This window comes from Pan troglodytes, chromosome 5, assembly GCF_028858775.2.
Source record: "Pan troglodytes isolate AG18354 chromosome 5, NHGRI_mPanTro3-v2.0_pri, whole genome shotgun sequence".
In the NCBI taxonomy this organism is placed as follows: Eukaryota; Metazoa; Chordata; class Mammalia; order Primates; family Hominidae; genus Pan; species Pan troglodytes.
This window is the reverse complement of record NC_072403.2, coordinates 50,236,603-50,380,781: the sequence shown is the minus strand read 5'-3', so window position 1 is coordinate 50,380,781 and position 144,179 is coordinate 50,236,603. Positions and strand designations below refer to the sequence as shown.

The 144,179-nt window shown below is 41.8% G+C and overlaps 2 protein-coding genes across 8 annotated transcripts; both read right to left on the bottom strand.

Moving 5' to 3' along the window:
• Window positions 1-33,384: 33,384 nt before the first annotated feature.
• CDC5L (cell division cycle 5 like) lies at window positions 33,385-96,366 on the bottom strand. Of its 2 annotated transcripts, XR_010158026.1 has the most exons (17): window positions 96,013-96,366; window positions 93,515-93,618; window positions 91,146-91,307; window positions 90,412-90,539; window positions 87,537-87,636; window positions 79,957-80,175; window positions 77,509-77,653; window positions 75,342-75,530; window positions 64,702-64,850; window positions 61,493-61,655; window positions 59,728-59,892; window positions 58,124-58,204; window positions 57,583-57,825; window positions 54,401-54,598; window positions 51,755-51,956; window positions 38,433-38,645; window positions 37,653-37,693 (listed from the first exon to the last, which is right to left on the bottom strand). XR_010158026.1 is itself a non-coding variant. In XM_016955627.4 (16 exons), the coding sequence occupies exons 1-16, from the start codon at window positions 96,055-96,057 to the stop codon at window positions 37,589-37,591; spliced, it is 2,409 nt and encodes an 802-aa protein (XP_016811116.1). In that variant the 5' UTR covers window positions 96,058-96,366; the 3' UTR covers window positions 33,385-37,588. The 2 variants fall into 2 exon arrangements, 1 of the variants encoding a protein (XP_016811116.1); XM_016955627.4 differs by lacking the exon at window positions 51,755-51,956 and having other exon boundaries at window positions 33,385-37,693.
• A 10,340-nt stretch (window positions 96,367-106,706) lies between these two features.
• Window positions 106,707-141,194, bottom strand: SPATS1 (spermatogenesis associated serine rich 1). 6 transcript variants are annotated; one of them, XM_063813074.1, is made up of 10 exons: window positions 141,054-141,096; window positions 140,588-140,726; window positions 140,282-140,405; window positions 130,967-131,114; window positions 123,270-123,394; window positions 121,850-122,011; window positions 115,387-115,507; window positions 113,775-113,837; window positions 107,412-107,527; window positions 106,707-106,836 (listed from the first exon to the last, which is right to left on the bottom strand). In XM_063813074.1, exons 5-10 carry the CDS (start codon window positions 123,334-123,336, stop codon window positions 106,808-106,810), a joined length of 558 nt encoding a protein of 185 aa, XP_063669144.1. In that variant the 5' UTR covers window positions 123,337-123,394; window positions 130,967-131,114; window positions 140,282-140,405; window positions 140,588-140,726; window positions 141,054-141,096; the 3' UTR covers window positions 106,707-106,807. The 6 variants fall into 6 exon arrangements, with proteins under 6 accessions (XP_063669144.1, XP_063669145.1, XP_518511.4 ...); XM_063813075.1 differs by having other exon boundaries at window positions 141,062-141,096; XM_518511.8 differs by lacking the exon at window positions 140,282-140,405 and having other exon boundaries at window positions 141,062-141,194.
• Window positions 141,195-144,179: the final 2,985 nt, after the last annotated feature.

The following is a 144,179-nucleotide window of genomic DNA, read 5'->3' as shown; positions in this document are numbered from 1 at the left end:
AACCAGTAGAAGATTAATACAAGAACTGGTATACACCCAAACAATACAGGACAGTGCAATTAAGAAGGAAAAAGAACTGTATGTTTGTGGTCTATTGCTGAGTAAAAAGGCAGGATTACAGAGCAAAATGGGTAGTGTGATGCCAGGCATGTAAGAAAAAGAAACCACACATATAGTTCATGTATGAATGGAAAAGTCTAGAAGGTTATAACCCAAACTGGGTTCACAGCAAACTGGAAGATAAAGGGAACTGAACTGGGAGCAGGGAAGAGGCTACTGCTTTCTCAATATTGTTTTAAATCTTATTAAAATGGATTAGAAAAAACATGCTGTATAAATTTGAGATACTATTACCATCATTATTTATAAGGTAGACATAGTAGCACTAGTGACTTTAGCCAGGAGAAATAATACATGCAAAACGTCGTGTCCCGCCATTTAGAGTTCCTAACCTCTGCCCAGAGCCAAGACACAGAGGCGTGAAGGCACTGCAACAGTGAGGCTCCAGGAGGTTCTCAAACTCAGCCCCGGAAGGAGGTGCGCTGCTACTTGAGTGAAGTACACGTACAGGGTAGAACATTTTCAGATGAAAGCATTCCCCTACTGTACACGTGTCTCTACTGAAATGCCACTGGCCCATGGTATAATACAGGTTAAAATGGCATCTGATTTAGAACAAAATTACACCACGCTCAGACATTTTGAGTGCAATGTATCTGCATCTCCCGGTTGGGCGGGGAGGGCGGTGGGACGCGGTTGGGGGAGCTCCACGAAGTCCCGACTCCCACTCCCCAGTGAAGGGCCAGGGTGAGGGGTGCCAGATGAGGCCCAGAGGGCACGCAGCAGAGCACCACACCCAGCAGCCTAGGAGGCAGCCCCAGAGAGAAAGGGCACCTGGCACACTCCTCTCTCTGCCTCTGCTCAGTGACGACCAGGAAAGGCAGTCTATGCAACTCACCAAAGAAGGGAGACAATGGCAGGGGTCCTGGGAACCCCAAATCACACCACCAATGCCACCCACTTAGACCCACATGGAACACTGAGCCTGGGTTTGAGGGACAGCAGAGGAGCCCCAGAGGAGGCTAGAGGGGTCAGTCCCCAGGGGAGAGCAGGGTCTTTGGAGGAACTCGCCCCTTGCCCAGGGCCTCTGTGTCAGGCTGTCTGAGGGCACATGCAGGCAGGCAAGGGCTCAAGTCCAAGAAGCATATCTGAATATGCTGCCAGGTGAGGCAGGAATTGGGAATGGGTTCAGGCAGAGGAATGGGGGGCTGAGGACTGCGAGGGCATTAGAGTCAGGGGCAGGCTCAGCACCAACAAGCAGTTGGGCACACACAGAGACTGGGTGTTTACCAACAGCCTAGCATACTGTAGGTGCTCAGTAAATGATGGTGCACCCCCCCTTCCTCCCGCTACTGAAGAGGCTCCTCCTCCCTGCCACTTGTCAGTGCTTGAGGGACTGTCTCAAGACCAAGGATGGACAAGCCCTGATCTCCCCTAAGATAAGGAGTCCTCTCTAACCAAAAGGAAGGAGCCAGCTGGGGCCCCGGGACGCTCTACCAGAACCCATTTCAAAGTCCCTTCTACATGTTCATCTCAGGTAGGCTGCCAGATAAAATGCAGGTAAAATATTGTATGGGACATGTTAATACTCAAAAATCATTCATTATCTGAAATTCATATTTAACTAACTAGGCATCCTACTTGGTTTTGTTTGTTTCATTCTTGTTTTGTTTGTTTGCTACAGCTGGTTAATCAAATCTCAGAACAATCTTACCAACAAACAGCAAAGACATCATTATGCCTACACTGCAAAGAGGAAAGCAAGGTCCAGGACATTTGTGCTCACCTTCTAGCGGGGCAGGGGCGGCTCTCAGGTTCTCAGGTTCCCAAGCTGTCCTTTCCCCCACACAACAATAGTTCCCAGTCTGCCCATGCAGCATCTGGGAAATGTATGAAAAATAAAATGAAGGCTGAAGAGGAAGGTGCTCCAAGATACACCCCAAACTGATGGTGCCAGTCTCTGGGGGATAGGCATGGCAGGGGAAACCAAAGACTGGGTGCTTTTGTTTCATACAGTCCTTATTGCTTGAGTATGCACTGCTTTTGTGATTCTAAAACTAAGAAAATAAATGAGCAAATGTTCCGTATTGGCAGGAGACGGGGTGGATACACCGGGGGGGAGTAGAATCCAGCACAAGGAAATGAGCTAAGCTAAGTGTTTAAAACTCTACTCTAGAGTTTTCTCACACACTTGGGAACCCATCTCGAGGAAATAATCAGACATGCAGACAAAGATTCCCTTATGCGCAGCCGGTACAAACCACGCTTTCAAAAAATATTAAATGTCATGGGAAAATACTCATGATGCTCAGAGGAAAATGACACCAAACTGAGTGTGCAGCACTAATCCGAATTTAAATGTATGCACAATAAAAAAGCCTGGAAGGAAAGTCGCAAAAATGTTCAATGCGAGTATCTAAGGGAAGGAACCATGATGGTTGACATTTTCTTAATTTTCTAGAGGAACATACATACTGAAGATATTTTGAAAGAAAAATAAAGATGCTTGAGTCCCACATCAGATGGACTAAGCCAGAATCTCCGAAGGCTATGAATCCTAGAGATCTGTACAGCACTTTTAAAGTGTTTGGAACTCTTCTGTGTCTACACCATGCCAGTGCTTTATAACTAACTGCTAAGAATCCAAGGCCGAAAGAGGTCTTGCTCCCGCCTGTGCAAGACTCTGTCAACTTGATTCTCTTGGCCCCTGCAGGTGGTTCTAAGGGAGGGAGTGGCAGGGCAGAGGGCAGCCTGTGGGCAAAGCAGGGCACTTCACAGGCAAATGCTCCCTGGCATGTGACTTCCTCTGACTTGGAAACAAAGAGATCTCCATGGCTCTATGAAAATCGCTTTGCAAATGAAACGGAAAACAGGGCCTTGGAGATAGCCAACCCCAAAGCACACCCCTAGTCACTCACCTGGAAATACAGTTATAGCCAAACACACAGCACCACCAGGTGTAATTCGATCAGAGTGTCGCATCTGTGAGTTGACAAAGTAACAAAAACATTTCACACATCGCTCTGCCATGGGGCTGCCATTTTTAAATTTACAGTCCAGGAGGCCCTTGTGCTTCCCAAGAAGAAAGATATTTGGGTGCAATACAACCTAGTTACTCATGAGGCCCTCTTTAATCACCGCAGTTAGGGCCCAAGTGGCGCCTTGACAGGCGGGAGACAGAACAGGCAAATCCGAATGGCCCCGGGGCAAGCTGACCCTGGAGGTCTCCTCCAACCCCTACTCGGAATCTCTTCCCACTCCCTCACCTCCAACTGCCCAGATCCCTACCATAGGTTCCCCCAAGGCTGGGTCCCACTGAAGGTCTGTTTAGCAGAAACTCTCTCTTAATCAATCCTTTCACCCACAGTGTTAGCCCCTCAGTGGAAAGGGCTTGAGTACATAAGCAGAAAAAAATCAGATTAATTCATACTAAGGTGTGATTGACTGATGAACTGACCCCTGAGAGCCACAGGAAATTGGCTAGCCATGGAGAACATCTTGGCCCCAACCCACACTGGGCTTTGAGACTCCCGCGTCCTCCTGAGAGGCTGGAAGACAGCAAGGTTCCTCTGGACAATTTCAGCCCACGAGAAGGGAGGCTTCTTCCCGGGTCTCCTTGGTGAGCATCCGCAGGCCCGAAGCGCTGAGGAGAAACTCTTGGGGCAATTACATCAGCACAGGACGCCTTTGTTTTGAGCTAAGGCTGGTTTTCCCACAAGCGACTGAAATAAATTAGAGCGTTTTCAACGAGGGCGGTTGAAAGCGGTACTCTTGGAAAAAATCTCAGCAGCTGCTCTTTATTGGATTATAACTAGGAGCAAAACACCCCAAACCACACAATCGCCTGCAAAGAAGGGGGGGGAAATCAAATCAAATACAACATTGTTGTAGGCTCTGGAAAATGTTTCCCCAGGAAACCCAGCCTGGGAACCTAGTCAATGTTCTCTTGCTCGGCTGCGAGGGGAGACAGACACTGCTTCTCGGGGGTCAGATACAGTTTGTCTACTTACAGGCAGCCAGAGACACCGACAGACAGCCACACACAGGCAGGCTGGAGACAGGGGACAGACGTCCCAGTGCAGGCTGCTGCCAGAGGGATGCACTGAGGCCCAAGGAGAATGTCCCGTCTGCTGGGGTGGCTCAGCCCAGAATGAGACACGCCAGGCTCTCTGCTGAGACGTCTTTAAAAATAGATAAAACCACCCTGCTTGTGGGGTGAGTGCAGCCCGTCGTGCCCTGGAGCCCAGAGGTGGGATATGTTCCTTAGGAAATCCATAGAGGCATTGATCCATTATTGGTATCTAATTTGGCAGACGGCCTGAGATGGAAAGAAGGAGCTAGAAGACCAGAAACCTGGCTGGGTCTAACACTGCTAATACTTAGCTCTGTGAGCTCAGACAAGCCATTTCTCTTTAGCTGAGCCTTCATTCCCTCATCCATAAAATGGCTATAATCTGAGACACATGGAGGGGAATGGCACACAATGGGGCCAATCAGAGGGTGGAGGCTGGGAGGAGGGAGAGGATCAGGAAAAATAACTAATGGATACCAGGCTTAATACCTGGGTGATGAAATAATCTGTACCACAGATCCCCATGACACAAGTTTACCTGTGTAAGAAACCTTCAGATGTACCCCCCTGAACTTAAAATAAACATTAGAAAAAAGAAAAGAAGAAATGGGTATCACCACATTAGTCTTCCCTCTTTCCATGGTGGAGGTGGGAGATTGATCAGAAGCCTCAAACAAGAAGCAAAAGGAGACCAAAGTCAGAACAGTGGTTGTTTGGTGGGGGTGGGAATGGCCTGGGAGAGGGGCAGAGGGAACCCTCTGGGCTGAACGTAAAGGCACTAGATCTTGACTGGGGTTCCTCCGAGTTCCTCTGGCATATGCGTTGTCAAAATTGATCAAGCTATACATTTAAGATCAATGCATTCCACTGTATGTAAATTACACCCCGGTTTTTAAAAATGAGAAGTAAAACGAAAGCGCTGAACAAATGAAAGCTACTTCTGCCATAAAGGAGGCTTTATTGGCCTGCTGTGAACAGAACACTCTCAAGTAAATAAAGTCTCACTTTGCCCTCGGATAGGAGATTATTTTGAAGTTCAGGTTCAATAGTTTCAGAAAACACATATGTTTGTGTCTAGTTCGAACTGGTTTGGTAGGTATTTAAGAAAAAACATTAGTTCAATTCAGAGTTCAGTCAAAAAATAATAATATTTGGATTCGGTTTCGGGTTCAGTGAATCAGGGCAGTGTTTTCCAATTTGGGGGTCACGGTTCGGTTCAGTTCAAGTTCTTGTTAGAACAGCCCAGCATGGGGCTTGGCCCCTGGGACACAGCCAGCCTGGCCCACCAGCCATTGTCCACACACTCCCATCCCTTCCCGATCAGCAGCAGTCAAGGGGGCCCTTTCCAGCCTCTTTCCTGCACCTCCCAAAAGGAGAAACCAGAACTTAAGAGGAAAAGAAAATAGTTAAATTTTTTGGCAAATCAAACCTCGATCTGTACTCTTGCACACGTGGGTGAGGCAAGACTTGGCCCCTCAGATGCTGCCACCCACCAGGAGGAAGAGTAAATAATCAAGGCATTGGGGCAGTTTACGCCCTGGGCCCTGGGTGGGTGGGGGCTGCTATACCCTTTTGCAGGTGGAGGAACTAAGGGAGGGGGTGTGATTCATCCAGTGCCTCAGTCAGGGGTGGAGACTGTGCTCATACCCAGGTGTGCACAAGCAGTGGGCACGGTATGAGAAGTCCTCCCAGACCACCCCAAGCACAGCAGCAGCGGCTTACTCTTCCCAACCCCCCACTGCACCCTCTGTCCCCAGTTAGTCCCAGCAGACACATGTGTGTGGTCATGACTTCCCTTTTTAGCCTTGGCATTTCTGCTTAAGAGTAAGGCTCCAACTTCTGTTTCCAAGATTCCCAGCAGAAGCTGGCACAATGGGCAGAAGACAGAGCTCAGAACTATTGCTGGAGGCTTCTGGGAATATCATTGATGTGGTATGGAAATAAGCCTCTAGAGGAGCCTACGAAAAGGAAGGTTACCTCCCACCTGGCTCTCCCTTGCTGCCCTCTTCCCTCCAGCCTGGCACATAGCTCCCTGAGCCTCAAATACAGAACAGCCTACAGAAGACCAGGCCTTTAACTCTGGCCCCTGCCCACCTCATCTCCTGCTGTCCCCACCTTGCACCCTACTCTCTAGTCAATGGGGAAGTTTTATGCCCCTGTGCATTTGCACGTTACATTTCTTCACCCAATGCACTTGTCCTCCTTATCCTCCTGTATAGCTTCTCCTGGATGCTTCCTAGGAAGAGTTGACCACTCTGAGCACAGAAGGGACCAGATGGGGAGGGCATCACCCAGGTCTCAGGTACCTCCTGCTTCCCGCCTGCAAAAGAGTTATCAGTCCTTGATACAAACAGCCTCTGCTGGCAGGACCGTCATGTACAGTTGTGCAGTTTATGCACTGCACAAATGTGTCCAGCTAAGAGGGTTAGCGGGGACTGAACTCCACTTGCAAAGCTGTGCTGCTGAAGGTTGTGCCCATCCAGAGAGGGCTCTTTTTCCTAATTCTCCCTGTCAAGGGAGCAGCAGCCTTGCCCAGCAGACATGTGCAGATCCTAGGAGGAGGCATTTGGTGCCTTGACCAGCCGTCTTGATAAGCTTGTCACTCATCCTCACTGCAGTGACTTGCAGAAAGGCCTGTCTGCTGCTGGGCTGGTTGCTTTCTTCCACAGGCCCTGGAGGGCTGGGGCTTCTCTCTGTAATAGTAGCCCTGAGCACAGCATCCAGCCTGCCAGCTGCCTGGCTGCTACAAGAGCTGATTTTACCCAATGAATCGAGGACCTGACGAATCCTTTCATTTTGGCTTCCATGCTCAGGCTGAATGTCCATCCAGCATCTGTCAGAAGCTGACACCATTTCATGGCCCCCTGTGGAAGTGGCCGATGCTGTCCCTGGCCACCTGGCAAAGGGAGACTGGGTGAACTCCTACCAGCATCTGCTTCTGCCTACATAGCCCCCACCCCGGCCAGCCAGACACCGCCAGGTCCTCGGCTCACCAGGCTTAGGGGTTTGGTTCTTGTCCTAAAAGATATTTTAGATAAGCGTCTGGGCCGTGGAGGAGGCACGTGCAGGTATCGGGGCCTTCTTGACGGTGGTATCCCCCTTCCAGGCCCTGTCAGCCTGGCTGTGCCCCCTCAGCCTGGCCCAGTGTGTGCTTTTCTGCTACCTGTGCTCTGACCATGGGGTCCTAAAAGTCCCCACATCCCTTGTTTCTGATGTGCTGCTCCCCTCAGACCTCCATGCCCTCAAGGGACTCCTGGGCTGCTGCCCCAGTTCAGGCGACCACCACAGCACACAGCATAATTGTCCATGCCCGTGGCCCACAGCTGCCTACCATTTGGGCATCACAGATTCATGCCTGTGAATGCCACTTCTCATCTCTCAACCTCAGAGGCATCCAGGAGAAACAGCATAGGTCAGGTGGTCCTAAATTCAAATGTCCACTCTTCCCTCCCCATCCAGAGAGTTTGGGCAGCTTGTTTAGCCTCTTCCAACCTTAGTTTCTCTTTACAATGGGGAGACAACACGACCAACAATGTGCATTAGGCAAAGTGATGTCTGAAAAGTGGCCGGTACCTAGCCCGAACGACCAACTCGTTGGGTTGCCCAGGATTTTCTGAGTTTAGCACCAAAGCTGTGCATCCAGGAACTCCTCAGTGATGAGCAAACTAGAACAGCTGGTCCGCCTACAGCCCCACACACGGGAGCCGCTTCCTCTTCACCCACCACTCAGAGGAGCAACTGACAACCTGGAGCAAGACCATCCGCGAAGCCTTCGGAGTGAGGAGAGGCGGCCAGGAAGGAGGATTCACCGTGCCAGACCCAGGCTGGGCCTCGCTTTGTAACACCTACCAACACCCCTTCAAGTTGCCCCATGTCCCTGCAGAAGTATGAAGTCCATAGGGCTGTGGGCCCCAGAGCTCCCAGGGCAAAGCCTGGCAGGCAGTGGGTGCCCAGGAGCCCCAGCTGCTGGGTGCTCCCACATGCCCTGGCCAGGCCAGTGAGGGGGGCGCAGCCCAGCAGGCCTCCATGGGGTCCTTTGGAGGGAAGGAGGAGAAGGGCTTTTACTCCTTTCCTTGGGCAGAAGTGCAGGTAAACAGGCTCCTAACCCTGCTGTAAGGTAAAGCCTGTGAAGCAGGAACAAAGCGGTTTGTTCTAGCTCACCGTGTCGCCACAGCCCGTGGCCGGCCGTCTCTGGGGCAGCAGAGACACCTGCTGGCCGCCGGATGCACCTTGCTCCAGATTCCCTGCGGGAGCCTCCTTGCCTGCAACCCTAAGGAAGCTCGGGACCTGGTCAGCTGCACAGGAGAGGCCAGTTCGCCCAACCCTGCAGCCCTGGGGGGCGTCGGCTACAGACAGCAGCTGGCTGGAGATGCTGCTGGAGCTGCGGGCTCTGGGTCCTTGGGGAGGGGAGGACAAGTGGCCGCTGCATCTGTCCTCTTTGGAGCGTGGGCCCCGCACAGCCTTCAAGAACTTGGAGGAAGAGGGACCTGGACAGAGCTGAGGGTGCAGGGAGCTAGACCAGCTTGCAGTGGCAAGCACCCTCTCCTAGATTTACCTATTTCCTCCCCTAAATGCTCCAAGAACACATCGTTTCCCCCATAACACTTCTTGATTCTAAGAACAATCACTTTCTCAGAATCTTCATTTTCTCTTTGTTTCAATCCTAGTACTAATAGCTGGTTTTCTCTTCAGTGCTTCCTCCAGAAGCAAATGTCTCTGCAGCTCATGAGCAGGATGGAACATGCCTGAAAGGTGGTACCATAAAAGTCTTATGGGGACAAGGGCACCCTGTCGTCAGCCACCTCCCTGGTGGCCAGCTGATCACTGCCCACACTCCAGCCTCAGACGAGCAGCTATTTAAAAACGAGGCCTCAGCAGAATCTCAGGCTCTCATATGCCTCAAAGTCCAAAGGTCTATGCTCTTCCTAGTAGACATCTGGGGAAATCGAGGCTGAGAGAAGTAGAACGGCTTGTCCCAGATCTCACAGCTGGCTCAGCCTCACCCTCTGTGCCTCCCACTGCTCTGTGCCTGCTTCAGGCTTCCAGAAGAAATCATGTATTGTGTTTGGGGATGCCTTGATATCAAAGGGAAAAACTGAATACAACATTAAATGTTTATCCATAGGGGGACTGATTACATAAATAATCTATACCCACCCACTGGAATGCTGTAAAATAGCACACTGGCCTTAGAATGGCCACTCCTCTGTTTATTTTGTGACTGTGAGCAGATTACCCACCCTCTCTGAGCCTCTGTTTCCTAATCAATAACGGGGTGATGCAGTAACATCCTTCTAAGGGTTTATCTGAGGCCCCCAGGACTTCATGACTTTACAGGATATTTATATATAATAACTCCTTTTTACACACACACACGCACACACAGATTACAAAACAATATATGTGCTTATTCTCAGTCAAGATTCTGAAAAACTTGGGGTGGGGTGACTTGAAAAGAGTTTACTTATAGGGTTTAAGGAAATCAACAAGGGAAGAAGGGCCAGTAACCATCCGCAGGGCTGAAGGGTAAAGGGAAGAGGTCATTATCGGAATCCAGAGAGGGAAAATGTGTGAAGGGGCCACCTGACAGGAGCTACGACTCCCAGCAGAGGGCCGCCACTAGCCCCCTGACCATGAGGGCTGCCACCAGCCCTCTGACCCCGGGGTCTGCCACCAGCCCTCTGACCCCGGGGTCTGCCATCAGCCCTCTGACCCCAGGATCTGCCACCAGCCCTCTGACCACGGGGTCTGCCACCAGCCCTCTGACAACGGGGTCTGCCACCATCCCTCTGACCACGGAGTTTGCCACCATCCCTCTGACCACAAGGTCTGACCTGGCACAGAGGAAGCCAGCGAGAGGAATATCCTAGCCACACGTCCTGTCCCTTGCAGAGGCTGAGCCCTTTGATGCAGTGCACACCGGTCAGCTTCTGCGCAGAGAGTACGGTGGAGGAGGCAGCCAGGGTACAGGCCCAGACAGCTTGTATGCATATGAGAATGTCCAAAAGAGACACCCCAACATGTCCAACTGTGTTCATCTTGGGTTGGGGGCCAATTGCGGTTGCCAGGAGTAGGGGAAATGACACTTGGATCTTTTACCTCCTATTTCTCTATATTTGCATTTATAACAACTAGCAGATACAAAACGTGTCATCGGCAGCAGTAATTAAAATGTTCCATTTGAGGAACAGCACCTAGATTTCAGTGAGGTCCTGGTGGAAAGAGCCCCATTCAGGGGTCCGCAGTCTCAGCAGCTGTTCACGCCTCCTTCAAGAAGTGAGCCTGCCCCCTACTCCAACCCACTTGCGGCAATGGCTGCACAGAGCTCCAGGTCAGCTTCAAGTCGAAGGACCGTACCTCACGTTGGGCTGCTCTGTACCGTTCTACTTAAATGAGGCATGTGTATCCACAGCTAGACAGCGGCCACCTCAATGTCCTTTTCACAGCCCTGGGCTGGGCACAGAAGAGGTGCCCAGGAATATGTGGCCACGACAGACTGATCGAATGCACCAGCTCCGTGTCTTACCAGTGGGATGACCTGCGGGTTAAGCCATTTAACTTCAGCGTCCTCATCTCTCAGGTGCAGAGATGGATGGAGGCCTTGCTCACCTCCCAAGGCTGCCAGGAAGTGAAAACATTCTGAAAAGGCAAAAGCACATGCAAAACCGATGTGTCAGGAGCAACACACTTGGATTCATGCACCTTTGCAAATGCTTTTCTTTTCAGTGTTTAAAAAAAAAAAAAGTGTGTTTAAGAAGAGCGATCACTTCTCTTCATTTCCTGCCCTCTCCCCTTCGCAGGGGCATGAGACATTTCATTCAGGGTCACAGATTCTGTTTCTGTCTGGGGGAGGCCGGCCTCGGGGGATTGGCGCCCTTTAGGAATTTATACCGGGGGAAATATAATCCAGTGTTTTCCAGCCACCATTTAGCAAAAAGTTGTCATCGGAGTAGTTTCCTCCCAGCGATACTGCCTTCACCTTACCCCCACCCCGCCCCCCAAAGGACCGACTTGGTGACTCTCTTCATAGTTACGAACAAGCAAATCTGCGAAAACTTAGGAGGCCTCGGCTGAACCAAAACGTTTTTCAAAGAAACACTTTCCAGCCTAAGAAAGGTAATATCCTGGAGGGCTGCCCGCCTTCCTGCAATTAACTAGAATACCACCCAACGGCGCTTTTGTTGGCTACCATTTCCCATGGAAATACCTCAAATGCTTTTCCTCCTGGTGGTTCAGCAACCAGAGACATGGAAACAGGCTGCAGCTCTAAAATGGGACCTTTGTCTTTTCCTGTTCAAGTCACAGAAGGGTAGTCTGGACCAGAGAGCCCTTCCTCTGCCACCCACGGCAGCCTAGGCATGGGCAAGGGGCAAGGGTCCTGGCTCCCGGGTGGGCTCTGGGCCCAGGCCTGAAGCAGGATGGGAGGGGAGGGGGCGATGTCATGAGGAGGGGCCTAGGGACTGAGACTCTACCAAAAGTGTGTTCAAGTCCAGCCCCACCACAAAGCCTCCAGCTCTGTGAACTTGACTGCTTGACTGTACCTCCCTAAACCCCCAGGCCTCCACTTTCCTATCTGTTAACTAGGGAAGCAAAACCTTGCAGGGTTGTAGTGAAGATTAAATGAGCAACACTTGTGCAAGCTCCTGATACCCAGTAGGTGCGTGTTACAGCATAGTTTTCATTTTACTATTTGAGTTAGAGTGTCTGCTCCACTGTCTCCTTTTAAAATATAAATGCGGCAGGAGGAATAATCTTTGAAGGTTTCTAGAAGCCCATCAGGAAGAGGAAAGGAGGTGGTGGTGCCAGGTGGAGGGGGCCAAAGGAGAGATGTCAGAAAAACCAAGCCACAGAGCAGCTGATCTATCCTATCAGGGGCAATGGCAGAGAGATCTTCCAAAGAAAGTGTTAAGGCTTCTGAACCCCCCTGGAAACATAATGCAAGGGCTGTCCCCTGACCAGGTGGTCTGTACCATGCCATCAGTGACAAGGACACTCGGAGTTTCACCACTAACAGGATCCAGAAAAGGAATTGGTATGCCAAGTATGTCCCTCCAGCTTCAAGCCTGCCCTGAGTGTCCTCCATGACCTCAAGCCACGCCGCTGCCCTCCTTCCCGGCCAACGCCAACACCGGTCTGCAACTGCACTGATACTAGGTTATCAGCACCAGGCCTCTCGCTTCCCAGAGGCACGCTCTTGTCCACCTAGAGCAGCCTGACCAGCCCTGGGAAGGACCTCCGGCCCCGATGACCTGTCCAACTGAGTGTCTGCACCTGAAATTCTACCAGCAGCTGTTCATTTCTTTAAGCAGGAACTGTACAGTTTTGAAAATGTTCAAACTATGGAGGAGACTAGATAAGTAAAAGGAAAAAATGGGGTGGGGAAAAGGGAGTTTGCTATCATTTACAAGGAGCACGAAGATAGAGGCGTGAAGTAATTTTGTAATTTTATATCTCGTGCTATCTTTTGCTCACTGAATCATCTCATTTGACATTATCTCTGATCCTTTTTGGACTGAGACAATGTATTCATTTGTTATTTAATATCAAGTTGAATATATTACATTTAAAGATACTTAGCAAATAATAAATTTGCCAATTGAATTTCATTTTTACTTCGTTTTAAAATGGGACTACAAGCTGCTAATCCTCTATAAATCTGGCATCTTGACTTTTGTTTCTGAAAAGCAGTTTTTATAAAATCATAATCAAGAAGGCTCTGCTATCACAGAGCAAAACTTTGGATGTGTGCATGTCCTTTGATCATCTTCAGGGAAGGAACAATTCTGAGCCCCAAATCAAGAATAAAACAGCTGAAGTCCAGGTGAATGAGGAAGAGGTCACAGCACACCTTTTTGTACAGGAAACTCACAAGTGGCAGCATTTGCACCACGGGGAACAGGAGCAGCCACTGGGACATGATAACGGGCAGGGCAGGGCACAGGGACTAGAATGAGGAATTTGGAAGGTAAAATTTGTGTAACTTGCAATTTTGCTAAAGAATGCTGCTGTTGCCAAGTGACATTTTAGTAGTTTTCTTTGTTTATGCTGATTTTTTAAAGATATCCTCTAGTCTTTCAAAAACGCATTGGATGATCCAAATTGTCTCTGAGAATTTTTTTAATTTATTACAAAGGAGTATAAAGAGTAACAATGCTCATATCCACGCCACTTTGAGTTAAGCGTTCTTCATTTTTGGAGGCCAAGGCAGGTGGATCATTTGAGGTCAGGAGTTCGAGACCAGCTTGGCCAACATGATGAGACACCCCGTCTCGACCCCCATCTCGACTAAAAAAATACAAAAATTAGCCAGGCGTGGTGGTGCATGCCTGTAATCCCAGCTACTCAGGAGGCTGAAGTAGGAGAATCTCTTGAACCCAGGAGATGGAGATTGCAGTGAGCCGAGATCATGCCACTGCACTCCAGCCTGGGCGACAGAGTGAGAGTTCATCTCAAAAAAAAAAAAAAAAAAGAGTTCTTCAATTTCACTGGGAACATTACTACGGGGCATGAACTGCTATAATCATGCCTATTCAGCTTTTGTTACACATCCATGACAAGGGATCTGTGTTTGTGTAGTGCCCAGCTGTATTAGTTGGCAAAAAATCAAAGTTCTTACGTACAGGTTGGTGAATGGCCCTCGCCACCTGAGCCTTTCCCCAGGGCTCCTGCACCTGGCTACAATCCAGCAACTAAAGAGTTGACATCTGTCACGGAGCCTCCAGCACCTAGGTTACTGTCCCAGAGGGCCTGGCTGGGGAGCCCCTGCACCCACTAAACCTCTGAAGCTCCTGCGCGAGATTCTATCCCAACATGCCTCTTTGGCCCAGCAGCCTGGACACTCCTTGGCAGTGGTGCAGCCATCCCCTGACCCCCACACCCAAAGGCTGTGGCTGCCCCATAAACCGGCACTCTCCTGGCATCGCCCTCACGTGGCCACGTGTGGAACTGCGGCCTCTGAGCTCTGCCAGGTAGGAGAGCAAGTAGCCAGGCAGTGACTTGGCCGGCGCTGGTTAATGCTGCTGGTTCTGACAGCAGAGGCACCCGTGCGACAGAAGGAGGGATGCGGGCCCAAGTCTGTAGGGGCATTGAGGGCCACGTCCCCTCAGGGGTAGGTCCCTCTTTCATCAGGGGTAGGTCCCTGTTGAATTTCATCTTTTTTTTTTCTTTTTTCTTTTTCTTTTCTTTTTTTTTTTTTTTTTTTTTTTTTTTGAGACGGAGTCTTGCTCTGTCGCCCAGGCTGGAGTGCAGTGGCGCGATCTCGGCTCACAGCAAGCTCCGCCTCCCGGGTTCACGCCATTCTCCTGCCTCAGCCTCTTGAGCAGCTGGGACTACAGGCGCCCGCCACCACACCGGGCTGATGTTGTTTTCGTAATTTTAGGAGAGACGGGGTTTCCCTATGTTAGCCAGGATGGTCTCGATCTCCTGAACTCGTGATCCGCCCGCCTAGGCCTCCCAAAATGCTGGGATTACAGGCGTCAGCCACCGTGCCTGGCTGAATTTCACCTTTTTTTTTTTTTTTTTTTTTTTTTTTGAGACGGAGTCTCGCTCTGTCGCCCAGGCTGGAGTGCAGTGGCGCGATCTCGGCTCACTGCAAGCTCCGCCTCCCGGGTTCACGCCATTCTCCTGCCTCAGCCTCCCGAGTAGCTGGGACTACAGGCGCCCGCTACCACGCCCGGCTAATATTTTGTATTTTTAGTAGAGACGGGGTTTCACCGTGTTAGCCAGGATGGTCTCGATCTCCTGACCTCGTGATCCGCCCGCCTCGGCCTCCCAAAGTGCTGGGATTACAGGCGTGAGCCACCGCGCCCGGCCACCTTTTTTTAATAAAACACGTATTAAAACATTGAAACACCCGCCCATCACTGGCATTAAGAATCTAAACTTAATAAAAATGAGAGCTGACATTTATGTAGTGATGCTCACTGCCAGGTACCATTTTAAGTGTTTCCTGCCTCACTAAGTACCATCCATATCATCACCATCATCACTGCCCCCCTTTACAAATGAGGAACCTGAAGACAGAGGTAATCAAAACTGACGCAGGAGAATCAGAATTCAAAACCAGGCAATCTGGCAACAAAGCCCACACATTGAGCATCTTCTCTCATCCACCTGAAAGATTAGACTTGATCTAATTAAATATGACGTTTCAAGAAAGGAATGTCAATGATTTCATCACTCATGGAGGTATGGAATATATGGAAACTTCTGACATTTTTATAGGCCTCGAAAATGTTTTATTTAGCTGCCGTTAGTTTAGCAGAAGCTGAGAAGAAATCAACACCACTTACAATATCTGATGTTCCAAAAGATTTTCCGCTTATTGAGACTAAAAGTTACCTCATGCCTATAATTTCGTGGGGAAATTCTTGGAAGAGTTTGCTGCCATCTCTTGTATCAAAGCATGGCCCAGACCAGTGCATCACTTACCGAGGGTCCACCACATCAAACAGAAGCTCACACCAGCAATTCCTGAAAATTAACAACTTGGAAATTATAAGATGTATTTGATAAACCATTTTTGCCAGAATTTAGGCAATAAAAGAGAATATTTTTAAATATTGGATGTATTTATTAAATTATGTAATTTACATTATCACTCCAGCTAAATATTTGCATATCAACTTCTGTCCCTACCAATAATAAGAAAGTTTCACCTGTGAATTAGATTGTCACAAATGCTCTCTTGCTAAGTATGTCATTCTGCATCCTCTTTTTTCTCAGTGGTCGCTTTTGATTGTTGCGCAGCAATTCCTCTTGAGACCCTCCCACATTTTATTTATTCTTTCCCTACTGATGGATGGAACGTCCAAAGGTAGGGAAAGAATAAATAAAATGTGGGAGGGTCTCAAGAGGATTTGCTGTGGAGCAATCAAGGGGGACCACTGAGTGGGGAAAAGTTAGAAAGATTTAATCGTTTCTAACCTTGTACACTTCTCCTTGTGCACAAGTTGAAGAATTTATCTTGTGTATAAATGCTGAATCAGAGTTGTTCAACCACAGAATACACCCATTTCACTAGATTCTACCAAAGTACTTTCTCTCACCCTCAGTGGATGAGATTGCCAATTTTCTTCTTTATCCTCATCAATCCTTGATATTATTAGACTTCAATTTTTTCAATCTGATGAGTGCAAATGGCAGCTCAACTTTTTCTTGTTTGTTTGTTTGTTTGTTTTTGTTTTTGTTTTTGTTTTTGTTTTTGAGACAGAGTCTCACTGTGTTGCCCAGGCTGGAGCGCAGTGGCACGATCTCAGCTCACTGAAACCTCTGCTTCCCAGGTTCAAGCAATTCTCCTGCCTTAGCCTCCTGAGTAGCTGGGACTGCAGGTGTGTGCCACAACCACTAGCTAATTTTTGTATTTTTACTAGAGACAAAGTTTTGCTGTGTTGGCCAGGCTGGTGGCGAACTCCTGACCTTAAGTGATCAGCCTGCCTCAGCTTCCCAAATTGCTGGTATTACAGGCATGCGCCACCGCACGCGGCCTAAATTTTTAAAAGTTCTTAAAGCACCTGGAATTTATTCTTGTGAATGGTGTGAGGTGGGGAGATAAGGTAAGGAGACACACAGAAGGGAATTTAGGAGCAAGATGACAGCCACTAAAAATAATATTGCAGAAAAAAATGAATTCCATAAAAACTTACCATGTAACATTTTTTAAAAGCCAATCACAAACTGCATGTCCATTACTAGTGCATTTTTATTAAACATTTATGTGTATTTTCAAAGGCTAAATCCAGGTCATTTTTAAATGTCTCCCTCCTGTTAGTCCCCCCTCTCCCATTAGAGTCACTATATCTCCCCCACGCACCTCTTCTCCCTCTTCTCTTCTGAGAAAGGAGGAAGAACTCTTTCCCCAAAAATCATCCTTTGACCTTTGGTCAGCAATGGAATGTCCTGGTTTGCCTGCGATAGCCCAGTTTTCCCAGATTTCCCAGTTGTTTAATCTGATGTGTCCCATACTATGGTATTTGTACCACCACCATGTACCACCAGTGGTATTGTTACCGCCATTATAGCATTGGTACCACCAATACCACAGTATGGGATACATCAGATTAAACAACTGGGAACTAATACCCCAACTCAGCATATGTGATACCCAGAATAAATCTTAGTTTAATACATCCCACATTTTACATGTTGAAAATTTTTCAGTTATCAAATAAAAATATTACAATTCACAGTTTGCACTGTTTCAGTGTTTAAATTCTGAATACAAATAAAAATTCCAAGTGGTCACATAGAATGACAATTAAAGTAGCTCAATTCCTTTCATCTTTATGATAATCATTGCGTTATCATTGTTTATTTCAAATCTATTGTTTAAATGCAGGAGTAGGCTGGGCATGGTGGCTCACACCTGTAATCCCAGCACTTTGGGAGGCCGAGGTGGGCGGATCACCTGAGGTCAGGAGTTCGAGACCAGCCTGGCCAACAAGGTGAAACTCCATCTCTACTAAAAATACAAAATTAATCAGACATGGTGGTGCACGCCTGTAATCCCAGCTACTCAGGAGGCTGAAGCAGGAGAATCACTTGAACCCGGGAGGCAGATGTTGCAGTGAGCAGAGATCACACCACTGCACTCCAGCCTGGGCAAAAAGCGAAACTCTGTCTCAAAAAATAAATCAATAAAAATAAATCCAGGAGTTCTCTGCCAGGGGTTGGAGACATGAGCTGTTCACTAAGCCTGATGACTTTGAATAATTATGAATTTATTCACCAAAAAAATGTGTATAGTGTATGCCAGGGGTCAACTGTGTAACTGGGTGTTTGTCTAATTAACTTCCATGTAAAATATGTTTATTTAGTAAAAGGTAAGAAATTAGGCCAGGCGCAGTGGTTCACGCTTGTAATCCCAGCACTTTGGGAGGCTGAGGTGGGCAGATCACCTGAGGTCAGGAGTTCGAGACCAGCCTGGCCAACATGATGAAACCCCGTCTCTACTAAACCTACAAAAATTATCCAGGCATGGTGGCGGGTGCCTGTAATCCCAGCTACTTGGGAGGCTGAGGCAGGAGAATCGCTTGAACCTGGGAGGTGGAGGTTGCAGTGAGCTGAGATTGTGCCACTGCAGTCCAGCCTGGGCGACAAAGCTAGAGTCCCTCTCAAAAAAAAAAAAAAAAAGTAAGAAATTAAAACAAGCCAATTTTAAGCTTACATGTATATTAACACAATAGTAACCACAGCAATTGTTTAAGAGTTAAACCAATTAAAGATTCTTTTTTTAAGGAGGGGGTAGGTTATCACTGATATAGTTCAGAATTGCTGATTACTGCTGCATGGTGATAATGAAAAGCAGACCAATTCTTACCCATTTATATAGTCTTTAGTGAATGTATGTCCTGCTGGACTGCTTTCACCACCTGCACTGTTACCACTCTCAGAAGTGTCCCAGTTTAGATGATAAATTATTAAATATGTGGTCAGTGGTTTATTTGAATCTTTGTTTTTGCTTATATGGGGGCAGGAGGGGAAAAAATTGCTGTTGGGCACAACTGAGAGAGGAAAGAAGCCTGGAGCTACACAGCAAACAATGAGTTAATACTTTGAGGTCTTCTTGCTGGACTGGAATCTGCTTCCATGGCCCTGCTTCTCTTCCTCAGGGTCACGTGAAAGAAAATTAAGCCTCTTGCATGTGACAGCCCTTCAAATTGGGGAAGGGCTTGCTACAGGTTGAACTGTGTCTTCTCCAAAAAAGATGTTAGAGTCCTAACCCCAATACCTGTGAATGTGACCTTAACTGGAATAGGGTCTTTGCAGATGAGCAAGCTAAAATGAGGTCATTAGGGTGGGCCCTAATCCAACACACCTGGTGTCCTTACAAAAGAGGGAAGCATGGACAGAGGCAAGCACACAGGAAGAATGCCATGTGAAGATGAAAACAGAGACTGGGGTGATGGAGCTACAGTACAATGAATGCCAAAGATTGCCAGCAAACTGTCAGAAGCCAGGAGAGAGGCAAGGAACAGGTTCTCCCCCACAGCCCCCAGAAGAGCCAACCCTGATGACACCTTGACCTTGGACTTTTAGCCTCCAAAACGGAGAGACAGTAAAGTCTGTTGTTTCAGCCCGCAGTGTGCAGCACTGTGTTACGGCAGCCCGAGGCACCTAACACAGGGCTCTTACGTCACTTTCCCACGCCCCACCAGCTCTCCGCCCAACCACGACTCCCATCTCTTCGCCCTGATGATTCTGTTTCCCCCAAAGTTCATAACTGAACACAATTCCCCTTCTAGTCTTATACAGAGGCCATTGGTATCTAGGCCCCAAATCAGTCAGATTCTTCTATTCATCGTTATCTCATTTCATACTGTTACATTCAGCTCATCATTCTGTTTGGTCAAAATACTTTTTGCATCCTGCAATATTTTTCAAATCATGAGCTCTCCTGACCAGCTTCAAATCATCCCGGAATGTAATAAGTGTGCTTTTTAGGCTTTCCTGCAAGTGAATGCTTGGAATGTTAAGCAGTCCTGGGTCAAGGGCAGAGTCTGGGGCACACCGCCAGATACCGCCCTTGGGGATGACACTATTCCCTTAACCAGCACAACTTTACGTGCTGACCTTGTACCTTGGTGCTTTTATTTCTTTAAATATTGTCCTATCTTGACCATAGTTACATCAAGTTTTATAAAACAAAGTTTTATAAACACAAAGGTAGTAATTAAGTCTTTCTCTTGACTTTTACCATTATTTAATGAAAAGCTTTACTTTACATGAAAAGTAATATTGGCCGGAGTGTTCCCTCTTCCTGTTTCTCTCCGTTATTCACAGTTGGCCCAACCGCATCAGGCGCTCCTGAAGGCCTGGTTCCACCACCAGCAATGTTAAGTTCTGCATTGGGGAAAATAATTATGCTCTTTAGGGATATCTTTGCACATTCAGAAAGTCCAGAGATGGTCAATCCGGGCTGGCGTGGCACTCCCTGGTGTATGTGGACCTGGGCCCCTGCTGTCTTGTCCTCCCTCATGCCTGGCAACCCTTCCCAGTGTCTCCTTGTGGCAGGTACAGTGGCCACAGGGCTGCGAGCCTCTAGTGTCTGCCTCTAGCTGGCAGAAGAGAATAAGGAGGGTACAGCCTCTCCCATCTTAAGAACACGTCTCTTGCACTCATCATTCCTGTGCTGTTCCACTGGCCAGGACTTAGACATGCCACCTTCTTAATATGGGCTTTGAAGACTGACTGTTAAAGACTGCAGAGAATGTCCATTGAGAGAGTGCTGGTGATTTTGCTAAAATATGAAACACATTTGGAGACTAGGCCATGTATAAGAAATGTGGGGCTTGTAACTTTGGATTCCTTTCCAAAGTGTGGAATTTATCTGTAAAGTAAGTGTGTTCGTTGGAATTTAGTTCAGCTGTAACAGAAAACCCCGCAGTAACAGTGGTTTGCTTCTGTTTCCCGTGTATGAATGTTTTAAATGACAGTAATGCCTACCACCGACTGAAGGCCTGCTGCGTGCCAGGAATGGCCCTAGATACTTTCCATTTCACCTTCTTGAGACCCAGTAAAGGAGGGCCCCCCTTTACAGGTGAAGAGCTAAAGCTTGGAGAAGGGAAGTAACCTGTCCAAGGTCACACAGCTCCTTCATGGTAGAGCCTGCAGGAACTCAAAGCTCTTTCCACTCCACTGACCACACCAGAGGATGACAAGTGCCACCCTCACTGCACCCAGGTAAACTAGGTGGGAAGGGACCTCGCCCAGCTGACTGTTTGGTGACAGAAGCATGTTTTCCTGGACATGTGTGCTAAATGGTGAAAACTAAAATTGAAATGTGCATCCACACTCATCACCCCACACAGGCTCTTCCTGTTAATTTTTTAAAATACCACAGAGTGTCTTATTTGGGTTACGCTTCTGGTTCACCAAGCACAACTGTGAACCAGATATGAGGCATAAACCAATGCCAAGGACGTCTGAGACGAGACCTCATGGAATGATGAGTCTCCAGGCGCTCAAGTCCTCTCTTCCTCCCCAAGTACCAAGTTTTGGTCAAAACAACCAAACTCGTGGCCCTGAATCCGGTGTGAGGCTCACCCCTGGTATCTTTCTCTATGAACTACGGCCCAGTATCATGAAGGGCATGGGCGGTATTAAAGCTTTCCAGGTGCGGGCACTTGGGGGCTCAGAGGCAAACAACCTGACTCACGACCCCTTTTACTCAAGCAGTAACAGCTGCACTTCACACAGGGCAGTCAAGGTCAGAGACGCCAAGTAATTTGTCTCAAGTCACACAGCCTAAAAATAACAGAGTCAGGACTCAAACCCAGGACTTCTGACTCTGAGAATAGAGCTTGTTCTTGTTCCCAAGAAGTTCCTCCTCAATGTCTCCCCCTCTTCCCATCCCCTGCTGTGTGGAGCAGCAAAAGTGGTAATTTCCAGAGTTGAAGCCCATCCATTGTGTGGGCGCTGGGGATGGAGACTGCAGAGGGGGCCTGATGTTTTATGGCCAGACATGCTGGGGGACAAGAGGGAGAGAGACAGAGACAGAGATGGAGAGAGAGGCTGAGCGAGCGGTCCCCTTTCTGGGCAGATAAGCAGAAGGCGTGATCTAAAGAAGCTTATGACCTAGCTAAGGAGCGAAGACATGACACAGGAAGAAACCACAACGCGACGTGAAAGCCATGGACTGCCGGTCAGCAGACAGTAGGGCTGCCCTTCCACGGGGGTTCTGGGCAGAGGCTGGGCTGAAGCCGGCCCGGCCAGATTTGGACAAGGGAGAGAATGGAGAGGACCCAGTGAGAGAATGGAGAGGAGACTAGCCTGGAGTAGGGGATGACCCGGGAAGCACTCTCACCCTGAGGGCGGAGGCAGCACAGTCCTCCATCGCGAGGGTGTTATCATGAGTTTAATTCACTGAAGGACATTTAGGTTGTTTCAGTCTTTTGTAATCACAATGCAATAATGATGGATTTCCCTTCCAGATCAATCCCTAAATGTGGAATTGCTCATTTAAGAGCAAAAGCAGTGTTTTCCAGGTGTTTGTTTGTTTTGTTTTTATTTTGTTTTTGTTTTTTTGTTTTGTTTTGTTTTGTTTTGTTTTGAGGCAGGATCTCACTCCAGCCCAGGCTGGAGTGGCAATCATAAGCTCACTGCAACCTTGAAATCCTGGGCTCAAGCCATCCTCCCAGCTCAGCCTCCTGAGTAGCTGAGACCACAGGTGTGTACCACCACACCCAGCAAATGTTTTAATTATCTGTAGAGACAGGGTCACCCTATGTTGCCCAGGGTGTTCTCAAACTCCTAGACTCAAGTGATCCTCCCACCTCAACCTCCCCAGTAGCTGGGACTATAGGCGCATACCACCACACTTGGCTACTTTTTGTAATTTTGGTAGAGATGGGGTTTCCTCACGTTGTGCAAATTGGTCTCAAACTGCTGAGCTCAAGTGATCTGCCTATCTTGGCCTCTCAAAGTGCTGGGATTACAGGTGTGAGCCACCGTGCTGGCCTTTCCCAGGTGTTCTAATTGCATTCCGTGTTGCCGCGTTTGATGGGTTTCTTCTGTCCTGCTCAGCTCTGTCTCTGCTGTGCTAAGACAGCCCCAGAGCTGCTGTCCTGCTTCTTGCCAGCTCAGTGAGGTGGTAATGTGTGAACTGAATATCTACTTTTATTTAAATTTATCTAATTTAAATACGTTTTTTGTTTGTTTGTTTGTTTGTTTTTGAGACAGAGTCTCACTCTGTCACCCAGGCTGGAGTGCAGTGGCGCCATCTCAGCTCACTGCAAGCTCCGTCTCCGGGGTTCACGCCATTCTCCTGTCTCAGCCTCCCTAGTAGCTGGGACTACAGGCGCCCGCCACCACGCCCGGCTAATTTTTTGTATTTTTAGTAGAGACGGGGTTTCACCGTGTTAGCCAGGATGGTCTCGATCTCCTGACCTCGTGATCCACCCGCCTCAGCCTCCCAAAGTGCTGGGATTACAGGCATGAGCCACCACGCCCGGCCTAAATTCCAGTTTTAATAGCTGCACATAGCTAGTGGCTACCATATTGGACTGCAAACTTCTGGAAGAACCAGAACCTTTCTGAACTTTGATTTTTCCTTGGTTTTTTCTGACCCTTTGTCAAAGCACAAACATGGCAACTGTGGGTACAGCGAGAGTCCTTGTTCTCCCCTCTCTCACCCCAGCTCCCCTGCCCTTTCTACATTCCCCCTTCCACCCAACACCTTTAGAGCTTTCTAGGACAAAATATTATTTCTAATAACAGAACTTTCTCATTCAGTTATAATCACAAATCCCTCTGGGAAGAAAGTCTTATAGTGCAACAAATGGCCTATCCAAAGATTTCAGAAAATTACTTTTTAAAAACTCTTTGGAGTGGACTACGCAGGGAAATTAAATAAGTATCAAGTTGGTTTAAGTAAGTTATCACATATGCCCCATGAGTTTCAGGGCATGTTTTGAGAAGGCTTTTTTCACTGGTTGCAAATAACGGACAAATTGTTAATATCATGAGTGATCGAAGGAAGGGCCAGTTGCTGCCTTCAGAACAGGAAGACCTCTGCAGGGAGGAGAATATTAATCAAGCCATCTGGAGAGCAGAGGACAGCCAGGAGAAAAACAAGCTTCTCCTTCATCATGTATAGGCAGCTCCTGGGTGAGGCTCCAACGGTGTTTCCCAAACTTCCATGTGCATGCACACCACCTGCATTAAAAGGCAAATTCCCGTTCAGCAGAGCTGGATGATGCTGACATCATGGCCCATAGTGACGCTGCAGGCCTCGATGCCCTGAAGTTCACAGTGTCCACATCTTCCAGCCCTGACTCTCGGGTCTACCCTGCCTGCTGAAGGCTAGCTTCTCTTGAAATGAGCATCTTGAAGCCTGTCTCCTTCTAGGAATTCAGCTCCGCTTTATAAACTCACCTGCTGCAACTACCAATCTGCAGATCTCCAGGAAGTTTCCAGAACCCATCCAAATTTATAGGATAGGGCTGGGCATGGTGGCTTATACCTGTAATCCCAGTGCTTTGGGAGGCTGAGGCCAGGAGTTCAAGACCAACATAGGCAATATAGCGAGACCCCATGTCTACAAAAAAATTAAAAATTAGCCAGGTGTGGTGGTGCACGCCTGCAGTTCCAGCTACTTCCCAGGCTGAGGAAGGAGGATTGCTTGAGCCCAGGAAGGTCGAGGCTGCAGCAAGCTATGATCATGCCACCGCAGCCTCGGTGACAGAGGGAGATCCATTCTCTAAAACAAACAAACAAACAAACAAACTTGTAGTTCAGAAGCCCTGAGAGATTAGCTTTGGGAGATTTATATATACAGTCATCTTCCTGGATGCCCATGTAGGTGAGAAACCTGGAGGTCATCCCTGATGCTGCCTGTTCCTAACTCCCCACAAGTTGTTGCCCTCGCCTTAGTGCCTCTTAGACCTGTCAGCGTCTTGTTCACCACCACTGCTGCCCCCATGGCTCAGGTCTGCATTGCTCTCTGCTCACCTGTAAGCTGGCCTCCAGCAGTCTTTGCCCATGCTGACTCCTCCTCCTTACGCCTCTGCTGGAAACTCTCCTTGTCCTCTAAGTACAGTTTTCCACCATTTTTTTTTTCAGTCTTTCATTTTGGTGCTAGCTGGAATGGTTTGGTTCCAAGTAACAGTAACCAATACAAGAGGCCAGGTGCGGTGGCTTATGCCTGTAATCCCAGCACTTTGGGAGGCCAAGGCCAGTGGATCACCTGAGGTCAGGAGTTCGAGACCAGACTGACCAATATGGTGAAACCCCCATCTCTACTAAAAATACAAAATTAGCCAGGCGTGGTGGCACATGCCTGTAATCCCAGCTATTTGGGAGGCTGAGGCAGGAGAATGGCTCAAACCCAGGAGGTGGACATTGCCGTGAGCCTAGATCACACCGCTGCACTCCAACATGGGCAACAAGAGCAAAACTCCATCTCAAAAAAGAAGAAACCAACACAAGTTAGCTGATGTGTAGGGGCTCTCGCAGGAACCAAGGGAGGTCTGCAGCTAGTTTTCAAGAAGATCCTGAAAGCAAGACTGAAGCCACTAGAATTCTCCCTAGGCCTCATCTCTGCCCCTTTCTGGAGACAGCTTTCTTTGTTCCTCTGTCCCCATGAGGAAACGTGGCAGCTCTTCTGCTCCTGGCTTTACACATTCATGCCACCATTAAGGGAAACTGAACTCTCTTTCAGCTCCAGATTCCCAGTAGAGAGGATTTTATTTGCCCAGATTAGGTCAAGAGTGTCAAATCAACTATGAAGAAATGGAAGAATAAAGAATTTTTGGGCCCTATTTCATTGTATGAAATTTTCATATAATGAAAATTTAGGGAAATAACTGATTGGAAATGAAGACATCAGGAAGGCTCCATGGAAGAAGTAGAGCTTACAGTATCTTTTAGGCACACACAAGGAAGCAGGGGGCCCGGTATCCCCATCACTCACTTGGCTTCACTACCTCCTGCATGTCCATCCCCACTGCCCCATATGGATCCATTACCGGGCTACCCACTGGAATTCTTGGTTGCAAGCCACAGAAACCACTACTGACCAGTCTCAGCACAAAGGGAGTTGATAGCTCACACTCTCTCAGGCAGGCCCAGAGAACCGGGCATGGTGGCTGTGTTGCCCGGAACAATGTCCAAAAGACACCCTGCAGAATCAGTCCTGTGCCCACTGGGTAGACACCCTGAGGCTCGCACCACCACCACCTCTGCCGGACATTCCTCCAGTGGTGATGGCTGTCTCTGAAACTGCATGCATGGGTCCTTCTGAGGTGGAAGGTGTGGATTCCACACAGCCTGGGCTCCTGTGCATCCCTGGTTCCTGAGCCAAAGTCCAGCAGCACCTGACTGGGGAGCTTTCACTGCCAGGAAGACGAGGAGAGCAAGTTTTCAGCTTCTATGGTAGGAAGCAAGGAGGGGATTCCACAAACGTACCAAGAGACTGTACATACTATGAGGCCGAAACGAATGATAAGCGTCAAGTCCAGCCCTGAAATCCTGAACTTCTCCCTGCCCTATCCACCCTAGGGAACCCACAGTGGCTGTTCACATCGCCATCCCTTTACTCATGCCTCAACCTAAATGAGCTTCTCTCCTCTTCTGCTGGTAAAAGCCCATCTGCCCTTCAGAACAACAAACACAACCCCACATGCACCACCTGCCCAGTCCAGGCTGCAGCTCCCGCCTGTGTTCCATGGCCCATGACTCTTAGCTCTGTTTTACAACCTGCTACATGATATTGTCACCATGTTGCCACACCTGACCTCCCCTCCCCACCTGCGGAGCAGACCTAGTTCCTCTGAACCAGGAATCGCATCTTGTTTGTCTTCTGAATGCAGCGTCGGCAATCATGTGTGCCCTCTGCAAGTTACTGAATTGTATTGGGAAGGCATAGGGAACACTCCTTCTCCATTCCTCTGCTTTCTAAGAGAGGGGTTTTCCCTAAACTCTCCTGGCCTCCTGCCTAGAGACGTAGGAGTAACCAGACTGGCGGGTGACAGCCAAAAGCCAAGAGTCCCAGGCCTCTTTCTCCTTTTCTTCTCGTCCTAGACCAGAATGAGGCATCAGTCTGGGTGAAGGAGTCCACTCTGCAAATTCACCCTAGCCCATAAGGGGCAGCTCTGAGGCCCAACAGTGGTGGGCGCTCTAGGAAGCCACTGCTAGCATGAATCTAAGCCCTATCTGCTTTTATCAGTAACCGTGTTGATTTTTAATCTGTTTCTTTCTTCTTGTTTCCTCCTCTCTCTTACTTAATTTAGTCTTTGGTAGGAAGGAAATGGGTGGAATTTGCCCTTTCAAACTTGATCTCCATCTATAAGAGGAAGACAATCGAGTACTGACACTTCCGTTTTGTGAGGATCATATCAGACAAGGAACAGGCGGGTTTAACCTCATCCCTAGTATGTCAGATGATTACTCAACACAAGCCATTAGAATTAGAGGTACCTACAATGTTTGTTCTATGTACAGATCAGTCTCCAAAAACAACCTCCCTCTTAACCTCCAGATCCATATTTTCCAACACCTGCTTGACATTTCTACTAATAGCAAACCTTTCATCTTTTCTCCAAAATCAGTTTCTCATGCCCTTCTGTCAGAGGTATCATCATTGTCCATCAGAGACATATCCAGGCACCAACACCTTCCACTCTGCCTCCCCAAAGCTCTTGAATACACCCCGCTTCCTTCTCCATTACCCCACCCTCATCATCTGCTCGCAGACTCCTGCAATAACTTCTCACGGTCTTCCTGCCTCAGTCTCTCTTTTCTCCAAACCCATTACGGGCCCTGCCTACAGGTTAGTCTTCCGAGCACTGCTGGAGGCATTCAAAACAATCCCAGTAATCAGCTCCAAAGACGTGGCACTTTAAAGTCACGTCCCAGTGACTCATTGCCTCCTCCACACCCCTGGAGCCCCGACTAGGGCTGGACGCTCAGGCTTCAGCAGTAAATACGGTGAGCCCCACCCTACACGCTCAGTCTGTTTTCGGGAGGCTTAAATCCCGGGTCGAATGAACCTCTGTTTTTCAAAGAGCATTGGTTTAGTTTAGGTTTTTCCCTGCACTTATTTGCTATGGTTTTGTCATCAAGCAAAAGCATTGCTTTTGTTTCATAATCTGCTAGGGATTTTAAGACCCGGTATTGTTTTGGAATTCATCTAGTTCAAAATAAATATTTTTTTTTAAAAAGCAAGTTTGCTTAAAAATAGTGATCACAGTTGAGAATGAACATGTTCTGCTTCTCGGATTTGAAGGTCAAAAAATCTTAACCCAGTTCTTGGTCCCTCGGTTAAAAGCCATTCCTCTGTTTAACCACCAGATGGCACTGGAGCCGCGGTGGGCTGGGCCAGCTGGCTCCAGAGTTTAGGACCACACCCCAAGAGGGCCTGGACAGAGAGGAGATGGGTGGAATTTGGAAGAGATGTCCCACCACTTCCTTAACCAACCATACAGGCATGTCACTTTTATTTTATTTTATTTTATTTTATTTATTTTATTTTATTTTATTTTATTTAAGACAGGGTCTTGCACTGCCGCGATCTCAGCTCACTGCAACCTCCGCCTCCCAGGTTCAAGTAATTCTCCTGCCTCAGCCTCCTGAGTAGCTGGGACTTCAGGCGTGTGCCACCACACCCATCTAATTTTTGTATTTTGAGTAGAGACGGGGTTTCCCCACGTTGGCCAGGCTGATCTGGAACTCCTGGCCTCAAGTGACCTGCCCACTTCAGCCTCCCACCACGCCCAGCCAGCATGTCACTTTAGAACCGACTTTTATTAAAGACAAGAACGAATATTAATAATTGATTACCATCGAAGCAATAGTGGGAAAAAAAACCCCAAATATGTGATTTAGAAAATCCCAGTCTGTGGCTCACACAGTCTGCATGTCATGATTCTCTTTAGTTCCACCTTCTTGTTCCATCTCACCCCCAGAAAATGACACCTTCTACAGAAGAAGCTGGAAAAAAAATCCCTCTAGTTTAGTGCCTGTCCCATCTGCGTGCTTACCACTAAGATCCTGCCATCCCTGGGAGCTCAGTTCTCCAAGGCTCAATTCCCAAGGTGTAATCCCTGAAGCATTTAGTAACTGTTCATCCACATGGGCTCCTCCTAACTCAGCAAGCAGAGATGAGGTGGCTCGCTCCCGCCACGCCTCTCGGTTCCCTGCCACTTGAACACTAAAGTAAAACGTGACCTGGCGCCTGTAATCCCATCACTTTGGAAGGCCCAGGCCGGTGGATCACTTGAGGTCAGAAGCTCAAGACCACCCTGGACAACATGAGGAAACCCCTTCTCTACAAAAAATAATGTGGGCAGCTGCCATCCTCCTTTTTCTTCCACCAGATTTTCAGAACCAATTAAGAGAAGCTTGAGGGAAGACACTGGAAATTTCTATGGACGTTTGAAACTTCTAGCCTAGGCAGGGTGTGGTGGCTCACACCTATAATCCCAGCACTTTGGGAGACTGAGGCGGGAGAATCCTGTGAGGCCAGGAGTTCAAGACCAACCAGGGCAACACAGAGAGATCCTGTCACTACAAAAAAACTAACTTCTAGATTTCTCAAGCAAGCAAAGCCTACATCTGGGCAGGTTTTCTTGATCTCTCCTTTCTCAGATGAAGAGTTTTAAAACCCAAACTATAGTTGACAGACCTGACCATTTTTGTGGGGAAGCAGGAAGCTCACTTTGGAGTAATCAAATAACCATCTCCCACATATCCTTTCTTTTATAAATTTTGTGTTTAACATAGACAACATGTTATGAAATATATGAAATACATATAGATAGTAAAAATCACTACTATAGTGAAGCAAGTTTGACATAGCCATCATCTCACAATTACCCTTCTTGTGTGGCAAGAGCAGCAAAAAGCTACTCATTTAGCAAAAATCCTGAGTACAATTCAGTATTAACTATAGTGCTCATATTGTACATTAGATGGCTAACTTGTCCATCCTACAGAGCTGCTACTTTGCATCCTTTGAATTAGATCTCCACATTTCCTACTCCCCCAATCCCTGGTAACCACCATTTTCATCTCTATGTGTTAGACTTTTTGTTTTTAGATTTCATGTGAGATGGTGCCATATTTTTCTGTGTCTGCCTTATTTCACTTAGCATAATGTCCTCCAAGTTCATCCATGTTACAGCAAATGGCAGGATCTCCTTTTTTAAGGCAGAATATTACATCGTGTGTGTGTGTGTGCGCGTGTGTTTCCACATGAATCTGTCGATGGGCAGTTAGTTGTGCTTCTGTGTTTCCTATTGTGGATAATGCTGCAATGAACATGAGAGACCAGATATCTTTATGAAGCAGTGATTGCATTTCCTGTGAGTGTATACCCAGAAGAGGGATTGCTGAGTCATATGGTAGGTTTACCTTTTACTTTTTTAGGAACCTCTGTACTGTTTTCCATAATGGCTGCACTAATCTACACTCCCACCAACAGCATACAAGGATTCACTTTCTCCACACGTTCTAGTTCCACCTCACCCCCAGGCTGGTCTCAAACTCCTGACCTCAAGTGATTCTCCCACTACAGGCTCCCAAAACACTTGGATTACAGGCATGGGCCACCACACCAGCCAGAATATGTTATTTTAAAAATCGTTAAGGGAGACAAAATATATCTAGAATTCATTAAGTGGAAGTGGATCATCATGAAGGTCTTCATCTGCATCATCTTCACATTGAGTGGGCCGAGGAGGAGGTGGAAGGGAAGGGACTGGTCTTGCTGTATTAGGGATGGCAGAGGAAAAAGAAAATCCTTGTATAATTAAACTGCAGTTCAAACCCATGTTGTTCAAGGGTCAACCATACTGTCATTTCAACATGTAAGCAATATAAAAAAATTGAGCTATATTACATTTACTTTCATATTGTCTTCAAAACCCAGTATTTTACACTTAATAGCATACCTCAAATTTTACAACAGCCATGTTTCAGGCAGTCAACAACCACGTGTGGCTAGTGGCTCCCATACGGGACAGCACAGCTCTACATGGTACATTAACAAGTCTCTTATAACTGGTAATTTTAATACACATATATTACTAAGTTATTGTCTTTTTTCAAAGAAAAAAATCTTGAGACAGAACAAAGCTTTTGAAATATTTAAGCCTATCTTTAAAATGTTAGTCTATTAACCATTGAGATTACTAACCTCTCTTCAATGTTTTAGTGAACGATAGACATGTATGACAACGTCCCCATGAAGTTACAGCAGAGTTGAAAAATTTGTATCACCTAGTGATGTCATAGCTGTCATAAAGTGTAACACAATTACTTTACTTTTTAAATTTAGTGTAGCCTAAGTGTGCAGTGTTTGTAAGTCTACAGTAGTGTAATGTCCTAGCCTTCACATTCACTCACCACTCATTCACTGACTCACCCAGGGCAACTTCCAGTCCTGCAAGCTCCACTCATGGTAAGTGCCCTATACAGGTGCACCATTTAATCTTTTATACCATATTTTTACTGTATATTTTCTATATATATATATTTGTATACCTAACATAGGTATATTTATGTATGTATACCTATGTAAGGTATACAAATAGTTGATTGTTACACTTGCCTACAGTATTCAGTACGGTAACGTGCTGTACAGATTTGTGGCCTAGGTGTGTGGCAGCCTGCATCATCTGGGTTTGTGTTAAGTACACTCTAAGATGCTCCCACAACAACAGAGTCACCTACCAACACATTCCTCAAAAGGTATCCTCCCCATCAAGTGATGAGTAACTGTACTTTCTGATCTGATAGCAGAGCTGGCTAATGAGCCAGTAGTATACACAACCCGGATACACTGGACAATGGGATGATTCGCCTCCTGGGCAGGATGGAGTGAGACCATGAGAGATTTCATCACACTACTCAGAACTGTGTGTAATTTTAAAAGCACGAATTACTTCTTTCTTTCTGGAATTTTTGAGCTAATATTTTGGGGCCATGCTGACTACAGATTATAAATCTCAGAAAGTGAAACCTCAAGGGGGGACCTACTGTAATATTGCCTGAACTCCCCTCCTTGGCCTTATCTCTGGCAGCAAATGTGCAGAGGAGACCCAAAGAAATAATGTAGGACTGCAGGAAAGATGAGGAACCAAGGAAACACTTTCAACAAATAATCCAAGCCCAAGAGGCCAGGCAGAGGTGAAAAACTTGGACCCAAACCAAGAGATTGGCCACCAGGGACAACCAGATGAAATAAACAGCCTTAAATAATGATGAATAGGATGCATACCCTGGAGATCCCCCAGAGACATATATAAGCCGTCCCCTGACCACAGTATAAAGGAGCTGCTAAAGGAATTAAAATTGGCTCAAACCACTGCTTCATTCTTTACTCAGAAGTCCAGAAAACTACAGGCTTGAGTGTGATTTTGAAAAACAACGGTTATTGTGCCAGCTCCAAATTCACCCTGCTTTATGATACAGGAGTTGTAACCTAGAAACGTTTCCGTTTTGCCAGTGGATCCAACAGCACAGCCACTGAGGGACACAACAAGTGGAAGCGGCTTCACTTCTGGTTCTGGCGCTTTTCCTTCTTGCTCCTACTGTGTCACTGTCAGCATGTGGCTTCCTTGCCACCAGTGGCACCTCTCTCTGCCGGGGAGGCATGGGAGACCCAGTGGTGTGGGCGCTCTGGAGTTCTGCTAACGCCCCAGGAGGCAGGTTTCCTCCAAGTATCACGAGCACCCTCAGCAAGTGACTTCCTAGCGAGGTTCCCTGGCACCCTGGCACCTCAGCAAACTTCTCCACCCACACTCTCTTCAGTGAGATGTGAATCTCAGCCTTTGAGGAGGCGGGAAAGGGCTCTTCCAAGTCTTTCTTCGGTTACTCTGTCTGCATGTAGCAGCTGCTCCCTACATCTGCCATTCCTGTATTATTTAGAGATGTCTTTGTCCCTCTTAGTAGTTAACTCCCTACTACTGGTCAGTAATCTTCATATTGAGTCTTCCTTGTTCAAATTACTGGTTTGCTTTCTTTCTCCTGAACAGATCCTAAACCCTGAATGATACCATAATTATTTGTAAGATTTAAAAGACGATGTATATTTTCTAAATCACTAAGAAAATTAAAACCAAGAAATTACAGTCCATTTACAGACATCAGTGAGAAAGTATAAGACATGATTACAGAAGACTAAAGTCATTAATTAGCATGAAAAACAAAACAGACCCTATTAAAAGACAAAGACTCTCCAAATGGTTTGAAATACAAAATTCAACAAGGTATGCTGTTTAAGAGACAACTAAAAATTATATATGAAAGTTGAAAATAAAAGGATAGACAATTTATCATGCAAATATAAGCAAAGAAAGAAGAGAAATTCTAATAAAGAAAGTAAAATTCCAGGCAAAAGGCATAAACAAAACAAAAAGGATAGCTTTAGGCCATGAAGTCTTCCTTATGAATTGTATGTAACAGACACAAGTATTTTATACTAAATAACACTATCAAAATATACAAAGCAAAAGCTCTAGAGAAACGAAATTGAGAGAAACAACTATAATCAGAGACTTTAAGAAAACACTATTCTAGGGTATCTATAACAACAATAAGAACATTAAATTTGAATAAATTGAATGAATACACATTCACCTCTGTCCTATATAAACTAAATAAATCTTCATTTATAACATCCATAGAACACTTTTTAAAGATGCTAGGCCCCCAAACCTCAATAAACAGAAACTACATAAACCACATTTTTTTCCCACAAGGTAAAAATCCCACAACTAGCAAAAAAAAAAAAAAATTTAAGCCAACCATACAGATATTTTGAAAAACTTAATTATTGAACCAGAAATTTAAAACACAATGATAAACTACTTAGAAAACAAGACTACTGCATATCAAAATGGCTGGGATGTGAACATATTTGAACTTAAAGGACAGTTCAAAAGTCTTCAACACATTCATTTGTATACAAGCAAAAAATAAGCATCAGTCTCAAAAAGTCAAAAAACTACAGAAAACAAAATAATAAGCCTAAATTGAGAAATTAACATATTTTAAAACAAAATCACAATAGATAAGCCAATAAAAACACTAGTTTTCTGAACAGAAAATGTATATCCTTAACAAGTCTAGTCAAGTAAAAAGTGGTAGAATTAAGAGAAGGTAAATTTCCTAGAACTTAGAAATGGCAAAGTTAATAGAAAAGAAATTGCTATTAGAATTTTCTGCTAACAACAGATGTTTAAATTTGAACAAAATAAAAATATTTCTTAAAAAGTATACATTACCTAAATTTACTAAATAAACATAAAAGGAAGAATATATTTTAAAACAATTTTTTAATTTAAAGTTGCTTAAATTTAAAAATAGATAACATAATAGTCACAAAAGAAACTGACAGTTATAAAGAAATTATTTCCAGAAAGCACTGTGAACTCAAAAGTTCTATAAGTACAGACTTTCAACCTTTCATGAACAAATCATTCCCATGTTATAACTGCTTAATGCACAGAAAAAGATATACAGTTATCCTATTTACTTTAGAGAGCTAGCAAAATCCCAATATCAAAATACAATAACCAGGCTGGGCATGGTGGCTCACACCTGTAATTCTAGCACTTTGGGAGGCCGAGCTAGGTGGATCACCTGAGGTCAGGAATTCAAGACCAGCCTGGCCAACATAGCGAAACCCCATCTCTACTAAAAATACAAAAATTAGCCAGGTGCGGTGGCACATGCCTGTAGTCCCAGCTACTTGGAAGGCTGAGGCAGAGAATCACTTGAGCCCAGGAAGCAGAGGTTGCAGTGCGCCAAGATTGCACCACTGCACTCCAGCCTGGGTGAGAGAGCAAGGCTCCATCTCAAAAAAAAAAAAAGTACAATAGCCCAAAAGACCAATCTCACTAATGTAAAAATGTAAATTTCCTAAATAAAAGATTAGTAAATCAAATTCAAATGCATTTCTAGGGAGGATGCATGGTTGGCCAACATTAAGTCTGCAGTCACTGTAGTGTAGTTTTTCTTTGATGTCGTTTTTTATTAGACAGCATTATGTCTCTAATATTTCAAAAAGGACTCTCCCTTGTGGTGGTTTCTTTCAGCTTTTTATCACATTTTATTTCTATCCCAAAGTTACTGAGACTTTAACATGCTTAACACAAGTTTTAACAATACCTTAATGAATGCCTTAACAACCAATACCTTAGTGAACAATACCAATGTGAATGTTATTTTTATTATTATTTTTTAATAGAGACAGGGTCTCACTATGTTACCCAGGCTAATCTTGAACTCCTGAGCTCAAATGATCCTCCCACCTTGGCCTCCCAAAGTGCTAGGATTACAGGCATGACTCACCACCCCTGGCCTCAGTGTGAATGTTAAAATAGTCACCAAAATCACTGTATGGTGCTGGTAAAGAATCCTGAGCTTTACAGGATACTGACAAAGGATAACAGTGTGTCTGTTCACCATTTCAAGTGGCACCACTACCTGGCAAATGCATATGCAGTTTACAATGCGCCAGTTTTGAAATTTTGTAATTCCTGCCGATTTTTTTAGGCTGTAAGTATGTGAATTACTTCAAATTTTGAAAACAAAGTGAGCCTTTATTAATATTAGATCAACTTTTAAATCCATATAATTCGTCTACAAAAAATGCAAATAAACTATAAATCCTTTAAAATTTCTTTTAAAAATTAATCTACCTGATTCCAAGAGTGCAAAGATGATTTAATGTGGGAAAATCTATTAATATACCTCATCAAAACATCAAATGAGAACAATTATATGAATGCTTTAATAGATGCCCAAATGGTATATTGTTTAAAGTTCCAGAGCCATTTCTAATTCAAACTCTTTAAAAACTAAAAGAGAGACACTGTCTTTCAGATAAAGACTATCTAACTCCCAACAGCAAACTTAAAACTATGGACATTCCCATTAAAATAAGAAAAAAAAAATGTCTAACATCATTATTGTTAACATTGTCCTAAACATTTCAGATAACAAAACATGCAATAAAAGTGAAATAAAACTATCAGAAGAAACACTATCATTATTTACTGATGATACTGAAGTTTTTCCTAGAAAACCCAGAACTTACTGAAAAAAGTATTTGAATTAAGTGACTACACACCAGGAAAATATCAATTTATCGTCTGATAAGACTATATACCTATCATGTCTCTCCACATATCTCCACTACTATTACCTGGACTCTAGTTAGAATCACTATTATTTTTTTGTCTGGATCACTGCATCAGGCTCCTAATTGGACTGGCTTCCCTATCTCCAGCCCGGTGAGATTTTACACACTAAGGAGATAGTGATGTTTCTAAAACCAAATCTGATCATGTCATTCCTTTGCTTAGATCTTCTCATCGATTCTTATCATATTTAAAGTAAGATCCAAATTCCTTATTATAGCCTTATTTATGTGGCTCTATACAACGAGGTCTTATATACAGAAATGCCATTCTTGACACTCAAGCCGCATTGTCCTTTTTGTTCCTCAAACATACAAAAGAGGCTTTATGTTTGCTATTCACTCCACCTAGGATGTTCTTTCCTTGAATCTCACAAGGATAGCCCATTCTAAAATGTCAATCACATGTTATCTTAAATGTTACTTCTTTAAGAGGTCTCTTTGGCCGTGCAGCTTATAGTGGTACGGTGCGGCATAGTGCAGTGGTATAGTGGTGAGCATAGCTGCCTTCCAAGAGGTCTCTTTGATTGTCCAGTCTAAAATAGCCACTCATTCACTATCTCATAATCACCCTACTTTAATTTCCTCCACAGAATCTAAAACTCATGGTCTGATACTTTCCCTGGACATACTTAGTATCTCCTCCCCACTAATGTCACCTCCATGAGAGCAAGAACTCTGTCTTAATAACTGCTTATCTCCCAACACTTAAGTGTCTGACACATAAGAATCACCAAATAAACATTTGGATTTTAATTGTCTGTCATTCTCAAAAGACTATAAGCTCTACTAAACAAGAACTAGGCCTATTTTGTTTGTTGTTCTCTCTCTAAGACTCTGGCACAGGGTATACATTCAATATCGAATGAATGAATGAATCCCTTCCCTTCCTATAGTCCCTAGTATTCTAAGACTGGGCAAACGTTTTTGGTGATGTCAAAACATTGCTGGCCTATAATGAGCTTGTAGCCAACTGATACTGTAACTAAATCAATTTATATGAATTATATAAAATTAAATATCTCCACCTCTATCCATTCCCCAAATTCTACACTGATGTAACTGACTTCTTACGCTAAACATAGAGCTTTAAGTTTGATGGCCTTCTTGAAATTAACTTTTAAAATGCCTTTGTCAAAAAATACTTATAAGAAAATAATGGGGCAAGGAAGTTAAATCTTTTAAGCCCTGACCCATAAATTATTTAAGTAGCTGGCAGACAAGAGACCTTCTTTAAAGTGATATTAAAAAAAAAAAAATTTGAGGTACTAAAAAGTTAATCTAACTTGTCAGTGTATACAGAAATGACCACTCTTTGCTGAAACTAACAAAGCCACAAAGAACTGCCTCTTAAGTGTTTAAGATACTGCATCACCATTTTGATTACCCAAGAGTTACTCATTAAATATGACACAGAGTACATAGCTGCTGGTTTGCGGGCACTCTTAAGTATCTAATTACTTCAAACAAAAGGCTACATTCTCAATTTTTTATATTTTGTTTTTATTCAAGAGTTACTCACAGGCAGCACTTTAAAATTAGGCTTTTTAAATTAAAGGCCAAAACTAAAAAAGTTTGCAAATATGACATTACTAAAAGAATGATAGCCTTAATAATTTAAACTCTAAAATGTCCGTCCTGTGGAGTTAAGGTCTTTATACACAGAATGTGTAAGATCGATATCATTTAAAATAAACAACTGAAAAACCACAGATGGTGGGTAAATTTGTCAATGAAGATAAACATCAGTTTCAGCCTTCTAGAGTATGAAAACCGGCAATTAATTAATCCTGTGACAGAATATAAACTGTACTTCAGAATTTTGACTTTAAAGTCTCTTTCTCCAGCAGCAAATCAGCATATCTATGTTGAAGTTCCTTTTCTCTTTCTTGTTGTCGCTGAACGTCTTCTTTTAGACACTTAAAGAAAAAAAATTAAGTAATTATTTTAGATGTAACTATACTGAAAAAAATCTACAGTACTTTATTATCTTAAAAACCAGCTGAGTTAAATCATGATTCTTAAGAGTTAAATATTTCTCAAAGAGAAACAAACATATCAAATACTTTTGCTATAAAACCAGTATCACAGCCATTCTTTGATTTGGTCATATGAAATCCTGCTGCTACTTCAAATAAACAAACCACTACTGTCTTATCAATACCCACAAATGCACTTCAAGAAGCCCTGACTGCCCTTTAGCTGGACAGGAGCTATTATGCACATTTGGGAGATAAATTCAATCCAAACCTGGTCATAGGAATTTGATGGTTTGGAAGGACTAGCTATGTTCCCAGCAACATAAGGTATAAAACAAAAAGATACTGGTTTAGTTTCCCCTCACTGAGCTACATGAATGGGATGCAATTAAGTTTCAAGGGGACAAATTACAAGGGCTAAGTATTCCATTTCACAGTGTATCTACATATTGGAAACAGAAAATGAGTAAGGGAAGGCCTTTGTATCTACAACTTGCCTGGTCTATCCATCTACACAGAGGCAATTCTAGATTAGAAAGTCAAACACTTTAGGCTCTCATTTTTAAAAGCCTTACAGTACCAACTTCAGAGACAGTCTACATAGGAGAAGTAAAAGAGGACAGCCCTGATAATTCTTTGCAGCACTCTTTTTAAGCAACAGTTCAATATATAACATTACCTCTAGCCTCCGGGGAATAGCAGAATCTTCATGTTTCTTGAGTTCTTCAAAAGTGCGTAACTCCAAGTGAGCCTGTTCAATTTGGTCCCATAAGTCATTCAACTGTTTCATGAGCCCCATAGCACGAGACTGGTAACCCCCAAGCAAAATTTTCATCTTCTTTTCCATCTTTGCAGCCCTCTTGGCTTCTGTCGTCATGTGACCCCTGTTTATCTGGAGAGCAGGGGAAGATCACATCAGCATACATGAGAAAAGCAGGCTATTAAATAACAGGGCTAAAAAGGTACCATGCGTTCATGTATGTGTCTCAAAGCAAAAATACACTAGAACTCCTTATAGCTCAATTACTGTAACAAAATATCAAGCTTAAGAAGGATTTATCTTGCACCTAAAGGGTTTTATAGGTGAGTCCTAAATAATCTATAATCTATTTATAATAATTTGACCCATGATTGAACTTCAAAGAGGGCTTGAATGTCACAGTATGGGAAAAACTAATGTCTACTTTCTGAAAATGACTTCTGCTATCATTCAACGTATTTATTTTGGGACTAGCTGCAAGCCACCTTCATCATCTATATCCCAAAAATTTATTTCTGGGAGTCTGTTCACACATCAAGACCCCAACTTTTATAATTTCCATCCAAGGGCCTGCATCCTAAATCTCCTGGCTCTGGGAGCTGAGGGATCTAGTGCAAGTCTTCCTAGATCACTAAATCCCTAGAACAAAAGAGATACTTTTAATTAAGCATGCAAGTACTTTCAGGGACTGCACCCTTTGGGGGCAGTGCAGAGAAGCAGCTAAGAATGTGAAGCTCCACATTTCTCCCTGGAAGGGGCTCATGGCACAGTCTACCAGTGGCTACTCGACAGCCTGGCTTTTAACTTGCATGGGGGAGTTAATGGGACAGTGCAAAAGTAGCCTTCTGGCAGCCTAAGCAGCAGCTGGACACTTTCCAAGCCTTTCCCCCTGGCCTGCCCCAGCAGTAACTTTAGGCCTACCAATTCCTCCTAGAAGGAGTTTGTCCACACATCAAATGCCTCAATTTGTACAGCATCCACCCAAAGGACTATATCCTAAATCTCCTAGATGTGGTAATGGAAGAGACTAGGCATATGCATGTCTCTCTAGATCAAAAAAACAAGGAGGTGGTTTTAAACAGGTGTGCAAATACTTTCTAGGGCTACACTCCCTGGGAGCAGTGAAGAAAAGAGTCTGGAACATGCAGCTCTCATTTTCTCTCCAAAAAGGGTTTATAACTGCATACTCTTCCAGTCGCTACTTGACAGCCTGGCCTCTAACTTGCATCAGAGAGCTAATGGGGGAGACAAACAGTACCCCTCAGGCAGCCTGAGCAGGAACTTGGCATATCCTGAGCCTTTCCCCCAGCACATCCCACTGATAATTCCAGGCCTACTCATTCTTCCTAAAAGGAGTTTGTCCACAGACTGAGTGCCACACTTTTATAGCTCCACACAGACAAGGGACTGTACCCTTCACAACCTAAGCTCTGGAAGTGACAGGGCTTTGCATTCCTGAATCTCCCTAAACCACAGAAAACAGAGGTGGACATACTACAAGCCCACTTCCAGCAGATATCTCCCCAGGATCGTAGAGTGCAGCCACAACACAAGCATAGGCATTTGCCACAGAGACGGCTTAGTGTAGAAAGAGTGGAAGAATCAAGCACTTGACTTCAACATGATGACAGAAGGAACTAGGACACATACCCAACACCTCAACCTTCCCAGCTACATCTATGCATCTGGCTTCTGCCTTACTGATCACAGGGTACTAATGGAATATGGCACCAAGAATAGAGACAACAGTCTGAACAAATACAAAGATTTAAAAGGTATCTTAAAATCTCTAGCTGGATGGATTGGTGAGATCCTTCTGCTACACAAGGCTAAGAAGACTGAGAGAGGCAGTTGTCTCATGTAATGCACAGAAACCAACACAGAGAGAGTCAAGAACAATTAAGAAATAGGAAAATATATTCCAAAAAAAAAAAAAAAGCAACAAAATAAATCAACAGAAACCAACTCAAGTGAACTGGAGATATATGATTTACCCAACAGGAAATTCCAAATAATGGTCACAAAGATGCTCACCGAGGTCAAGAGAGCAATGCAAGAACAAACTAAGAACTTCCACAAAGAGACAGAAAATATTAAAAAGTATCAATGAGAAAACATAGATCTGAAAAATACCAAAACTGAACTGAAAAATTCAATATAGGGGTTTGACAGCAGACTAGATCAAGCAGATGAAAGGATCAGTAAACTACAAGACAGGTCACTGGAAACCATCTAATCTCAGGAGCAAAAAGAAAAAATAATGAAAAAGAGTGACTTAAGAGACTTATGGGACACCATCATGGAGAACAACTTATGCATTATCATGTGCCAGAAGGAGAAAAGAACAACTAACATATTCAAATAAATAATGGCAGAAAAATTCCCAAGGCTGGGGAAGGAAATGGAAAGCTAGATCCAGGAAGCCCAAAAGACACCAAATAAGATAAATTCAAAGAGACCCACCAAGACACATCACAATTAAAATGTCAAAAACTAATGGCAGAGTATTGAAAACTGCAAGAAAAAAGCATATCACCATGTATAAAGGAACCTCCATAAGACTATCAGATAATTTCTCAGCAGAAACCTTTCAGGCCAGAAGGGAGTGGGATGATATATTTAAAAATAGAAAAAAAAGAAAAGAAAAGAAAAGGAAGGAAGGAAAAGAAAAGAAAAGAAGGAAGGAAGGAAAAGAAAAGAAAGAGAGACAGGGACAGGACAGGACAGGGCAGGAGAGGAGAGGAGAGAGAAGAAAGAAAAAGAAAGAGAAGAAAGAGAGAGAAAAAACTGCCAACCAAGAATACTATACCCAGCAACCCTGTATTTCAAAACCAAATGGATGATAAAGACGTTTTCAATCAGAAGCTAACTTTATCACCACTAGACCTGCCTTACAGGAAATGCTAAAAGGAGTTCTTCAAGCTGAAGGAAGAGAACACTAATTAATAACATGAAAATTTATTAAAGTATAAAACTTTTTTTGTATATTTTGGATATTAACCCCTTATCCAGGCCAGGGCATGGTATATACATTGTCATATCCAAACATTCTAATACTCTAATGGCAGTGAGTAAATCAATTATATCTCTAGTATAAAGGTTAAAAGGCAAAACTATTAACAACTGAAGTGCAACAATTTGTTAAGGGAATAAATATTATATAAAAATTTTAAGTATAACATCAGAAACACAAAATATGGGAGAAAGGGGTGTAAAAGTGTATAGTTTGTGTAAGCAATTAAAATTAAGTTGTTATCAACTTAAAATACCCTGTTATATAAGCTGTTTTATGTAAGCCTCAAGTTAACCACAAAGCAAAAGTCTGTAACAGACAGACAAGAGATAAAAAGATAAAATCCAAAGCATACCACTACAGAAAGCCATTAAGACACACACACACACACACACACACACACACACACAACATACACACACACACAAGCAAGAGAGGAGGAATAGAACAAAGGATCTATAAACAGAAAACAATTGGCACTGGTTAAGTCCTCACCTATCAATAATTACTCTGTAAATGGATTACATTCCCCAGTCAAAAGGCATAGAGTAGGCCAGGCATGGCGGCTCATACCTGTAATCCCAGCACTTTGGGAGGCCGAGGTGGGTCTATCATGAGATCAAGAGATCAATACCATTCTGGCCAACACAGTGAAATCCCGTCTGTACTAAAAATATAAAAATTAGTCGGGCATGGTAGTGGGCGCCTGTAGTCCCAGCTACTCGGGAGGCTGAGGCAGCAGAATAGCTTGAACCCAGGAGGCAGAGGTTGCAGTGAGCCCAGATCGCACCACTGCACTCCACCCTGGCAACACAGGGAGGCTCCGTCTCAAAAAAAAAAAAAAAAGAACAAGACCTTACAAAGTGCTGGGATTACAGGTGTGGGCCACCACTCCCGGCCTGGATAAGGGGTTAATATTCAAAATATACAAACAAACAAAAAAATTCAAACTACTCAATAAAAAACAAGTAACCCTATTTTTAAAATGGGGAAAGGACCTGAATAGACATTTCTCAAAAGACGACATACAAGTGGTCAACAGGTACATGAAAAAAATGCTTAACATCTCTAATCATCAGAGAAATGCAAATCAAAACCACAATAAGGTATTACCTTACACCTGTTAGACTGGTTATTTAAAAAAATGAAAAACAGTATGTGTTGGCAAGGGATGTGGAGAAAAGGGAACCCCTGTTCACTGTTGGTGGTATTGCAAATTAGTACAGCCATTATGGAAAACAGTATGGAGGTTCCTCAAAAAACTGAAAACAGAATTATCATTCAATCCAGCCATTCCACTTCTGGGTATACATATCCAAAGGAATTGAAATCAGTATGTCAAAGAGATGTCTGCACTTCCACGTTCTTTACAGCATTATCCACAACAGCCAAGATACGGATTTTTAAAATACGGTATACACATACAACGGAATACTATTCAGTCTTTAAAAAACAGGAAATCCTGTTATTTGCAACAACAGATGGACATAGAGGACATTCTGCTAACTATGATAAGCCAGGCACAGAAAGCTAAATACCATATGATGTAACTTGTATATGGAATCTAGAAATGTTAATCTCATAGAAGTAGAGAGTACAATGGTGGCTACCAGAGGATACTGGGGTAAAGGGTAGATAGGGAAAGGGGAGATGTTGGTCAAAGGTACAAAGTTTCAGTTAGACGGAAGAATAGGTTCTGGTGATCTATTACATAGCATGGTAATCACAGAATCATGTTTATTTCAAAATAGCTAAAAGAAGGGATTTTTAGGCTGGGCATGGTGGCTCACACCTGTAATCCCAACACTTTGGGAGGCTAAGGTGGATGGATCACTTGAGGTTAGGAGTTCACGACCAGCCTTGCCAAGATGGTGAAACGCCATCTCTATTAAAAATACAAAAATTAGCTAGGCAAGGTGGCACACGCCTGTAGTCCCAGCTACTCCAGAGGCTGAGGTGGGAGAATCGCTTGAACCCAGGAGGCAGAAGTTGCAGTGAACCTAGATCACACCACTGCACTCCAGCCTGGACAACACAGCAAGACTCCATAGCAAAAAAAAAAAAAAAAAAGGATTTTAAATGTTCTCTCCACAAAGAAGTGGTATGTATTTGAGGGGATTAATATGTTAATTAGCTGATTTAATCACTTCACATATGTGTATGGAAAAAATCACATCTTACTCCATAAACATATGCAATTATTATTTGTCAATTAAAATAGAACTTTTAAAAATATGGCCAGGTGCAGTGGCTCACAACTGTAATCCCAGCACTTTGGAAGGCCACGGTGGGCAGATCACCTGAGGTCAGGAGTTCGAGACCAGCCTGGCCAACATGACAAAACCCCCATCTCTACTAAAAATACAAAATTTAGCCAGGCATGGTGGTGCACACCTGTAGTCCCAGCTACTCGGGAGGCTGAGACAGGAGAATCACTTACACGCAGGAGGCGGAGGTTGCAATGAGCCAAGATCAGGCGACTGCACTCCAGCCTGAGCAACAGAGCAAGATTCCATCTCAAAAAAAAAAAAAAAAAAAGTCTAAGTCAAGCCCATGGGAGGTGGAGGCAGGGGAGTAACACTGCGTGTATGTGCCTTACAAACATGAGATGGATCTAAAATTAATTTAAATGAAGAAGCTCCTTTAAAACCATTCATTTCTTCAGATTTTTATAAAAGTTAAGCTTTTATTCCTCTGCAATTTACTTGAACAATAAATTCATGAAAACTGTTAATGTCCTTTATAAATGAACCTCTGATAAATCAAACCAAGTTCCATGGCAGTGATTATATGTCTCCTAAGGGAGTTAGGATATACTGGTTGAAGGCAGGCAGCACAGTACAGTGGGGTTAAGAGTGAGTCACTCTTACAACCCAGCATTGCCGCCCAGCTGTTTTGAGCTGATGCAAGTTATTTAACCTATGTGTCTCCATTTCTCCATCAGTAAAATGGCAGTCATTGCTACAAGTTGTTATGAAGCTTAAATAAGATCATAGACATAAAAAGCCTCAGCTATCCAGTGCCTGGCACAGAATAAGCAGTCAACAAATGTCAGGTCTGATTACCATTATTATTTTCCAGATACTAAGAGTTCAAACATTTTGCTCTTTTCCCTAACAACTAAGGGAGTAAAAGGATGAGGCTTTAAAAGCTTCATTAAAATTCCAACTTCAATATAAGTCTATGTGGACCCTTTCCTGGAAACACAGCAAGGAAAAACAGCTGGTCCTTCTTTTAAGTGAGGAGTTTGCCCCTTGTGGACCACAAGACCAAACAACACACACTGGACCTCTGTCCTACAGTGTAAAAATAGCGTTAGAACATGGACTCGTGGTGCTTCCCAACTCTATGGGAAGATTTTCTAACCCTGAAGTTCAAATGAGGTGAAGGAAGTATCTAAGTAATTCCACTCCCAGTATTTCCCAAGAGAAATGAAAACATGTCCACACGAAAACCTGTACACGAATGTTCATAGCAACATTATTCATAATAGGTAAAAGTAGAAGCAACCCAAATATCCATCAACTGATAAATGGATAAATAAAATTTGGTATTATCCACACAATGGAATGGTACTCAGCCATAAAAAGAAATACTAATATATACTACCACATGGATGAACTTTGAAAACATTATGTTAAATAAAAGAAGCCCGTCACAAAAGACCACATATTACATGATTCCACTTATGTGAAATATCCAAAATAGGCAAATCTATTGATACAAAAGGTAGATTAATGGTTTCCTAGGGGTGAGCAGGTTGGGGGGAATGAGGAGTAACTGCTGATACAGAATCTCTTTCTGAGGTGATGTAAATGTTCCAATAATGGTTGCACAACTATGTCAATTTACTAAAAGCCACTGAACTATACACTTTAAATTGTCTTAACTTTATGGTATGTAATTTATATCTCAGTAAGGATATTATAAAAATAAGGTATACAAGGAGTAGAAACATTACCTCCACAGGAGAAAAAAAAATTCCTCATCTTCAATTCTTCTGGATACAAAATGCAAAAATACTTTTCCCCAGAAATCAAAAGCAGTACTTTCTAAGTTCTAGAAAGGCGGTAGTGGGATGGAGTTAGAGTTTAAAAAAAAAAAAAAAAGACAAAACTTCCACCACATAAATTTTACAACACCATCAAGGAAAGAAGACAATAATTTGTACTCACTCTCTTCCACTTCAAATATTTCTGGAGTATGTCTTTTTACGCCAGTGGTTTTCAACCACAGCTAAACTTCAGAATTGCCAGTGGAGTTTTTAAAATCTACCAGCACCAGTGCCCTAACTCCAGAGACTCTGATTTAAATGGCCTCAGATCTTTGTGTCCTTAAAAACTCCCAAATGATTCTAACAGGCAATTAGGATGTCAAACTCTGTTTCAGCCAGAGTCATTACACAAGCTAGGTATCAGTTGTTTTCTCAACTATATCTACCAAAGAGTCCTCATTTCCAATAAGATATGAACAACTAAATCCATCAAGTTACATTCAAGTTCCTTCTTCTATAATTTAACATGTTCAGCCAGGCAACAGTGGTTCACACCTGTAATCCTAGCACTTTGGGAGGCCAAGGCAGGTGGATCGCTTGAGCCCAGGAGTTCGAGACCAACCTGGACAACAGAGTGAAACACTGTCTCTCAAAAAATACAAAAATTAGCCAGACATAGTGGCACATGCCTGTGGTTCCAGCTACTTGGGAGACTGAGGCGGGAATCACCCAAGCCTGAGAGGTTGGAGGCAGCAGTGAGCCATGATCGCGCCACTGCACTCCAGCCTGGTCAACAGAGAAAGACCCTGTCTCCAAAAAAGTAAAACAATTCAGCATGTTCTAAGAATACCCATTATTACATACTCCAATCACATTTGGATTCAAACACACATTCCAAAACCTTAACAGCAAAGAATTTCAAATTAATACATATAATGCTTTTTAAAAATTAATCATACGAATTAACATTTTCATTGATAACTCAGCTATACACTATGCTCCATGGATAGTCCATTTCCAGTTTGGTTTTACAGCATAATACCTATACTCAGAAACTGCTTAATTAGTCATCAAGGTACGTTTAGTATTATCAGTACCCTGTATCTTGGAATTACCTCACCTCATCCAATGGAGTCATTTCTTATTCTCAAACCATCAGAGATTTTAAAACTTCAAAGTTGTTAGCTTTCATTTAATGCCAACAATTTTATTTCATTTAGCTCAGGCTTTGTAAGTCTTCTGGCTCAAATATTGCGCTAAGGTTCCAAGCAAATATGGACATAAATTGTACAAAAATTAACTTAAGCACAGAAAAAAATTAATTTAGCCAAATAACTATATAGTCATTAAACGTATAAAGAAGAAATGGACTACAGCTTTTAATATTCAAGTTGAACTTAGTTATCTTACGCCTGTCATTTGATTATTAAAACACGAAGGAGGGTATCTGCATGCTTTGTAAAATGCTCAATCTATGACTGCTCAATATGCTTTAAAAGAGGAAAAATCCTAACCTACAGTTTCTGGTCTTTTTCAAGCCAATAAACCTCAAGCATGAAATGTACATGCATACAGGGACAGGACTAGCTTAAATCAGCCCAGCTCCTCCCAACACCCATCCACACACAGAAACAACACTGAGGTACAAGACAGTATAAAACTTTATTTCCTAAAATTCAAAGAAAAAGGGAAAATCAGACTCAGATTTAACCAGTCAGATTTCTAAATTAATTTTTTAAAACAAGCACTAGCAACTGCCCTGATGGACACCTTACTTTAGAAGCCACCACACTGTGCTTTAAATATGTACTGACAAAAAATTTCTAATAGTCTTAAATGAAATGAAGTTCACTATCACTGATAGGAATTTAAAGTAGACCGACACTTGATATAATTAAAGCTGACTTGATCAAATATGAAAGGGTAAACTTCAATTCAAAGCAGGAAATTAAGAATATATCCACATACAAATCGGTAGGAAGGCCAAGCTGACAAATTTCACGCACCGTAATTCTATTTCATAATACGGTATCTAAAATTTGCTTCAAAATAATAGCGGAAGGGGGGATAACAGGGGAAACAAGAGTGGCTATGATTGATGACTGTCATAGCTGGGTGAGAATACATGAGGATTCATTATACCAGTATACTCTGGGGTACATTTGAAAATTCTTACAAGATTTTTTAAAAGTCAAATTCAATATTGTATCTACTCTAAAGGCTACTTTCTCAAGACCATACACCACAAACCATGAAACATCAATGTAGTGAAATATAATGAGACGTTAAAATTTACAAATATGTCAACTATTTCAACACACCAAAATGTATACATGAAATGTTAGATTAAAATCCACAATGATGTAAAATCTATTTACGCTAACCAAAATCTGAGTTTTAAGCTACACTCAGTACAACAATCTCTCTCCTAAAATCAGCCCATGTCTCAAATTTCAGACATTCCTCAAAATTTACAGAATATAAAAACTTAGCCACCCGATTGTTTAAAGTGAGGTTAGCTCCTAATACCTCATAGGATCAAACCAAGTATAATCCAATTTAGGTAACTCTAAGGGTGTTATAGACTTGAAGAGACATGGGAGGAGAATTCCCATTTACTAAAACCTGCTATTTGCTAATCATACAGTATCTCATTTAATCTTATCTTATCTCAAACTCATGCTTCCATCAAATAAAAACAATTACTCGGCTGGGCACGGTGGCTCACACCTGTAATCCCAGCACTTTGGGAGGCCAAGCTGGGTGGATCACTTGAGGTCAGGAGTTCAAGACCAGCCTGACCCATGGTGAAACCCGTCTCTACTAAAATACAAAAATTAGCCGAGCGTGGTGGCAGGCACCTGTAATCTCAGCTACTTGGGAGGCTGAGGCAAGAGAATTGCTTGAACCCTGGAGGCAGAGGTTGCAGCGAGCCAAGATCGTGCCATCGCACTCAGCCTGGGCAACAGGAGCAAAATTCCATCTCAAAAAAAAAAAAAAAAAAACTATTACTCACCCAATTTTACAGATAAGGAAATGTGAGACCCAGAGAGGTTAAGTAGGGCACAACTGCTGGCATCATCACCGAGTGGCTTTGTGGCTTGCCCTAGGCCACAGCCACCAGGGGATGATGCCATGCAGTTGTGCCCTACTTGAAAGTCCAATACACTGGTCACACCACTGCTGATAAACTGAATGTCCCCCTCCTTGGCTCAGCCCCCTGAAATGCAAACATGCCTGAAAAAATTTAAGCTGTGGAAATGAATGGCTTAAATTTCACCAGACAGCTCCCCGAAAAATAAATTATTCTAGACACATGTAAACAAGAAATAAGACCTTAATTAGCAATTCTGCCCATCATTCTTACCCTGATTTAGACTCTCACCTACATGTACCCACTTATAAGAATTTTGACACCTGAGAAAAGCTTTTACTTTCTTCAGTTTGTATTTTAAAATTCTAAATTCTTTTATTAACAAGCTATAAAACTATAAGAAAACAAATATCTCTCAAAAAAATTATACAGAAAAAAAGGTTCCACTTACCACCTTTTTAGAAGTAGGGTGGAATATAACTAGTGTTTAATCATATTTACAACTATTAAATGAAAAATGTAGAATATGATCCCAGTTTAGTTTTAAACACCTTCATCCAAACATTAAAAAAAAAAAAAAAGATATATGGGAGTATGGGGGGGGGGGGGGGCAGGGTGCATATATACACCACAATGTTTAAGGTGATTATGTCTGGATAGTAGGTTCCTTTTCTTATGTTTTCTACTTCTTTTAAAACTTCTACAAAGCACAGGTATTATTTATAGAAAGATGCCTAGAAATGTTATTTTTTTAAATGCATAGAAGAGAAACTGTCTAAAAAAGACTGGCCAGAGACCAATGGAAAACTGATGGTCCCCAGGAGATGAATCAGTGGAACCATAAGTGTTTCCTCGGGTCATTACAAAAGGGAGCTGTATGGGACTTATGAAAGTGTAACTGTTACTTTCAAGCTCAAGAAGTTTGTTAAGGTTACTAAGCTTAAGTAATTCCAAAATAAACACATTATCCTTGGGTCTCCAATACTGTCTTCAGTAAAAGTCCGTTACAGTGAGGTTCAGAAACATTAAGAGCACCCCTCACTGAAACTCTTGCTTGGGGGCCCAGAATATAACCTTATACCACTGGAAAAACAGGTTTAAGGATACCCAAAATAAACAGGCAGTCAATGGGAGCTCCACTTCCCAGTCCATCAATCAGCAATATGATCCCATATAATAGTCAAGATGTGGTTCAATCACCAAAACATTTGCAAACAACAGGAGTCTATGAGTGATTCTCCTTTAATCTCTACACCAATTACCAGCATTTTTATCAGTGAACCTTCTCTACTCTGATGAGATGCAGGTCCAAGGAAGTAATTATTGTTTGCATCTATGAGTTAGCAACCATCAGATTGCATCCCTGAAAAGCATGCTAACCAGGAAGGCAAAACCTTACTAAAAACCTTTATAAGGACAGTAATACATGAACAAAGCAATACAAGAGCACTGTACATCTGCATACATTAAGAAGTGAAACACGTAAACTGCATAAAACAAATTCAATTCATGTTGAGGTATAACAGAAGCAACCTGGTTGTATCAGGATGTCTGTTCCAGCTCATAAAGTTCTTACCAGAGACAACTACGAAATCTGTCAGTGCCTGTAAGGGTCATAGCAAAGAACAGAATTTGGGAAAGAGAGAGTATTCCAAAGTACTGTGAATTCCTCTCCTGTACCACAAGTCACTTCCCCCACCTCTACACAAGGCAACATAAGCATAAACCTGCTGATATCTGACAACATATAGCACTCTACCCAGAACTGTCTACTAACTAAATCCTTGCCCTAAGTTTTCCCTCTTTAAAGTATTAAGGAAATTTTTTCCTGTGTAAAAATATCTGACTTTATAATGAAAATCACTGAGAAAATGAGATCTACTGTGCAGCCAATTTTGCAGAAATATAACCTTCAGACAAGTCAGGGGTCCTCATAAGAGCTACAAGTACACTGAGAAGGATTTTAAGTGTGTTATCTGTGTTCTTTAAGTTACTTTACTTCTAAGAAGTCAATGTTATATAATATTTCTTGACTACAGTTGACTGTGCCAGTAAATTACAGGGAGAAGTAGTATTACTTCTGGACCTACTTTCTATCTCTAAGGAAAGCCTTTCCATTTTTACAGCTAACATGACAAAATCCACTTTTCAGCCAAACTTCCTCAACACAGCAGTTTAGATACTATTTCAAATACTATTAAATTTAACGGCATGCCTAAATTCAGACTTCTCATTTCACTTTTGCACCCACTGGAAATTATTTCACTCAAAATAATTATGTCTTCAGATGATTTCCTATTTCCACTTAAAGTAGAAACAAATTAGAACACTTAAAATTCTATTTGCACTTCCCAAATACAGTAATGACTCATTTATCTGGCATCATCAGAAAACGAGGTTCTCCACACATTAAGCATTTTCCAGGTAACTGAAGCCCACAAACACATAGAACTTGTCTGCCTTGTTCCTTGCTGTTATCCCCAGGACCTAGAACAGTATCCAGTACGTGGTAGATAGGCAGTAATAATTACCGAATGTGTGAATAAATAAAAGTACTAAAGCTCTTTTATTTTTAACCATTTGTGAAAATGTTTCCTACACTGAATTATAGCCATCCCGCCCTCTTAAAAAAACATGACACTGAAAAGAAATAAAGTTTTTCTTATTAATTTGGGATACCACTATAAATAGCAATCACTTTACTCCCCTACAATGTATCTTAGTGTCTTTAAAGCTATTAAAATACACTGGGCTTTTTGCCACCATGTAAAAATGGACTCAGCATGGTATGCTCTCATAACTTTTCCTTTCCTTATATTAACTGTCATTGCTGTGTTTGCTCTTGCTGTCTTATTTTACACACAAAAGTCTGGCAAGGTTCTAAACTCAATTCTGCCTCCAAAGCAGAATAAAATACACGGACTTGGTTACAATTCAGAAGTCTTTTCCACTTATTTCTGAACTGTAACTACATTCTGATTCTATTTAGTTAACAAACTCCTTGCACACACACATCCTCTACCACATTCTACATAAAACCTGAGATGGTTCTATTAGTTTTAAATGAGTATCTTAAGGATTTTCACTTAAGTGCTAAGTTTCAAATATTAATCATGAGTAATGAATGGCTCAAAGACTACCTCCAATATAAACCTCAGGGCATTTTTTTTTTTAATCCATTCAGGAGACACCAGCCACGACAAAGCTGGACTTCATCTTGCTTGATAGGCAGTGATAGGGCCATAATTTAGATTCACGGTTCCAAAGTTCATGGCAGCAAAAATCAAACACACTGGCAGCCATGGCATACAGTGCTTACAGAGAAGGGCTTATCTCCTGAACCTAAGAGTGGAAAGGATAATTTAAGTATAGCATTTAGTTTATACAATATAACTGGAGTTCCTTCCCCACAACAAACTTTGAATAATGTTTATAATTTAGCAATCAACTGAAATGAAAGAATTACCACAATTGAAATAAAATATTTATGTATTTCAAACCAATAGAACTGTGTCTTCAAAAACTAAAACAAGCTAAAAGAAACCTAGTTCTGAATTAGCGATGGATACAAATAAAATGGGGGTTTGTTTATTCAAGTCTTTGAGCTGCTTTTCTTTTTTTAAAAGATTTCATGAACTTTCATTTGAAATAAGCACAGTTTACCAAATTAAAGGACTTGATTAAGTATTCTTTAAAAGTAACTAGCTGGGTAAACAATAAAGTAAGTTATCCAAGAGTCAAGAAAAGAAAAATGACTTCAGACTGCTTTATGAATATTCTCCAAAATCACCAATCCTTCAACAAAAATAGTTCAACGGAAGATTTCAGTTCCTGGTACTGAACTGAACAAAGAGAACCACATGTTTTTAATGGTTGCTCATAAACGACCCAAATAAATCTCCAAAAGAACAGGAGTGGTTCTTTCTGTATTTTTCCCTTTAAAATTCATAAGACCAATTCAACACAGAAATAAAAATTACTGTACTTTATGGCACCACTCACTGTGTGACACATTTATTTGCTGTCATGAAAGTTAGTACCTCAACAAAGTAAATGAGATTTAGGGAGAAAAAAATTTTCTACCATTTAAAAAAGCACAAAATGTTCTTGCCATTTGTGGCAAAAAGAGTTTACCCACCTCAAATGAGAAGATTTTCATACTAAGTAAGAAACCTAAGTATTTATATATAAATAATACAAAGAAGCTTTCCAAATAGCTTTTCAATCAATGATGATGCTGACCTTAGATCACAATTACACTGCTAACTACCATTTATAAGAAATGAAGCCTACACAACAAAAAAATGTAACTTACAATTTAACCACTGATGTTCTATTTTCCCTGGCTTTAACACTGAACCACAACACAGAGCAACAGCACACCCTGCTGGAAGTTGGTAATACAAATAATTAGCAGCACTGAACTAAGATTTTACCCAAGATGAGAATTACTTCAGAACCAGTCATTTCTCACTGAGAAAAAAAGAGGTTCACAGGCATTAACCATCAGCTACCTATATATATGTGATCTTAATGGTTAAATTAAAACTCAGAATAACTCAAATTAAAAGATACTGCTTTTTCCTGCTCATTTCCTCAGCCCCATACAGCCCCAACCACCCCAAGTGATTTTACTATTTCTGGCTTTAACCCTAAATAAAAATATTTTCAAATGCACTTTTTGTAAAGAGAAACTGGTAATCACATAAAAGAGGAAACCAAGACGATTTTCTGTATATGACTGCCTGAAGTACCCCTTCTCTCCCACCCCACCTTGGCCTTAGAAATGCCCCTAAAGATTACCATTAAAAATGCACAAGGCATAGCCGGGCATGGTGGCTCACGCCTGTAATCCCAGCACTTTGGGAGGCTGAGGTGGGTGGATCACGAGGTCAAGAGATCAAGACCATCCTGGCCAACATGGTGAAACCCTGTCTCTACTAAAAATACAAAAATTAACTGGGCGTGGTGGGGCGTGCCTGTAGTCCCAGCTACTAGGGAGGCTGAGGCAGGAGAATCGCTTGAAACCAGGAGGTAGAGGTTGGAGTGAGCCAAGATTGCACCACTGCACTGCAGCCTGGCAACAGACTGAGACTAGGTCTCAAAAAAAAAAAAAAGAATGCACAAGGCAGCCTGGTGGTCTGTGAACCACAATTTACATGCCATTGGCAAAATGCCTACACAGATTCTGGAATTCAAAATATGCAAACTATATTAAGAAACCACATGTCCTGAAACTGCATCTAGTATGTTTTCAACATTTTCACAGACATGAAAAATCATGGAAGCCACTATCTAGATAATCCAGCTCTGCCCTCCCTAACTCAAACTCACAGTAATCCAAGGATGAACAGAATTGTATTTAAGTTTTGTAAATGTACTCTCTTTGCTATAAAAAGAAAACTCCTCGTTACTGCTGAGATTCCTCTTTAGAGAAAACAGGCTATGCTAGCAATCACCTGCCTGTTCTGAGTGACTAGTATTGGCTTCTTGGCTCCTTGCTCCCACATCTAAAGGTTCTGATTGACCTCTGGTCAACTTGCAGGGCACTCTTTAGTCATGAAGGCCAACAATTCTTTAAAAAAAAAACAAAAACAAAACAAACAAAAAAAAAAAACAATGAACAAGGCCAAGAAGATCCAACACTTAAGTATAGTTTTCTCCAAGAACTAAAAAGGCAATAAGCACCTCAGGTGTATTTTTCTAAGATTGTCTTCAGTGGCATTATTTAGTTCATTATCTCAATCAAAGTACATTTAAAATTAAAATTTTAAAAGGATACCAACCTCGAGCCTCTTTTCAAGTGATTCAATTCTGTCCTTTTTACTAGCCAGATTGGCCCGTGTGTAGCGGCTCTGCCCAGGAAGATATAAAACTTGACTGTAGCATTCTTCCCACACCTGGTTATAAGCTTCACTTGAGAGCTCTCCATGGCTCATTCCTTGTTTAACCACTTCCATCTCCTGCACCAAAACATCCTGGGCCTGTTTACAATAATAATTTCAATAAGTTTAAGTACTACAGACACTTGCCATATCCAGAGAGCTTTAGAAGACTAATTTTTTCCCTCATGCCTTGAGTCAAAGCCAAGATGTGGCTGGTTGTTTTTTGGAAGGGTGGATAACAATACCTAGGAAAAATAGCTTAAGAAGCCTTTGAGTCAATGCAGACTGCTTTTTAAAAATCAAGCATCCATGTTTCCTCAAAAGTATAAACATCCTTTGTTTTCACTCACTATAACAGCAGCTATCATTTCTCAGGTACCTATTATGTGTGTGAGAAACTAGGTTTAAAAGTTTTACCTACATTATATCCAAAGATCACAATCACCTTACAAATTAGCCAATATTAACCTCATTTAAAAGCTAATGAAATTTGGCCAGGCACGGTGGCTCCCTCCTATAATCCCAGCACTTCGGGAGGCTGAGGTGGGCGGATAACGAGGCCAGGAGTTCAAGACTAGCCTGGTTAACACAGCAAAACCTCGTGTCTACTAAAAATATAAAAATTCGTAGGACGTGGTGGCACATGCCTGTAATCCTAGCTACTCAGGAGGCTGAGGCACAAGAATCCCTTGAACCCAGGAGGTGGAGGCTGCAGTGAGCTGGGATCGTGCCACTGCACCCCAGCCTGTGCAACAGAGTGAGACTCAGTCTCAAAAAAAAAAAAAAAGCTAATGAAACTAAGGCTCATAGAGATTCAACCACTTGTTAAGACCACATCGTTAGTAGCAGATAAGGCAGAATACAAATGGCACCACTGGGTGTGCCCCTTCCACTCTCCCACTCCACCGTGTGTGCAGGACCTCACGTGATGGTAAAGGGGAGCTAGGCATCTTTTTGTCACATGGCATTTTTCTCATCCTGAAGGAATGCCCTGACATTGCCAGATAATGAGACTGGGGCACGAATTAGATGATAGATCATAAACCAGTTTAGTTCACTACTAAAGAAAATAGTGTAAAATGACAGAATGAGAGGGAAAGCTGGACAGGCCTGGGTTCAGATCACAGCTTTACCATTGAAGCAGCTCTTTGAGCTTGCTTAATTTATCTGAGCCCATTTCTCAGGGCTTTTTCAGCCTGGAAAGCTGAAAAACAGCTTCCCAAGCAATGATGATGCTGACCTTAGATCAGATGTGTTTGTTATTAGGATTAAGTGAACAATATACTATAGAGCCTAGCCCAATGCCAGACACACAGAATTCCATAAGCATATGAATTTTTTCCCAGCCCTTTGCTTCATGGCTTATGAAAAACTGGGAACCACCTTCTGTGCCTTACAGAAGGCTTTCAATCTTTCCGGTAATAATGAAAATAAACACATCAAAATCTACAAAATCAAGAGAAATGATTGATAAACAAAAAATTTTAACAAAAGAAATGGAAAATCATCTCTATAGAAGAAAAAATGGACACTTAATACCTTAAGGGAAATAATGGAAACAAATCAATTTTAACATATCTTAAAGTATATTAAAGAAAAAGAAAATCTGACAGTTTATTAAAAGAGAAATGCTATTTCACTCTGAAACTGCACACAGTAAAAATTTACAAGTTCAGATCTTATAATCATTACGAGAGAATATGGCTAAGTTATCTTTAAACTATCCATAAATAATCTGCTAACTAAATAGCTGCTTCAAATTCTTTTTGGAACAAAGAGAGATATACACAGATAACATATGAGAGAATATTTAAGCTACTTTGTTTCAAACAATTACAAACCAATACTTAGAATTATTATTTTTCAAAAATTGTGTTAGGGTTTACCCTCTACAGAATCTCCAAAAGCAACAATGTGATCCTTGTTTTAGGTTTCCATACATACAATTTAGGAAAATTTATTTCCTAAATTCCTCTTCCCCTCATATTTTCACTTTAAAAAGAGGAAACTGTGCAAGTATCAATTTCGTAGCCTGATTCTCAATCCCAGTTCAATGATTAAATGTGCTCGACAGAGTAGGCAACTCAACAGATGTTAGTTTCCCTACTGCACTTACTAAAAAATGAGTGACTCAGTTATTCTGAAATCAGGGACCAGTTGTTGAAATATAAATCGAAACCCTCCTTCCTTTCTCTATTTTCTAAAAATCCTATAATAAATATGTATTACTTATGCAATAAAGAAAACACAAAGTAAGAAATTGTGAAAAGCGAAGAAAGAGGAAGAATGCAGGAGAGAAGACAGGAGAGTTTGTAAGAATCTTGTTTGTTTTATCCTAAGTATACAGCAGCTCATTCCAAATCCATAGGTCTATCACTGCTCCTCAGGGCTGAAGGCTAAAGAAAAAAAGACTTTTAACCTAATGACTAATGACCACTCTGCTTCCAACTATGAGACCCACTGTATCTTCTTATACAATTATGGAGATTTCTATTTACAATCACAGTTGTTTGCTCTGTCAAAACAGAAGGAATAAAATGCATATAGAAGAAAAGACCAGATACAGACTTCATACAAGAAATCATTTCTTCATGTCCTTATCCAAAAGAGTAGGGGGAAATCATGTGAGGGGAATATATTCAGTAAAAAAAATACTTCCTTCCTTTCAATAGGTAAAAGGTTTAATCTATAAACATTTTTATATTAGTCTCTCTCACCTCTTCATATTATTCTAAATAAGTGATGTTTAAGTACTAAAGGCATCTAATTTTTATTCAGAGATAGCAAAGCTGAATACAGAAAACGGCAACTGTAACAACTGTCAACGAAGCCATTAATACCCATGAACCAAAAACACCCTGGCGGTGTTTATTTGCTAAAGGTCTATCACACTGAACACGGGGGATGGAGGTATTTAAAGCATGTCCTTTTCATAACACTTAATCTAAACATGCATCTCCTAAACATACATTTCAGTTGTTTATGAATACCAACAGGGAAAAATAAGTTCATTATTTGTCCATGATACACAGCACCTAACAACTACCTAAATCTCAAGAAGAAATATTCCAGCTCAATCATACCTTTTTCAGCTCTTCTTTGGAGAACTTTTCATAAGGATTATGTTCCAGATAGGTAATGTGCTCTGAATTATTGGTACCAAACCCTACAGTTTTGCCTTTTTTATTTCCAGATGGTTCATAAGGGTGATGTAGAAGGTCATAATGAAGCATTGTGATCATTTCTTTTTTGATTAGTTCTTCACTTTTCTGTAAATCTGTTAAAGGCGGTTCTACATTTAAGGGTCTTAGAATAGTTTCATTTACCTAAAATTTTAAAACAAATACAATTACCAAACATATCACTATAATATATTAATGTTATTACCTGTTACAGCATGAATTAAACAGCGGTTTTACATTTTCAAAAGCAATTTCCATTTTTTTCCTTCTAAATTCTTTCTGGTACTACTGAAACATTTTAAAGATTGGATTTGAGAACTACTTTGCTATATTCCAGAAAGTAGATGAAATTTTGTTTTACAGTCTTTATGAATGATGTAAAACGCAGCAATCATATAAAAAGAAACTTAAAACTTCCTAAACCAGAAATTCTAACACTTACTTCTGATGGTCTTGGCAGATCTTTCTGGACAGCTTTATGCATTCGTTTCATTTCCTTTACACGCTCTGCATCTCGTATGGCCTAAAAAATGATTTTTATATCCTTTATTGCAGCTATAGCATATTTGATATCTCTCAGTAAAGCTAAAAACACTTTGGTATGTAAGATCATGTGTGTTCAATAGCTAAAGTTTAGAAATCGGTTTAAGTTTGTAGAAAGGCAATGCTAAGGCAACAGAAATGAATCAGTCTATTCACTCTCATTATAATAGAAACTAAGAGCTTCCAATGTCTACTAGAGCATTCTCCAAACTTGCATGGATCCATATCACGTAACAAACTTTTCTCATCTAAAAGGAAAACCTAAACTCCAAAGAGACTCCCACGACAAAACTCTTTCTTCCCTTTCACTCCAAAATTACTGACTTTTAACTCAAAAAGCCAGCCAAAAAATGTATTGTTTCCTGATTCTTATGAATAATGTGGGATAACACATTAAAATTTCATGCCATTTCTGAAGGAGTAAATGTAACTCAAAGTAGCTGAGAACTAAACACAAAAAGTATCATCCTCTGTTCCCCACTGAAAAGCACATTTACATGGGTCCCCTCTAAAATATTATTTCCACTGATGTCATTCTCACTCCAATCCCCCGAGATTCAAGGTCCCTAAAATCATCCAGCAATGGACTGCAGCAAGACTTACTGAAAGGGGTCATAAAATATCAGTTCTAGTTTAGGATTCACCACTTACCCACCATGAGACCTGAGAAAGTTGAGACCATGAGACCTCAATTCATCTGAGCTTGTTGAGTATTCCTTACTAGAAATATCTGGGCCCAGAGTATCTTGGATTTCTGATTTTTTCAGATTCTGGAACATCTGCATTATACTAACTCTAATCCAAAAAGCTTCAATGAGCATTTCTTTTGAGCATGATGTCGGCACTCAAAAAGTTTTGAATTTTGGAGTATTTCAGGTGTTGGATTTTTGGATTAGCAATGTTCAACCTGTAATACCGATCCTATTTGTATCACTGTGCTGTTACGTGCAAATGAGAAAGTAATTACGTATAAGATATATTAGTACAAAGTGTTACTAATATTATTTTGACACACTCTATCTAAATTTCCAACTCCAGTTTAGATAGAGGTCTTACTATGTTCCCCGGACTGTATTCAAACTCCTGGGCCCAAAGAATCCTCCCACCTCAGCCTCTCGAGCAGCTGAGACTACAGGCTCGTACATCGCACCACCCAGGAACCAAGATGTATTTGTTTTTAAGACTAACCAATAACATCTTTTCTTTGCTAGATTGAAGCAATGTCTAAAAGACTACCTATGTGTATTTTAGAGAAGCATAATGAATTTGACAGAATGTATTTAAATTTCCATATATATATTTTTAAGAATGTCCATCAAAATATTGTGAGTATATTAATTATGTGAGGATACATTATTAATGACATAAGTTATTTACTTTAGAAGTTTTTTCAATATTAAAAAGGACTAGGTAGAGATCTTGAGACATTTAATGGCTATTCTTCATTCTTCCAGCCTACTGACACATTCAGCCAAACTCACGCTTCTTTCAGTAGTTACCCACCTGCTTTCGAGCATCCACATCAGCAGCATCTTCAATGTAAGTATCATCTATTTCATGTTCTTCCAGCTCCTTCTCAGCATTTTCTGGTAGAACAATTTCAAAATCATTCTTAGGGGCAGGAAGGCCCAACAACCCTAAACGGAGATGTTCTCGGGATTCTCTTTCCTGTAGAAAAGAAGTGGTCCTTCTCAATTCATGCATATTAAACATTCCACCAGTATTTTATGAGTCTCTTAAAAATTGATAGCACAACAGGGTGACTCTAGTCAAAATAACTATACATTTTAAAATAACTAAGAGAATAATTGGATGGTTTCAAACACAAAGGTTAAATGCTTGAGGGGATGAATACCCCATTTTCCATGATGTGATTATTACACATGCATGCCTGTATCAAGATACCTCATGTACCCCATAAATATATACACCTACTATGTATCCACAAAAATTAAAAATTACAGAAAGAGAAAAAAAGTCTCAAAAAAATCAGCCTAATATTAATTCTAGAAAAATAATCCTGACTTCAGAGCTAAGACAAGTCTTATGTTTATTTTCTATCCCCCCTTCTTCCCAACATTAAGACCAACCAAAAACTTTCACTTGTGATCACTGAAGATACTCTGGGATATTCCAACAGGAGGTCTGAGGCCAGGGCAGAAAAAAAGACCACTTTGAGGGAACACATTTCTGACACCGAAAGTTAACAGCAAATGAAAAGAACAGGTTCAAAAGTTAGTTTGTCCTTGGACTAATAAAACCCACTCTAAAAGATACTTGAATTTGTATGTATGTGTTTATTTTTAATGGAAATACTAAATCCCATGCAGAAGAAAGAAAGTAGAGTCCTGGTTCCCAAAAAAGTCTCCTGGTACCCAGAGTTTTCCCATCCATCCTCAGTACTTACATGTACCAGGTGTGAGGAACAGATGAGTTGCTATATCTGAAACATCCTCCATGCTTACTCATATTGCAGTCTCCATCTGAGACAGCCCCCACCCTCCTTCAGAACATAGCTCCTCTAATAAGGCTTTCCTGTTACCCAACAAATGTGATTATTCCCTTCTTTAACTACCCTAAGCACATTGGTTTTACTCAAAGGGCTTATTCTGTTCTGATATTGCAATTATTTTTGGACTTAGTTTAGTACTGTCAATCTCCCCAGAATATAAATTTCCTTAGGACAAAGGACATCTTTATTCAACTTTAGATCCCCTCAAATGTCCAAATGCATGCTCTGCATGCATGAGGTTCTTAATCTATTTAATTCTTATGTATCCATTCAGAGTTGGCTTTAGTTCATATCAATTTGAACTTTAAAAAACATATATAAATCAACCAAATATATACATGAGGTTAGAATTAATTTTAAACTGAAGACAAGCCAGTATCATTAGAAGTTTTTTTTTTAATTTCACAATGGCATTAGATAATAAGGCCCAATAGCAAAGTAATAAACGCAGTAACATGGGCAGAAGCAAAACCTAATTTTTACAGTTAGCTTTCTACCTCACCTTGCTAAAGAAAACTTCAGTGAAATCAACAACGAACATCAATATTCACAAACCTAGTAAGCATAAAGAAAGGTGGGTTTTGAGCCCAAAATATTCCCTTTCATCAAGTCTTACAAATCATTCTTTTTCTGGCATCCACAGGTGTATAGATTCTTAAGGTATATGTGATATGCACTAACAGGAGAAATTTTAATTTGGCATCCATGAGATATTAAAAAAAAATTTAAGAGTATTAAAAGGGAATTGACATTTACCATCTGCTTCACGTAAGAGGGATCACTATAGTCTGCCATTCCATCCTCGGGATTAATGTTTAACTTGTCTCGAAGAGGAGTTCTACCCGGAGTAGAGTTAATAACTGGTTTGGGAGTTGTTCCACTCCGGGGAGTCAGCCCTTCAGCTCCATTAGAAGGAGTCCTAGAAAGACAGGAATCCCAATTAACAGAAGTGCCACTTACATTTGGATTGTGCTTTCAAATGTTTTTCACATAAATTATTTCACAGGAAATATAGAAAAAAAAAGAATAAAGATTTCAGAAATTCTGTCTAGCTGGTTTTGTTAGGATCTCTAGGTTAAAATCAATGTTTGGTCTAGCTAGCATGGTATTTTTATTTTACTGACTTACAATAATCACTATGTTTGATATTTTCTTGCCTTCCTAAACTACGTCCACTAAACATTATTTCAACCTTTTCTTGGCACATTAGGGCGACTAAGAACATGCAGTGGGCAGGGAGGTGGGCCACCACACTCAATGACCCCAGATGACTCTTTGAGTTTGGTGTATATTTGTCTCCTCCCTCCCTATCAAGCTGTTGGTTCTCACATCACTATCACTGTCATTATTACCAATGTACACACTTTAAATAGTTCCTCCTTTTACATTTTGTTTAGAAACCAAACAGCACACTTTTAGAATCACATCTAAACATGAGTAAGTTCCTGAGTGAGGCCTAAGAGATTCTCCTAGGAATAAGATCCACAGATTTTGCAGCAACCTATATTTTAATTATTCAAAGTCTTTTTTTTTCCTGGTTGCCTATTTCCTGTATATTGGTGTGTTGCAGAACGGTGATGCCGCCAGACAGCTATTCCTGATAGGTAAGGTGTCATCACATAAGACATGGTTCCCACCCCCAAGGATTTTACAATCTAGGTGAGAGACAAGACATACAGTTGTCCCTAAGTATCCACCGGGGATTGGTTCCAGGACCAATACTCAACTCCCTGCAGATACTCAACTCCCTGATATAAAACGGCATCGTATTTGCATATAACGTATGCACATCCTCCCATGTACTTTAAATCATCTCTAGGTTACTTATAATACCTAATACAATGTAAATGCTATATAAATAGTTGTTATATTGTATTTTTATTTGTGTTATTTTTTATTGTTGTACTGTTTGAGTTTTTTGGAATATTTTTTATCCACAGTTGGTTGAATTCACAGATGTGGAATCCTCAGATACAGAGAGCCGACTAAACATAGGAAATGAGGGATTATGCTCTCTTACAAGACTCTCAAGAAGTGTTAAATGTTTAAGACTGGCTGCCAGTGCTTCTTGGTTCTGCTGTCATGATATGTGTAATAGCCTGAAGTGCTTTCTCTACTAAATAACCAGTAGGAAGACATATCTTAACACTTAAAATTCAAAGTAAACCCCAAATATTTCCAACCATTGTAAGTTCCAATTCCATTTTCCTACTACATGCTTCCATAACATTTGTATTTTAAAGATTCTTCTTAAAAAACAGCAGCTTAAAACCAAGCAAGAGTTATAAAGAAATACTGAATTCTAGTTAACGCATGTGGAAGTGTTTTGGGATCAAACAAACTGCTATCTGCAAGTTACTTCGAAATACATTAAAAAATATGATGGATTGGTGGATGGATATGTGATAAAGCAAATATAGTAAAATATTAACGATCTTAGAATCTAAGTGGTGGGTATATGGATGTTCACTTTACCATTTGTCAACTTAAATGGGTGAGAGACTGGGTCTCCAAAACAAAGAGTTTATTCAGGAACGGCAAGGGATTACAATGTGGGATATGTGTGCTATGACAGACCATAGGTACAACTGAGGGTGCTGGGGCAAGGAGAAGTTTTTAAAGATACAAGGGAGGAGTCTATGTAAACTGTTCTGAAACAAAGACCATTGGTTACAGGGACTTATCACAGGAGGTGGCATTTGTTTTCATTGCCGGTATAGATAAGAGTATCCCTTATCTGAAATGTGGGACCAGAAGAGTTTTAGATATGGGATTTTTTCAGATTTGGGGATAATTGCATTATACTTACTGGTTGAGCATGCCAAATCAGGAAATTCAAAATCTGAAACGTTTCAATGAGCGTTTCCTTTGAGAGTCATGTTGGTGCTCAAAAAGTCTGGATTTTGGCCGGGTGCAGTGGCTCACACCTGTAATGCCAGCACTATGGGAGGCCAAGGCGGGTGGATTACCTGAGGTCAGGAGTTTGAGACCAGCCTGACCATCACTGAGAAACCCCGTCTCTACTAAAAATACAAAATTAGCCAGGCGTGGCGGCGCATGCCTGTAATCCCAGCTACTCGGGAGGCCAAGGCAGAAGAATTGCTTGAACCTAGGAGGCGGAGGTTGTGATGAGCCGAGTTCGCGCCACTGCACTCCAGCCTGGGCAAGAAAAGCGAAAGTCCGTCTCAAAAAAAAAAAAAAAGTTTGGATTTTGGAGCATTCTGGATTTTCAGATTTGGGATGCTCAATCTGTACTGGCTGTTGGTAGGGCAATGTCTTCACAGAAGCAACTTATCTGGAATTTGTGTGGTTTTCAGAAGGTCCCTGCAATAATTTCTGTCATAGGCATACGCGCATGAGGGTTCCTTTTTCATTAAAATGTAACATAAGTGACTCCATTTCAATACTGATAACTTCCACACATTCTTTCAACCTTTCTAAATGCCTGAAATTTTCATAATAAAATGCTGGAGGGAAAGCAATAGTAATACATACATAAAAGGATTACATAATAAAATTCACAAAGTAATCATTAAAAATGAATCAATCTACTCTAAAATCAAATACAAAGTATTCAAAAATAACGTGATAGGATCCGAAGCTTTGCAAAAGAACACTCCAATTAGACAAGCATGGTGGCGGATGTCTGTAATCCCAGCTACTCAGAAGGCTGAGGCACGAGAATCGCTTGAACCCGGGATGCAGAGGGGTTCCGTAAGCTGAGATCGTGCTACTGCACTCCAGCCTGGGTAACAGAGCGAGACTCCATCTTAAAAAAAAGGGGGGGAGGCACTCCACAGTATTTAACCATTTCCTGGACACTATTATTTATTACTATGAAGAAGAAATCAAAGAGGAAAATTCAACACAATAAGTAGTCATTCTCCGTAAACATTACTAAAGCAAATATGCTAAGTCCTTGAATTCAAGTTTTTCTAAAATAAAAACGTGTTCATTTACAATACCTGAATGGAGTAGAGAGAACTGTGTTTGGAGTCTGTACAACTTGTCGCTGTGGAGTTACACCTGAGAAGTCACTCTCATGCAACGGGGTATTAAGTCCACCTTTCAATGGGGTGTCCACATTGGTGAGGGCCATGAGGTTCTGGGCTTCCTGATTAACAAGAAGACAAAGAAGCAAGTTTAAAAGTTTAGACAGGCTTGCAGAATCTCTTCTGGTCCTACTATACAAATCTTGAAGCAGGCAGAATCCTTACTCATTTTCTCAATGAAAGCTAACAGAGAAAATGAATACCAGTCATGGCAGATTTCAATGTTTCCATTCCTTCTATCAATCTAACACATCACATCAGAAGTGTTATACATCATGGGAAAACTGGCTAGCCATATGTAGAAAGCTGAAACTGGATCCCTTCCTTATACCTTATACAAAAATTAATTCAAGATGGATTAAAGACTTAAATGTTAGACCTAAAGCCATAAAAACCCTAGAAGAAAACCTAGGCAATACCATTCAGGACATAGGCATGGGCAAGGACTTCATGTCTAAAACACCAAAAGCAATGGCAACAAAAGCCAAAATTGACAAATGGGATCTAATTAAACTAAAGAGCTTCTGCACAGCAAAAGAAACTACCATCAGAGTGAACAGGCAACCTACAAAATGGGAGAAAATTTTCGCAACCTACTCATTTGACAAAGAGCTAATATCCAGAATCTACAATGAACTCAAACAAATTTACAAAAAAAAACAAACAAACAACCACATCAAAAAGTGGGCGAGGGATATGAACAGACACTTCTCAAAAGAAGACATTTATGCAGCCAAAAAACACATGAAAAAATGCTCATCATCACTGGCCATCAGAGAAATGCAAATCAAAACCACAAGGAGATACCATCTCACACCAGTTAGAATGGCAATCATTAAAAAGTCAGGAAACAACAGGTGCTGGAGAGGATGTGGAGAAATAGGAACACTTTTACACTGTTGGTGGGACTGTAAACTAGTTCAACCATTGTGGAAGTCAGTGTGGCGATTCCTCAGGGATCTAGAACTAGAAATACCATTTGACCCAGCCATCCCATTACTGGGTATATACCCAAAGGATTATAAATCATGCTGCTATAAAGACACATGCACACGTATGTTTACTGCGGCACTATTCACAATAGCAAAGACTTGGAACCAACCCAAATGTCCAACAATGATAGACTGGATTAAGAAAATGTAGCACATATACACCATGGAATACTATGCAGCCATAAAAAATGATGAGTTCATGTCCTTTGTAGGGACATGGATGAAATTGGAAACCATCATTCTCAGCAAACTATCGCAAGGACAAAAAACCAAACACCACATGTTCTCACTCATAGGTGGGAATTGAACAATGAGAACACATGGACACAGGAAGGGGAATATCACACTCCGGGGACTGTTGGAGGGTGGGGGGACGGGGGAGGGATAGCATTAGGAGATATACCTAATGTTAAATGAGGAGTTAATGGGTGCAGCACAGCAACATGGCACATGTATACATATGTAACAGACCTGCACATTGTGCACATGTACCCTAAAACTTAAAGTATAATAATAATAAAATTTTAAAAAAAGTTTTATACATCAAATAAAGTTTTATGTGTAGAGGTGTGCTTTTGTGGCCTCACATATGAAATTACTATTACAAGAATTCAAATTTCCCAGCTTAGGCCAAATGTCTGAATGCCTGGGTTTTAGTCTGGCTTCACCACTGAATTCTCTATCCAGTCTTCATTAGTATCTCTGAGGTCTGTTTCTTCTACTGGGAACTTAAGATACTCCCAAGCAACCTTTCCACTGCACAAGAAAACAACTTGTGGGGGTCAGGTCCCTTTCAGAAGTCTTGCTGATCTCTTTAGGCAGAAGTGACCACGTTCTCTTTAGCCCCTTTACTGTAACCCTGTCCTCAGTGCTATCTTTGTACCCATAAATCTCTTTATGTCCAACTTAGGGCCTGTGGCAAAGTTTATTTTCCAAAGATGGTCACAACCTTCTCTCTCATGTTTCATGTTCTTAAAATCCAACTGTGATACTCCTTCCATCAAGAGGTAGGGTCTATGTTCCCTCCCCATAAATCTAGGTGGGCTTGTGATTCACCTGAAACCAACAGAACACAACAAAAGTGACAATGCTTGACCTCCCAGGTTAGTTTAGAAAAAATAACGCAGCTTCCCACCGCACTCACAGTGGAGCCCTGAGATACCACGTGAGAAGTTCAACTGTTCTGAGACCACTACACTATGAGAAAGCCCAAGCCACATGGAAAGACCACATGCAGATTCACTCCACATTCCCAGCTGAGGACCCACCCCACCAACAGCCAGCATCAACCACCAGACATGGAAAGACAACACCTCCAAATGACTCTATCCCCTATCCATCAAATCACACAGAACTGCTGAGTCCTCCTAAGGCCCTAGACATCATGGAGCACAGACTAACCACTCCTTCTGTGCCCTGTCTGAATTCCTGACTCACAGAAGTCATAAGCATAGTAAAATGCACTAAATCACTAAATTTTGAGGCAAAATGAAAATAACCAGAGCAAGACTTATTCCATTATTCTGTATATCTTTATTCATGAAAAAAAATCTTGAATTTCACATTATCAAAGGCCCTGTGTGTGTCCTTTTTGCTATTCCAAATATAAAGCATTTACTAGAAAGAAACGTATGTAGGCTTAGATCTTCTGCATAGGAAAGAGGAGAAATAAGAATCAAATGGCAAAAGTATATATTCCTGGAAGAGTGGGTGACGTGAAATACCATATGTGCCAAAATTACAAATAGGCAACACTCCCAAAAATGGTGTGGCTAAGGAGTGGGGGAGTTTGGCCCAGTATGAGATTGGCCCAGTAAAATGCCGGTGCATCTGAGAGCTATCTCCTATGTGGTGAATTATCCTTTGTCGACCTGGTTACACTGGGATGTTTCCCAGAATCCTCTTCCCTCTTGGTACTGAGTAGAGTTCATCAAAAGTAAAACAGAGGTAGAGGCAGAAGGAGAAGCAGAGGTGACAGAGGTGAAGTAGCAACCACTACACTCTGAAGGCCATCATTGGTCAGAGGTAGTGACAGACTTGCAGAGGAGCTGGCAAGTTTCAGTGTGTCCTTGCACCCCACTGGCTCCATATATCCAATTCTCCTCCTTTACAGGCAGCCCTGGTGACCAGACTTCTGCTTCAAACTCACAGAAACAGTAGTGACAAAGAGTCAACAACCCTCCAGACTTCCATGCCTGGCCTCCAGATTTCCCTGTAAGCTACGACTCACTCCACACCAGGGCTGGTGACCTTTCTCCAATCTTTAACACTCCTTTTCAGACCTTTAATGCCCTGCTTTTCCCATAACTGTATATGGGACTAATTCCTCTAACAAATTCCTTATTCCATGATTTTCCTAGTGGTTCTGTTTCCTTAATTAAATCTTGACTGATATACCCTAGACTACATCAGAGGAGGCCAAGAGACAGAAGCAAAACTCCTCTTATTCCTAGCTACACACAACAGCAGCCAGAGGTACCACCTTTATCACACATAGAACAGACACTGAACCAATAAAAGCTCACGAAGTGAAAACAAAATTTATCAAAATTTTACAAAAAAAATATGTCACAGACTAGACTAAATCTCAACTTCTGTCAGTTCATCTTAGAGGTTCCAAAGGGCTTCAACCAATCATAATCATTTTCATTAGTAGATACTTATTTTACTGTGGCAGAGACTTCTTGTCACCAAGCACCCATTCTCTTCCTCCATAGTAACAGAAGCCTCAATTCTTAACCAGCACCTGGCTACCCAGAACAAATATCACATGTCCCAGTAGCTAGGACATGTGTGCCTAAGTTCTGGCCTGCAGGACAGACAGAATGATGTGTGCAAGAGATGCGTTCTTAAGAAGGGAAAGGGTGTGCCCTTTTTCCTCCTTCTTGCAGGCTATATGCAAACATGACGGCTGGCCCTGCAGCGACTGTACCTGCCACAAGGAGAAACTAAGAAGAGAAACCTGACATGGGGGAGGACAAAAAAGCAGGTGCCCAGGTCCCTGACACCAGGGAGTGCCACACAAGCCCCAGTTTGATTTCTCTCTCAACACTTAGAACATGAAACAGAAATAAACCTCTATTCTATTTAGGCCACTGTTAGAGGTTTTCTATTACAGCTAAACCCAATTCCAACAAATATATAACTTCCCCCACATCTTTTAGAAGAGAAATCCAAAGTTACAAGCCCCAAACTTACTGCATATGGCTCAGGTTCTAAACCTGTTTTGTGCTTTTTCAAAATAACTACTACACTCCCAGTTAACATTCACTCATTACTTCAATATTCTTTAACAATCAGTTAAAAAGCCTATTAAAAACACAAAAGGATACTACAAGGCTATAGGAATTAAGACAGTGTGGTACTGGCACAGGATAGATAATAGATCAATGAGACAGAATTGAAAGTCCAGAAATAAACCCTTACATTAATGGTCAATTGATTTTTTAAGGGCTGCTAAGAACATACAACGGGAAAAGAACAGTCTTTACAACAAATTGTGTTAGGAAAACTGGATATCCACATGCCCAAGAATGAAGGTAGATCCATACCTAACAGTACATAAAAAACTAACTCAAAGTGGATCACAGACCTAAATGTAAGCACTAAAACTATAAAATCTGAGGAAAAAACATGGGAATAACTCTTCATGACCCAGGGTTGGAAAGAATTTCTTGGATAAGATTAAATGCATAAGCAAAAAAGAAAAAGATAGCTAAACTATACTTCATGAAAATATAAGCCTTCTGTACTGCAAATGAGAACATCAAGAAAGTGAAAACACAACCTACAAAATGAGAGGAAACATCTGCAAGTTATATATCAGATAAGGAACTTATATCCAGAATATACAAAGAACTCTTACAATTATAAAAAACCCAGTCAGGTGCAATGGTTCACGTATATAATTCTAGCACTTTGGGAGACTGGGGTGGGAGAATCTTGAAGCCAGGAGTTCAAAACCAGCCTACGTAACACCAGCAAGACCCTGTCTCTACAAAAAATTTTTTAAATTAAAAAAAAAAAAAGATAACCCAATTTAAAAATGAGTAAAGAATATGAATAGCTATTTCTAAAAAAAAAAAAAAAAATATATATACACACACACACACACACACACACACACACACACACACACACACACAGGCCAGGCCAGGCACAGTGGCTCACGCCTGTAATCCCAACACTTTGGGAGGCCAAGGTGGGAGGATCGCTTGAACCTAGGTCTTCGAGACTAGCCTGGACAACATAGTGAGATCCCATCTCTACAAAAATAAAAAATTAGCCAGGCACAGTGGTGCACACCTGTAGTCCCAGCAACTTGAGAGGCTGTGGTGGGAGGGCTGCTTGAACCTGAGAAGTTGAGTCTGCAGTGAGCCATAATGGTGCCACTGCACTCCAGCCTGTGTGACAGAGCAAGACCCTGTCTCAATAACAACAACAACAAAGATATAAAAATAACCAATAAGCACATGAAATGTCATTAGCTATTAGGGAAATGCAAATCAAAAACACAAGATATCACTTCACAACTAGGATCTGTTTGACTACAAGATGGCTATAATCAAAAAGACAGAAAACAAGTGTTGGTGAGGATGTAAAGAATTAGAACCCTTCCACATTCCTAATAAAAACGTACAATGTGCTAGGCACGGTGGCTGATGCCTGTAATCCCAGCGTTTTGGGAGGCTGAGGCAGAAGGATCACTTGAGGTCAGGAGTTCAAGACCAGCCTGGGCAACACAGTGAGACCCCCCCATCTCTACAAAAAATTAGAAAATTAATTGGGCCTGGTAGTGCATGCCTGTAGTACCAGCTACTCGGGAGGCCAAGTTGGGAGGATTGCTTGAGCCCAAGAGGTCAAGGCTTCGGTGAGCCATGATTGCACCACTGCACTCCAGCCTGGGCAACAGAGCAAGACCGTGTCTCAAAAATAAACAAATAAAATGGTGCAGCGACTTTGGAAACAGTCTGGCAGTTCCTCATAAAGTTAAACATAATCACCATAGGACCCAGTAATTCCACTCCTAGGTATATATGCAAGAGTAAGGAAAAAAACACGTCCACACAAACATCTGTTCAAAGCAGCATTATTCCTAACACTCAAAAGGTAGAAACAACTCAAGTGTCTATCAGCTGATAAGTGGATAAACAAAACATGGTATATTCATACGATGGAATATTATGCAATGACAAAAAGGAATAAAGTACTGATATAAGCTACAACATGGATGAACCTTGACGATATTATGCAAAGTGAAAAAAGCCAGTCACAAAACATCATATATTATATGATTTCATTTACATATATGTGCAGAATAGGGAACTCTATAGAGACACAAAGTAGATTAATGGGTGCCTGAAAACTTGGCAGGTTTGAGGGGAATGGGGAATGACTGCTAATGGGTATGGGTTTTCTTTCTGGATGATGAAATTATTCTAAAATTGACTGTGGTGATGGTTATACAACTCGGTAAATACAGTAAAAATGGGTGAATTCGGTAAGAATGGTATCTCAATAAAACTGTTTAAAAACCATGAAAGGAGTTCCATTAAATGTCCCTTATATTGTCCTATAGTGTAATTTTTTCCCAAAATTAAAAAAAAACTATTTTTTTTAATTTCAAGTGTGAATATTCTCACGTGCAAACTTCTTCAAACAGCACCACTGAAAAAAGTGGGGGGTCAGGTGCAGTGGTTCATGCCTGTAATCCCCAGCACTCTGAGAGGCCAAGGCGGGCAGATCACTTGAACCCAGGAATTCGAGACCAGCCTGGGGCAATATGGCGAAACCCTGTCTCTACTAAAAGTAAAAAAACTGGCTGGGCACAGTGGCCGTGATCATGCCACTGCACTCCAGCCTGGGTAATGGGAGTGAGACCCCGTCTGAAAAAAAAAAAAGTGGGGGACAGGTTATTCCTATCTGTCACAGAAGTGGAGACATCTGAAAGGCTGAGGCGTGGATAAAGTGACAGAACCAGGAAAGCATGCTCTGTATTTTAATGAAAGGGCTGGATAAGTGCTGCACATGCATGAGCAATACTAAGCCATGTAACACTGACAGAGCCTCTATCAGAAGCGTCTCCATCACTTCAGGGCCACCAGGAGAAGCTGGCTAGTGGGATTCTTACAACACCTATAGCCATTATTGCCCCCTGTTATTAACAGGTCTATACAGTTCAAGTGGATTCCTGTCTGTATTCTGGACTGTTTAGGTCCCTCCATATTTCCTCTGTGAGTGGTTAGGTTTTCTCTTTCCCAGTCTGCCCGAACAGGCTTATCTGACACTTTACCTGGCCTTGAACACCCTGAAACACATTCCTTACTTGTGTTCAGAATCCAAGGAAATAAATGCAAGATCACATTATTGTTTTTAAAGCTTCTGATATGCTAGATATTTTACTTATTTACTTGAGAAACCCTATGTTCAGACCTCCTCAAAGCCTTGAGCTGGCTAATAACTAGTGTGCCATAATTTTGTAAACTTTCACGAAACAATATAAAATGAGAAGAAAAAGAGTGATAATAAAAAACAAAGTCTATAGGATTTTTAGTCACACACACACACACACTCTCTCTCTCTCTCTCTCTCTCTCTCACAGGATTTACAAAAATCAGAGGGGCTTTACTCTCTGAAGAGAGTACAAAAAAGATTTCTAAACCAGAGAATACCAGGAAGACTTAAGAGCAAAATTATCACTATGAAAATAGAGAAATGAAGCAGAAGTTTTTATTTTAGATTGGAGACATCCAGCCTTTTTCCCCAACTAGGTTCCCAGAGACTGGCCAACTTTATACCCTGTAGATAGGAGACTGGAAATTACTTCTCTGAGGAATATGACTAACCTAAGCAAAAACAACTAACACTGATCCAAAAGAACTAACACTGACATCAAGAACTCTCCCAGTGAAACATCCCAGCCAGATCAGCCTCCAGGGAAGCCAGGAGTCAAGGAGCCCTACCCACACCTAAGGAGCTTCCAATCAGCTTGTGATTGCCCCCCACCCACTTCTAGACACAGGCAAAGAGCACCGGACATTTGAGGAAATACCCATAAGGAAAGACAGAAAGGAAACAAAACAAAAAACTTAGAAACTATGCAAGGAAAAGAAAACTTATAAAAACAAAACCATCATTAACAGCCTCAGAGAAATAAGATACTCATGAAATAAGAGATGGTAAAAAAAAAATACTGAACAAAATTTTAAAAAGCTCTTAAACGTTACATATATGATAGTAAATTAAAAACTGAATAAAGATAAAATTGAGAAAACCTCCTACAAATAAATCAAAATCAATAAGATAGAAAACTGCAGAGGAATTAATAGAAAACCTGGAGGTTCATAAAGAGATCAATGAAAGGGAGAAAAACAATTTTAATTCAAAATAATTTTACAAAATTGAAGGCCATGAGTCTCTGGAATGAAAAGATCCAAAGTGGTTGAAAAAGACCTTCACCAAGAAACATGCATCATAAATCATGTAAGATAATGTAAGCTTCAAGAAAAGAAAAAACGAGGTTTACTTTTAACAAACTCAACAGTATAGGAGGTCTCAAGAGCAACAGTGGAAGCCAGAAGACCTTGCAGTGCTACCTTCAACACAGTGAACAAAAACCACTGCAATCTGGGATTCTATACCCAGTTATACTATCAACCAAGAGGGTAGATTAGTAATTTACAGATATGCAAGATCTTGAAAAATTCTACTTCTGGAAACAACCTAAGGGTCCACCAGTGGAGAAATGAATTTAAAAATATGTGATACATAAACACAATAAAATACTATTCAGCCTTAAAAAAGAAATCCTGTCATTTGTGACAACGTGGATGAAACTGAAGGACATTACATCAAGTAAGCCAGATAGAGAAAGACAAATTCCCCATGATTTTACTTATTTGTGGGATCTAAAAAAGTCAAACTCACAGAAAAAGAGTAAAATGGTGGTTACTAGAGGCTGAGGGGTGAGGGAACCAGGGAGATATCTGTCAAAGGACACAAAATTTCAGTAAGACAGGAGAAATAAGTTCAAGATATTATACATTACAGTGATTATAGTGAATAACAGTACACTGTACATTTGAACATTGCTAAGGGTAGATTTTAAGTGTTCTTACCACAAAAAAGTGATAAATATGTGAAGTAATGCACATGTTAAACAGCTTGACTTAGCCATTCCATAAGGTATACATATATCAAAACATCATACTGTACACCATAAATAGATACAATTTATCCTTATCAATGAAAAAAAACTAATAAAAAAAATTCTACCTCCTATGAACCCTTTCTCTGAAAGCTACTGAATGATATTCTTCATTGAACAACGGAGTAAACCAAGAAAGCCAAAGACATGGGAGCCTGGAAAGAGGGGATCCAAGGGACTCTCTAGGGTGACAATGAAGGGAAATCAAAAGAACAAGCTATAAACAAGCCCTGAAGAATAATGAGTCCAGGCAAGAACATTCGGAAGTTCTAAGAAAGATTTCTTCAAAAAGATGAGACTATCTAAAGTCAGCACAGGTTAGAGAAAACAGACACAGCCAGCGTAGTCTAGAGTTGAATTACTGCTTAGTCAAAAAACTTAGCAACTGAATAAAACAAGTATTAGCTCCAAGAAAAACAAAATACTATACCACAAAGTACAATGGTATGCTATGGATTACATACTATATGTACGAATATTACGTATTTGTATAACTTACACAAATTATAAGGTAATTCATGGTTTAGCAATGAATAGGATTTACAGAGTCATAAGATAAACCAAGAATATAAAGTTAACCAAATTATAACAGACAATAGGGGAATAGAAAATGTATGCATGACGGACACAGAGGGTGTGAAAGCCAAATGTCAAATTCTATGTGGAAAAACAACAGATAATACCTAAAACTGAAAATGGTCAATGAGTAACAAAGATCTTTTAGCGGTAAGTAAAACAAAGAGTTGTAACAGGCGCCTCTATGGATGAGGGGCACAAGTGTTTTTCTTGCTAACCCTTACACAACTGTTTGCTGCGAATCAAAGCCTTAAAATTATATTCCTGACTATTAGAGATGAGGAAATGAGATGTAAGTGTACCAAAAGACCCAACTATGTTTTGTAGGTTTGGATATTCTCTGGTATACAGACACCCTGGGAACACACAAAGCTGTGTCTACCCCACTTGTTAGAGAGAGGGAAGAAAGTAGAACTGCGGGCACACTATGTGAAGCTAAGTACAGAAATGCAAGGAAGTATTTCTTTCTTTCTAGGATTGGTAGGCAATGTCAAATTTTACAAAACTATGCTTTACTGACAGGTACAAAAGACTAATGAAGGTAGAAGGGCTGGCTTCAAAAAATTACGAATTTTAATAAATGTGAAAATAAAACTACCTGATTGCTGAATCTATTTAGCTTCCCTACTACAGAAATATTGCAAGATCTATGCATTCAGGACTCAGTTTCAAACCATTTACACTAAAAGAAACACAACCAAACCGCTTAGTTCTCCTGCATGATACTTCTAAGGACAACAAACAAAGTAAAAGGCTCATTCTACTACGTGACACGTTACCTGCAGAATTCTGTCCTGGGAAGCTGGCGTTCGTGGTGTTCTAAGAGCAACGCTGTTGTTGGTGACATTGTACTCAGACAAAAGTGTACTGGAAGCAGAATTTGTTATGCCAGATTCCTCGGCAGTTTGACGTGCAATTTCACTCGCTTGGCCTACTTTTACAACTTCCTGGAGTTCTGCATCTGAAATCTAAAAGGACACAATTATCATAGTAAGCAACATTTTAACTGAGGCCAGGCACAGTGGCTCACACTTGTAATCCCAACACTCTGGGAGGCCTAGGAGGGCAAACTGTTTGAGCCCAGGAGTTCGGGACCTACCTGGGCAACACAGCAAAACTGTCTCTATTGAAAAAAAAAAAAAACCAACATTTTAACTGAGAGCTGACACAGCTTTAAATTTCCATATTCCAGAAAAATGAATTGCTGAAGCTGTGTGATTAATATCACGAGTTCACAGTAGTACTCATCTTTTTTGTGGCTTTGAAAGTTTCCATAATATAGCTTTAGAAAGCCTTCCCTACAGAATGTGAGGGGAAAATTCACATATGATATAGAATCAAGCTACAAAGGCTGTATCTCTATACTGAAATTCTTTCAAATCAACATATCAACGTACCAAGAATGTAAAATAGCAGTATTTATACAAAATTGGAGGAGGAAGACTGAAAACCAACTAAAATATCACACAGAAAGAGTCCAGTGAGCCACAAGATCCCTAAGAAAATCTAAAGGTGTTGTGTTAGTAATTTTACCAAAATAAATATCCTAAGGTGTACTAAGAAAAAAATTAAAGACAAAATTTCAGTTTAATAAATATCCCCACTAGGAATGTCAGGATATGACAAAACTCGTTTATGCCCAAGAATCTTGTGTTGATGCAGCCAATATGCTCATGTGGGAAAAGAGTTCTTCTGGTCTCCTAAGTCCTTTCTTCTGCACCATTAAATCTGTCCAATTCTACAAAGCTGTACTTACTCAAAACAGAAAAAAAAAAGGGTTAGCTGGGCACGGTGGCTCATGCCTATAATCCCAGCACTTTGGGAGGCCGAGGTGGGTAGATGGTAGCTCACGAAGTCAAGAAATCGAGACCATCCTGGCCAACATGGTGAAACCCTGTCTCTAGTAAATATACAAAAATTAGTGGGGCGTGGTGGCGCACGCCTACAGTTCCAGCTATTTGGAAGGCTGAGGCAGGAGAATCGCTTGAACACGGAAGGCGGAGGTTGCAGTGAGCCTAGATGGCACCACGGTACTCCAGCCTGGCGACAGAGCGAGACTCCGTCTCAAAAAAAAAAAAAAAGGTTACCCTAAGGTCCCATGTTTCTGACCAACTATAGTAAGTCAAAAGAATACAGCCTGTAATAAGCTGAATGAAAGAATGTTTGTATCGCTTTTCTCCACAACTCCCACATTGACTTTCACAACTGTTGTCTCAAAAAAGAGAAGCATACCACAACAAAACATTCCCTGGGAGAAGGCAGCTTAAAGTCCACAAAGCCAAACCACACCTTTACCCTCATCAGCTACAAAAAGAAGCCTAAAGCCCTACCCTGTTGACAAAATGTTAAGAGCTGATAATTACTTACCAAACCATCATATGAGCAGTTTAAGATCTGATACAATAATTTATACAGAGAAGCTGAAGCTATCTTATCATACTATATCACAATTACTTGTGGGTTTTTTTTTTTTTTGGTTTTTTTTGTTGTTGTTGTTGTTTTTTGAGACAGAGTCTCACTCTGTCACCCAAGCTGGAGTGCAGTGGCACCATCTTGGCTCACTGCAACCTCCACCTCCCGGGTTCCAGTGATTCTCCTGCTTCAGCCTCCCGAGTAGCTGCGATTACAGGTGTGTGCCACCATCCCGCCTAATTTTTGTATTTTCAGTAGAGACAGGGTTTCACCACGCTGGGCAGGAACTCCTGTCTTGAACTCCTGACCTCAGGTGATCCGCCCGTCCTGGTCTCCCAAAGTGCTGAAATAACAGGTGTGGGCCACCACAGCCAGCCCACAATTACTTGTTTTTATGTGTGTCTCACCCATTAAACTGTGAATTTCTTAAGAGCATCCAGCACAAACCTGGTACACAGGCCTTCAAACATTTGCTGAATAAATGATATAAGCATATAAATTCACATAGTGAAAAATTTGCTTTTATCAGATTACCTGAGGGGCAGGAAGTACTAGTTTGCTTCTCTTTTTAGTAAATTCAGAAACACCACTAGTTTGAAGAATAGCTGATGGTAAATCAGATTCTTTTTTCCTTTTCAAATGCTGTTTGTCTTTTTTTCTATCTCTTCCTTCTTTTTCACTGTCATGGATCAAAGTAGAAAAGAGATTTTTAAGTTACATATAGCCAAAAACATTAAAATCCATACAAATACTTAAACCCTTTGAACAAACAACCTCATTTCTAAGAAAATAACTGAAAAGGCCAGGCGCAATGGCTCACGCCTGTAATCCCAGCACTTTGGGAGGCCAAGGTGGGTGGATTACCTGAGGTCAGGAGTTCAAGACCAGCCTGGCCAACGTGGCGAAACCCCATCTCTACTAAAAATACAAAAATTAGCCAGGCATAGTAGTGCGTGCCTGTAATCCCAGCTACTCGGGAGGCTGAGGCAGGAGAATCATTAGAACCCGGGAGACAGAGGTTGCAGTGAGCTGAGATCGCACCACTATACTCCAGCCTGGGCAATAGAGAAAGACTCCATCTCAAAAAAAAAAAGAAAATAGCTAAAAAAAGGTAAAAACAATATACATTAAGTAGTCCCCTACACCATTACTGACTATATTCAAGATAAAAGCAAACTCAGAATAGCAACAAAATTATTAATAAGGTACCCTAATTGAAGTACTAAATATTAAAACATATAAGTATGAAGATTGTGATAAACAAAACATTCCACATAATGTCAAAACAAAAACTATTCCTATATTATGAATACATTCAATAAAAACGTGTGCACATAGGAAAAAGTATGACAAGTATGTAAAAAGGAAAATGTGTATGAAAGAAATAAAATTAAAACATAATTTTTAAATTTCCCTTTAAAACTTGTTATTAAATTGTCATGATTCTTAAAGTTCACAACTTTTTTAAAAAGGCTGTCTTAATACTGACAAGCGACATCTAAACATGGTTAGGAAGCCCAAAGACAGGCTCAAAGCAGTCTTTCAAAGCTCCAGGAACACCTCCTCCCCTTCTGTGTGTCTTTCTTGCCTCCCCCACTTAGTACTCCTTCCAAATGAATAGTTTTCCTGTTCAATCTCTTTATTTGTAGAGCCTACCTAAAGCAAAGTCCTAATCTGAGGAATAAATACAATGGAGTACATCTAAGAAAATCCTATTTTACAATGGCTGATAGCTGTTGTTTTGTAACAATTCATGTCAACAGAAATGAAAGGTCAACGGAGTAGAAAACTTTAAAAAATCCTTGACAACCATAAAATACTCTCCCTACAATATTCAGATATGAGATTTAAAGAAACTAAAAATCTCAAGAAATAGGGAAAATCTGCTATGCCCTAAAACATAAAGATTTTATAAATGTATATTTATCCCATCAAGTGAAAGGATCAGTAAGTTTTTTCTTTTAATTTCATCTTAATAAAAACAAGGTAAAATTTTTCACTAGAAAAGACTAAAAGGGCCAGGAGTGGTGACTCATGCCTGTAATCCCAACACTTTGTGAGGGACGCAAAGGGAGGGTAGCTTGAGCCTAGGAGTTCAAGGCCAGCATGGATAACATGGCAAGACCCACCTCTCTACAAAAAATAAAAAATTAGCCAGTCATGGTGGCACACATCTGTACTCCCAGCTACTTGAGAGGTTGAGGTGGAAGGACTGCTTGAGCCTGGGAGGTGGATACAGTGAGCTGTGATCATGCCACTGCACTCCAGCCTGGGTGATAAGAGTGAGACCTTGTCTTAAAAAAAAAAAATTGTTTTTTAAGGCTAAAAATACCACTCAATTTTGACAGATTCCTCAGCCACTAGTAAAACGAACCTACTCATAAATGTACATAAAAGTTAAGATGTGATTCAAAGAGTAAACAGTCAATTGAGAGCCATGCATTTCAACTCAAGAGCCATAAACACCATTCTGTGCTAAAAACATGATAGCCACAGTCCCTGATTTTCTCAGAAAGATGAATCCATTAAATAAATAAAACCATATGTAGGCCACATTGTACTAATAAAAATCTAGGCCAGGCACAGTAACTGATGCCTATAATCCCAACACTTTAAGAAGGATCGCTTGAGCCCAGGAGTTTGAGACCAGTCTGCACAACAAAAGGAGATCCCACCCTACAAAACAATTAAAAAAAATTAGCTAGGTGTGGTGGTGTGCACCTGAAGGCCTAGCTACTCAGGAGGCTGAGGTGGGAGGATTGCTTGAGCCCAGGAGGTCAAGGCTTCAGTAAGCCGTGTTTGTGCCACTGTACTCCAGCCTGGGCAACACAGCAAGACCCTGTCTCAAAAAAAAAAATTGATTTTAAAAAATGTAAAATAAATAAATAATAAAAATCTGGCTCTGACAAGGATAATACTTGGCTCTTCGTAAGACTCCTCCTACTATTCCTTTCCATTTCCAAAATGAGAAAGGCAACTTACGATCTTAGCTCCCCATCAAGATCCTGTTGTCTTAATTTCCTGAAATCTGCATCAAGAGCTTGGTAGTTTTCCTCGGAAGTATCATAAAAACCAAGGGCAGGCTTTTTTTCAAATGGGATTTCGGCATTATAATCAACTCCTCTCTTCCTTTTTCTTTTCTTCTGAATTTCTATGCCAGCTGCTCGAAGTTCTCTTCTTTTTTGGAGGGCAGCAAGACGTCTGAAAAGAATGCAAAATCACTTTGAAAATCATCTGCCATGTGACAGGGATAAATTATCCCATACAGTTAAAAAAAAAAGTATCTATTTATTTGGGGAAGAAATATTTATTTAAATCTCTTACCTCACACCATTCACCAAAACAAATCCTAGTTTTAATTTAAAGGTGCACACACACATACACATAATAAGGCAAAAAGAAAAACCAAAAGGAACTACAAGTAAATACATATCTTATCTCTGGATGGAAATGTACTTACTAAATATAAATTAAATAAATGGCAAATGAAAAAAATCAACAGCTTTTTTTTCCTTTTAATCCACTCATCTGCACATTGAATAGCTTTGAGATATAAAACTTCTAACTGTAACACTATGAAAATTTATAAATGAAATTAAAAGGCAAATAGTAGGAAAAAATATTTGCAACTAGTATGATGGTTAAATATAAACAGTCTAAGCAAAGTTTTTTTTTTTTAATGCACTCAAAGGGTGTAAAAAGAGCAAAAGGAAACAATTCACAAAGCAAAAAATGCAGGTAACTAAAATGACAAAAGTTTTATTTAACAATTAAAGAATCACAAATTAAATTAACAAGTACCATTTGTGCATATCTAATTAACACCATTCAGTTTTTTGTTTTGTTTTAACGGCAAGGCTGCAAAAAATGGACAGTCTGCTGCACTGGTAATGAAAAAGTATATTGGTGCATCTCTTCCCAAAGAGAAGTTAGAAATACACATTCATAGTCTAAAGATTTTCATATTTTTTGAGCAGCAATTTCACTCCTTAGCCTTTAGCCTGAGGAAATAAGTTACACCATGAACAAGGACTTAATTACAAAGCTGTTCACTAAGCACTGTTTATAATAGTAGATAGCTGGATACAATCTAAACAACTATCAGTAAGAAATTAAATGAATTTATAAGATATTATACAGACATTTACATAAACTTTTAAAAGGCTATAAATCTACTCTGATATGGAAAGAGGCCCAAGACATACCACTGTGTAAAAAATGTTAGAAAGTTTACATGTTACAGAGCAACACATAAGAACTGTATGCATATCTATCAATGAATATGTGCCTGAGGAGATATGAAGGATGTCCATCAAAATATTAATAACGATAGTCATTGGAGGGTGGAATTCCATTTAATTTTTACTTTTTTTCTTTGCATCTTCCTATGTTGCTATAACTGTAATGATTTCGTGATAAGAAAAGCTATTCACAATATGAAAGATGGAAAACAAGTTACAAAACAGTATCTATGAGTAACTTCCAGCATGACGGCATGAGGAACTCCATAAACTCACTACCCAGGGAGAATGGTGAAAATTACATATATTTTAAAAACAACCAATTAAAGTCTCTGAAGAGGATCTGAAGCAGATACAGCAAATATATAAACATTAAATCAAGAAAATCTACTTTAACTCGGTAAGAAACACAAGAATATAATATTTAAATCATGAAAAAGTCAGGAAACAACAGGTGCTGGAGAGGATGTGGAGAAATAGGAACACTTTTACACTGTTGGTAGGACTGTAAACTAGTTCAATCATTGTGGAAGTCAGTGTAGCGATTCCTCAGGGATCTAGAACTAGAAATACCATTTGACCCAGCCATCCCATTACTGGGTATATACCCAAAGGACTATAAATCATGCTGCTATAAAGACACATGCACACGTATGTTTACTGCAGCACTGTTCACAATAGCAAAGACTTGGAACCAACCCAAATGTCCAACAATGATAGACTGGATTAAGAAAATGTGGCACATATACACCATGGAATACTATGCAGCCATAAAAAATGATGAGTTCATGTCCTTTGTAGGGACATGGATGAAATTGGAAATCATCATTCTCAGTAAACTATCGCAAGAACAAAAAACCAAACACCGCATATTCTCACTCATAGGTGGGAACTGAACAATGAGAACACATGGACACAGGAAGGGGAACATCACACTCTGGGGACTGTTGTGGGGTGGGGGGAGAGGGGAGGGATAGCTTTAGGAGATATACCTAATGCTAAATGACGAGTTAATGGGTGCAGCACACCAGCATGGCACATGTATACATATGTAACTAACCTGCACATTGTGCACATGTACCCTAAAACTTAAAGTATAATAATAATAAAATTAAATTAAATTTAAAAAAGAGAAAAATATATATATTTAAATCAAGACCCACTCCCTCCTTCCCCCCAGCTCAGAGGAATGGAGATTCCAATCCACACAAGTGCAGCCAAGAACCCAGGACTCCTTCTCCCCTCCAGCTCCCAGTAGTACGGCTTTCATTCCAGGAGGATTAGGACATCAGTATTTCTGGTGGCAAAGTTCCATCAAGAGTGGCTGAAAAGTGGGCTTCCTTCCTCCATCCAAACAGAAGTCCTAGCTTTGGACACAGTGCTGCTGAGAATACTGGAGCCCTGATAGCCTTTGCCCTGGCTTATGAGATGAGGGCTCCACGCTGCGGATGGACGGGGAGGGCAAGCCAAGGAAACCTTGGGCTGCTGTCCATCCCCTACTTCCCACCAAACACTCAGCTAATAAAGTAGGGCTGTCACTTGGAGACATGTCCTGTCAGAGCCCTGGGGAAGAAGCAGGACATAGAACTGAGAGATCCACATCTCTCCTCAAACAAAAGGACTTGATTGCAACAGAGTATAGAGAAGTTCTAGCCTAAGGGTACTATCAAAAACAGTGGAAGTTCTGGTAAAAGGCAAGTTGGGAAAAAGCTTGACAGACTTAATGGAGATACCAAATCTGTAGGCCTACTAGTTTGCCAGAGAGAAACAGGGAATAAGAGCTGGGAGGAGCCCTTCTGGGGTAAGAATAAATCTCAAACACTGATATCAGGAAGCATCCCTTCAAAGGAGCCCAAATTTGACTGGATCACTTTGTAGTGCAACTTATGCCCCAGGACATTGTTGAAAACAACACAGTAAACAGCTGGCAATCAGTGAAACTTAACAGGGAAAGGAATGTCAAAGAGAGCCCTGCCCAAACCATGCTATCCCAGGGTGTCTGTGAGCATACCCTGTGAGGAGCAATATCAGATGCTTCACATTTCTCACAGGAGGTAAGGGAAGAATAGACTGACTAAAATTGGCCAGACATGCTGGCTCATGTCTGTAATCCCAGGACTTTGGGAGGCCAAGGCAGGTGGATCATCTGAGGTCACAAGACCAGCCTGGCCAACATGGGGAAACCCTGTCTCTATTAAAAATACAAAAATTAGCCAGGCACAGTAGAGAGTGCCTGTAATCCCAGCTACTCTGGAGGCTGAAGCAAGAGAACTACTTGAACCCAGGAGGTAGAAGTTGCAGTGAGCCGAGATCATGCCACTGCACTCCAGCCTGGGTGGCAGAGCAAGACTCCGTCTCAAAAACATAAAATAAACCAGTCGCCAAACAAGTAAACAAGCAAATAATAAATGAAGGCTGGGGGAGTACCCAAAATTGCTACAATATATCATCTAAAATGTCTAGTTTCCAACAAAAAATTATAAGACATGCAAAGAAACAGGAAAGAATGACCCATATGCTAGAAAAAATGCAAGCAACGGAAACTGCCTGAGAGTGCAACCAGATGTCAGATTGACAAACTTGGAAGTAGCCATTATGTTCCAAGAACAAAAGGAAACCAAGAAGTAAAGGAAGGTATGATAACAACGTTGCATCAAATAGAGAATATCAGTAAAGAGACAGAAATGCTTAAAAAGAACCAAATGGAAATTCTCAAATTCAAAAGCACAAAGCTGATCAGCTAAGTTAGAAAAGGAATGGAATAACAAAAATGAAAAAAAAAATTTATTTAATTAAAAAAAAAATAAAGTAGCCAGGTGTGGTGGCTCACACTGTAATCCCAGCATTTTGGAAGGCCGAGGCGGGCAGATCACGAGGTCAAGAGATCGAGACCATCCTGGCCAACATGGTGAAACCCCGTCTCTACTAAAAATACAAAAAATTAGCCGGGTGTGGTGGCGGGCACCTGTAGTCCCAGCTACTCAGGAGGCTGAGGCAGGAAAATGGCGTGAACCCGGGAAGTGGAGCTTGCAGTGAGCCTAGATCGCACCTGCACTCCAGCCTGGCAACAGAGCAAGACTCCATCTCAAAAAACAAAACAAAACAAAACAAAGTACAAAGCTGAAATGTAAACTTCACTAGAGAGGCTCAACAGTAGATGTTAACTGGCAGAAGAATTAACAAACTTTAAAACAGAGCAGTAACAATTATGCAATCTAAACAGAGAAAAAGAATGAAGAACATGAATAGAGCCTCAGAGAAATATGTGGCACTATTAAATACACCAACATAAGCAGAACAGGGATACCAAAAGGAGAGAAGTGAAAGGAGCAGAATTAAATATTTGAAGATATATAATGGCTGAAATTTTGAAAAATTTATTGAAAAACATTAATCTACACATCCAGTAAGCTCAATGAACTCCAAGTAAGATAAACAAAAAGAAATCTACAGACACATCATATTAAAAATGTTGAAAGCCAAAGACGAGAAGATTTAAAACCAGTAAGACAGGCCAGTCACAGTGGCTCGCACCTGCAATCCCAGCACTTTGGGAGGCCAAGAAAGGAGGACAGCTTGAGGTCAGGAGTTCAAGACCAGCCTGGGCAACATAGCGAGACTCTGTCTCGACGAAAAAATTTTAATTAGGTGGGAATGGTGGTGTGCATCTGTAGATCCAGCTACTCAGGGGGCTAAGGCAGAGGACTGCTTGAGCCCAGGTGTGCAGGGCTGCAGTGAATTCTGCACTACAGCCTAGGCAACAGAGAAAGACCCTCTCTTAAAAAAAATTAAAATTAAAATTAAAAGCAGTATGACAAAAATGATTCAACACTTACAAGGAAATCTCAGTAAGATTTACAGCTGACTTCTCATTAAAACAGTACAGTATGATCCAACTTTGTATAAATGTTAGTGTACATATATACACATAAATGCACATCTATGTTGAGAGAGAGAAAAGTTTAGAAAAATGTATTTCAAATTTTAAAGTAATTTCATTCTTTAAATAATGGAAATAAGGACTTCAATCCACATTAGAAAACCTTTACACAATAATGCTAAATGAATATAACCAAGCCATATAGCATTATATTACCTATGTCCCAAAATGAGAACATTAACAATACTAGAAGGAAAAATGTGTTACTTTTATAATCAATAAAAAACTGCTTTAAGTTACAAGGTAGATTTGTAATTTAACATTTAAAAGCAAATAGCCCTGCACTGCACTTTGCATAGAGGCCAATCCAGCCTGTTAGAATATAACTTACAAAGATGTGTAGATTCTACAAGAATGCCTACAAGAAATTACAGGGTAAATTAAAATCTGCAAATTTTATTTAAAGCAATCAATGCTAGCCACACTTGGAGATTTTTCACATATGCATTTGCTGTGTCCCTGGCCCAATCCACACGGTTAAAGGGCTCTAAAAATTTGGTCCCCTACAACCATGGATAAAAATGGAAAAGTGATTTTTTTTCAACCTTACTCACAGTACTTAACTCTGAAGAGTATACAGAATAGAGAGGTGGCCAAGAATGGTGGAAAAGTTAGTACCTCCTCTTGGTTTCTGTTTACTGTCCCCAGCAGCTAATACCCCCAAATAAGCTAACTATTCTAGGCTAGCAATTGGCCAGCTCTGCCAACATGCATCCTCAGACATTAAAAAACCCTCCATCCCAGGACCTGGCACTTCAAAGCCATTAATTACAACATAATGCTGGTCATCAGGTCAGGAAGAATCAGCAGGCCAACCTGGGGGCCACAAGGGGCACTGTACAGGACAGGGAGGTTATTCTAGGGCCTGAATCTCAGAAGCTAATAAGCTGTTACACAGTCCAGATTTGCCCTTTAGTGACATCATCTTGGTTTCTGGGCTATTAGAACTGATATCAATCATGGACTTAACCAAAAGGAAAAAAGGGGAAAGTGAAGAAAATCCTGGGTGAAAGACAATGTGTAATATATATTCATTTACTTTTTAAATAAAGATTTCTATGAGGGCCTAAAATTTGGTTCTAAGCTCATTAATTCCCTCTTTGTTCAGCCAAGTTTCCTGTTTCACAGCCAGTGCCTTCCCAATACCAATCAAGGAAAGTAACTAATTGGCAGTCATACAAAAGACACATAATCTTGTGTGTCCTACAGTCATCTGACTCCAAAATAGCTACAACAAATGAAACTCTCATATGCCAACAGAACACACTCAACATACTGGATAAACTGGGCATTACCTCTGCCATAGCTTAAATTTTTTTAAAATATGGTTTTCTATAAATATTCTGAAATGGTTGGGGAAAAAAATACAACATAGTTTCAGAGAAATAAAGAAGGTAAAGAATACTAGCAAAATAGGAACTGGACAATTCCAATTATTATTCACCCAACAGGGTTAATAAATCATGCAGTTTTATTGGTCCTAAGGATGCCTAGACTAATTATTGAACTATGAATGGAGACAAGCACACATTGTGAAATAATGTATTTGGTCTTCATCCGTTTCCAACAATGCAACTCCTAAAATCCTGGGACTCTTCCAAGTGAAAAGTGTCTTTCTGCATGTTAATGAGTTGACTGATAGCTGGCAGTCACCAGAAAGACCACGGCAGGATTAGAGGGCTTGGGACTTTCAGCCACACCCCCCAACCTCAGGGGAGGGGAGAAGGGCTGAAGGTTGAGTTGATAAGCAATGGCCAATGATGTAATCAATCTTGCCTATTTAATGAAGCCTCCATAAAAACCCAAAAGGACAGAGTCTGGAGAACTTGTGGGCAGCCAAATACATGGGGGCTTCCGAAAAGGTGAACAAGAACACACCCACTTGCTGGGAGGGTGGCATATCCCAACTTCAATGGGACATAAGCACCTGCACTCAGGACCCTTCCAGGCTTCACCCTGTGTATCTCTTCATGGGGCTATTGATTTGTATCCTTTAAAATATCCTTTGTAAATGTGGGTGTTTCCCTGAGTTCTGTGAGTCCTCTAGCAGATGAATGGAACCCAAGGAAGGGGCAGTGGAACCCAGCTCGCTGGTCAGAAACACAAGCAAAATAACCTGGGGTTTAGGGTCAGCATCAAAACTGGGGTTCAGTCTTGTGGGACTAAGTCCTCAACCTGTAAGATCTGGAGCTATCTCCAGGTAGACAGTATTAGAGTTAACTGAATTAGAGGACACCCAGCTATCCACTGCAGAATTGATTGCCTGATTGCTGGTGGAGAGGGGAAAAAAAAAAAAAACACATATCTGGTCACAGAAGTATTCTGTGTTGATTGTTATGTGAGAAAAACACTTTGCTTTTTATTCCTATATCCACACATACCTTGCTTCTTCCAATTGTTTCTCTCTTGCTTTCCTCTTGGCCTTCTTTCCCTGAGTATTAGCCAAGCGGGCTCTGGCTTCAGAAAGCATCTCAAGTTCATCTGCAAAAATTAAAAGAAGAAAAACTAAGTATTTTCTTAGTTCTTACATACTCTAGAAGCAAGGTATGTAAGAGACACTCTATTGCTCAAAATGAGAAAAAAACATAAAAATACTGATTTTATGGTGTAGCATAATGGAAACAGCTTGAGTTTTGAAGTCAAAGAACCTAGGTTAAAAACCAGGCCCACCACTTGCTAGCTATGTGACCTTAGTCACGTACTTACCCTCCCTAAGCATGGTTTCCCTATAAAATTCGAATAACAATTCCTATTTCACAAGGATTTTGAGAAGGGCTAAGTAAAACAAAATATGTAAAGCATCTCGCAAGCATTCATTAACCAGTGGCTACAATTATTGTATCCTTCATTATCATCAACTAACTGGCACAGCACAAATTGTGAAATAGGGTAAAAACTATTTAATTATGAGAGAACAGCTATCATTAGATACTTTTTTTTCCCCTCAGAACAATTTCTCTCATCCAATACATTTTTCGTGGCTCTATAGAATGGAATAATACATGCCACTATTGATGCCTTAGAACAATTCCTATGCAAGGCTGTCCAACTAAATCACATGAGAACTTGTAAAATACTCAGATTCCAAGATCAGTGCTCTTCCCGTGCCTCCCACACCACCCCAGATGTACTGACTCAGTATATACAGGAGAAGCCCTGATATTTCTATTTTTAAATGCTCCCCCTGTGATAACGATGCAGCCAGCCTAGCCACAGCCTGCCTTTGGGAACCACTATGTTCAAACTTTACATTTTAGAAACTTAACAAATATTCACTGAGTGCTTCACAACAACCCTGCTAAGGTAAAGCAGGTATTAGTATTCCCCATCTCGCAAGAAAGGGAATCAAAGCTCAGAGAGATTTTATGACTTGTCTAAGGTCAAACAGCTAATAGGTGGCACACACGGGTTGAAAATCCAATTCCTGATTCTGTTAACTGATACATCATACTTTACATATTTATAGGGTACATGTGAGAGTTTGTTACATGCATAGAATGTGTAATGATCAAGTCAGGATATCTGGGGTACCCATCACCTTGAGTATTTATTTCAGACCTCTCTTCCAGCTACTTTGAAATATGTAATACACTGTTGCTAACTATAGTCACCCTATTCTGCTATCAAACATTATAACTTATTTCTTTCCATCTATGTTTGTACCCATTAACCAACCTCTCTTAATCCCGCTCTCCCACCCACACACCATACCCAGCCTCTGGCATCTATCACTTTATTCTAACTCCATGAGATCAATGCTTTTAGCTCCCACATATGAGGAAGAATATGCAGTATTTGTCTCTCTGTGCCTGGCTTATTTCACTGAACATAATGACTTCTAGTGTCATCCATGTTGCTGCAAGTGACATGATTTCATTGCTTTTTATGACCAAATAGTATTCGTGTGTGTGTGTGTGTGTGTGTGTGTGTGTGTGTGTGTGTATACCATTTTTTTTTTTTTTTTTTTTTTTTTTTGAGACAGGCTCCTGCTCTGTTGCCCAGGCTGGAGTGCAGTGCTTGATCTCAGCTCATGGCAAACTCAGCCTCCCGGGCTCAAGTGATTCTCCCACCTCAGCCTCCCCAGTAGCTGGATCTACAGGCATGCGCCACCACACCTGGCTAATTTTTGTATTTTTTTATACAGGCAGGGTTTCACCATGTTGGCCAGGCTGATCTTGAACTCCTGGGCTCAAGTGATCTGCCCACCTCAGCCTCCCAACGTGCTGGGATTACAGGCGTGAGCCACCATGCCCAGTCCACATTTTCTTTATCCATTCACCCATTAATGGACACTTAGGTTGATTCCATATACTTTCTATTGTGGAATTCCTGATTCAATGCTTCCCAGAATCACTGTTAAGTCTCCATCACCGTCTCACAGGTTGCCTTCTCACACAGAATAAATAACTTGCCTATAGTCAAATAAGTAATTAATAGGAGGACTGAGGTCCAATATTCTGACTTGATGTCTCTCTCCATGGAATAGGAATGAGAAACAGGATCTTCAAGGGCTCACCTCTAGCCTCTGAAAAATCTACTCAGTAGAATTACACTACTCAGTTTTAAAGACAGGGTCTCGTTACGCTGCCCAGGCTGGCCTCCAACTTCTGGGCTCAAGGGGTTATGTTGCCCAGACTGGCCTCCAACTCCTGGGCTAAAGAGATCGACCCACCTCAACTTCCTTAGCAGCTAGCACTACAGGCACACACCACCACACCCCGTAACACTTAATTAACTTAATTAACTGAATTGAAGAAACAGAAGATGAAGTGGCGCTGTTCAGAAAAAGCAACTACTCTATAACAGAAAACACTGGACATATTTGGAAAGATACTTAGAATAAGAACACTGCTGACAGAATTGGGGATCAGGTATGGTGGCTCACACCTATAATCTCAACACTTTGGGAGGCAGAAAAGGGAGGATAGCTTAAGCCCAGGAGTTTGAGACCAGCCTGGGTAACACAGGGAGACCCCATCTCTATAAAAAAATTTAAAAATTAGCCAGGTATGGCGGCATAAACCTGTAGTCCCAACTACTCAGGAGGCTGAGATGGGAGGATTGCTGAAGCCCAGGAGGTCAAAACCGCAGTGAACCATGATTGTGCCACTTCATTCCAGCCTGGGTAACAGAGCAAGACCTTGTCTCAAAAAAAAAGGGATTCTAAAGTAGAGGAGTTCAGAAAGGAACTAAAAGAGTGAGGCCCAAGGAGTTTACAGTTACCAAAGAAATAAATTCCTCAAGGCATACACTTACCCTCATCCATATCAATTGGATCAGGCCGCGCTGGTTTTGTTTCTGGATTTGGATCTATTTCTCCAGGTTTAAGTTTTCGTGGATCATCTGTTGTTTCCTCTTCATTGTCTCTTTGGGCAGCTTTATCCCTAGAAAAAAGCCCATAGGAGTTAGTCACACTACAGTACCATTTAGAGTTAAAATTACCAGATTTCCAAGTTCTGACGATATTTTTCCCCCAAAAAAACCAATGGATGGGCTTTAACAACATAAAGTCTTTTTACTATCACTTCATCTGAAAGAAATGATATTAAAATTTGCTAATTTCAGTGACTGGTTTCAATCACTCTAAAATAGAACCCAAACAGATCCTAATCACAAATGCAGTACAGCCATACAAATTAAAAAAAAAAAAAAAACTATTAGTAAAGAACCAAAATGTTCCAGTAGTTAATTCTTAGCAGTGTGATTATGGGTGACTTTTATTTGCTCTTTTACTATTTTTTCCCCAGATTTTCTATGATGAACATGCATGACTTGTATAACTCTTTTAAATTATTATTTTAGGAAGTATATGACAGAAGGCATAATTTTGATCAACCATCTGAGATTTGGAAAATATTATCCAATGGCTTTAGCTTTGGGTTTACTCACATCCATAATTAAAAGTTTAAAGACAGAAAATACTCAAAGTTTATGCAGCCTCTTTCAGAACATATACATATATTCTATGCTCTTTCTGAAGACTCACTTACAGAAGAAATTCATAGTGTTCTAAGCACTGGGCCGCTGTTCTTCCAATGATTGGAGCAATGGTCCTCCACTGAGTTGGCATCAACTTGGCCAAGTGCAAGAGTTTTTCCTCTTCTTCTCTGGACCATTCTGTCTTCTTAATGCTTGGATCCAGCCATTCATACCTATTAAAAATAGATCATTTTATATATTAATCAGTTACCTGGCATAAATATCCAATTTGCACAATGGATACACTGACTTGTGCTCTCATCCTTCAATTACAAAAACTGTTCTTTTTGACAACAGAATATTTGCTGTGTGGTTACACCTACCCCAGTCAATATTCCCCATCTCATCACATTCTATTTTATTTTAATTATGCAAGATTAGTAATGGTTAAAAAAGGTTACTTCACTGAATCATGATCATATGCCTTCTTTCTCATCTATCATGTTTTTATTTATTTACGCTTTTCTAGAAATTTTGAAATATTTGGAAGACAATACAAAATCACGTTTCTTACAGTGTTTCCAGTTTTCATACTATTTTCTCATGCTTTGATTCTCACACCATGGCTTATTTCTTTAAGCATTTGACTTACACTCATTAAATTCACCATAACCTTTCATTTGATATGTTTTAAAATTTAAGTAAAACTACTATGACATCCCCTCTGTCTTTCCTAATTCCCCACCCAGCCCACCTTTTCCATCCAGTCTACTTAGCTGGATGACAGGCAGGCAAACAGGACTTAAGTCCTACCAAATATGAGAGCAGGAACTGGTACCACTAAGACAAACGGAAATCAGAACGATTTCTTCAGCCTAAAAATCATCTTCCTCTTAACAGCCAACTTCTACATTCAAAAAGCCTCACTCTGTCGCCCAGGCTGGAGTGCAGTGGCACCATCTCAGCTCACTGCAACCTCCACCTCCTGGGTTCAACCGATCCTCCCACCTCAGCCTCCCAAGTAGCCACCATGCCTGGCTAATTTTTGTACTTTTAGAAGAGACGGGGTTTTCACCATGTTGGCCAGGCTGGTCTCGAACTCCTGACCTCAGGTGATCCCAGCCTTGGCCTCCCGAAGTGCTAGGCTTACAGATGTGAGCCACCATGCCTGGCCAATTTCTACATTCTGATCCTTTCCCCTAACCAAGTGCCTAGGAAATTAGGTCATTCTTACACAATCCAAAGTATTTTCCTAATGCCACATGACTTGGGGATGGTGCTAAATAACTCATGCCAAGAACACCCTAAATAGCTTCACGTGTCCACTACCCTATGATTTAAGAGGTGACACCAGCCGAGCGCGGTGGCTCACGCCTGTAATCCCAGCACTCTGGGAGGCCGAGGTGGATGGATCCCGAGGTCAGGAGATCGAGACCATCCTGGCTAACATGGCAAAACTCCGTCTCTACTAAAAATACAAAAAATTAGCCGGGAATGGTGGCAGAAGCCTGTAGTCCCAGCTACTCGGGAGGCTATGGCTGAAGAATGGCGTGAACCCGGGAGGCGAAGCTTGCAGTGAGCCGAGATCACGCCACTGCACTCCAGCCTGGGCAACAGAGCAAGACTCCGTCCCAAAAAATAAAAATAAAAAAGAAGTGACACCACAGGTTCAGAGTTGACTTATATGTTTTAATATATATAACATATTAAATATGTTTAATATATATAATATATAACATATTAAATATGTTTAATATATATAATATATAACATATTAAGTATGTTTTATATATATAATATATAACATATTAAGTATGTTTTATATATAATATATAACATATTAAGTATGTTTTATATATAATATATAACATATTAAATATGTTTAATATATAATATATAACATATTAAATATGTTTAATATATAATATATAACATATTAACTATAAAATATATAATATTTCAACTGTATTATGAGGAAACTCAACTACTGTAGGCTTACTTAGAAAATTAGCCATTATTTATCATTTATTTCTTTGAGCAAGTAATTTCTAAAACAGCTAACTTATGCACTTTTAGAACACAATTAATTTACAAGCTGGGGCTCATCTGTCCCTGAAAGTAGACTTTGTATGCTTCACAAAGCACTCTCAAATACATTAACCCATTTAGATGACAACTCACATCTCTATCAGTCAGGACCAAGTATTATTATCCCTAAGTGGGAGAAAACAAGGGCAGGGTAGAGGGATAGAAAAATGGCTTGCCTAAGATCACACAGGAAGCAAGTAACAGCTAAGTCAAACACCCAACTTCCATCTCCCACTCCATGCCTTGTTATATTACAATGTCTGCTTTCTTTGATAAGGTTCACAGAGTTGACATTTTCCATCATCATAATTAAGCTCCTTTTCTGTTTTCCACTTATTAAACTGATACATACCATCTGGCTTTGCACTGCTTTGCTGATTTTCTATGCAGCAATGAGGCAATCCTAGACCACTGATTTTTCCCATATTTCATTACCGCTGCTTTCAGAATTTCATCCTAAAAAAAATTGCCAAAGAGTACATTCAGTCACAAAACTCCAAGTGGGAAAAGACAAAATTTAAATTAACTCTGATAGGGCTATTGGAGAAAGAGACACATAACATGCACATACACACCCCCTAGGTTAAAAGACTAAGGATGAAAACCTCATTAACTACAATAACAGCAACCAAGAATTGAGAAATTAAGAAGAAATCCCTTAGAAAGACAGCTACCCACCCTTACACCACACTCTCCAATAAATTGGGAGTGGGAACAGCCCAATCTGAGAAACCCTACTTTATGACAAAAATTAAGAAAAAGTATTCTTCAACGTGTGGCTGTCCTTCTCTTCAAAAAGGATAACTAAAAAACACAACAACAACAAAAAGGTATAACTCATTCATTTATACACTCACTCAAAAAACACTTCCTGAACATCTACCTTGAAACATCTACCTTTCCCTTGGGGAAAGGTCTTATCAAACAGGACATATCCAGGCCTCAAGAAGCAAGTTGGGACTCTGGTGAATATATTCTCCAATCCAAGCCTCCTGTCTCAAGTTTATACATGGCATTTCCCCTCCAGCCCCTTAACCCCAACTATGACCCAAGAATCCACATCTCAGGTCTAACCTAAGAATTACATATTTCTACCCCAACCCCACTAGTCAGCTCTCCTTCCAATTTCCCCCCGTCTCTAGATACCATTTCACCAGGGCACCCATCGCCATGTGGAATGCACCAACCTCAAGGAAGCCTGGCAAGCCAAGCCAAAGACAAAAAGTTCATGGAGCCATAGATGCATGCACTTAGGCGATTTTACTTCTAGGCTTTTTTTCCCACATTGGATTTGAGGTACGTGCCTCTTGAGATACCCCACTCCATCCGCTACATCTCCCATGATCAAAGATACTTTTTAAAAAGACTGCAGAGCTTTGACCACTGCATAGGAATCCTACTGTTACTTGATTTTATATCTGTCTCTCCCTCAGAAGTCATCTCTTCTCCAATTTAAACAGTCTGGTTCCCTCGGTGGAAGCTGAGGCAGTTTTCATTGTCTTTTTTGTAACTTGGTTGCAGTACAACTACACTTAAACACATTTTCAATTAAATAGATACAGCAGATACCTACTCTACTTGATTCATTCTGCAAACACCTGTCGAGCAACCTACTTCATGTTGGTTACTGTCCTAGGTTCTAGGGATACCAAGATCTGGTCCTCTCGCCATGCTGTCTGGTGAGGTGAAAGAGCAACTAGCTCTTACTCAGAGGCTACTATGTGCCCTACTCTGATCTAAATATTCCAAACGTATTAACTCGTGTAATCCTCAAGAGAGGTAAGTATTATTATCCCAATTTAGAAAAAGTAGAAAACTGAGGCTTTCAGAAGTTAAGAAACTTACCCAGTACCACACAGAGGATGTGATGCTTACAAAAAGACAAAGCAAGTTTTAACAAACGGAAGAAAAAGGTATCATGAGAATACCGGGGATGCAACTAATTCTTACAGAGATTCCAAGAAGTGTTTCCGAACTAGGTTTGAAGGATGATCAGAAAGATGTCAAGCGCTAGGAAGGCAAAAGATGTAAAAAAAAATAAAAAATAAAAAAAAGAAGCCATAAAATGTAACGAAAAAAAGACACAGAGCATGAAAAGATATGATGTGCTCCAGAAACTGATAAATTCGGTACACTCTGAACACAAAACGCACTAAAATCTAATTTCTATTTCACTCCCACTCTACTGCCCTTTGGCTCACCAATGGCACTATCCACTACGTTTCTGGAAACAGAGACTATCCTAGGCCAGTTTTTCCTTTCTGGCTTCTATCTAGGCAAAGGCAGTGACAGAAAGAGATAGACCTTGGGATCTGTCGAGATGGCAGACAGGTTATGCCCTGATAACAGATAACCAGAGAGATGCGGGCATAAACGGGCTCTCTGAACCTGGCACTCAAACTGCTTCCCCTCTGCAAGGAAGTCAATGAAGACACAAAGTTGTGGCCACGGCAACTTCTTTATTTCTGAGTATGAGACAGAGTCGTGGTGCCTGGACTAAGAGTGGATGGTGCCCCGGGGGACCAACTCTGGCTGAGTTGGAACTCTGAGTTCCTCCTGGGGCCGGGGTGGGGGTGGGAGGGGGCGTATTCAAGTCAACAAATGTTCACTCAGGGCCTAACAAGTGAGCTTGGAGCTGAGTAGCCAGGTGGTGACATCACGGTCCCTGTCCTACTGGCGCTCGCACAACACGGGGCCGGACACACGGAAAGGGCCCCGAGGGTCAGCCCCCGGGCTGCCCTCCACGCAGACCCCACAGGGTCTCCTCGTCGCCTCCCCGACCTCCGCGCGCGTGCGCACAAGCTGCTAGAGGGAGCGGAGGGCAGCGGACGGCGGGAAAAGGAGACTTACCTCGGTATTCCTCCATACGCCCCCCTTGATCATAATTCGAGGCATCTTGGCGGCAGGGTGTCTCGGCAAGCAGCCGAGAGGAGCTTCAGAGAAGTAGTAACAGCGCTTGGGCCACCGGACTCAAAGCCGCCACTTCCTCCAAGCGCGACCTTCTGCTTTGAAGATCTGCGCATGCGCAAGGTGGGAGGGGGCGCAGAATAGCAAGTCTCGCGAGATCTTGGGTGGCTGAAAGGGAAAAAGTGTCTTGTGGAAGCTCAGCTGTAGGAAGACTGACACAAAACCATCAAACCACTCTGGCCAAAGCGCCTTACGCCCCGCGCATGTCCAAAACAGAATGGAAGAAACTACGGCTCTCGCGAGATAGCGGCGGTAGCGCTTGGCTGGGAACTTAGTGGTGGGATTGATCGTGACGTCACCGAGTGGCAGAGGGTGGGAACGTCACGCGTACGGAATTTCAGCACAGTTGCTCCGAAGAAGGCTTTGTTAATTTATTAATCTAGCCCTTTTAAGTATTTCAGAAATAGGAATTTATTCACAGAATACTCAGGAAAAGCCAGTAGTTTATTTAAGGCTCAGTTTCCTAACCTGTAGAATAGAGATCAGAGTAATGCCAACCTCACAGGATTGTCGTAAGGACTAAATGAGATCATAGACCCAGCACAGTATCTGATCCATAATAACTGCTGCAAAACAATAGCAGCTATTACTGCAAGGAGGGCAACGCCAACTTCACCCCGTCCCCAGGTGATCCAGGCTTGTTCCAGAAACCTGCAGAAACGTCACGTCAGAGTTTTTAATTCATCGCCCAGTCTGGATTAATAATGCCATTGGTACGCACTGGTATTAGACAAAGTCGAGTTGGGTTGAAATATTGTGAAATCTTGGCTTTCTCATAAGTTTGGGTAATAACCTTACTGAATCTCAGTATCCTCATCTGAAAAGTGGAGCTAACAATACCCGCCTCATAAATGAAGAGGCAGATTAACTGAAACATATCTAAAACCCAGTGAGGTAGGGATTGGCAAACTCTCTGCTACCCCACCCCAATTACTCATGCAGTCTCCTTCATCCTTCCAGAACATCTCTGGCTCCATCCCTGGAAAATATCAAAATATTTAGTGGGTTGGGAAATGCCCTATTTATAGTACTTAGTATTTATATAGTGCCTATCTCTTTATATTTCTTCATTTCTCCGTTTGCCTCTTCTGGAAGAGCTACAGAATTTTCTTTTTCCTTTTAGCTTTTATTTACACACATTCTGTGCAATTATGGTCAGCAAGAGGGCATTTTCCATGGCCACCCTGGTAGTGTTTGCCACTCAAAGGTTTATGCTGGCGGGCAGCCCGCCCTTGAGCTGTTTACCCACTGCGTGGTGGATAAGAAACCACTGGACCTGTGGCCAGTTAAACTCAAACAAAATGTTTTCATTTGGACCTCTCCTGTAATGGGGCGGTTTTTTTTTAATTTGTTATATTTAATTTTTGTGGGTACATAGTACACACATATTTATGGGGTACATGAGATATTTTGATACTGGCATACAACACATAATAATCACATCAGGATAAATGGGGTATCCATCATCTCAAGTGTTTATCTTTTGTTTTACAAACAATCCAATTATAATCTTTTAGTTAATTTAAATGTACAATTAAATTATTTTTTACTATAGTCACCCTGTTGTGCTATCAAATACTAGGTCTTCGAGATTTTAACACTGGAGCATAGAGGAGGTCAGTCTCTACTGACTGCTGAACATCCAACACGTGACACCCAGGAGTTGTCTACCACCATGTTTTGGACTAAGGGAAAAAAGCAGGTAAAGAGAGAGATGTAAGTCCTGACCATGTCAGAGTACCTGGATCCAGCATGTTCCTGAGTCCCAGCTGCATTCCTGTCCTTGCATTCTGATTATTAGTTTCCTATTTGTGTTAGCCACTTGGAATTGGGTTTCTGTTATTTGTAAGGAAGAGTCCTAACAATTCCAGAGATGGACCAATACTCTGTCAGAGGCCTTTCAGATCTCACATTCCAAGAGTTGATGAAGGCTTCTCCCTCCCACTCAGGGCCACCTCTTTACCATATGTTACCTTTGTGAGAACTAGAAAAAGGTGCCCCTTCCTCAAGACACTTTATGCCACCTGCTGGAAAATTGTCACAAAATACTGGTGTTCTGAGAACAGGACACTCTATTACAAGAAAATTGGATCTACCATCTCCACTATGTGAATTCCACCCCTAGAGACATGCATTGTACAACTTACTCATCCAGGTAAAACAGCCCTGTCAACTGTCCCTCATTTCACCTTTGAACATGCAGATTGTATATTCCCTTTCAGAATTCGGAAAAATGCAACATCATGGAAGTTCCAGGATGTCTGAAACCAGAGCACTGTAGCCACAAACATCAGAACACAAACACACTGTCCTCCAGGATGGCCTGCTTGGCCAGCCTCCCCCACCATACTACTGCAGCCTCACCAGCCAGGTATGGGAACCCTTACAAAGAGGCCACAGGGACTGCCAACAATCTCTTGAGGGACAGCCATAAGAAGCATCTATCGTTAGGCAACCAGACTATATGGTCAGTCACTGTGAATCTTTGGTAAAGTGAGTGGCCACTGCTAAATAGTCTCCTCACTCACCCAAGGCATTTTTCCCCAAACATGTTCCTTAGAACACCAGTTACATAAAATACTCCATTTAAAAAAAAACAAAAAATAAAAAAAACATGGTTTTTATGTCCTCCCCTCTTGCAGAGTCACAAATTAAAGCCTGTAAGAAGCTGTCAGATGAAAAAATCTGTTTCTCCGTGTTGAGAGTTGAATTGTATTCCCCCCAAGTAGATATGTTCAAGTCCTAAGCCCTGCTACCTGTAAATGTGACCTTATTTGGAAATAGAGTCTTTGCAGATGTCATCAAGTTAAAATGAGATCATACTGGAGTAGGTTGTCTCTAAATCCAATGAGTAGTGTCTTTATAAGTGGAGAAGAAAAAAGATACAGACACACAGGGGGAATATCATGGGAAGAAAGAGGCAGAGATTGGAGTGATGCAGCTCCAAGCCAAGGAATGCCAAGGATTCTGGCAGCCACCAGAAGCCAGGAGAAGGCATGGAACACATTCTCCCTCTGAGCCCCAAGAAGGAGCCAGCCCTGCTGACACTTTGATTTTGGACTCCCAGCCTCCAGAACTGTAAGAGAATACATTTCTCTTGTTTTAAGCCACTTAGTTTATTGTGCTTTGCTGTGGCAGCCCTAGGAAGCTAATACACTCCTTTGTTAATACAGCAGATCCTTGAATAACATCATTTTGTGCAAGATCGTTTCATGATCACATTGATGAGTCCAGGCATGGTGGCTCATGCCCGTAATTCCAACACTCTGGGAGGCCAAGGCAGGAGGATTGCTTGAGCCCAGGAGTTTGAGACCAGCCTGAGCAACATAGTGAGACCCCATCCCTACAAAAATATTAAAAATTAGCTGGGCATGGTGGTGCACACCTGTGATCCCAGCTACCCATGAGGCTGAGATGGGAGGATCACTTGAGCCTGGGTGGTCGAGGCTGCAGTGAGCCATGATCACACCACTGCACTCCACCCTGGGCGAGACCTCATCTCAAAAAAAAAAAAAAAAATCCGCTTGAGGCCAGGGCCACTGTCTGTGTGGGTTTCTTCCAGATACCCTGGTTTCCTCCCACATCCCAAAGCTGTGCAGGTGAGGTTCATTTGCAAGCCTGCAGTCTGAGTGAGTGTCGGGGTGTGTGAGTGTGCCCTGCAATGGGATGGTGTCCTGTGTGCTGTCCAGAGCTGATTCCTGCCTTGTGCCAGGATAGGCTCCGGCCACCTGTAACCCTGAACTGGAATAAGCGGGAGTACATATCTTGTTTTTATTAATCTTTATTTTCTTTTCTTTGAGACAAAGTCTCACTCTGTGCAGGCTGGAGTGCAGTGCCACAGTCTCGGGTCACTGCAGCCTTGACCCCCACCCCACTGGCTCAAGCAATCTTCCAACTTCAGCCTCCTGAGTAGCTGGGACTACAGGCGTGCACCCCCATGCCTGGCTAAGTTTTGTATTTTTTTGTAGAGATGGGGTTTCACCATGTTGCCCAGGCTGGTCTCAAACTCCTGAGCTCAAGTGATCTGCCCTCCTTGACCTCCCAAGGTGCTGAAATTACAGGTATGAGCCACCGTGCCCAGCCTAATCTTTCTTAAATGTATGCATAGCTTACACTTATTTCAATGTTTAATATTAGAAGTGTTTTGGTCTTTGTTTAGAAGTTCGTTGATGTTTTGTGACCAGAAATATGCCATAGAAACTTAACTCTTGTTTATATCAATTAGCCTATGGTAAAATTGATTACATGACACATCCTTTTGCTTAAAGTTGCAGTTTCCAAAAACCTAACAGTGATAAAAATGAGGACTTGCTATATAGCATTTCCAAACTAATTTAACCCTAAAAACCTTTTTTGTTATATATCCATTGACACTCAGGAAACACAATTTGGGAAACTCTGGCTCAGGAAAAAGAGGTTAGAAGTCCATCCGACTTACAAAGGGGAACCAGAGATGTTAGCAGGAGGATTTTTAGGTTGCATGGTCCCCATTTCCCTACCCCTCACCCGTCTCTGGGTAGCTGGTTCTGAATGGATTGACATTTACTTAGCAGAGAATGCAATCAAAATTCTAGTTTCCCTTTCATCCAGTTTTTTCACCACCAAGAAACTATGCAGGAAAGGGCTAAAATTAGGGGCAAAAGCCTATGGCAACAGCAAGGCATAGTTTAGAGGCAGGATTAATGACTCTCACAATCTTCGTCATCTCCCCAAATAAACATGCATAATAATTTAAATAAAAATACTGTCCTGCTTTGCAAATGCAGTCATGTGTCAATGACAGGGATACGTTCTGAGAAACGCATCGTTAGGCGATTTCACTGTTGTGAGAACATCACAGAATGTACTCACACCAAATCTAGATGCAGTAGTCTATTACACACCTAGGCCATATGGTATATATAACCCTTTGCTCCTAGGCTACAAACCTGTACAGTATGTTACTGTACTGAATACCATAGGCAATTGTAACACAATGGCATTTGTGTATCTAAATACAGAAAAGGTACAGTAAAAACATTTATCAGTAAAATGTCTTCTAATAATTGTTAAAAGACATCTGCAAAACAATAAAAAATAAAGAAAAGATACAGTAAAAATATGGAATTATAATCTTATGGGACCACCATCATATATGCAGTTTAGAGTTGATCAAAATGTCGTTATGCATTGCATGATGATATCATTTCAAGACAGGTCCTCTAGCCCCAACCCATCCACCAGATTGCCATCCATAAGCCCCTCCTTCCCATTTAGAAATTCCTCAACCAGCATTGGGAAAAGCTAATGTCCTGGTGTCAAGTTGCTACAAAATGATTTCCAAGCATCCTAAATCCTGATAATTCATGTTGTATTGCTGAAAACATCACCTAAATTGGCTTGAGTTTCATCCATTGACAATTCCTTGTGGTGGAACCAATTGTGGTTTTATAGTTCTTTCTCAGGGGTTCACCTTTGTGGGTGTTCTCTAGGGAGTCCCCTGTGCCCTGAAGTGGAGAAATGATCCCAAGGAGAATTTGCTTTTGCTCAGGCCCTGAGGTTTGAGGGTCTTTTTGAGCTCATTGCTCAGTTTGGGATGGATATTCCAATTGTGTAATTTATATCTAGCCCCTGCATCTACATGTCACAGGCTTAGAATATACATGTCTCACAGGGGACTTTATTTTTCACATGCATATATCCAGACCCCAGATTTATATGCCCGACTACACCCTAGATAGTTCCACCAGTGTCACAAGTTCCTCAATGTCAAATTGCCCAACATTGACCTCCTCCCAAAAAAACTGTACTTCCCCAGCATGCCTCATTTCAGCAAATAGCACAAGGCTGCTGCGTATGGTTGTGTAAGAAGTTCACTGCACAACAAGGACATGGGGATTTAAATCCAGCTTGCACACTAAGCTGTGCATCCACAGGGCTGTGTCCACCAAGAGGGCATCATTCTCTAGTTGTACAAAGATGCTACATGAGGTCCAGATGGCCCTGGCAACTACACCATCATCCATCCAGTTGCCATTTCTCCTTCTCGTATATTTTTACCCCACCCATTCCCAAGTCATCCCAGAGTCTCACCACCTTGACCTCCTACTTAGTCCTCAAATCTATCTCCTTTGTACCACCTGCACTATAAGTTGCCAGTTCTGACAAATAAAAATGCAGAGCTCGGCCGGGCGCAGTGGCTCACACCTGTAATCCCAGCACTTTGGGAGGCTGAGGCGGGCGGATCACAAGGTCAGGAGATCAAGACCATCCTGGCTAACACGGTGAAACCCCGTCTCTACTAAAAAAACAAAAAAAATTGCCAGGTGTGGTGGCGGGTGCCTGTAGTCCCAGCTACTTGGGAGGCTGAGGCAGGAGAATGGCGTGAACCCGGGAGGCAGAGCTTGCAGGGAGCCGAGATGGCGCCACTGCACTCCAGCCTGGGCGACAGAGCGACACTCCGTCTCAAAAAAAAAAAAAAAAAAAAAAATGCAGAGCTCCCATTTAAATGAATTTTAAATAAAGAACAAACAATATTTAGTATCACTATGCCCCTAAATCCATTCTGTCTCACAGAATCCCAACTTTTACTCCAGCCCAAACTGTGCCCAGACAAAAGAACACATTTCTAGCCAGATAAGCATACCCTTGCTCACAGCTTCACCACTGGAAGCTGGATCCGTCTGCTGCCCCCACACCACATTTGGTGGAGGCAGACACATTTCCTCAGAAAATAAGACATTGGGATATTTTGGCTGCTTGTTTGATATAAGGCTAGGACCCTTCATGCACACCACAAAATGTTTACTTTTCATGTAAGCGTTATAGCCTGGATTTAGGAGCCTCAGTGTTGGCTCCCAGGTGAGTCAGTAGTGGCCTCCCCATTCCTGAGGGTGGCATCAGGCCACAGTCCCTCTTGGGGCTCCCCAGCATGGGAAGGACACCAGTCATCTCAAATGGGCTCCCACATCCTCTCCCAGAGTGTGCCGGGAACTTGGCTCGTAGACCCCGTAAAAAGGTGCACCATCCTGCATCAGGCATGTGGCTCAGTTCTGGGTAGAGGTAATTATATACCCAAGTACTCTCTCCTGATTTCCCAGCCAGGAAAGAAAAGCCTCTTTAGGACAGGGACATGATCTTGAAGGACTCCAACTCTAAAATACTTCACCAAGTCAAGTCCTGTAAACAATGTGTTTACCTGCCTAGATTTTGAGACCAAAATGCCTAAGAACAAAACAAAACTAACCAAACTGAGTGCCTCGTATTAGAAATGTGGACAATTAGTGGAATCCTACAGTATATTCCTAAATTCCTTGTGGAATTTTAGAAGTTTAATATCCTACTATCTTAACATTTTGGTAACTTGGAGTTCAGAGATCACTAATTCGAACGTTGGTGCCACTAGCTGAATAATACAATGTTTCTTCATGTCCACAGAGGCCATTTTTCATTTATCTCAGGATCCAAAATTAGAATACCTCTGTGCAATGTAAAATTGCACACTAAGAAATTTACTTGTACAGTTTCACATATAGTTTATTTCTATTGAACTTCAGTTATTGAAAGTAAGAAATGAACACACACACACCTCTGCACCCACATGTTTTTATTTACCAAAGACCCTACAGTGAGGTGAAGGGGATCTTTACATCTAACAGGTTCAACCTCTTTCTAGCTGGAAAGAAGCAAAAGCTGGAACAGCTATGATATGCACATATTTTTCCCATGTGGCCTTTCTCTATGCCTTTGTCTCCCCACACATGTAGACATACTCATGCTGTCCAAAGTTGGCAGTGGGACTCTACCTGACAGCTATTGAGGTGCCGTGGAATAAGGCCTGGCCATCGAGATGTACCCACAGAGAACACCAGATCCAGCGAAAACTGCCCTGATTTTCAGGGGATGAAATGTAGCTCTGCAACTCCAGAAGTTCAATCATCTAACAGTTGTGTAGGGTTTTTTTGTTTTTTTGTGTGTTTTTTTTTTTTAACTCATGGTTTTTGCGGCCTGGATTAAAAGAAAAAGGAATCAAATCATATCTACTTAGAGCAGCATCTAGGAATTATATAGACCTCTTTGAAACCTAGAGACTACTCCAAACCTTCTAAAACTGTATTTTGGTTGTTTTTCTTTCTTTCTTTCTTTCTTTTTTTTTTTTTTTTTTTTTTTTGAGACAGAGTCTCACTCTGTTGCCCAGGCTGGAGTGCAGTGGCACAATCTTGGGTCACTGCAAGCTCCGCCTCCCAGGTTGACACCATTCTCCTGCCTCAGCCTCCCGAGTATAGTACAGTCCTGGGACTATAGGTGCCCACCACCATGCCCGGCTAATTTTTTTGTGTTTTTAATAGAGACAGGGTTTCTCCATGTTAGCCAGGATGGTCTCGATTTCCTGACCTTGTGATCCGCCTGCCTCGGCCTCCCAAAGTGCTGGGATTACAGGCGTGAGCCACCACGCCCAGCCAGTTGTTTTCCTTAATATATTTATGGTGTAGGACTCCCTCCTTCCAAAACACCAGGGAACCTTCTGAGAGCAGTTTCCTGTGCCACCTAGATAATCTCACCAGGAAATCTCTGCAGAATCTTTTTTTGTTCTATATTGTGTCCTCCATTACTAACCCACCTGGTGGTTGCAGTCGACTTTTTTTTTTAGGGGTGGGGCATTGTTTTTGACTAGGGGAAAGAAGACTTTTTTATATTTAAGTAATAGAGGCACAAAAAATTATTATCTTTTCAGAAGTTAATGTGTCCTGGAAAATCTCTTGGCAGCCTCTGTCTTTTTAAAAATTATTTGGTGTTTTTTTAAATTATTATGTTGGGAGCAGGGGTGGACCTGTGACCCAGGGGCCAGAGGATTAGCACGGATGTATGCTGATGTTAACCCAAGGAGTGGTCAGGCACAGCAGCTGGCAGTAGGCACCATGCTCTCTGCCAGTTAGTCTAGAGGCACATATGAAGGTGCCATGAATGCATTGTGGTTTTTGTTTGCTTCTTTGTTTTTGGGATGGAGTTTCGCTCTTGTCGCCCAGGCTGGAGTGCAATGGCATGGTCTTGGCTCACTGCAACCTCTGCCTCCTGGGTTCAAGCGATTCTCCTGCCTCAGCCTCCCAAGTACCAGGGATTACAGGTGCCCACCATCTTGCCTGGCTAATTTTTGTGATTTTAGTAGAGACAGGTTTCGCCATGTTGACCAGGCTGGTCTCGAACTCCTGACCTCAAGTGATTCGCCTGCCTCGGCCTCCAAAAGTGCTGGGATTACAGGCATGAGCCACCACACCTGGCTAAATGTATCGTGTTCTAAACCTGCTTCATTCACTTTGGCTGTGACTGGAGACAACAAACATTTTGGGAAATAAATCATGCTCATGTCATAGACATGTTGAGTCTCAGCATGGACCCCAATCTCTTTCCACTTTAAGGTTTTGGAGAGACTAGATCTGCAGCCTTCATTAGCCAGCCAAGGGGGTTCCCTAGTGGAGAAAGAGATTGGCTGTAAAAATGCCGTGAGTCACTAGTTTGACTGTGTCAAAGCCTGTGAGGCAGCTTTTGTTTTCACCTTTTCCTCCAAATGTTTGCTTCTTGTCTGATTGACAGGAGGCCCTAAAACTCATGACTGGTGGTCACTGAGCTCTCACCCTGCTTGGCTATTGTAGATAGGCAATACTAAACTGGGGAATGCAGCTACAGGGCAATAGTATTACCTGGTATAGATCCAGCCTTCATGTTTTTCTGACATGTACCAAGTCAACATTAGAGAAATATTCCAAAAGGTATTAATAAAATGAAAAGTTTTACCAAAAGCAATGAAAGTTCACTGCTATGGTCTAAATGTTTGTCCTCCCCACCCCAAAATGCATATGTCGAAACCTAATCCCCAAGGTGATGGTATTAGGAGGTAAGGCCATTGGGAGGCGATTAGGTCATGAGACCAGAGCCCTCATGAATGAGATTAGTGCCCTTGTAAAAGAGACCCCAGAGGACTAGCTCACCCTTTCTATCATATGAGGACACAGCAAGAAGGTACTATCTATGAGCCAGAAGGCTGGCCCTCAGCAGACACTGAACCTGCCAGCACCCTGTGCTTGGACTTCCCAGCCTCCAGAACTGTAAGAAATGAATTCCTATTGTTTATAAGCCATTCTGTTTATGGCGTTTTGTTATAGCAGCCTGAACAGGCTAAGACACTCACATAATGTCTGTATTTTATGATTGATTTGAGGGCATCCTTAGAAAACTAAATATAATTGACTAAAATTGAATGTGGACTAAATGTTAATAATATTTTATCAGTGTTAAATTCTGTGAGTTTGGTATTTGTGTTGTGGTTGTTAGACAACATCCTTGACCTTAGAAGATACATGCTGAGGTATGTAGGTATACAGGTGTAAAGGGTTACAATATCTGCCACTCACTCTCAAAGAGTTCAGCAAAATGGTAACTGTAATATTGTGAGAGAGAGAAAGTTTGAACAAATATTAACAATGATAGAATCCATGTGAAGGATATGCAGGTGTTTGTTGTACAATTCTTGCAACTTTTATGTAAATGTGAAAGTTTTCAAAATATAAAGTTTTAAAAAAGCAAAGCACAACACTTCCTCATAAGGGTCAAACACTGGATTTAGAACAGTCACATGACAAAAAACAACTGGAAAAGGGTCGCCAGAGTGCAGTCAGCACATGTTTTGTGGGCCTGTTTATGCTCAGGATTGTCTTGGAAAGTCCAAAGCACCTGTGGATAGAGGCATGGAGTTACAGGTTTTCTTCCATTACAAAACTAACAATTCTCAATCAATACACTCGACCCCCAATGCTTGGCTATGACATCTGCCCATGAGACCACCTCGGGACAGAAGACACATCCACTCCAGGAGATACTTTGCCTGCCCTCCTTTCCACTGTGAAGCCTCTCAAAATCCTGTTCTCTGGACTCCTCCAGTTTTGTTTTGTTTGTTTGTTTGTTGTTTGTTTGTTTGTTTTTGAGGCAAAGTTTCGCTCTGTTGCCCAGGCTGGAGTGCAGTGGCACAATCTCAGCTCACTGCAACCTCCACCTCCCAGGTTCAAGTGATTCTCCTTCCTCAGCCTCCTGAGTAGCTGGGATTACAGGCACGCGCCACCACACCCAGCTAATTTTTGTATTTTTAGTAGAGACGGGGTTTCACCATGTTGGTCAGGCTTGTCTTGAACTCCTGACCTTGTGATCTGCCCGCCTCAGCCTCCCAAAGTGCTGGGATTACAGGAGTGAGCCACCATGCCCGGCGGACTCCTCCAGTTTTTACACTATTCTTTGAAGTTTCTTTAACCCACCAGGAAGGAGTAGCATGTGCATTAAGGGCACTGCTGGCTGCCAGTTGTCAAGCTCCTCAACCTCTTGTATCTCATTTTTCAAACTGTTGGCCTTCTCCTTCACCCAGAAAGGCAAGCTGTGGGAAGAAGACAACACCCTGAGTTGTAGTTTGATGCAAAATTTACAAACACCAACAGCGGATAAGAAATTATGTGCTCCAAAAGTAAAAAGACCTCCAATTTAGGAGACCAGCTTCAAAATAAAATATGTTAGTTGTTCACCGTTTGCTCCTGCCTCAGACTCTCTTGTTCAGCCCTTCTCTGCCAAGAGGCTGACCTTGCAGCTAGTATCACCTGGGCTCCTCTGTGCTTCCACATTTTTTTTTTTTGAAACAAAGTCTCACTCCATCACCCAGGCTGGAATGCAGTGGCACAATCTCAGCTCACTGCAACCTCCGCCTCGCAGATTCAAGCAATTCTCCTGCCTCAGCCTCCCGAGTAGCTGGGACTATAGGCACATGCCACCACATCTGGCTAATTTTTGTATTTTTAGTAGAGACAGGGTTTCACCTTGTTGGTCAAGCTGGTATCGAATTTCCGACCTAAGGTGATCCACCTGCCTCGGCCTCCCAAAGTGCTGGGATTACAGTTGTGAGCCACTATACCCAGCCCACATTTTTTTGTTTGTTTTTTGAGACAGAGTCTCACTCTGTCGCCCAGGCTGGAGTGCGATCTCTGCTCACTGCAACCTCCGCCTCCCGGGTTCAGGTGACTGTCCTGCTTCAGCCTCCCAAGTAGCTGGGACTACAGGCACATGACACCACGCCCAGCTAATTTTTGTACTTTTAGTAGAGATGGGGCTTTACCATGTTGGTCAGGCTGGTCTTGAACTCCTGACTCCAAATGATCCTCCCACCTTGGCCTCCCAAAGTGCTGAGATTACAGGCATGAGCCACCGTCCCCACCCGTGCTTCCACCTTTGAGCTGGGCTTGGCTGATGGCACCGATAGGAGATCAGAAGGTGGACAGAAATTAGGGCATTTCTTACCTAGTTCCTCCCCCGATGTCCTGTCTCCCAAGGCACCCCAATTCTGGCAGTGCCACAGCTCCTGTTGGGCAGCCCTTCTCCCAGAGCTCCAGCGCTTACTGTTCTGCAAACTGTGATCCCTCTTCTTGCTGCTCAGACCCAAGAGTAGTAACGCTTCCCACTGTCATGAGCCTCTGGGTGCTTCACCCTCCCATGTGGGTTCCCCCAACCCTGCCCACACACCCATAAATAGTCCCTTTCCTTAAGCTGTCTTCAGAATCCCAGCTGAGTGTGCTTTCTGTTTTCTGCTGGGACCTTGGCTAATGCAGATACCCAGAGTCTTCCCAGAGCCACTGAGACCTGAAAGGACATTTCTGGGCTGCATGTGGTCCAATAGGTAGTAGGAAGTGTGACTCTGGGATGAGTTGGAGCAGGCAGATGCAAAATGTTTTCATCTTTTGGAAGCTAGAATTCTCGTGCTTTAGGGGAGAAATATACCACAATTGGCAAAATGCCCTGATAAAACTGCTGGGGGTAGGGAAGTCCCTGCAAGAACGAAGAGGACGGTTACCACATAGGTAATTGGTGAAAGTCAAAGTTATCACTTAAAGCCAACGAGCCAAATAGTAGAAACCCAAATAAGAAAAGCAGGACTAAGAGCAATGTATAAAGATACTAGCATAAAGAACTACTAGAACAAAAACACGAGCATTTCTAAATATCAAAAGAAAGCATTTTTCAGCCTTTGTTGAAACAATCAAACACTGAAAGACTCACACTAAATGTAATACAGTACACCTAATAAATGTAACAAATAATGTAACAGAACTGAAATCAAATATATCAGTCTAATCAATAAATACAAGTGGCCTAATTCACCTGAATTAAAGAAAATATTTTCAAGCTGGCTCACAGAGCAGAATCCAATTCTACCCTAAAAGCAAAGTGCTTCAAAAGCAAAAGAATGGGCAAAAAGAATGGGCAAAGTTCAGATGCAAATAAAATAAAGTAAGAATTAGAACCTTAATAACTGGCTAGGTATACTTTAGGACAAAAAGTATTAAATGAGAAAAATAAAGATACTTTCATAATGCTAAAAGACACAATTAACAACAAAAATAGTCGAAATGCTAATATTCAGACACCCTAACTCTCACACTAACTCTCAGTCCTAACTAGGCCAAGTGAACAAAAGTAAGGAAATATAGGGGCTAAACAACATAACCAATAAAGTCAATCTTCTGTATATGTATCTAACTTTCCATCCTGATTAAGTGGAATACACTTTCTTTTCAAGCACATGTGGAAATCTAAAAATAAATATTAAGTGACCTAATATAGATGCATCCCATAATACTTTGTCCTTGGAAGATACATTAACTGCAATGCCTCATCTAGGACCCAGATCAAGTACCACCTCCTCTGCAACATGTCCTCAACTTCCCCCATGTCTTTCCTCTATGTACACATTGTACCATATTTGCTTTCAATTGTTTTATGATTACTCATCTAGTGGTCTCTCCCCACAATAGACAATGAGCCTTGAAACAAATATCATATCTTATTCATCTTTGTGATCCCTGCCTCCATTACCTCACCACCTTCCCATTTCTCCTGTAGATTAAGTGCATAAACGGTACTCAAAGGATGTCTGCTGAGTTGAATAAATAATCCCTGTAAACGTACTGCACATTATAGGGACCTTTTCAATAAGTAATCTTACCTCCCTAATTTTTATTCTAATTCTGGCTCTCTCTGTCACTAACTAGAGAAGACTTGGCAACTTTATCTGGTTCTGGTTATCAGGTTTTGTTCTTATTTTACAGGTGGATTGTTGCATTTGCAGATTTAACATTCTTCAATTTCCAAGCACAATTACTACACTATTTAAAGATATGAATAACTTTGATGACAGTAATGGAGCAGTACAAAACTGATTCATCAAATAACTTGGGAAAAAACCTACAATTTTTATTAATAGATGATAGATAATAACATTTCTATTCATAGATAATAATTCCAGCCATAATGAAGTAGCGGGGATCAGATTTACTCTCCTGACTTAAACAAGTAGAAAACTGGACAAAATGTATGAAATAACAATTTTCAGAATGAGACAACAGGCAGCACAGGATTGTGATCCTAAAGAAAAGGAAAGCAAATGAAGAGATTCCTGTAATCACCCAGCTTTGCCTGGAGGCACATTCAAGACCACAGCGCAGGATGAGCAACCCCATACAGAGCATGGCATTCTCTATGAGTTTGAGGAGCCGAAGATCCAAGTTCAGAGAGTCTTGGAGGACTGGAAGCTGCAGGGCAGAGTTCTGGGGAAGAAGGAACTTTACAAAAAAATGAAAGTAAGAAATTTACACAGCACTTCCTTTGAGTCTTTGCTGAATATTAAGACACACATGTGTAGGGTAGAACTCCACAAGATCAGACAATAGAGTGACTGGGAACTGAATGGGCTCACAAAGGGCTAAAAATCATTTTAGTTCCCACCAAATAAAGTGAAGACTCCTCACTGATCACTCAAGGTATTCTGCAGAGACTCTAAAAGGGCCACATCTTACTTAGTAATGGAGTTAAACTATCCCTAAAGACTGCTTTAGACACACCCTAACAAAGCTTGAAAACAAGCCTCAAACCAAACTGCAAGTGACTTAACTGCCTGCTACAGCAAAGACCAGCACTCTTTAAAAGAAGACCACAAGGCCTGTTGCGGTGGCTCACGCCTGTAATCCCAGCACTTTGGGAGCCCGAGGCAGGTGGATCACGAAGTCAGGAGACTGAAACCAGCCTGGTCAACATAGTGAAACCCTGTCTCTACTAAAAATACAAAAATCAGCTGGGTGTGGTGGCACGTGCCTGTAATCCCAGCCACTCGGGAGGCTGAGGCAGGAGAATCCCTTGAACCTGGGGGCGGAGGTTGCAGTGAGCCCAGATTGCGCCACTGCACTCCAGCCTGGTGACAAAGTGAGACTCCATCTAAAAAAAATAAATTAAATAAAAATAAAATAAAATAAAATTAAAAAGACAACAAAATCCAAATACTCAACAATATAAAATTATAATGTCCAGTATCCAAATAAAAATTACTAGACATACCAGGAAGCAGGAAAATGTGACCCATAATCAGGAGAAAAATCAGTCAGTAGAAACACACCCAGAAATGACACAAATAATAGAATTAGCAAACAAAAATCTTTTTTTTTTTTTTTGAGATGGAGTCTCACTCTGTCGCCAGGCTGGAGTGCAGTGGCGCGATCTTGGCTCACTTCAACCTTTGCCTCCCGGATTCAAGCGATTCTCCTGCCTCAGCCTCCCGAGTAGCTGGGACTACGGGTGCGCGCCACCATACCCAGATAATTTTTGTGTTTTTAGTAGAGACAGGGTCTCACCATGTTGGCCAGGATGGTCTTGATCTCTTGACCTCAATCTGCCTGCCTCAGCCTCCCAAAGTGCTGTGGTTACAGGCGTGAGCCACCGTGCCCGGCTGCAAACAAAAATCTTTTTTTTTTTTTTTTTTGAGACGGAGTCTCGCTGTGTCGCCCAGGCTGGAGTGCAGTGGCACCATCTTGGCTCACTGCAAGCTCTGCCTCCCAGGTTCACGCCATTCTCCTGCCTCAGCCTCCCGAGTAGCTGGGACCACAGGCGCCTGCCACCACGCCCAGCTAATTTTTTGTATTTTTAGTAGAGACAGGGTTTCACTGTGTTAGCTAGGATGGTCTCAATCTCCTGACCTCGTGATCCGCCAGCCTCAGCCTCCCAAAGTGCTGGGATTACAGGCATGAGCCACCGCGCCCAGCCTGCAAACAAAAATCTTTAAACAGCTATTACTATGTCCAAGTATTTAAGGAAAACATGAAAATAGGAAAGAACAACAGATATAAAAAAGAATCAAATAGAATTTCTAAAGATCGAAATACATAATCACTGGATAGGACTAACAGCAAACTAGACACTACAGAACAAAATAGAGAATCTAGGAAACAATAAATGCTAAATCCAGCAACAGAAGCCTTTGTCACTTCTGCCATGACTAACTGGTTAGTAGACTTTTTCATTAGGGTGACTGTCCCTGAGGAAAGGGTCCAAGTCTCACAATTGTCTTATTGACCATAGCACAGAGGAATATGCTGATCGACTTCTCTCTCTTTTTTTTTTTTTTAAATTTGAGACAGGGTTTTGCTCTGTCACCTAGGCTGGAGTGCATAGCACAATCGTAGCTCACTGCAGCCTCGAACTCATAGACTCAATAAACCCTCCTGCCTCAGCCTCCCAAGTACCTAGGACTACAGTTGCATACCACTATGCCTGGCTAATTTTTTTAAAAAATATTTTGTAGAGATAGGGTCTCACTATGTTGCCCATGCTGGTCTCAATCTCTTGGCTTCAAGCAGTCCCCCTGCCTTGGCCTCCCAAAGCGCTGGGATTATAGGTGTGAGCCACTGCACCCAGCTAGCTTTGTACTTCAAGAAAAAAAAAAAAACCTTTCTTTTTAGGAAAACCAGACTAATTGGTATTCTGGGGTTTATACATGTAAAAACATATTTGCATATGAAAGGTAATATACAAAAGCTAAAATAGTAGAGTGATGAAATTTAGGCAATTGCTATTATCTGGAATATTCTAGAATAGTGTTTATTAAAAATGTAAAGTACGGACATGAGAAGCCCTAATCGTGTGCCATAAGTAACAATGCACATAATAAAGACATTAAAATCTCAAGTTTGGAATAAAAGGTTTTTATTCCCACTGAGCTCCAGAGTGGGTCAGACCCTGGGACACATGCCCACTCATAGGAGACTGTTTTGTATTAGAAAGTTAAAAAAGAAAGAAAGAAAAGAAAATATCTCTTTATAGGTCAGAAACCTGCTTAGGTAAATAAGTGAGGTTCAGAATGGAGTGAAGCAAAAGTATGAAATTAAAGGAATGATATTTCCCTCAAACACAGAAGTGCTCTGTTAGCTTTCTTTCTGCCTCTTGAAACTCTAACCATTCTCCCCAGTTGCAATCATTTAAGTATGTGTCTTTTTTTCCCAACATACTCATGTTCTAGGAATCAGGAACCCTGTCTTTTTGTTCCATGTGAACTCTCCTATAGTGCATGGCTAGCACAACACATGGCAACTGGTAGTTTGTCAATTACATCTGTTGACTATGTGACCATCCCAATTGCAGACTCTACAGAATGTCTATCCAAACACCTTCCTTACAAACTGCCCCACCCTCCTGCTGGGATTCAAAAGGGTCCTGTGTCCTGGTTATCTACCTGCTCCTCCACATAAGGAAACAATAAAATAATCGATATTTAATAAAGATGGGATAACACAAAACATGGTAAGAGAACTCACTTGGGAATTTGTGGAAGAGGCTCAAGTGGAATAAATGTATCAAATTTCTTTTCATAAGGCACTCTGAAAAACAGAAAAGGCAATCATAAAACTGGTATGCCATCTACAGCAAAGAGATCAATACATCATTGTATTCAATAGAATGTCCTGTTTTCCAATTTTAATTTTCAAGTATTGACTTCAAAACTGTAAGAACCGCAGATTTTATTTTATTATTTTATTTTATTTTATTTTATTTTACGTATGTTTTGAGACAGGGTCTCACTCTGTCCCCAAGGCTGGAATGCAGTGGCACAATCTCAGCTCACTGCAGCCTCAACCTTTCAGGCTCAGGTGATCCTCCCACCTCAGCCTCCCAAGTAGCTGGGATTATAGGCACGCACCACCATGCCCAGCTAATTTTTTGTATTTTTGTAGAGAAGGGGTTTCTCCATGTTGCCCAGGTAGGTCTGGAATGCCTGGGCTGAAGCAATCCTCCAGCCTCAGCCTCCCAAAGTGCTAGGATTACAGGCATGAGCCACTGTGCCTGGCCCACAGATTTTATATTATTTTATTTATTCTGAGATGGAGTCTTAACTCTGTCGCCCAGGCTAGAGTGTGGCGCTGCAATCTCGGCTCACTGCAACCTCCATCTCCCAGGTTCAAATAATTCTCCTTCCTCAGCCTCCTGAGTAGCTGAGATTACAAGCATCTGCCACCGTGCCCAGCTAATTTTTGTATTTTTAGTAGACACAGGATTTTACCATGTTGGCCAGGCTGGTCTTGAACTCCTGACCTCAGGCGATCCACCCCACCCCACCCTTGGCCTCTCAAAGGGCTGGGGTTACAGGCGTGAGCCACCGCGCCTGGCCCACAGATTTTAGTTTTGATCATTTTTAGTCAACATCATTATATCCCACATGGTTAATTTTTTTAAATAATATTTTAAATGTAGTACACCAACTACCCAGCACTTTGGGAGGCCAAGGCGGGCGGATCACGAGGTCAGGAGATCAAGACCATCCTGGCTAACATGGTGAAACCCCATCTCTACTGAAAATACAAAAAATTACCCAGGTGTGGTGGCGGGCACCTGTAGTCCCAGCTACTCGGGAGGCTGAGGCAGGAGAACGGCGTGAACCCGGGAGGCAGAGCTTGCAGTGAGCTGAGATGGCACCACTGCACTCCAGCCAGGGCGACGGAGCGAGACTCCATCTCAAAAAAAAAAAAAAAATGTAATACACCAACTATTTTTCTTTTAATGTAATGATCCTCCCATTTTTCTCCATCACTTTGGTCTAAGTTTATTTCCAAGTTTAAGTCCACCCACAGAGTAGTCACTATGGCCAACAATCTGATTCAGTATGAAAATTTAAAAGTTTTCAAATCTGTGATAATAGAGATAGGAACAAAATTAACAACCACTTTTTTGTAGTCCAAGTCCTGTGTGTAATTTTAATTATACACATGCATGTGTGCAGACATTAATTAACTAAAGATGAGCTTTTCAAGGAATTTTCATCCAATCACATCTTGTTGACATCTATCCCTTTTAAAATATAATTTCTGTATAGTAGAGAGACACAATTCCTTTAAAGTTAACTATATAATGCTAGTATTAACATACACTTACATTGAAAAATTTACTGGTGGGAGCGTTGATCCTGCTTTGTGGAAGCCTTTACTCTGTTCTGGGTACATATATGGATTGTCCCCTGGAGTTAACTTTGGGATTCCATTCCTGGGATCAATATCTGTGGAGAAGATTTGAAAACAAAATCATACAAGGGCTGAAGATGATCCACAGATTTGCTGTAAGTATTGGCATGACAATGGAAATAGGATATTTTAGTATTTTATTATAAATTACATAGAAGTTTCTCAAAGTTCTGTTTGTGATTATCTTGCCTTAAGGAGATGAGCCTATATTTGGGACATTTTCCAAAACGTGTTGTTATAACTACCTCACCCTGGAAAAGAATTGTTAGATTCAGATGCAGTGTTTTGGTTTAAAATATAAGGTGAATCAGAGGTTTCTTTGCAATGATCCAAAAATCTCTGACCTAAAAATCTCTTCATTCCTGAGCATTAGTGCACTTTGAATCCCTGAGTCTTAGGAAGCCGAAGAAACAAGTGTCCTTGGGGCTCTGCCTCTCTGACTGGGTCCAGGAAGGAAACCAACTAAGGATGTCTTGCTCCTTCTGCCTCAAGGACTGGGGCCATGCAGCAGTGGGAGGTGGCTTCCTGGAGAAGAGCAAGATTACTCAGCAGAGGTTCTTACACCCAGCTCAGCCCCTGCTAAAGCCCTGGGAACAAGAAACTAATCACGGGAGTGGAAGGCATCAGCCTAGTGTAGGGTGATCATTTAAACCCACACACCTAAAGTCCTTAAAATTGCCTATTTAAAAAATTAAAATTTAAAATAAATAAATCAACCCACACACTTACACCAGATGCATCTCCTAAGAGAATAAGCCTGGACTACGAGACTCATCACCCTTGGGCTCAGAAGCAGGGACACGTGGCTGGAAGCATGACCTCCATCTTTGCCACACACCCAGATTCTTCTAGCTAACTCGGAAAAGCCATCAGCGTGACAGGTGGAATTTCTTGGGTTACCAGAGTATTTACTTTTTTGTCTTTCTCTTTCAAAAACCTTTTCAATAACTGACTGTATTACACTTTTGATTAGCTCTTCTGTGTAGTGAAATAACATCAACTGCACCCATGCATTGAGTGCCTGCTGGGTATGAGATGCTGAGGATTCAAAGCAGAGAGAGTGGAGGTTTAAAATATATACTGAATCCCCTTGAGGCCAGGAGTTCTAGACCAGCCTGGCCAACACAGTGAAACCCTGTCTCTACTAAAAATACAAAAATTAGCTGGGTGTGGTGGCACACGCCAGTAATCCCAGTTACTCGGGAGGCTGAGACAGGAGAATCGCTTAAACCCGGGAGACGGAGGTTGCAGTAAGCCGAGATCATGCCACTGCACTCCAGCCTGGGAAACAGAATGAGACTCTGTCTCAAAAATTTAATTAATTAATTAAATATACAGTGCATCTGAAACCTTTTGCATACCAAACCAGGGCACTGACAAGTAAGAGTTGGGTGACAACAAGAGGTGGTGGGAAGGGTTTGGACTTTGGAGTCAGTCGCACCTGAGTTCATACTCACTCCTGCAATTTCTAGTTCTGTGCCCTTGAGCTATTTATTTAACCTTCCTAAGCCTTTTTAACCTCATTTATAAACTGTTTATTTCAAATGGCTACTTTGCAGTTATCATGAATACTAAATAATAATGACGTGAGCATATAACAAGCACCCAAGAAATAGTAGCAATTATTATTATTTGAAATCAGAACTGGACTAATACCCCTCATCCCAATTATTTTTTAATCTGGAGGATACGATTGCTATATAGCTGAGGTATAAACTTCTCCCCAGGGAATCTTATCTAGATAGGGAGACATATGTAAAGATGAAGGTAACACTACAAAGCAGTAAATGCCATATACTATAGAACAGTGGTTCCAAAATTTTAGCACACCTGAAAATCACCTAGGAAACTTGTTTAAAATGCAGCCTTTAACCCAAGAAATTCTGTTTCAGAAGATCTCTAATAGTTCCCAGAACCAGTAATTTTTATAAACTCTCCAGTTGATTATGATATAGGTGGTCTAAGGAGAACACCTAGAAATAGACTATGGTGGCCAGGCGCAGTGGCTCATGCTTGTAATCCCAGCACTTTGGGAGGCCGAGGCAGGTGGATCACCTGACATCAGGAGTTCAAGACCAGCCTGATCAACATGGTGAAATCCCGTCTCCACTAAAAATACAAAATTAGCTGGGCATGGTGGCACATGCCTGTAATCCCAGCTACTTAGGAGGCTGAGGCAGGAGAATCGCTTGAACCTGGGAGGCAGAGATTGCAGTGAGCCGAGATCGCACCATTGCACTCCAGCCTGGGCAACAAGAGCGAAACTCTGTCTCAAAAAAAAAATATATATATATATAGACTATGGTAAAAGATATCACAAGATAATGTCAGGAGGAAGAAAAAGAGGCAATGGTGTGATGTCAGTATAAGGTGTTACTTTTAGGGGGAAAATCTCCCAAACAATACTTCTGAGATAACATGTTTGTTTAAGCTATTAAGTACAATATGGGGCCTTGGTATAATTTCTGGATATCTCACCAAAACAGGTATCAGCCCAAAGGGCTGGCCACTATGTATCAATAGCTGATGGACCCATAACACTGCATGATCAGTTCTAATGCTTGTTTGTTTTTAGACAGACCATCCAATTTCCTGGATGTAGACATTCAGGAGGTAGAAAATGGGAAACATACATTTAGAGACAAATAGCCATATAAGGGAGCGAACCGTTCACCAAATAACTTACTCTGCCCCACATTTCAGTGCCCCGATGCGTTTAGGTAGAGCCATGTTCTGACTGATAGATTGTGAGCAGAGATGATATGTGCCACTTTAAAAAGAAGCATTTAAGGAGCTGATGTGAAAAACCTTCCAGCATTTTCTCTTTACCCTTCTATGGCAATCTTAGAAGCCACAGGTTGAGATGGAAAGGTCACAGATAAAAGCAGACGGCATCCTTGGAAAGGAGCTGTCCTGGAGAGCTGCTGGATCCACAGTGGACTTTACAAGAGAAAGGAGCAAACTTTAGTGCTTAAGCTGCAGAGATTTCAGGGACTGTTACTGCGGCAGAATCTATCCTATTCTGACTAATACAATATGCTGTACTGTGGGAAGAGCTACACAATAGAAAATTGTATTTTCAGATCTATTTCCCTACCACCTACAATCATAGATGGCATTTTGTTCTGTGGCAACAGCTAGGCCTTTAGGGAACTCCACCAATATCCTGGTTATGGCTGATGGATAACAGTCAACCATTATTTAAAGATATTTTGATTGATTTTTTGATATAATAATGCGTTGCATTCCAGTTTAAAATGGCAGCTGGTTGGCAGTCCCTGAGCCTACCACTTCAACTCATCCAAGAAATAATGAGTGGGGGCCAGGAGTGGTGGCTCACACCTGTAATCCCAGCACTTTGGGAGGCCGAGGCGGGTGGATCATCTGAGGTCAGGAGTTTGAGACCAGCCTGGCCAACATGGTGAAACCCTGTCTCTACTAAAAGACAAGAATTAGCCGGCAGTGGTGGCACATGCCTGTAATCCCAGGAGGCTGAGACATGAGAATTGCTTGAACTCAGTGGGCGGAGGTTGCAGTGAGCCAAGGTCACGCTACTGCACTCCAGCCTGGGTGACAGAGCGAGACTCTGTCTAAAAAAAAAAGGAAGAAAGAAAGAGAGAAGAAAAGAAGAAAAAGAAAAAGAAAGAAAGACAGAAAGAAAAAAAGAAAGAAAGAAAAGAAAGAAAGAGTGGGGAGAGAATTTCACAAAGGAAGAAGTGTCCAGTGTCAAGCTTGACAGTATCAAGTGCTGCAGTGAGATCAAGGAAGAGAAGAAATGGAAAAAGACCATTGCGTTTGATGTTTAAAGAAGTCACTGTACATCACCTAAGAAGTAATCATACTAAAACGAATCAAGCCTGTAGACCCAAATACCACTTCACAGGAAATACACAGGAAAGAGGAACCTGTTAAATGATACCAAGCAATGTAATCAGCAAAGTCCTGATCATAGTGAATACTGCAGGATAAGGCCTAGTTTCTTCACCATACAAATTGCAAGAAAAAAGGAGGGAGAAAGAAACTTAACAGACATACCAACCAATTTCAATCTGTGGGCCTTACTTGGATCCTGATCCAAACAAACTAAATATTTTTAAATTATGGCATTTATGAGACAATGGGATATTTGGACACTGACTATATTAAGGAATTACTGTTAATTTTAAAAATATGATATTATGATATGGAATTGTGGTTATGTTAATAAAATAATCCTTATCTATCAGAGGCACATATGATATATTTAGAGATGAAATAATATGATGTCTGAAATTTGCTTTAAAATAATCCCTGGGAGGAGGAGTAATGATGAAACAAGTTAGCCAGGTGTTGATCATTATTGAAGCTAAGTGGATGAGTACATCGGGTTTCATTTTGCTATTGTTTGAAAATTTACCTAATAAGTTTTTCTTTAAAAAAATGTGAAATATGGGTTACCACTGGAGTTGGGGGAGGAAAGATGGAATATTCAGGGAAGAGGATATTGGAGGCTTCAAATATAAAGTTAGAATTTTATTTCTTAAGTGGAGTAAAAGAACGCAAGTATTTGTGATATTTCATTTTATATAGTCAACAAATGTTTCATAAATATATCATTGCATTTACTCAGTATTTATAAAACCCTAAAGGAAGAAGGGAAAGAAGAAATGAAAGGATGGAGAGAGGGAGGGAGGAAAGGAAAAAGGAAGGAAGGAGGGAAGGAGGGAAGGAAGGAAGGAAGGAAAGAAAGAAAGAAAAAGAAGAGGAAAGGAGAAGAAAGAAAAAGAAAGGAAAGGAGAGGGAAGAATCATAAACATAAAATTCAGGATAAGGTGGTTTACTTTTGAGCCAGGAGGGCAGCGATAAGTCAAGATTAAGATTTGGGTCATTATGATAATCCCATTTACTTTTGATAGGTACTTGCAGCTCAAGAGTGCAGGGTAGGCTGGCTGCAGTGGCTCACACCTGTAATACCAGCACTTTGAGAGGCCAAGGCCGGCTAATCACTTGGGCCCAGGAGTTTGAGACTGGCCTGGGCAACATGGAGAAACCCTGTCTCTACTAAAAATAGAAAAATCAGCCGGGCATGGTGGCACATGCCTCTAGTCCCAGCAACTTAGAGGCTGAGGTTAGAGGATTGCTTGAGCCTGGGGCTGGGGGGCTGGCATTCGGAACTGCAGTGAGCCAAGATGGTGGCACTGCACTCCAGCCTGGGCCACAGAGCAAGACCTTGTCTTAAAAAAAAAAAAGTGCTGGGCACAGTGGCTTACGCCTGTAATCCCAGCACTTTGGGAGGCCGAGGCAGGCGGATCACCTGAGGTCCGGAGTTCGAGACCAGCCTGACCAACATGGAGAAATCCGTCTCTACTAAAAATACAAAATTAACCGGGTGTGGTGGTGCATGCCTATAATCCCATCTACTCCGGAGGCTGAGGCAGGCGAATGGCTTGAACCCGGGAGGCGGAGGTTGCTGTGAGCCAAGATCGCGCCATTGCACTCCAGCCTGGGCAACAAGAGCGAAAGTCCGTCTCAAAAACAAAAAAAAAAAATGCAAGGTGCAGGGCTCCTCACAGATTTCCATATCAATGACCACTCTCCCAGCTCATTTAGTATGGCTTTCTACGTATTTTTCTACCCAAATAAATAAAAGCCTCAATTCTCAAAACTATTTGTCTCTGTTGTGAGTTTAAGTCTATTTTAAAACTCAAAAATGAGAACAGTCTACTTCTTTCTCTTTGTATTCCTGCTACAGCAATCCTATTTATTTCTGGAGCAATGGTTGCCTCCTACACAGGGATTTATATAGAAAAATGTGTCATAAATGGTCGGTTGGTACTCGGCAACTTTTGAGGGTCTTTCGGTAAGTCTATTATAAGTAGGTTGGGGCAAAGAACTCACTGAGCTACAAACCAAGGAGATATAGATACACAGGTAGATATATATTCATTTCAATAGCCTTTAATTAAATCAGCAATAAAATAAAAACATGCACTTCAGGCTGAGGTTTATGGGATGTTTTCCTTGTGGAGAATATAAAGTACAATTTAAATGTGTATGCCAGGCAGCATCTAATTGGAACATAAATTCTTTTCTTCAGACTTCAATGGAGGTTTCTATTAATAAGTATCTGAGAGAACTTATCTGATGACTTAAATGTCACATTTGCATTTTATGAAATTCAGAGAAAAAAGAAAATGTGGATTAGCATCTGTTGTGAGCTCTTTGCCAAAACGTGCAGCCTGCTAACTGTCCCCTTCACTTTTCTGTCTTCCTGGCTGCACTAGGGGAACATGGTGACTCTACAGGGCTGCCCCCAGCTACAGAACGCAGGGCCTATAGAATCACGACTCGAGAGTTTTTCGGGGACTGCACAGTCAAGACCCAGAAGGAAACATCACCGTATTTCTTTCTCCCAAAGCACTTGTCCACCGTCCTCTCTGATAGAGACCTCTTGTTGCCGAGGAAGACTCCATTAAAGAAGCACTGCTTTCCGACGTGGTAGGTGTGGATGTTGCTGCTAAACCTTGGGTAAAATGTCCACTCAGGACGATGCCCATCTTCTGCAAGACACCAGAAAGCCTTCCATTAGCACTGTTCCCAGCCTCATAATGCAACTGGATGACAAAAAGCTGTGAAAACTCCACAGGCACTATCTGGCTATACAACTTTAATTAATGTGTATAATCCCTTGGTTCTACATCAGAGACAGTGTGAAACTCTGTGGGACTAGACACAAAAGGAAGGGAAGTCAGGGGAGAGCTATCTAAGAGGCCGTCTTTGTTTTTGTTTGCCCTCTTCACCCTCTCCTTCAAAAATAAAGCCAACTTTATGTTTGGAAGTTAAGTATTGATTGGGAAGCTCAGAGACAGTCTTACAAGTACCTGTGATACAATCTTCACTCTGATAACGGTGTAGGAAAAATAGAATGCCATCAACCAGCAAATGGCTAGGCCAGTGCCATCCACATGGCACCTCAAGTGGAGGAAACATGGCGTTGGCTGCAACAGTAGCACACGCATGTGCTACGGTGACACCGGGAAATGGACCCGTGATAATTTCAAATGAGAAAAGCTGTCGTGAGACCCCAGGCTAGTTTCTGGACCTTGCAGTGCCTTTGTTTCATCATCTGATACTTTTCCTGTAAGATGGCTAACAGTGACTTTAAACAATAAAAGATCCCCTAGCAGCTCTAGGGGTGCTTGAGAAATGTCGGCTCTGGGATATCCAAGAAGAGCACAGGCTTCGAGGCAAGCAAGTGTGGGTTCTGATCCCATTGCTCTACTTCCTGGCCATGTGGCTTTATGGATGACTGAATGTCTCAAAGCCTCAGTTTCCTCCTCTGTAAAATGGGTATGTCTATATTAACCATATAGATCTATATGTATTGACACAGAAAGAGGTCCATGATCTATTTATACCAGTTTGTATACTAACCCATTTATTTTATATCTATATATGTACACGTGTATGTATACACACACACACATTTCAAAATATTGGAAAAATATATATCGACTCTTCACAGCTATAGGGCAGAATAGGGATATTGTTGAAAAATATTGGGGAAGGGGTTTTTATACTCTATGTACTTCTATATTATTTTAATGTCTTTCTGCAGTATTTTAATGGGTTTTATATAAAGGCATTTTATTTTTGAAAAACATATAATGGCTTCCTGGCAGAGGTTTTGTGAATTTTGAGATAAAGTACATCAAATGCTTGACAGTTGTGGGCCTTCGATGATGGTGGCCAACAGTATGGCAGACTTCTGAAAAGACCTGGGGGACAGAAGCATGTGGAGGAGGGTCTGTGACTTACTCGTCTGCAACTTAAGCAGGCTGAATTCCTCAGGATATTTATCCTTTTGGACTTCAGGCAACGACATTTCAGAGGAGTGATCAGAATGTGAGAAGGAGAGTTTCCGATCCAAGTCAGCAGTGGTGCTGGAAAGAAAGCAGAAGGGTTCTTCCACGTGCTTAAACTGGTAGTTACAGCCTGATCTCACATAGTTTACCCTAGAATTGCCCTCGCTTATGAGAACTGGGACTACTCCTCTATAAAAGTCCTTGAGCATATCATTTATTTACTCATAATTTGAGGGGACTGAAACTTATTGAAAAGATGGGTATTCAGTGGCACACGCCTGTAATCCCAAAACCTTGGGAGGCTGAGACAGGTGGATCACTTGAAGCCAGGAGTTTGAGACCAGACTGGACAGCATAGTGAGATCCCGTCTTTACTAATTTTTTTAAGTGTTTAAAAATAATTTGGTGGTTCCTCAAAAAGTTGAACACAGAATTACCATAAGACTCAGTAATTCTGTTTCTAGGTGTATACCTAAAAGAACTGACAACAGAGATCCAAACAGATACTTGCATGTGAATGTTCTTTGCAGCATTATTCATAACAGCCAAAAAGTGGAAATGACCCAAGTGTCCATCAAGAGAAGAATGGATAAGCAAAATGTGGTACATAACACATACAATGGAATATTATTCAGCCTTAAAAAGGAATGAAGTGGCTGGGCATGGTGGCTTATGCCTGTAATCCCAACACTTTGGAACGCTGAGGCAGGTGGATCACTTGAGCTCAGGAGTTCAAGACCAGCCTGGGCAACATGGAGACACCCCATCACTACCAAAAATACAAAAATTAGCCAGGCATGGTAGTGCATGCCTGTAATCCCAGCTACTCAGGAGGCTGAGGCAGGAGAATTGCTTAAACTCAGGAAGTGGAGGCTGCAGAGATCTCGCCACTGCACTCTAGCCTGGGCAACAAAGTGAGATCCTGTCTCAAAAAAATAAGAAAAAAATAAAGGAATGAAGTAGTGATGCATGCTACAACATGGTGAGCCTTGAAAACATTATGCTAAGTAAAATAAGCCAGACACAAAAGGACAAATATTATGTGATTCCACTTATATGAAATATCTAGAATAGGTAACTTCATAGAAAGTAGATTACAGGTTACCAGGGGCTGGGGAGAGGGGAGAATGGCAAGTTATTGCTATGGTCATAGAGTTTCTGTTTGGACTGATGAAAATGTCTGAAAATAGACAATGGTGATGGTTACACAACATTATGAGTGCAATTAATGCCACTGAATTGTACACTTAAAAATGCATAAAATCAGGCAGGCGCAGTGGCTCATGCCTATAATCTTAGTATTTCGGGAGGCCAAGGTAGGAGGATCACTTAAGCCCAGGTGTTTGAGACCAGCCTGGGCAAAATAGTGAGACCTCATCTCCACAAAAAAATTTTTAATTAGCCAGGTGTGGTGGTGCACACCTGTAGTTCTAGCTACTTGGGAGGCTGAGGTGGAAGGATCACTCCACCTCATTCCAGCCTCCAGGAAGTGGAGGCTGCAGTGAGCAGTGACTATGCCACTGCACTCCAGCCTGGGCTACAGAGTGAAATCCCATTTCTTTAAAAAACATTTTTTAATGGATGAAATGGCAAATGTTGTGCCATATATATTTTACTACAATTTTTAGAAAGGAATGATATATATTACAACATGTATGCACCTTGAAAGCATTGTGCTAAGTGAAAGAAGCCAGACACCAAAGACCACATATTGATAATCCTATTAATATTACATGTCCGAAATAGGCAAATCTATACAGACAAAAGTAGATTAATGGTTGTCTCAGACTAGAGGGATAGGAAGATGGGGCTGCAGGGGGATGATTGCTAAAGGGTATGGATTTCTTTTTGTGGTGATGAAAATGTTCTAAAATTGATTGTGGTGATAGTTGCACAACTTTATGAATACACTAAAAACCATCGAGTTGTGTGCAGAGTTTAAGTGGGTGACTTTTAAGGTATGTGAATTATGTTTAAATAAATCTGTTACCAAAAAAAGCATGTTTAATAAAACCATTAAATGCAAATAAAAAATCAATAAGTATATAAAGAAGACGAAGAAATAATCAAAAACAAACCTAGGCTGAAATGATTACAATAATAGAGCATTATGTTTAGCGCTGAACTTCCTAGCAGTTTATAAAGGCCCACAACAAACTATTATAGGTGTCAGCTGAAAATGCAATCACTTCTGGTTTAAATGGCTTTGCGTCTGAAACCTGGCCTTGGACAATGTTTTCAGGTACAATGATCTGTTATCAAGTCACGGGATCTTTTTTCATAACAATGCGTCACTCATATTTAAATGGCATCAAAGCAACTTCATATTGCTTGTCTTGTTTGCTCCCTACTAACAATCCTGTGATGTAGGTAGGACCAATAACTCAGTGCCCCCACCCCCGATTCAGAATATAAGCAATTTTGGAGGTGTGTTAGTTTCCATGACAAGAGTATAGCTGGGGACAACTGGAATTGGGGTTCAATGTCTCAGAACTGTCACTCTCCTCTGCTTATCCTGACACCTTGGCTTCCTTTCTGCCAATTGCAGATGAGCTTCTTCACAAGAGCAAAAAGGCCACTGACAGACCAGATTCATATTCTCATGTCTTCCAACCAATTTTTACCCGTATCTCCAATGTGAAAAATCTCAGGGAAGGACTCACTGGCTCAGCTCAGATCACACGTTCTCCCTTAAATCAATCACAATCAAGACGTGGAGATAAGTAAGATGATGGTAGCTCCTATTCAGAATACTCATTAAAACTGGGTAGGCAGGAGTTCGAGACCAGCCAGGGAAACATAGCAAGATCTTGTGTTAAAATGTTTAAAAACTGCATAGGGAAGGGCTGGGCACAGTGGCTCATGCCTGTAATCCCAACACTTTGGGAGGCTGAGGTGGGTGGATCACCTGAGGTCAGGAGTTCAAGACCAGCCTGGCCAACATAGTGAAACCCCATCTCTACTGAAAATACAAAATTAGCCAGGTGTGGTGGCATGCACCTGTAATCCCAGCTATTCAGGGAGCTGAGGAGGGGGAATCACTTGAACCCAGGAGGCCAAGGTTCCAGTGAGCCGAGATGGCGCCATTGGACTCCAGCTGGGACAACAGGAGCGAAACTCTATCTAAACAAACAAACAAACAAACAAACAAAAACTTGGTAAGGAAGGAGTGAAAATCAATTCCCCAGAAAAAGAAGAATAGCATAGACGACGCCACTGGAAAGTCAGTGGAAGCCAAGCAGCTTCTACAATATGTGAACACAGCAAGGCATTGGAGGAAGCCACTTCAAGCAAAGGAGGCAATGTGAGCAAAGGCATAGAAGGAAGAAACATCAGGGAAATGAAGAAATTTGATGTGGTTGTGGCAGGAGTTTTTGAGATAAAGGTGGAGAAGAGAAGGAGACAGATCTGGAGAACTTGCAGTTCATATGAAGGGGGACTCTTTTTTATCAAGCTTTAATGGGATATCATTAAATAATGGTAAGCAAGAACATGACCATGGTCACATGTGGTTAGAAGACTCTGGAAGTTGTGAAAGGAATGGGCTTTGAGAATATAAAATTTAAGTCAGGGAGTCCACTTAGGAGAGTGTAGCAGGCAGCCTCTGACATGGCTGCCAGTGATCCCTGATTCTTGGTATTTATTCCCTCCTGTAATCTTCTCCCTTTGAGTATAGGCTAGACCTACTGACTCACTTTCAACAAAGAGAAAACAGCAAATGTTATGGGATGTCACTTCCCACGTTAGGTTACAAAGAGACTGTGGCTTTGTCTTATGTGCACTCCTGCTTGCTTGTAAGGAGAGACAGCTGCTATGTTGTGAGATGCCCTCTGTAGAGACAAGGAACTGAGGGAAGCCTGTGGGCAGCAGCCAGTGGGGAACTGAACTCTCAGCCCCAGCAGCCTGTGAGGAAGTGAATCCTGCCATCAACCATATGAGTGAGCTTGGAAGTGGATCCTCCCACAGTTGAGCCTTCAGATGAGCCCACAGCTCTGGCCAACACCTCGATTGCAATCTTGTGACAGAGACCTTGAGCCAGAGGCACCCACCTAGGTTATACTCAGATTCCTGACCTGTAGAAAATGTGAGATAATAAATGTTTGTTGTTTTAAGTAACTAAGTTAGGGTGATTAGTTGTGTACCAATAAATAACTAATCTAGAAGGTATTACAGTGGTCCAGGTAAGAGATGATCAGGGCCTTGAGTGGGACCATGGTAATATAGATGGAGTAGAAGAGATGGACTTATACGGTGTTTCAGGGCTTGATCCCCCATTGGATGAGTGGCAGGAGACAAGTATGATCTGTCAATCTATACCTTTGGAGCTGTATGAATACTGAGATTATCAACTGAGACAAGGAACACAGAAGGATTTGGTTTGTAAGGATGGGTGATGAGAAGTTCAGTCAAGGCATGTTGAGTTTGGGGGCCTGTGGGACATCAGGTGGAGATATCTGGAAAGCAGTTCAATATATCAATCTAAAGCCTGAGGCTATGTCTAGAGTGGAGCTTTAGATTCGGCTACACATGCTTTGACTGAGTTAGGTCCTCCGTAACCCAGGCATCATGAAAGATAAAGGGGACTTATTTAGGTGGGAATTAGGAATGTAGAAGTGGCAGCAATCACCCAGTTCCCCATCCTACAGGATGTGAACCTCACATTCCGGGCTTTCTTTCCCTCCCAATACATGGTCCCACTACTGCTGCTAGTGATATACACCTGTTGCAGAGGACCTAAAGAGGCAGAGCTTAAGAATTATGCCAGCCTCTTCCATGTCTAGTGCTGGGGGCAGCAAGTCCACTTGGAGCAGATTTTATGATATAAAGAATCACTTGAGCAACTTCCCTTAACTTTGACTGAATAAATCCATTTCTAGGCATTTACTTTTATGATATAACCAGAGATGGGCAAAAGCTGAATGTACAGGGACACGCATTACAGCACTATTTACAATAGCAACTCTTTAAAACTATAGGTCACTGGTTAGATTGTGGTCTATTCATCTGACACTCAAGCACTGTAGTCATTGAAAACCATGTTCTTGAAAAACACTCAAAGGTATGAGAAAATTCTCTCCACATATTGCTCAGTGGAAAAGCTGCCTTTATAAGATGTCCTTCAGTGACTGAATGAATAAATAAACTATGGTACATCCAGACAATGGAATATTCTTCGGCAATGAAAAAATGAGCTATTAAGTGGTGAAATGACATGAAGGCAACTTAAATGCATATTATTGAGAGAAGCCAATCTGAAAAGGGTATATACTATACGATTCCAACTATATGTCATTCTGGAAAGGAAAAAACTATGGAGACAGTAAAAATATCTGTGGTTGCCAGGGGGTGGGAGGGGTGGGAAGGGATGAATAGATGGAACACACAGGATTTTTTAGGACAGTGAAACCATAATGTGCTGGGAGCAGTGGCTCATGCCCAGCACTTTGTGAGGCTGCAGCAGGTGGATCACTTGAGTCCAGGAGTTTGAAACTGGCCTGGGTAGCATAGTAAGATCCTGTCTCTACAAAAAAAATAAATTTACAAATTAGTTGGGCATGGTTGCACACATCTGTGGTCCCAGCTACTCAGGAGGCTGAGGCAGGAGGATTGCTTCAGCCTGGGAGGTCAGGGCTGCAGTGAGCCATGATCATGCCACTGCCTGGGTGACAGAACAAGACCCTGTCTCAAAAATGTATAAATAAATAAAAATAGAGAAGCTACTACAATGATGGATACATGCCATTATACATTTGTCCAAACCCATAGACTGTGCAACACCAAGAGTGAGCCCTATTGTAAACTAGGGGCTTTGGGTGATTATGATGTATCCATGTAGGTTCATCCATGGTAATAAATGTCCCACTCTGGTGCAGGATGTGATAGTGGGGGAGGCTGTACATGTGTTGGGGCAGGGAGTACATAGGAACTTTGTACCTTACTGTTAATTTTTCTGTGTACCCAAAACTGCTCTAAAAATAGTAAAACCCTTAATAAATCTTTTTAAAAAGTAGGTTTTACAAAAGAGTAATATAATATGATCTTAATTGTAAAATAAATATATATTTTATGTGCAAAAAATGTTTACTTGCACATATAAAAAACTAATATCAAAATGTTAACATATTCTCTAAGATGTGAAATTATAGTGACTTTTATTTATTTATTTATTTATTTATTTATTTATTTTGACACAAGTTCTCACTCTGTCGCCTAGGCTGGAGTGCAACGGCTCGATCATAGCTCACTGCAGCCTGGAACTCCTGGGTTCAACTGATCTTCCCAACTCAGCCTCCTGAGTAGCCAGGATTACAGGTGCACACCCCCAGGCCCGGCTAATTTTTGTATTTTTTTGTAGAGTGGAGTCTCACTGTGTTGCCCTGGCTGGCCTCGAACTCCTGGCCTCAACCTCCCAAAGTGCTGGGATTATAGGTGTGAGCCACCATGCCCAGCCATGTGACTTTTTTTTGGTTTTTTTTTTTGTTTTTTGAGGCGAAGTATCGCTCTGTCGCCCAGGCTGGAGTGCAGTGGCGCGATCTCGGCTCACTGCAAGCTCCGCCTTCCTAGGTTCACGCCATTCTCCTGCCTCAGCCTCCCGAATAGCTGGGACTACTGGCACCCACCACCACGCCTGGCTAATTTTTTGTATTTTTAGTAGAGTTGGGGTTTCACCATGTTAGCCAGGATGGTCTTGATCTCCTGACCTCGTGATCCACCAGCCTCGGCCTCCCAAAGTGCTGGGATTACAGGCGTGAGCCACCTTGCCCGGCCGTGACTTTTATTTTCAATACTGTCTTCATCTGTTCAAATTTTCTACAATAAACTTAAATTACTTCCATTGTAACAAAAATTATTAGAAAAGCATTTTCAAAACTTTTTATTGTAAAAGAAATATAAACAGGGAAAGTACATAAAACACAAAGTCAATTTTACAACTAATTACAAAGCCAACATCCTGGTCAAGAAACAAAACGTTAGCCCGGCCCAGTGACTCACACCTGTAATCCCAGCACTTTAAGAGGCCAAGAAGGGAAGATTGCTTGAGCCCAGGAGTTTGAGGTTAAAGTGAGCCAAGATAACACCACTCTACTCCAGCCTGGGTGACAGAGACAGACCCCTGTCTCTATCCAAACAAAAGAAACAAAACATTGCCAGTCCTTCCCTTCCCCACTCCCCAGAAACCATCTGTGTGTGTCCCTTTCCGGGAAAAGTAACCACTACCCTAATTGTGACTCTTACGATAATCATTTATTTGCTTTTCTTTAAGTTTTACCACCCATGTATGTATGTACATATCCCAAAAATATATAGTTTCACTTATTTTTGAACTTCGTAATAGCAAGCACTTACACAGAACTTGCTGTGTGCCAGGAAGTCTTCTAAGCTCTTTCCAGGTATTAACTCAATTAATCCTCACAACAATCCTATAAGCTATCATCAGCATTTTACAGATAAGAACACTGAAGCCCAGGGAGGTGAAGTAATTTGCTCAGATTCACACAGATACTAAGTGGCAGAACCGGGATTTGAACCCACACAGTCTAGCTCCAGAATCCATGCTCTTGCCAAGCATACCATGCTACCTCTCAGACTATTGGCTTCTTGGTCAGAATCTCCCCAACTGTGACAGCTCTGCACCAGACCCTTACTTACTCTACGTAAGCAGACACTCTGGGGAGGCCAGGAGGCTCACTGACACTTGGGCCTGTTTCCACAGAAGATGAGGAACTGACACTTTTGCCAGAGGGTGTTGTGTTGGCAAAACATCCCTTAGATTCCAGAAAATCACTGCAATTAGCACCTGTAACACAGAGATATCACCATTTAATTACATTATTGAAAATACATTCCACCCTATTTTGTTTCCTAGATTATAAATAAATTTTTAAAACAGCTAACATTTATTGAGCATTTACTGTGCACTGAAGATTATGTCAACACCTTACACATATTATTCCATTTAATCCCTATAACAACCCACAGGCTTAGGTATTCCTTATTATCCCCATTTTATGGTTGAGAAAACTGAGGCTGAGAAGGCTAAGAAACTTGCCTATGATCGCATAAAAAGTAAACATCTAGGCCCGGCGTGGTGGCTCATGCCTGTAATCTCAGCACTTTGGGAGGCCAAGGTGGGTGGATCTTATCTGATCCACCCTGACTTGAGGTCAGGAGTTTGAGACCAACCTGGCCAACACGGTGAAACCCTGTCTCTACAAAAATACAAAAACTAGCTGGTCATGGTGGCACACTCTTGTAATCCCAGCTATTTGGGAGGCTGAGGTGGGAGGATTGCTTGAACCCAGGAGGCAGAGGTTGCAGTGAGCCGAGATCACATCACTGCACTCCAGCCTGGGCAACAGAGACTCTGTCTCAGAAAAACAAAAAAGAAAAAAGAAAACATCTAGGCCCATATTTGATTACAGCTCTTCTGACACTAAAGCCTGAGATTCTAAGCCCTGTACTAGACTGCTTGCCCCTACATACAGTTCACCTACTCTGAACTAAGTGGAAGACCCAGGATCTGAAGTGAGCTATATAGCACTGTACATTGTATTAAGCATCGCAATATAATTTTCCAAAGGATTTGTTTATAAAAAGACTGATGAATATAATGCTGATCACAACCCAAAGAATGCCCTCAGAAACTTCTGTGGGTTCCCCTCACAGTTCTTATTCATCTTAGTAGAATCCATAACAGTGCCTGGCACAAAGCAGGTGCTCAATAAGTGTTTGAGTGAATAAATGAAAAAGAATTATAACTCCCCAACCAACCACAGTTACAAGTAAGGGAGTCCTGAAAACCAGTGAGTGTTAGACATAGAAGAATATCCATTATCTTCACTCTGCTATACTATTAATACTTCATGAAAGCCAATTTGTTCTGTTATCATCTCATACAGTTATGTACCTCATCCAGCCACAAAAATTAAAAGTCTGATGAAAAGATTACGCATATTTCTTTATGCATAATTTCATAGAGCACTGAAGCTCAATAGATGGCAATGTAACCTCTGGTTATGAGAAAATTGTAAGAAATAAGAGTCAAACTTCTCTGATTCTTGAGTACATTTTTAGACTGACTACTATTCCACCTACACAGTATCATGCTTCACACATATAGAGTCATCTTTAGTATCGACGGGGGATTGGTTCCAGGACCCCCGCAATACAAAAATTACAAAAATCCAAAGATGCTCAAATCGCTTATATGAAACAGTGTAGTATTCGAATATAACATATGCACATCCTCCTGTATGCTGTACTGTAAATCATCTCTAGATTACTTGTAATACCTAATACAATGCAAATGCTATGTAAATAGTTGTTATATATTTATTTGTATTATTTTTGTTGTTATATTGTTGTTTTCTTTTCTTTTTTCTTTTTTCTTTTTTTTTTTTTGACACAGAGTCTCACTCTGTCACCCAGGCTGGAGTTCAGTGGTGTGATCTCAGCTCACTGCCACCTCCGCCTCCGGGTTCAGGTGATTCTCCTGCCTCAGCCTCATGAGTAGCTGGTATTACAGGCACTCGCCACCATGCCTGGCTAATTTTTGTATTTTTAGTAGAGACAAGGTTTCACCATGTTGGCCAGGCTGGTCTCAAACTCCTGGCCTCAAGCAATCCACCTGCCTCAGCCTCCTAAAGTGTTGGGATTACAGGTGTAAGCCACGACACCCAGACTTGTTGTTTACTTTTTGAATATTTACTATGGGCAGTTGGTCGAATCTGCCAATGCGGAACCCGTTGATATGACTGTATAGTATAAACTATGCAAATTCCCACCATCTATCAGCAGGACTGCTACTCAGAGAATTTTTTATTCATTTCCTCTCAAATTCATATCACAAGTGAATAATATCTTTTCCATTCTTATCAAGTCCCGATCTATCACCAAACCTTTCACTCCTAAGAGGACTTTGCCTGTTACTCTACAAAGCTTAAAGTTCAGCTGAGCTACTTCCTCCCTTCAAAATCCTCCCACTCTGGGGCTTCTCAGGACATGGCGCAAGGCCTATCTGCATCAGAATTACCCAGGAAGCCTGTTAAAAATACAGATTCCCAAATTCCATCGCAGACCTATTGAATTAGAATCTCTCCAAGTGAGGCCTGGGAACCTGCATTTTAAATAAGCCCCCACCCTCACCCCTGCTCTTCATTTAGGCTCACGTTTGGCAGTAATCTCCTTCTTGAAGTCTAGTTCCATCACTGCACTGTATTTTATCCAGTTCCACTTCCAGATTCCCAACTGCACAGAACTTCCTGAATTTGCCCAGTCACGAGAATCCCCTTGGGGTACTTGTTCAATATGCAGGCTCCAGGGCTCTGACTCAGACCTACAGTCTGGGAGCCAGGATATTTAAGAAGCACCTCAGGTGATTCTTAGGGTCAGCCAAGTGTGGGAAGTGCTGCTCTGGAATATGCCCTAGAGCCTAGAGCAGCCCCCAGCACAGTGAGGTCCAACTGGTTGCTTGAGGTGTAACTGGGATGGAGTCAAGCCCAGGGGAGGTGGCAGGCAAGCAGCAGGTGAGGATGAGGAGACGGGTCCCCAGTAACCAAAGGAAGAACCACCCATATACTAAGCCACAAAACAAGTATCAACAATACATAGACCACACTCTCTGACCACAATGCAATACAATTAGAAATCAATAATAAAAAGACAGCCAAAAAGTATCCATAAGCTTGGAAACTCAAACCACACTTCTAAATAATTCACATACAAGAAGAAATTGTAATGGAAATCATGAGGTGCTTAATGATCAATGAACATTGAGTACTATACATCAAAACTTGTGGGATTCAACTAAAGCAGTAATTAGAAATCTGGGGCCTTAAATGCATATGCTGTATTTCACTGAATATAAGGCACCATCAATTGTAATAGCATCGTTATTTTATGTATCACAAAGAACAAAGGCTGCCAATTAAAGTATGATACATGCTTTTATCACTTAGAATTTCTATTTTATACTTATTGATGCATTCTTTTAGATTTATTTATAGATTTTAATCACATATCACTCATGCACATATATAAAGAAGGAAAATATAAGCACAATAGACTGGTTAAGGCATTCCTAAATCTTATGCACATTCAGAAATCTGACTACTAAACCACTTTCAACTCAATCACTATTGTCCACACTTTCCACCTAATACTGACCTAATATTTCAATAAAAATGTGAGTTGAGTGATGCAGCATTTCTTTCTTTCTTTTTTTTTTTTTTTTTTGAGCCAGAGTCGCCCAGGCTGGAGTGCAATGGCATAATCTCGGCTCACTGCAACCTCCAACTCCAGGGTTCAAGCAATTCTCCTGCCTCAGCCTCCCGAGTAGCTGGGATTACAGGTGCATGCCACCACACCCAGCTTATTTATTTATTCATTTCTTGGAGACAGAGTCTCGCTCTGTCCCCCCGGCGGGAGTGCAGTAGTGCAATCTCAGCTCACTGCAACCTCCGCCTCTTGGGTTCAAGCGATTCTCCTGTCTCAGCCTCCCGAGTAGCTGGGATTACAGGTGCCCACCATCATGCCTGGCTAATTTTTGTATTTTTAGTAGAGACGGGGTTTCACCATGTTGGCCAAGCTGGCCTCAAACGCCACATCTCAGGTCACCCACCCATCTCAGCCTCCCAAAGTGCTGGGATTACAGGCGCAGTGGCGCCAGGACCAATTTTTGTATTTTTAGTAGAGATGAGGTTTCAACATATTGGCCAGGCTGGTCTCTTAGCCAGGCTGGTCTCGAACTCCTGACCTCGTGATCTGCCTGCCTCGGCCTCCCAAAGTGCTGGTATTACAGGCGTGAGCCACCGCACAAAAGTGCTTCTCTACTGTCTCTGGAGTTTTTTCCAAGCTATGAACACACGTTCTACATGCTTCAGTGCTCGTACAGCAAAAATTATTACAACTACATCCTACCTGCTGCTGGGCCCACAGACCTGGTAACATCCAGTCCCTACTTCAAAGATGCAAACTGTCTGTCCAAGAATTGATGGATTATAGTGTTCAAAATCATAAATTCCAAAATGAATGAGCCAAGTTGTCAATTTAAGAAATAAGAAAAAAAAAAGAGTAACCCCTCTCCCCCCGAAAAGATTTTAAGGAATAAAATCATAAAAGCAGAAATGAATGAAATAAAGATTATCAGAACTATGGCTTCATGCAAAAGCTGATAATGTAGATAAACAAGGTTCAAGAAAAAATTTTAAACACAAATAAATAATATTAAAGCCTGGACTGTAATCCCAGCACTTTGGGAGGCCAAGGCAGGTGGATCACCTGAGGTCAGGAGTTCAAGACTGCCTGGCCAACATGGTGAAACTCCGTCTCTACCAAAAATACAAAAATCAGCCGGGCATGGTGGTGCACGCCTGTAATCCCCATTACTCAGGAGGCTGAGGCAGGAGAATCGCTTGATCCCAGGAGGCGGGGGTTACAGTGACCTGAGATCATGCCACACTGCACTACAGCCTGAGCAACAGAGTGAGACTCCATCCCAAAAAAACCAATAATAATAATAATAATAGAAATGAAACAAGGCCATAATTATAAATAAAATAGAGATAAATTTACAGATAAAGAAATTAAGCTCCAGAAATGTCAAATAACTTGTTCAGGGTTACATAGCCATGGAGTATAATTTATGAAATGTAGTCTGATGTTCAAATAATCAAGACAGTACTGACAAAAACCCTAACAGACAAATCAATAGAACAAAATAGTAAACATAAATAGAATAAAATTTTATATGAAAACAAGTGGCATTTTATCTTGGTGAAGAAAGGATGGGTTATTCAAAAAATATTGCTGGAACAACTAATTAACCATTTGGAATAAAAATAAAATTAAACCTTTCTTATCCCAAACTGGAAAATCCAGATGACTCACAGATTTGAATGTAAAAATTGAAATTAAAGATGCACCCGAAAAAAATAAGTGAAAGTTTATATAATCCTAGAGTGAAGAAGTTATTGCCAAGAAGATACCAAATACTGGCAAAATAAAGGAAACGAGGCATAGATTTGAATATGCCTCTTTAAATATAAACTTAAAACTTTCATAGCAAACTATAAACTGGGGGAAAATCTATAACAACATGATAGAAAGAAAAAAGAGTGAGTAGTCATGACAAATTATGAGCTTTTTTTTTATACTTTAAGTTCTGAGGTACATGTGTAAAACGTACAGGTTTGTTACATAGTTATACACACGCCATGGTAGTTTGCTGCACCCATCAACCCGTCGTCTACATTAGGTATTTCTCCTAATGCTATCCTTCTCCCCTCCCCCAACCCCACGACAGGCCCCGGTGTGTGATGTTCCCCTCCCTGTGTCCATGTGTTCTCATTGTTCAACTCCCACTTATAAGTAAGAACATGCAGTGTTTGGTTTTCCATCCTTGTGTTAGCTTGGTGAGAATGAGGGTTTCCAGCTTCATCTATGTCCCTGCAAAGGACATGAACTCATCCTTTTTTATGGCTGCATAGTATTCCATGGTGTATATGTGCCACGTTTTCTCTATCCAGTCTATCACTGATGGACATTTGGGTTGGTTCCAAGTCTTTGCTATGTGAACAGTGCCGCAATAAACATACGTGTACATGTGTCTTTACAGTAGAATGATTTATAATCCTTTGGGTACATACCCAGTAATGGGATTGCTGGGTCAAATGGTATTTCTAGTTCTAGATCCTTGAGGAATTGCCACACTGTCTTCCACAATGGTTGAACTAATTTACACTCCTTGAGCTTTTATAAATTTATAAGATGAAAATAAATATCCAAAAAGAAAAAAAAAAGGGCAAAAGATGTGATCAGGTAACTTATTTTTAAAAACAGGCTGGACAAGGTGGCTTATGCCTGCAATCTCAGCACTTTGGGAGGCTGCGGCAGGTAGACTGCTTGAGGCTAGGAGTTCAAGACCTGCCTAGGCAACATATGGAGACCTGGTCTCTACAAAAAACTAAAAAGTTAGCTGGGCGTGGTGTTGCACACCTGTGGTCCCAGCTACTTGGGAGGCTGACATGAGGACTGCTTGAGCTGGAGAGGTCGAGTCTGCAGTGAGCCCTGATCGTACCACTGCACTCCAACCTGGGTGACAGAGTGAGACCCCATCTCAGAATAAGATAAAACAAAATAACACATACAAATAGCCAATATGTATTTGGGGGAAATTTCATCCATCCTAATAATTGGGTTTGGGGGAGTGGGTGGTTATTTTGTGGGGTTTTTTTTTTTTTTGAGACAGGGTCTTGCTCTGTCACCCAGGCTGGAGTGATCTCGGTTCACTGCAGCCTCTGCCCGTAGGACTCAAGTGATGCTCCCACCCCAGCCTCCCAAGTAGCTGGGACCATAGGCACACACCAGCATGTCCAGCTATTTTTTTATTGTTGTTGTATTTTTTGTAGAGATGGGGTCTCACCATGTTGCCCAGGCTGGTCTCAAACTCCTGAGCTCAAGTGATCCACCCACCTCAAAAGTGCTGGGATTACAGGCATGAGCCACTGTACGTGGCCCCATCCAAATAATTGAAGAACGGAATTTAAAATGAGATACCATTATTTGTTATCCGTTTGCAAACACCCAGGTTTGGCACAGCTTGGAGGAATGGCATTCCTATCATTGCTGGTGGGAATGTCCCCATCTTACTGAAGAGCAATTTGGCCATATATGACTTCCGAAGCCTATGAGAAGTGCATATCATTTGACTCAATAGTTCTACATCTAGAAATGTATCTATGAAAAAGGCATGAAATGCATGTTTGGAGATGTAGAATGGATTCACATATGTGAATGAACTGAAATCAAGGCCAAAGATGTCCTCTATGTCAATACTTGCATGTGAGTTCTGAGGTATTTACGGTAAGATTTACTTATGGTAATTTTTGGCCATAGGTTTTAACAGTGGCTGCCTTTCATAGCATGTAAACATTTTAATTGTATATTGCCACTATAGGACTTGAGAGTTCACCCAAGCAAGAATTGGTTGGCTCTATGGATGGTATCAGAGAGGGTCCTTTCCCAAGCTTTTTGTTTGTGTTAGGAGCAAAATGTAAATGTACTGCATTTCCCTAAGCAGCGAGCAGTGAAACACACCTAAAACTTTAGCACACTTCCTTGCTTGCTTGAAAAGTTTTGTGGCAGCAGCACTCTAGAAAGTGGCCTGTGGCCACTATAATGGGGAAAGCTTGTCTGATGGACAAGGATGGGAAGAGCAATCTCTTGCTAAACTGGCAAACAGCACACTCTCTAGATCAAGCTGACTACGGCATCTTCCTAAGGGTAACTCAACCTCAAACTTGAGCTGGAGACACTTAAACATGTCCTCAAGATGCCTCCCCGCCCCTCCCCTGGTAAAAGAAGATTAGCTGGAAGAGAAGCTGGAATTGCAAGCCTGAACACTTACTAATACTGACGCTAATACTAATATTGATGCTCCCACTGCATAGAGTACCATCCAGCTACTCCGAGCAAGTCAATTACTTCTCCACGCGCAGCTCCCAGTGGCTGCCCTCTCCCCCATCTAGCTCAGAAGGCTGTGGGGAGACAAACACACTAAGGAGATACACCCTGCTTGAAAGTTTCACCATTTATCATGAAAATTGTTATTCAAGTGCAATAAATGTCAAGTAAGCCAGAAGTCAGAAAATTCTAACAAGTTTCTAAAACACTGAAAAATAAGAAGAAATGATGTAATTAAAGGCCAAGAGAAGGTTCTGGTAACCAGAAAGGAATTCAAGGGAAAAAAGAGAATTTGGAAGAAAGTCTGTTTCTTTATTGCCATCTGTGGAATTCAGGATAATTATTTCCATTTTTTTTAGGCAGGAATAACACCTTACATAACCAAAGCACTTTCATATGTTTGTCATCTCAGCTGATTGTCATAATAGCTCTGTCTGGCAGGGAGAAAAATAATACATCAAGCCATGTTTGTTTAACATGGATACTCATTTAACCAAACACTATTTCCCACCCCTGCTTATCTGCTTCACAAGGGGCCTAAGGATCAAGGACAGAAGTTTTTAACCAGTTTTTTGATTCTATCCTCTCCCCCATGAGCAGTAATGAAAGCAATCGGTTCTCTGATGGAAAAATGCACACACACACACACACACACGTATCTTCAATTGGTTTGTGGAGCCCCTTCCTTGCTGAAATCCATAGACTCCATGTTAAGCTAAACTCAGATGTATTCTCCTGAATAGACTCACCTACACAGCAGGAAAGGACACCATGGGTCTTTCATTAATGTGGTATGGGACCTGGTACCCTTCTGGTACCCCTAACTCGAAAACATGGATCCTCCCTAGGACATCCTTAAAACAGCAGCTTCTTCCTTTACCCCAAACTGGAAACTGCAGGAAGGTCTGGAACTTAAAGTTAGAATCCCAGAACCCTTTTCTCCTTGCTGTTCCAGACACACTTGGACAATTAATAGCTCTAACTCCTCCAGCTCCTCCTTCTCTACGGTCCTAGCTTATATTAATAGCTGGGTGGAATAAGTTGTACCTCCCTCCTTTCTCCCCACTGTGAAGGAGAATGAGGAGATCACACACCCAGAATACAGAAGACCAGGGAGAAAGCTAAGATCTGATCCAGCAAAGTCTGGATATTTCACGACCCCTTTTTGCAGCACTCAGGCCACTCACCCATAACAGGTAAATGAGAACTTGAGCGCAGGCGCACTCTGAGCTTTTCTGGGAGACTGTGGCTGTTCGGCGCCATGACACTGTTCTCCAAAGGCAAACGTGCCCCCAAATACCCTCCTCGGCCTTAACCAATTATGGAGCTACCAGCCATTATTTAATTTTTAGAGTGTTCATAATTCTCACCTGAACTGTCCCATCCAGTAAACAATGACACAAACCTACTAATATCTGAGCAAAGGAAAGATGAAAGGACACAGGCTCGAAAGTATGGCAGACTCATGTCAAATCCCAGGCTCATGTCAAATCCCAGGCTCACCTTTTATTAACCCAAGCACTGGGCAGGTCAAATCTCTGGCTCCCTTTACTCATAGGTAATATACTTCTCCACTGCTGTGAGATCCAGTGAGGTAATTTATGAGACTCTGCTTTGGTGGCGCTCTCTGCCTAATCAAATCTTGGGTTAGCACAAACATAAGCTACTATTCAAGCAGCTCTTTTTACATGCCCCCAAACTAGCTTCCTTCTAAACTTCAAATGGTGCCCCCCACCTGCCCCCGCCCCCGGGTGTAGTATACTTGGATGTGGCCACCAACTCCACAGCCCGGATTTCTTAGAACTCAACTGTAGGTCCTCTCCACCTCGGTCATGCCAGAGTCCCTTTTTTCTGGAACCTTCTCCAGCTGTCTGCCGCAGGTCGCGCTTGAGATGGAGGGGAGACGGCAGCCCCGTGGACCGTTTCCAGTGAGCATGGATGGACTCATCTGTGCCCATGTTGATTTTAAATATTAGAAGCAACCCAGAGACAAAGAAAGACCCTCGTAAGAAAGGTATCAGTCAAAACAAACAAATTCCACAAGCCACCGAAAGTCAGGAGGGCAGGACTGGCCTCTAAACGGGAGCCTCACTCCCTCCACCTGGGCGTTTCGTAGTTTGGAAGCCCTGGGAGCCCCAGCGAGTCCGCCCCCAGCCCGAACCAGGCTCGCTGCACCCCCCATCCAGCTCAAGGTGCTCCTTCTTTTCCACCTCGGGGTCTTCCCACCCCCTTCCCCAGGGGAGGCCCGGGTCTGTGCTCAGAGGCCTCCACGGACCAACGAACCAACTGGCAACTGAACTGCCGAACGCACGCCGCACGCCGAGGGCTGAGAACCGAGAGCCTAGGGCAAAAGGGACACCGCGGCCGCCTGCTTCTCCCACAGAGGCGCGTTCCGGGGTTGCCGGGACACCGGCTCCAGTAACGCGGCGCGCATCCTGCCTGGCTCGGCTGCCGGCCCCACTGTCTGTCACTCCCCGGCTCTCTGGCCATTGGTACAGGATGGAGGCTCCCGAGAGGTGCGGAGCAAGGAGCTCCAGCTATGGCCCGGTGTCACAGGCAAGGACCTCTGCAAAAGCCACTTTGTGGTTTTGGATTTTTTTTTTTTTTTAAGAGTTGTGGTTCTTTTCCAGGCAATTTTCATTATTAGAACTGTAGGCTCTGGTAGCAGTGAAAGATGCGCCCTCCACAAAGCTTGCAGATGCCTGGTTATAATTGGCATTGATTAGACAGGATCCACCTACCACTTACAGAGCGCCTTTTCTGGGCCAGGCGCCCTGGTGGATATTATCTTCCTTAAACAGCCAGCTGCGTTTTTCAAAATAGAAAACCAAATTTTAGCAAAGGCTTGCTCAAGGTCACCCAGAAAACAGATTCATTTCTAAGTTTCCTCATTCCAAATCCACCACTCTTTCCATCATATTGACTTAAATTTGTCTTCCTCATCCTTTCCAGTATCTAATAAATCTTGCATAGAAAGCTTTTCTCCAAGTCTAGTTTAAGTCCCTAAATTCGTGTTTAGACCAAGTTTTCCCTTCTTTTGTTACTGATTATAAGAGAAATAAATGGTCATTATAGAAATATTGGAAAATATGGAAAAGTATTATTAATATCCATGATCTCACCATACAGAAGTTAAATACTTTTTTTCTGGATAGCTATTGCTATATAACAAATCACCCTCAAACTCTGTTGTTTTAAACAACAACATTCATTTTTAATTTCTGATCCTGGTGGTTGGCTAGGCTAAGCTAGGCTGTTCATGCTTGGGGTCTCTCACAGGGTCTCAGTCAGAGGTCACAGAGGAGCTTCCTCACTCATGTGTCTGGTGATTGATGCTGGTTGTCAGTTGAGGTCAGCAGGGTTAGCGCCAGTTCACCCATGTGTGGCATTTCCATGTGCTTTCTCACACCAGTGTCTGAGTTTCCAACGTGAGCATCCCAGGAGGACCAGGCAGAAGTTGTATTGCCTCCATAGTCACAAATGCATGGAGAGGGAACTTAGATCACACCTCTCCATCATGGTCATACTGTATGAAGAGCACAGGGGACAGGGGATCTTGTGGCCCTCCTAGAAAATACAATCTCCCCTACTGATATTTAGGGGTTATTCCTTGTCCTTTTTCTATGCACATGTATGTCATATACCCCTAGTGATTTACACCCCTGCTGATATTTAGGGGCTGCTTCCTCTCTACCCTTTTTCTGTGCACAAATATGTTAACATATTATAGATAGATAGATAGATAGATAGATAGATAGATAGATAGATAGATAATAGATAGATATAGATAGATAGATAGATAGATAGATAGATAGATAGATAGATAGATAGATATAGATATAGATATCTCTTATATTGGGCTTTTAAAATTTAAGATTATAGTTGATGGCTGGGGGCTGTGGCTCAGGCCCATAATCCCATAATCCCAGCACTTTGGGAGGCCGAGGTGGGTGGATCACTTGAGATCAGGAGTTCAAGACCAGCCTGGCCATCATGATGAAACCCGTCTCTACTAAAAATACAAAAAAAAAAAAAAAAAAAAAAAAATTAGCCAGGCGTGGTGGCAGGCACCTGTAATCCCAGTTATTTGGGGTGCTGAAGGAGAACTGCTTGAACCCGGGAGGCAGAGGTTGCAGTGAACTGAGATCATGCCACTGCACTCCATCCTGGACAAGAGAGTGAGACTCCATCTCAAAAAAAAAAAAAAGTTAGCCCTCCATATCTAAGGGTTTTGGATCCACAGATATGACCAACTACAGATTGAAAATATTAAAAAATATATAAAAATTTAAAATAATACAGATAAAAACAGCAAAGTATAGCAACAATTTACATAGCATTTACATTGCTTTAGGTATTATAAATAATCTAGGGATGATTTGAAGTACCGTACAGGAGGATTTGCATAAGTTATATGCAAATACTATGCCATTTTGTAAAAGGGACTTGAACATCCTTGATATGCTCGATTTTGGTGTGGGAGGGGAGTCCTAGAACAAATACCCCAGGGATACAGAAGGATGGCTGCATATCCTGAGCATTTCCCCTTATCGAAGTTTAAAAAACATGTTATCTCTTTATCCCACGGTAGGAGAGGTAACAGTTTTTTAATAGAAATGTTAGCTGGGCAACAGCATAGTTAGTTATTAATGGCTTGACTCAAGAGGCTGCCTCACCAGGAAGGCAGAGATTTTTGTCTGTTTTGTCCACTGCTGTACGCCAAGCAACTAGCACAGTGCCTGGCACATATAAATGCTCAATAACCATTTATTTAATGAATGAATAAATGAGTGAGTGGGTGGGTGGATGGATGGATGATTACAATGGTCTGAGCTGAGCCCCTCCCTCTCTTGCTTGCATCCTCCTAGGAGGAAAGAGTCCAGGTTTCTAACCTGAACCACCAGGTTCCAAGATATCAAGATCTATCTGTTGGTCAGGTGATTTTGCAAGGCAGGCGAGTGAATCACAGAAGGGAAACTTTCTCATCCTTAGTGAGTCCTGTGAACTGTGACTCACAAGCCTTCCCTTACTCTGCAGCTTAAAACCTCCCAGGCCACCTTGCCCTCACTCCTTGGGCAAGTTTTAGATGCCTGTCACACCAGGCCTGCCCTGGCAGCTGTGCCCAAGGTTTGGCGAGGCACTGGAGCCAGCTAAAGTGTTCTCAAGGCCGTGGAGCTGCCTCTGATCAGCTTGGCCCCAACGCACGGCCAGTGTGTTCCCAGGATTGGCACCTGAAGCTTCCTGTGCACAGCAGCCCCACAACCAGAGTTCAGCAGCAGAGGCGAGGGGAGGATGCTAGATGTCCCCAGAAGACTGAGGTTCCTGAAGGTCCCAGAAAATCTTGTCTGTATAGCCGGGAGGGTGAGCACAGTTGGGCAAGAAGAAGGCCTTCCTCAGTGTT

Coding starts and splice junctions, on each gene's coding strand:
- CDC5L (XM_016955627.4), bottom strand. CDS start 96,057: ATGCCTCGAATTATGATCAAGGGGGGCGTATGGAGGAATACCGAG. Junction 77,654..79,956: donor CTTGATGGGGAGCTAAGATC/GTAAGTTGCCTT, acceptor GATCCATGACAG/TGAAAAAGAAGGAAGAGATA. Junction 54,599..57,582: donor CCAAAGAAGAGCTGAAAAAG/GTATGATTGAGC, acceptor TATTGTAAACAG/GCCCAGGATGTTTTGGTGCA.
- SPATS1 (XM_009451370.4), bottom strand. CDS start 140,960: ATGGGGGGTGCAGCGAGCCTGGTTCGGGCTGGGGGCGGACTCGCTGGG. Junction 131,115..140,587: donor CGAGGTGGAGAGGACCTACA/GTTGAGTTCTAA, acceptor TCTGTGTTACAG/GTGCTAATTGCAGTGATTTT. Junction 123,395..130,966: donor AGAGTGTCTGCTTACGTAGA/GTAAGTAAGGGT, acceptor CTTTCTTTCCAG/CACCACTGCTGACTTGGATC.